Source organism: Silurus aristotelis (genome assembly GCF_946808225.1).
Source record: "Silurus aristotelis genome assembly, chromosome: 23".
NCBI classification, from domain to species: domain Eukaryota; kingdom Metazoa; phylum Chordata; class Actinopteri; order Siluriformes; family Siluridae; genus Silurus; species Silurus aristotelis.
In genome coordinates this window covers 8296763-8440941 of record NC_139596.1, presented here as the reverse complement: position 1 = coordinate 8440941, position 144179 = coordinate 8296763, and the positions used below count along the sequence as shown (strand labels likewise).

Here is a 144179-nt window from a genome sequence, read left to right as displayed (position 1 = left end):
ATAGCCATGTGACCCCTAATGACTTCTCACTGAAAAATAGACAAACCATTTACACTCATAAGAATAGAGATTATAAATGTGATGCAATCTTAGTTTTAATTTACATTATTTTGCAATGACAGAATCACTATTTACTGGATTACACTGAGGCTATGTCCATTTGATTAGTAACTGCAATTTGGAATATTAAAGATTTCAGAGAAAAGCTGGAGGCAGTGAGCTCCATCTAAATAAATAAGATTACATTATAAGCCACAGGACGCAAGTTATAATACATGTAGTTAAAATATACAGCCTTGAATCTAAGTATAAATTGACTATTCCAAATATTGTGTTTTATTTTTGTATTTAGAATGATAAGAAATACATTTCTATTGTGGTATAGAGGCATGTTTTCAGCAATCCCAAGGATTTTAAATCAAACTGTAATTGAAACAAAATACAACATATGAACAAAAGTGGTCAACTGATTATCACACCCATATGTGGTTCTTGCAAAGTTGGAATCCTACAATTGTAGAGAATGTCTTTGGATATTGAAGCATTATAAGTTACTTACACTGGTACTAACAACATTTTAGCAACATCAACAATGCAAGGCCCATAAAGACATGGTTTGCTGAGGTCAGTGTGAAAAAACACAAGTGATATACACAAAGAAATAAGGATGAACAGCATCAGAATGAATTTAAACACCAACTGCAATCCAGGCCCTCTATGACTTACTAACATCAATAATGCTCTTATGGCAGAATGAACACAAATCTAAACAGCTATACACCAAAATCTAGAGGAAAACCTTTCCAAAAGAGAGTAAAGGTTAGTACAAGAGTATATGGGGGACTTAATCTGGAATGGCATGCTCAATACCCACAAATTAGTGGTATGGTCGGGTGTCTTCATATTTTATGGCTATCATAAAACATGATTATTGCCTAATCTTAAACATAAATAGAAGAAAACCTGTCTCCAATATCTGTAAGGTACAGTATCTCACAAAAGTAAATACACTTTTGTGAGATGGCCTAAGTTATAGAAAGATTTGTAGCACCCTGAAACTGAGTTACAGTACAGTGGCCAGGGACATACAGAGCTTTTCCAAGACATTTTACAGTTGAAACAGGCCTCATGAGGGTCGATCAAAGTAGTTGAGCCCCTGTGCTGTGCATCAGATGCAGAAGATGGCTTAAAAAAACAGAACATGTGTGTGGCCAGCGTTGCTTTAGAGGGTACCGAAGTGGAAGTTTTGCTTATCAGTGCTCAGACCGTACGGCGCACACTGCAACAAGTCGGTTTACTTCTGAATCTGGCTCACAAAAAAGCTGCAAACAGTTTGCTGAAGACAACCTGTTCAAGAGCATGAATTACTGGAAGGTGGTCTGATGAGACAAACTTAAACAAGATAAACTTGATTGGCGCAGATGGTGTCCAGCATGTGTGTTGACACCCTGGTGAAGAGTACCAAGAAAATTGTGTCTTGCTTACAATTAAGCATGGTGGTGGTAGCATCATGGGCTGTGGCTGCATGAGTGCTTCTGGTACCGGGGAGCTGCGGAAACATGTAGTGCGGCATTCTAGAGCAGAACATGTTGCCCTTCTTTCATAAACTGGGCCAAACAGCAGTTTTCCAACATAATACAGTATGATGATGAAGTGGCCAAGTATGTCTCCACATCTGAACCCTGTTGAGCACCTGTGGGGCATCCTCGAGTGAAATAAGAAGTGCCATGTGTCAAACATCCAGCAGCTCCGTGATCTCATTATGGAGGAGTGGAAGAGGATCACAGCAACAACCTGTGCAGCTCTGGTGAATTCCATTCCCAGAAGGATTAAGGCAGTGCTTGATAACAATGGTGCTCAAACAAAATATTGAAACTTTGGACACAGGTTTGACATGTTCACTTAGGGTGTACTCACTTTTGTTGTGTTATTAAGACAATAAAAGCGGTAGTTATTTTCAGAGGACAGTAACTCTGTACTAATATACAAGCTGCACACTGACTACATTAATATATATCCAAGTATTATTTCTTTGTATTGTCTCTCGAGAAAATATAATAAAATGGTTGCTGAAATGTGTGTAATCTCACTTACTTTTGTGAGATATTGTAAATAACGTTTAGAATTCCAGCAAGAACTGAGTTACAGTGAGGAAAATAAGTATTTGAACACCCTGCTATTTTGCAAGTTCTCCCACTTAGAAATCATGGAGGGGTCTGAAATTGTCATCGTAGGTGCATGTCCACTGTGAGAGACATAATCTAAAAAAAAAAAATCCAGAAATCACAATGTATGATTTTTAAACTATTTATTTGTATGATACAGCTGCAAAAAAGTATTTGAACACCTGAGAAAGTCAATGTTAATATTTGGTACAGGAGCCTTTGTTTGCAATTACACAGATCAAACGTTTCCTGTAGTTTTTCACCAGGTTTGCACAAACTGCAGGAGGGATTTTGGCCCACTCCTCCACACAGATCTTCTCTAGATCAATCAGGTTTCTGGCCTGTCGCTGAGAAACAGGGAGTTTGAGCTCCCTCCAAAGATTCTCTATTGGGTTTAGGTCTGGAGACTGGCTAGACCACGCCAGAACCTTGATATGCTTCTTACAGAGCCACTCCTTGGGTATCCTGGCTGTGTGCTTTGAGTCATTGTCATGTTGGAAGACCCAGCCTCGACCCATCTTTAATGCTCTAACTGAGGGAAGGAGATTGTTCACCAAAATCTCGCAATACGTCGCCCTGGTCATCCTCACCTTAATACAGTGCAGTCCCCCTGTCCCATGTGCAAAAAACACCCCCAAAGCATGATGCTACCACCCCCATGCTTCACAGTAGGGATGGTGTTCTTGGGAAGGTACTCATCATTCTTCTTCCTCCAAACACGTTTAGTGGAATTCTGACCCAAAAGTTCTATTTTGGTCTCATCTGACCACATGACTTTCTCCCATGACTCCTCTGGATCATCCAAATGGTCATTGGCAAACTTAAGACGTGCCTGGACATGTGCTGGTTTAAGCAGGGGAACCTTTCGAGCCATGCATGATTTCAAACCATGACGTCTTAGTGTATTACCAACAGTAACCTTGGAAACGGTGGTCCCAGCTCTTTTCAGGTCATTGACCAGCTCCTCCCGTGTAGTTCTGGGCTGATTTCTCACCTTCCTTAGGATCATTGAGACCCCACGAGGTGAGATATTGCATGGAGCCCCAGTCTGAGGGAGATTGACAGTCATGTTTAGCTTCTTCCATTTTCTAATGATTGCTCTAACAGTGGACCTTTTTTCACCAAGCTGCTTGGCAATTTCCCCGTAACCCTTTCCAGCCTTGTGGAGGTGTACAATTTTGTCTCTAGTGTCTTTGGACAGCTCTTTGGTCTTGGCCATGTTAGTAGTTGGATTCTTACTGATTGTATGGGGTGGACAGGTGTATTTATGCAGCTAACGACCTCAAACAGGTGCACTAGTGGACATGCACCTACGATGAAAGTTTCAGACCCCTCCATGATTTCTAAGTGGGAGAACATGCAAAATAGCAGGGTGTTCAAATACTTATTTTCCTCACTGTATATGCTACTACACTTAATACTAAATACCCTAGTTTTATCCAGCCATTCAGAGATTGACAAGACCCATTCCTTAGTAAATCATGCCAATCACATTGATATTTGAATGTTTAGCTGAAAAAACCTGGATAATTTTCTGCTGTTTTTTTTTTTTTGAATCTACATATTACGTTCAAATATTTGTCTGGTATATACAACCATTTAAAATAGATGGATATGCATATGGATCACCGATACAATACAAGTTGTGTTTGAGTGAAAAGTACTGCCTGGGATCACTGCCAAGATGAGTCTGAGTCAGACTTTACTTGAATTCATTTGGTATTATTTAGTTACTGCATACTATTTTAACAAGTAACTGCTGTAAAACAAAAAGGTTTCAGATTTATCGTGCATATTATGTGCCAATGTGGATATTAAAGCAAGACTTAGGAAATGGATTACTATTCAATTCGGGTTTTTTTTAATTTATCTGGTATAATATAAAGAGGTTTTAACAAAATAAAAAATTTGAAGTGCTAAACAAATTGGGTTTGGTTGAATTTAAACAAACAATGTCAAAAAAAAGCTTAAGTTAACAATTTATACTTAGAGCTATGTTAATAATATACATTTTTTTTTTTTTGGCAGTGTTTCCAATGTCATTATTTATAAGCCAGTAATTTTTGGGCACGAACCCAAAACAGCACATGCTGCAACTTTTCATTCTAGCATGAAAGCATGAATGCATAAATGGCTCATGTCTGATATCTAGCAGCTGTTTCTGCCTCAAACAGGACCCAGAAGGTGAAAGAGCCCTCTACTGGTTGGAGTCAATATTTTCTGGCTCATACTTAAGACAGCAGAACAGGATCTCCTATTTGTCCAATCAATCCGTTACTTATAGTGATAAAAGCAGCATGTTTGTTGAATCAGCAACATATGGCAAAAAAGTCACAAATTTGAAGAGACATCCTTAAAGCTGCTTGTATACTGCAGCTGTGCAAGTACTATATTGAGGTAAGGAAGCAATGACAGTATATGAACTATAAGTGTCACTAAGTATCTGAAATAGTACAAAATAACTGTGGAGAATATATGATTTGAAAGCTACATATTTACAAGCGATAAAACTCTGCCATGTTTTATTATATACTTGTTATATAATTTACATGCTTCAAATTTGTATTTTTATTATTAGTACCAGTTTTATTTCTTTCTCACACAAATAATATCATATTTAATGTTTCAGGTTGTTGTTTCTAAATTCTATTGTTTAAAGATAGTACAAAGGTATTGAGACACCTGACTTGTCCAGCCGTAAACGTCCTAAACTCTTATCTTAAATTTGGAGGAACACACTTGTATAGGATGTTTCTGGATGTGGTAGCATTAAATTGTCCCTTTTCTTGAACTAGGAGACTCAAACGTGCACCAGGTTGCCAGTGCCTCTGTGCACAAAGCAAGCTTGATAAAGATGTGCTTTACATGGTCTGGAGTAGTAGGTCTTGAGTGGCCTGCTATAGAGCTCTGATCTCAACCTAGAAACTTTGGGTTGAATTGGACCACTGACTTCACTCCATTTCCACAACCACACTTAAAATTCTTTTGGAATTTCTTTCCAGACGAGTGGCGGTTAATATAACAGCAAATGAAGACTAAATGTGGAATGAGATTTTCAAAAATTACATACAAATCTTATGGTCAGGTGTCCACAAACTAGTCAATATTAAATATATACACAGTATATTTATACATTTTATTCTAGTGATATAAATAAATGTGATTTTCTTCTTCATTCTATTATCTATTGCTTGTTGGCTACTAAGTTTCCCCTCATGATAATTTCAAACATGATAAATTTTAAAGCTAAAGAACTATTTAAACATTTTAAATGAGCAATCTTTTAAGCATAGTGAATGAGTTTAATGACAGCACATGGAAACTCTAATACACAGAGCATGATTTATTCACTGCATTTCCAGACAAAGGGTTGCGCAGTTAACCTGCGATAGATAGGGTCTTTTAGGTGTAGCATGCAGAGGAAACCCTGATTTAATATGAATGTGTCAAAGAAGAAATTGGAAACTGTATTTGTTAACAAAACCCTGGAGCATCAGCAGATGCTGAAGTGCTACATATACTGTATGTAACAAAAATCCCAATGATCACAGCGCAACACCTGACTAATTTAAATGAACACTTCTGCATGTTGTAATGTATCTTTTATGCCCTAGTTGGTGTTTCCAAGATCATTTATTTCTGTTGGTTAAGACTGTAGCCCATCAGAAATGGGATGTGCATAGAGAAAAAGCCTCAGGGAAAAATTGGAGTCTGTTTGTCAGATAAAGTACCAGAGCTTCAACCTGCGTCACTTTACATTCCTGCACAATCCACATGATCCTCTCTGGTCCTGACTAGCCTAGAGACAAAATCGTGCAATAGCGCTGACAATGATTGATTCCTTCCTAATTCTTTCAAATAAGATGTGCAGAGATGAAGCAGGGCAGAGAGAATGGGCTGAAGAGGAGAGTGATTAACTGTGCCACCCAGGATCAGGTAAAGTCTCGCTTTGGAGGTTAACTGGGCATGCCAGTGTGGTTTTACTCTCAGTTTAGGACTGTGGTGTTTAAAATAAGGCGCACTCATCATCAATTGCAAACGAGTACAATATATTAGCATTTTATTTTATGTTATCTGAAAAAAAGGATTAATAAAAAAGAGAAGTGTTGGGTGTGATCTTTATATATATATATATATATATATATATATATATATATATATAGTACAGACCAAAAGTTTGGACACACCTTCTCATTCAAAGAGTTTTCTTTATTTTCATGACTATGAAAATTGTAGAGTCACACTGAAGGCATCAAGGGCTATATGACCAAGAAGGAGAATGATGGGGTGCTGCACCAGATGACCTGGCCTCCACAGTCACCGGACCTGAACCCAATCGAGATGGTTTAGGGGTGAGCTGGACCGCAAAGTGAAGGCAAAAGGGCCAACAAGTGCCAAGCATCTCTCGGGGAACTCCTTCAAGACTGTTGGAAGACCATTTCAGGGGACTACCTCTTGAAGCTCATCAAGAGAATGCCAAGAGTGTGCAAAGCAGTAATCAAAGCAAAAGGTGGCTACTTTGAAGAACCTAGAATATGACATTTTTCAGTTGTTTCACACTTTTTTGTTATGTATATAATTCCATATATAATTCCACATGTGTTAATTCATAGTTTTGATGCCTTCAGTGTGAATCTACAATTTTCATAGTCATGAAAATAAAGAAAACTCTTTGAATGAGAAGGTGTGTCCAAACTTTTGGTCTGTACTATATATATATATATTACAGTATATATTTAGATCACTTATGCAGTGTGATTAATTTCCAAAAAGATACAAAACAACAAATATGGTTAACAAACACAAACATGGAATTGAAAAAAACATCATTATCTCATAATTTTATCATTTAGGTGCTAAGTAAACATGAAAAAGGAGGCACTTTTGCATTTTTGAGGTGAATCAGGTCAGAACAAACAATAGGTTCACAGTCAGTCTTCACCAGTTATTTGCTGTAATCCATTGTTTTTGCATTAGAACTTAAAAAAAAAAAACATTTATTATGTAAATAAAGTTTCATCTAATGAAGTATGCATAAATTTGCATACGTAATAAATGTTGCTAAATTCAAAATATTTATTTGACTGTGAGGATGCTTTTATGAGAAAGACATCTAAGGAAACGTTTGTTGAGATCTAATTTCTTTCATGTTTACTCAAAAAACTGTTTTATATATACATATATACATTGTCATTGGACGGTGTTCAATAGAATTTTTTTGATAAAAAAAATACAACTAAATACAGCAGCAACAACAACAAACACATTTTACAACTGCAGGTCATCTAGAAACTGAGATTGTTGCTTCTGAGTATAGAAAAAATTAAGTTTTTTTTTTTTTTTCTAATTTTTTTAGCATACATTTATAAAGTGTGTGTTTGTATATTTATATATATATATATATATATATATATATATATATATATATATATATATATATATATATATATATATATATATATGTTTTTTTTAAATGCTGTTTAAGGTTTAATTATCTATTCTAAATGAGAAAAACTATTGACATTATCATTTTAATTTCTACTTTTATTGTCTTGTTAACAAAATATAAAATATAAAGATATAAAAAATATAAATATAAAGAAATAATTTCAATAGCTGAATAGCTAAACTTAATAACTATTCTAAGTTGTCATTTTTAACAAATTACATACATAATCTTTTATATACTATAATTTTATTGTTTATAAAAGAAATTGCCCACTGACATATCTAAAGGTAGTTATTTAAACCAATAAAAGTCCATAAAAGAACCTATATGCAGAACAGAGTCTCCTCAATGTGCCCCAATCCCCACTTGCTTATCAACGCTAATGAGTTCATTAATGTGCTAAAGCAACACGAAGGACAAGAGGACAATAGCTAGCATTAGAGCCAGACCACTTCATCTGAGCTGGAGCTGGAAAGCTTACATGCCATGGTTTTAACAGGCATCCCACACAACACATGACTGGAACTTTGATTTTCACACTTCTGTTTAACATCATTTGCTTGGTTTTGTTAAGTGATTATTTTTTGGTCCTCATGGAGAGAGGAATATAATTTTTTAGAAAACACAACTGTAGGATGTAGAAATAATAGATGAAATTACAAACAAAAAAATTTGTATTCAAGTTTCTATACAGTTCATTATTCTTATATATTGAATATATTGTTAAAGCCAAAAAAAAGCTTTTAATTTTGAAAGCACAGATAAACACTAAACATTTCACAATTTTGTAGCTCAATTTAAACCTAGAGCCAAGGTCAGTGTCACTCAAATTCAAGGCCCCGCCCACTTTACCGTCCCATTTTCACCTTCACCTAACGAGTGTCTCCTCCAGTAAACCACACTTGGTGTTTACAAATTAACACAATTTAGGTAGTGCCAGGTCCAATTCATCGTCTTCGGCAATATTTCTGAATCAGTTAAGTATTCAGTCATTCCGGTGGAACGAGGTGAAGGCGCAAGCTAATAGTTCATTTCTGGAGTCTCTTAGCAGGGAAGCCAGAAGCTGGGCAAACAGCAGATGTGATGGACCGGTTTCAAATTGCAGATGATAGATGCAAATTGCCGGCTTTGATCGCTTTCCAGTGTCCAATCTGAGTGTGAGAGAGGTCTTGATTTTCTTCCTCTACGTATTGTATAAGCTCATTTTCTCACGGTGTGACACTGCCTAAGCATTTCAAATGGTTTTAAGAAGCACTCAATTTATTATTGTTTTGCTTTTATTAGGCAAAACTTTGAGCTCAGCTTTAGCTCCGCCTCTATGATCCTAATTTTAAAGGTGTTCTTCTTTTAAATACTACGGATTTGTTGTATAATTTTGCAGCATATCAGATCTTATTTCTATGTCTTATCTTTCTGACCATCATATAAATGCAGTTAATGAACCCAACTAAGTTTAATAACTATAGCCATAATAAAAACGTATATATAAAAATAAATAAATAAATTAATTAATTAATTATAATGTAATACATATATTACATGCATAATTTTTTATATACTATAATTTTATTGTTTATAAAAGAAATTCCCCACTGACGTATCTAAAGGGGGTATTTAAACCAATAATACCATATAATATAACCAATAATGACATATGTTATGTGTGTGTGTGTGTGTGTGTGTGTGTGTGTGTGTGTGTGTGTGTGTGTGTGTGTGTGTATAGATGTGTAAATATCTATACACATATAGTATACTGCTATAAATATAATTTTAAAATACACCTGCCCATGATGATTGGTAAAAAACTAACCAGGCAATAAAGCTATATTTTATTAGGTAAAGTATAAACCATGACAGTGTGTAAACTTAAAAAGAATGATCCAGGTTATACTCAGATATTAATCAGAGATACTGCAACGACCTCAAAGTAGTTTTACTTTTTAACTGCAGCAATTTACTAACACATACAATTGAAACTGATTAATGGTCATCATACTTTACACACATTTATAGTTCCATTTAATGTTGTGGTCTGTTTCCAAGACAAGTACGTTCCTCACACTGTAGCTGCTATAAACCATTGTTTTTCTTCTCCAATCCTTCTTTTTAATCTCTTCATGTCAAAACGACAAAAAAAACACAGCCTGTCATATTACAGTGAAACACAAAAAAAAAGCAATGACATTGGCGACTTCTTCCATAACTTTGTATGTAGCTTTATGTGTATTGACTGTGTCTAACAATAAAGCTGTATGAATAAAGAACAGTTAAAATGCTGAACTCGGTTAAAAAAAAAAGGTCTCAGGACCAATGGACTCAACAAAAACTGTGTAGTATTGCATATGATGATGAGTTTAGTGCAGGTCAAACTGGAATTGCGACAGACACTCCAGTAAACCCATATTATTCGCTTACATTCTCAACCTTAGATTTGGCAAAAGTATTCTATGTGTTTTAGAAAATGGAAAATTTGTAATGGGTTTATTCAATATAAAGAACTCATGCTGGCCTGTTGCCACAGCTGACATAAGGCACAATGCTAACTCTCGTTCATGCAATCTTGGATAGTGAAACTCCATGACTACATCACAGACGGAAAGCAGATACAAGCAGAAACTCCTACTCAACACACTATTGCATCCCATAAGTGTAACGGTATGGAATGAAAATAAAAACAGCTTCAGTACAGAACTGTAGGACACAAACAATATATGAGTCAGACGCTGCCATTTCATTGTAAAATAATGGTTCATATTATTTAATCAATGACAAACAATTGAATAATTTTTACAGCAAACAATTGTTGAGGCAATGATTACTCACCTATTCTAATTATATTTATAAATAATTTCAGTTTCATGCACCACTGAAGGTTTGCTGGAAAGGTAGAAAAGTTTTTTGGCTGACTTGTAGGGCAGGTAAAGAAGTCAGTTTAAGATACGTTTAAACTCCCAGATTAAAGACCAGCCTATGATCACATAACACTCTTTTCAACAGCAAATGGACAGTAGCATGCAATGGGGAGTGATGTTATAAAAAGCAATAAGTGTAATCACTCCTGTTGCTAATTGGTCTTGTAAAATTGATGCACTCCTCTTCATTAGCAAGCCGTGCGCCACACTAGCCCGCTCCCGATCAATTATTCAGGCCCATTTGCCTTTGAATCTGTCACTGACACTTAGTGAGCGGGAAGCTTGTAGTGCCACCTGGAGACACCGTGGGGGTCGGCCCCTGGGATCCAGTCACTCTCAGCAAGTCTGTTTCGAGTGTGTTCTTTAATTATGTCACTAAAATTACAGCAGACATTTTATTTACGTCCAGGATTTCCCCCTTGTCTTAAATAAATGAGCGTATTCCTTAAGGGGTTCGTGTTCATGGCTGGAGGTCTTTTTAAAGCACAGTTTGTATTTCTTATTGCTGGATTGTGAAGCGGGAAAGAAACACTCAGGATCTGCAACACTGATGCTGTAGTACTGTTTGTTGGAATACTGACCACAGAGAATTAAACCTATCAAATGCACTAGTATGTGAATTCTTTCTATTTAATTTGTATAAAATCCTGGATGTCTTATGAAGTGCATCGGGCAAGTATTTACAGCGATTCACTTTTTCCACATTTTGTTATGTTACAGCCTTAAAAAATTGATAAAATTTTACCTCTAAATTCTTTAAACAATACCCCATAATGACAAAATGAAAGAAGAGTGTTTGAAATCTTTGCAAATGTATTAAAAATGCAGACTGTATGATGCTACAAGCTTGGCACACCTATTTTGGATCTCTCAAGAGATGATCAATAGGGGTCTCTGTACATTGCTGCTTTCATCTTTTCCTCGATCCTGACTAGTCTCCCAGTTCCTGCTGCTAAAAAACATCCCCACAGCATGATGCTGCCACCCCCATGCTTTACTGTAGGGATTGTATTGGCCAGGTGATATGTGGCGCCTGGTTTCCTCCAGAGGTCTACAGACAATTCCTTGGACTTCATGGCTTGGTTTGTGCTCTGACATTCACTGTTAACTGTGGGACCTCATATAGACAGGTGTGTGCCTTTCCAAATCATGTCCAATCAACTGAATTTCCCACAGGTGGACTCCAATCAAGTTTTAGAAACATCTGAAGGATGACCAGTAAAAACAGGATGCCCCTGAGTTTAATTTTAAGTGTCATTGCAAAGTCTCTGAAAACTTATGTACATGTGATTTTTTATTTAATTTAATTTTTTCATAAATTTGCAAAGATTTCAAACCAACTTCTTTTACATTGTCATTATGGGGCATTTTTTGCGGAATTTTCAAGAAAATAATGAATTTAATACATTTTGGAATAAGGCTGTAAAATAAAATGTGGAAAAGTAAAGCGCTGTTAATAATTTCAGGATGCAGTGTATTTTTAAAGCATAAGGTGATAAAACAATAAAAATAAAATAAGTAATTTGCTGCAAATCGCTTTAAAACCTGCAGTGATCAAAGTTAAATAAAGACTAGAGAACAGTTATAGGATGGCCTTGGCTAACAGTTACATAAAGTTATATTCCTAAACTTGGCAACCCATTTTATTAACACTTTTAAGTAAACTGGTTTCATTTGTATGATTATGTAACTCTTCTCCTTCTTCTTCTTTCGGCTGCTCCCATTAGGGGTCGCCACAGCGGATCATCTGTCTCCATACCACCCTGTCCTCTACATCTGCCTCTTTTACACCAACTACCTGCATGTCTTCCCTCACCACATCCATGAACCTCCTCCTTGGCCTTCCTCTTTTCCTCCTACCTGGTGGCTCCATCCTCAGCATTCTTCTACCAATATAATTCATGTCCCTCCTCTGCACATGTCCAAACCATCTTAATCTCGCCTCCCTCACCTTGTCACCAAAACATCCTACGTGCGCTGTCCCCCCAATAAACTCATTTCTGATCTTATCCATCCTCGTCACTCCCAACGAAAACCTCAACATCTTCAGCTCTGCTACCTCCAGCTCCACCTCCTGTCTTTTACTTAATGCCACTGTCTCTAATCCATACAACATCGCAGGTCTCACCACAGACCTATAAACTTTCAATTTCATTTTTGCAGATACCCTACTATCACAAATCACTCCTGTCACTCTTCTCCACCCACTCCACCCTGCCTGCACTCTTTTCTTCACTTCTCTAACACACTCTCCATTACTTTGCACTGTTGAACCCAGGTACCTGAATTCCTCCACCTTCTCCAGCTCCCTGCAACCGCACAACTCCACTGCCCTCCCTCTCATTCACACACATGTACTCTGTCTTACTCCTACTGAGTTTCATTCCCCTTCTCTCCAGTGCATATCTCCACCTCTCCAGGCTCTTCTCAACCTGCTCTCTACTCTCACAACAAATCACAACATCATAGTAGAGGGAGACTCCTGTCTGACCTCGTCCGTCAACCTGTCCATCACCACTGCAAACAGGAAGGGGCTCAGGGCCGATCCTTGATGCAGTCCAACCTTCACCCTGAACCAGTCTGTTGTTCCTACTGCACACTTCACTGCCGTCACACTGTCCTCATACATGTCCTGCACCACCCTCACATACTTCTCTGACACACCTGACTTCCTCATACAATACCACAACTCCTCTCTTGGCACCCTGTCGTACGCCTTCTCTAAATCCACAAATACACAATGCAATTCCTTCTGTCCTTCTCTATACTTCTCCATCAACATTCTTAATGCAAATAAGGCATCTGTGGTGCTCTTCCTCGGCATGAAACCATACTGTTGCTCACAGATGGTCACCTCTTCTCTCAGCCTGGCTTCCACTACTCTTTCCCATAACTTCATGGTGTGACTAATCAACTCAATTCCCCTGTAGTTACTGCAAGACTGCACATCTCCTTTATGCTTAAAGATCGGTACCAGCACACTTCTTCTCCATTCCTCAGGCATCTTCTTACCTTCCAAAATCCTGTTAAACAATCTGGTCAAAAACTCCACTGCCATCTCTCCTAAACATCTCCACGCTTCTACCGGTATGTCATCTGGTCCAACCAACTTTCCACTCTTCATCCTCTTAATCGCTGCTCTCACTTCCTCCTTACTAATCCTATCCACATCCTGCTTCACCAACTCCACATCATCCAACCTTCTCTCTCTCTCTGATTTTCCTCATTCATCAGCTGCTCAAAATACTCCCTCCACCTTCTCAACACACTATCCTCACTAGGCAACACATTTCCCTCTCCATCCTTTACTGCTCTAACTTGCAGTACATCCTTTCCAGCTCGGTCCCTCTGCCTGGCCAATCGGTACAAATCCTTTTCTCCTTCCTTAGTGTCCAACCTCTTATACAGCTCCTCATATGCCTTTTCCTTGGCTCTCGCCACATCCCTCTTAACCTGCTGCCGCATCTCCTTGTACTCCTGCCTACTTTTCTCATCACTCTGTCTGTCCCACTTCTGTTTTGCCAACCTCTTTCTCCCTATGCTCTCCTGCACTTCCTCATTCCACCACCACGTCTCCTTGTCTTGCTTTCTATTTCCAGATGTCACACCAAGTACTTTTCTAGCTGCCTCCCTCATCACTCCTGCAGTAGTTGCCCAATCATCCAACACCTCCTTAACACCACTGAGCCTCTGTCTGACCTCTTCCCTGAACCTCACACTACACTCTTCCTCCTTCAGTTTCCACCATCTTATTCTTCTTTCAGTCCTCACTCTCCTCCTCTTCTTCTTCGCCTCCAAAACCATCCTACAGACCACCATCCGATGCTGTCTAGCTACACTGTCCCCTGCCAACACCTTACAGTCTTCAATCTCCTTTAGGTTGCATCTCCTGCATAGCACATAGTCCACCTGTGTGCACCTTCCTCCACTCTTATACGTCACCCTATGATCCTCCTTCTTCTTAAAATAAGTGTTCACCACTGCCATTTCCATCCTTTTAGCAAAATCCACCACCATCTGCCCTTCCACATTCCTCTCCTTAAAACCATACCTACCCATCACCTCCTCATCACCTTTGTTCCCTTCACCTACATGCCCATTAAAGTCTGCCCTAATCACCAATCGTTCTTTCCTAGGTACACCATCTACCACTTCATCTAATTCACTCCAGAATCTTTCCTTCTCCTCCATCTCACAGCCAACTTGTGAAGCATAGGCACTGATGACATTTAACATCATCCCTTCAACTTCCACCTTCACGATCATCACCCTATCAGAAACTCTCTTCACCTCCACTACACTCTTACTGTACTCTTCCTTCAGAATCACCCCTACACCATTCCTCTTTCCATCCACACCATGATAAAACAGTTTAAATCCACCTCCAATGTTCCTGGCCTTACTCCCTTTCCACTTGGTCTCCTGAACACACAGCATATCTACCTTTCTCCTCTCCATCATATCAGCTACCTCTCTCCCTTTACCCGTCATAGTACCAACACTTAAAGTACCAACCCGAACCTCCACTCTCCTACACTGCTCCTTTCCCTGCCGTCTCTGTAGACGTCTTCCTCCTCTCCTTCTCCTCCTTCGGCCAACAGTAGCCCAATTTCCACCGGTACCCTGTCGGCTAACGATACCTGTGGCGGTCGTTGTTAACCTGGGCCTTGACCGATCCGGTATGAAATTCTCATTTGTGATCTGCATATTTGATTTGGAGCATATTTTACGCTGGATGCCCTTCCTAACGCAACCCTCCCCATTTACCCGGGCTTGGGACCGGCACTAAGAGTGCACTGGCTTGTGCATCCATAATGGCTGGGTTGTATGAGTATGTAACAGTTAAGTTTAATAAAATTATAATTTAATAAATTTTTGTTTAATTAATGATATGTTGTGTGATGGCCACTGGTTACACAGTCTAGCTGACTTCTTGTAAATTTGGAAAACTACTTAAGACAAATTATACAACTTTACTCAAACAAATGCCTAAAGCTAATAGCAAGTTAGGTAACATTAAGCTCTGCATAATGCACTGCCTGGGAACAAAACAAGATGAAACAAAATAAAACTAAACTAAAAATTTGAGTCTGTTAATTATCCAATGAAATCTTGTCTCAGATTTTATATGCAAAATGTTTTACGAAACCTTTCATTCAATGGAATTGTATTCGTATGAAGCATTTAACATTGGATATTGAAACGAAGCACCATTACAGAAACCCGGATGTAAATTTAGATTCCTAATGAGCAAGCCAGGGGCAACAGTGATGAGGGAAAAACTCCCTGAAACGTCTCCTCTCCTGCGTTAGGGGCTGCGTTAGATGAGCAAAGCCCAGACTTTATGATTACAGCATCAGATCTTTGATACAACAGTCCTACAATGTTAAGGGGAGATTATGCACTGATGCAGGGGACAAACTTAACAAAATAAATTGGTTTTTGGAAAGTGCACGTGGGACCGTTCACAGTGGCAGAAAAGATTGGGGCCATTCTTTAAGGTGAATCAGTGCCAGTACAGCTGAATCCAGAGCTTGTTTTTAACAAGCCAATGGAGATGATTTTCGAATATTCATGCTGGAAAAAAGAACAAGGTCAGTGTGTGTGTGTGTGTGTGTGTGTGTGTGTGTGTGTGTGTGTGACAGCACTAGATCCATGGCAGCTGTTTTGTTCAATGTTTCATACTCTCAGTCCCAGCTGTTTCGAATAAGAATTAATATTGCAGGGGGCCTTCCACTCAGGACGGACACTGTCACATACGCTGAGAATCAGCCCTTCTCCCTGTGACACGAGTGGAAAGGACACTTTTTACATTCTTTCACTCTCTCACTCTCTTCCTTTACCTCCCAGAGACAGTCCACAGGACTGCCTGTCCTATCCTATCTGGTATTAAGAACAGTGCAAAGCAGTGAAAACGGTGTCCTCCAATGGAACAACAAGAAGTCTTCGAAAATCTCCAGACTGCTGAGTTAGGCTTCTTTGCGAGTGTTGGCGTGATCGCAAAATGTTCCCTGTGGCTGACAAGTGCATCTCTCTCTCTCTCTCTCTCTCTCTCTCTCTCTCTCTCTCTCTCTCTCTCTCTTTTTCTCTCTCTCTCTCTCTCTCTCTCTCTCTCTCTCACACACACACACACACACACACACACACACACACACACACACACACACACACACACACACACAGCTGTGGCAGACAGAATAGTGTGGATATATAATGGCAAACAGGGGAAAGATTGTTATCGTTTGAGAAACGCTGAGCAGTTTAAGGAGGAAACTGAAATAATTGTGGCGCTCACCAGAATCTGTGTGATTAGTTAGTTTGTGATTTACTCTGTGCCCTAAACACAGTCTAATATTTGGCATTTGGGAAACTGAGGGGGAAAAAGCAACCTCTAAAACTCTTACAAAAACCTTCACCTTACAAAAACATTTCACTATATTACATAATGTTTGTGATGTGACAAATAAACAACTTTTAACTTTGAACTAATTAACAATCTATGGGTATTAATATTGCTATAGACATGTCTGCATGATGCCTGATCATGGTGTTATACCATTTTTGTTTGTCTATGAAAAGGATCTACAGGGTGCACATGCTCTGCTATGCTCTGCTCTGCTATCTAAATTGGTTCAGCTGTATAAGCGAAGCAGCTGCTGAACTGTCCCAGGTGCCTTGTGTGTCTCCTGAGATCTATCACAGCCAAAACAGAGTCATCTAAGCCTGGAGAGTGACTATAGAGACTCTTGTACAAAGACATCAAGATGCAAGGTGGCACAGCACATAACTCCCTTAGGCGCACACACACACACACACACACACACACACACACACACACACACACACACACACACACACACACACACACAATGTGAATTAATGTATTATTATTATTTTATTTTTTATATAAAATTTGAATAATAATAAAAAACAGATTTCAAGTAATCACTTTTTCATAGGAAATATAACTGTATCTGTTAAAGGCAATGAAAGTGCAATAGATAGATTTACATTTTAATAAGTAAAACAAATACACGGTTAATAGAAAAGATAGGATAATAGAAAATATAATATAATAGAAAACATGGATCTTACAGGTCTATTTGAGCCATGGAAAATAAATACCATAAATTACAACTTTGCAGGGGTGTGGATCTGTGCTGGTTTGTGAATGAAAGGTGGAGTCAAGAAAGTGTGTGGAATAGATTAGGCTGTGTGGCTGCACCTGTGGGTCATTTTCTTAATGAGTATTTTGACGGAAAAAGGGGAGATACAAGAACCATGAGTAAGCGAGTGAGTGATAAGTATAAGTGAGTAAGAGAGTAAATGGGTGAGTGATTGATAAGAGTGAGTGAGTGAGTGAGTGAGTGAGTGAGTGAGTGAGTCAGTAAGTGAGTGAGTGAGTAAGTGAGTGAGAGATTGATGAGAGTGAGTGATTGATGAAAGTGTGATTGAGTGAGTGGGAGAGTGAGTGATTGATAAATGTAAGAGAGTGGTTGATAAGTGTGAGTGAGTGAGAGATTGAGTGAGTGAGTGATTGATGAGAGTGAGTGAGCGAGTGAGTGACTGAGTGAGTAGTGACTGAGTAAATGAGCGGATAAGTGAAAGTGATTGATGAGAGTGAGTGAGTGAGTGTGTGATTGATGAGTGTATGTGAGTAAATGAGTGAGTGAGTGAGTGAGTGAGTAAGTGAGTGAGTGAGTGATGAGAGTGTGTGAGTAAATGAGTGAGTGAGTGGATAAGAGAGTAAGAGATTGATGAGAGTAAGTGAGTGAGTGAGTGAGTGAGTGAGTGATTGATGAGAGTGAGTGAGTGAGTGAGTGAGTGAGTAATTGAGTGAGTAATTGAGTGAGTAATTGAGTGAGTGAATAAGAGATTAATGAGAGTGAGTGAGTGAGTGAGTGAGTAAATGAGTGAGTGAGTGAGTTAGTGAGAGATTGATGAGACTGAGTGAGCAAATGAGTGAGTGAGTAGTGATTGAGTAAATGAGCGGATAAGTGAGTGAGTGATGAGAGTAAGTGATTGAGTAAATGAGAGGATAAGTGAGAGTGACTGATAAAAGTGAGTAAATGAGTGAGTGAGTGAGTGATGAGAGTGTATGTAAGTGATTGAGTGAGTGAGTGAGTGAGTGGAGAAGTGAGTGAGTGATTGATGTGTGAGTGAGCAAGTTGATATGTGAGTAAGTGATTGATGAGATTAAGTGAGTGAGTGATTGATGTGTGAGTGAGCAAGCGGATAAATAAGTGAGTGAATAAAAGAGTAAGTGATTGAATAGTTCAGTGCATAAGTGAGCAAGTAAATGAGTGAGTGACCGAGTAAACGAGCGAGTGAACGAGTGATACAGAACTGTACTATCAGTGGACAATTTTCTGCAACTAGAACCAAATGTGAAAATTCATTATGAAAACAAAGGAGAGCTCACAAAAGAGTCTTTAAATAACCCATCATCATCATCATCATCATCATCATCAAGAAAAAAAGAAAATTCTAGCTGTCTTTAATGGAAAACCACATATGGTTATAAAGAAATAATCTATAAAGTTATTATATTAGGAATGGCAAATTCTGTGGTGTAATATGTTGAATTTAATAAGAATCTAATGCTTCTTACACATGAATCTTGTACATGAAAATGCACCCATGTTTATTACATTTAACATAAAGGGAATATTGGAGAAGTGGTACAAAAATATCATTGGTAAGCTTCTTGCCTGGGAGTTTTTTTTTTTAACAAAGAATACTATGTATTTAAAGTGTTTGGCATTATATAATGGTGCCACTGAATTCTTTAATCAGATTAGTCAGAATGTGTTGAATAATTTTCACAGTGGTGCTGACTGCAAAACAAATCGCTGGTTTATAGAAATGCACTGCTCCAATAGGCAATTTTTGCTAGAGTAAAACATTACACAGGGACTTGTGTATGGCAGACGTTCTAAACATGGTGTTATTTTAGTCTTAAGTCAAGTCAAGTCAAGTCATGTTTATTTGTATAGCGCTTTTCTCAACAGACATTGTCTCAAAGCAGCTTTACATAAATCAACAGTCAAGGTGACTGTGGCAGGGAAAAACTCCCTTAGATGTAATAAGGAAGAAACCTTGAGAGGAACCAGATTTAAAAGGGAAAGAGAAAATCTTTTTTTAAAGGAAAGACTATAGTTGCGTAAGTGACATCTTACAGACTGCCACAACATTAACAATTGCAACTATATCTGATAATATTTTATGTGTCTTGGGAATGTTTTGGTAGAAAGGCAGAAAACACATAGACATTATTACACAGATCAAATATTTACCCACTTATTCATATTTTTTGGTTTCGTGTCAATTTTAGTTTCTGTTTTCTGTTGTTGTAGTACATTTACAGAACTACAATAAAAAATGTGATAAACAGCATGTCCTTTGCATGGTGGATTTGACAGTGCTGAAGTTGATTTATGGCTTCTTGAGGGCGAGCAAGCGAGCAGTGGGCTTTACCATAGTGCCTCAGTCAGAATTAATAACAGCGGCATCCTTTAAATGCTGGATGCAAAGCAGACAGTTAATTATAAGCCAGCCTTCGGATTGAGAGTTAATGAATTTCAAAGTACATCAATTATGAGCTAATTGGGTTACATGCCGGGATCCGGAGAAGTGCCCATTAAATAGTACAGGCTTCAATGTTTTTGTCTTTTATTCATTATCTTTTTAGTAATTTGGGCCGCAAGAAGTGTACGTTGTATATTGTATTAAAAATGAATAAATAATCAAAAACAAATAAATAAATTAAATAAAATATTATCAGTTCTAATACAGTTTGATGTACTAGTAAGAAATATTGAATTTTTTTAATGCTCTTTCTGTATGTAATTGAAATATGAAAATAATATAAATATACAGTAAATTAACACATTGGAAGAGTGAGCCTCTTGAATGAAGACTATTTCATAATATTTCATTATGATTTATAAAGACATAGGATTTATCTTGTAATACCATTTTGTAAGTTCAGGTTGCTGTTTCATGATACACTTAAGTCATTTTCCGTTGTTTTTGTTCATCTCGCTACTGTTAACTCCATTTAACAATCAAGTGGTATCAGGCAGATTGACCAGGACAGCATCTACATGCCATCATGCTCAGTTCATATGAAAAAGATGACCTTCAGATAATGAGAGCTGCCTTTAGGGCCCTCTCGCCCCCCACAGTTGCAAGTCTCTTTCACTTTCTTCTTTTCTCTCTCGTGCTTTTTTTTTTCATTCTGTCTTTCACCTGGTCTGCCCCAGGGTTGAGGTGAGAGCTAGTGTGAGTCCAGTTCACCCCCATGTCTATCTCATCTGCTACATGATACAGAAATAAAAGAAAGTGGCAGGAAATGTAATGTGATAAAAACATAATCCGTTATATATTATGTATATTCTAACATACTGACTGTGTTTCGTTTGTTTGTTTTGTTTAGATTTATGTGATATTTTCTGGCAGCAGCATAGAAACATGAAAGAATAAAATCATATTGTAATATACTGTAGAGGATATATTTAAAAAAAACATAACACCAGAACATACTGACACAGACAGACATTGCAGTTTAATCTACAATTATAACAATTATAATTTTACAGACAGGATCAAAACCAGATTACTGCATAAATCTGAACTTAACTTAAAACTGTTAAAGAAGAGTATATGGGCCTGAATCTTGAGAAGAAAAGAACACTTTGTTTTGAAATGTAATTCATTGCAAAGACATTAACTAAAAGAGAGAGAGAGAGAGAGAGAGAGAGAGAGAGAGAGAGAGAGAGAGAGAGAGAGAGAGAGAGAGAGAGAGAGCGAGAGAGAGAGAGAGAGAGAGCGAGAGAGAGACAGAGAGACAGAGAGACAGAGAGAGAGAGAAAAAACAAGGGACTGATGCAAGAAAACAAAAACTAAAACAGATAGTTCTAATATTTCCCTGAACATACAGGATATACACAAAAGTACTGGGACACCTGACAAACCGTTCCACAAAGTTGGAGCACACAATTGAGAACCAAACCTGTTCCAACACTGCAATGCACATTTGTAAAAGAACCAAATAACAAAAACAAAAAGTGAGCTCCAAGATATACACTATATTGCCAAAAGTATTGGGTCACCTAGTCATATATATCACATGCTACATTTGGTCCCAATTTGCTCTTATAATTTCCTCCACTCTTCTTGTTCCACTAGATTTTGGACTGTGCTTGTGGAGATTTTTGCACATTCAGACACAAGGGTGAAAGTAAAATCAGGTACTTATGTAGGTGAGTTGAGGAGGTCTGAGGTGCAGCCAGTGTTCCAGTTCATACCAAACGTGTTCACTAGGGTTTAGATCAAAGCTCTAAAGCAGGGGATCTTACACTCCAACCCATGTAGAACATATCTTCATGGAGTATGGTTCGTGCACTAGCAGCAGAGAAGGCTTTGCTGGCCCTAACCACCTGCTACTGCAGTACATTCATTTCATCGTCATCATTTTCATCATCATTAGTACTGCACATGTAACTCATCATCATCATCATCTTCATCATTCAAGTTGTATCTTCAATGGTGAGTACCCATACAGAATTTTATATGTTAAGATTATATAGGTATAAGAATATTGAAGGTGTTCAAGAGCAGAGGAAAGGTTTATAAGTGTATATAGTGTCGGGACGGTTTTTAAAGCCTTAAGATATACAGCTATTCTGTATACTGTACTGTATACATATTAGATTGCCACTTTGTAAGTTCAGTTTGCTGTTTCATGATACACTTACGTCATTTTCCGTTGTTTTTGTTTATCACGCTACTGTTTACTCCATTTGACAATCAAGTGGTGTCAGGCAGATTGACCAGGACAGCATCTACATGCCTTACTGTACTTTTATTTTTATACACATAATAACAACAAAACTCTCTCTGTCATCTCTGTGCACAGAAACATAAATTAAACAACCTGAATCTTAGTGAATATTTCCCTCCCTATTGGGCCCACCCAATCAAAAATATGCGATTTTCCAAATGATCTTCTTCTTCTTCTTCTTTCTCCCATTAGGGGTCACCACAGGGGTCATCCATCTCCATACTACTCTGTCCTCTACATCTGCCTCTTTTAAACCAACTACCTGAATGTCTTCTCTCACCACATCCATAAACCTCCTCCTTGGCCTTCCTCTTTTCCTCCTTCATGACGGCTCCATCCTCAGCATTCTTCTACCAATATACCCCATGTTCCTCCTCTGCAAATGTTCAAACCATCTCAATCAGGTCTCTCTCGCTTTGTCTCCAAAACATCCATGTGCTGTCCCTCTAATAAACTCATTTCTAATCTTCTCCATCGTCGTCACTCCCAATGAAAATCTCAACATTTTCAGCTCTGCTACCTCCAGCTCCACCTCCTGTCTTTTACTCAATGCCACTATCTCTAAACCATACAACATAGCAAGTCTCACCACAGTAATATAAACTTTCCCTTTAACTCTTGCAGATACCCTACTATCACAAATCCCTCCTTTCACTCTTCTCCACCCACTCCACCCTGCCTGCCTCCCTTTTCTTCAATTCTCAACCCACTCTTCATTAATTTGCACTGTTGACCCCCAGGTACCTAAACTCCTTCACTTTCACCACCTTTTCTCCCTGCAACTGCACCCCTCCACTGTCCTCCCTCTCAATTACACACATGTATTTTGTTTTACTCCTACTGACTTTCATTCACCTTCTCTCCAGCACGTACCTCCAGCTCTTCAGGCTCTTCCCAACCTGCTCCCCACTTTTACCACAAATCACAATATCATCCGCAAACATCATAGTCCCGGGAGACTCCTGTCTGACCTCGTCCATCAATCTGTCCATCACCACTGCAAACGGGAAAGGGTTTAGAGCCGACCCTTGATGCAGTAAAACCTCCACCTTGAACCAGTCTGTTGTTCCTACTGCACACTTCACTGCTGTCACACTGTCCTCATACATGTCCTGCATGACCCTCACATACTTCTCTGACACACCTGACTTCCTCATACAATACCACATCTCCTCTCTCGGCACCCTGTAGTACGCTTTCTCTAAATCCACAAACACACAATGCAACTCTTTTTGACCTTCTCTATACTTCTCCATCAACATTCTTAAAGCAAATAATGTGTCTGTGGTGCTCTTCACTGGCATGAAACTATACAGATGGTCACCTCTTCTCTCAGCCTGGCTTCCACTACTCTTTCCCATAACTTCAGTTTTCTTTTACTGCTGCCGGCTGTCCTGTAAACCATTTTGCAAGGGGCAGTGTTCTCCTGCCATCACACTAAGCTGTAACTTCAGCAGCCCAACTAATCGATAACAGCATTTGTGTCAACAAATTTCATTATCGATTATTATCGATTTGTTTTTAGATGTTGCAGCCCTAGAATTAAACATAAATTCTAAATTCATTTACAATGAATAAACTGTTAGTATTAAGATGGGCCTCACAGTGGTTCTTTAAACACATTTCAATGTTGTTTGTTCAGTGTCTGTAGGATCTTTACGATGAGAGTATGTAAGGTACATGTAATGTCTTTATCTGGGCTTACACATCTCTGGTTACTATGTCTTCTTAGCCAATCAGAACAGTTTTAGCTTAGTTTTTTCCAGTGTGTATATATACTTGTCTGTTATCTGCATTAAACTAAAGAAGAACATATGCGCCATTCTGTGTGCTGTGTGATTCTTTCCTGATCAGAAAAGGCAACATGTGCATCGTAGGTCGCATGGGAAACCTCTCCAAGAACTAAGTTTTGTTTATATATGTATGTGTATATATATATATATATATATATATATATATATATATATATATATATATATATATATATATATATAGGCAGCTTTTTAAGGAAGCCGAAATTACAGTAGCAACTGGATTTCTAATTGATTTTATGATATATTTTGGACCCTTAACACAGCTACATCAATTTTTTTTGGGAAACGTATGAATTCAAACAAACATGTAACTCACGTCAGAGGAGTTCAAAAGGACAAGATTAAAGCTGAGTATTCATTCAAAATTGATTTTGAAACCTCATTCAATCAAATAATTTAAAAACTGTTTAAACTTCACACTCATCTCTACGATTTATATTTCACCAAATAATTACCTTATTAATGAACTTTTAGTTGGAATGTGCTTCATTTAAAGAGAGTTCATGCCTTGCTCACTTCTATCCATAACTTGGAGTGTATAAAGCTACATAATATTGATGGATGAAGGAAGATTGCAAGCATTTCTTAGCAATGAAAGTGATTGAATTACAGCACCCTAAGCATTAAAACAGCTTCGGATCATAAAATGTAAAAGTAAAGGCAGTTTTATTCTTACTTTATTAAAATGAGGAGGGTACGTCCCATCCTACTAGCTCTAAAAGGATAAGTTATGGGCTCTAACAGGAATATTATGTGCTGAAGAGTAGAGGAGTGTTTAACACAAAGATGATAATGCAATTGAACAGTGACAGGTCAATTCTTATACCTCTATGAGCCATTGTGAAGGTTTAATAAATGAGGGACAGAGCCATTTTGAATAATGTGAAAAGAACACCTTTTAGTTCTACCATTAATTGCAATAGTAATGGTAAACATAGGCATTGATCATAGTTGATCATAGTGATAATGCAAAAATGATTAAGGACTGGAAGGAATGGAAATAACTAATCACTAAAAACTTTGCTACGTTATAATGAAAATAAAAAAAGTTTTCTAAAGATGCACTTGAAGAGTCTAAGAAGCCTCAGAAGAGGTATTATTACTCTGTCAATATAAGAGGTATTATATACTGTCAAATTCAGTCCAATCATCAGTTGCTTCCAACCACATTATCCATCAGTAACTGGTTTGCTTTTTTACTTTCACCCTTGTGTCTGAATGTCTGCATCCTTTTGGTCTGGAGTGTGCATTTGATCAGAATTAAAAAATGGTTATATTGATTGTTGGTAAGTGTAGTTAAGGTAGGAAAACTGTTGTCTTACAGGTACAAGTAAACCTCTGTGTACAGAATAATCACATAACATGGCACAGCTGGTTACAGTTATAGATTATAAGGGAAGGTCATGTTAGCTGGGGAATTTGTATGCTTGGACGTTTTTAAAGCTGCATGAAAGTAAACAAACCTTTCTGCAAAAAACAACAACATGTTTTTGTGTTTTATAGAGAGGGACAATGGATTTCTTTCTGCCTACATTTTGGGAATTTGTACCATTACAAGAGATTTAGAAATTTGGAATAAATGCATACAGATTGATTGAGCACTTGAAGTCAGAAATAGGAATGACCCATACATTTCACACACATTCTTAAAATTCTCTTTTATTCTAAAAATCTTTTCTCATTGAAAGAAAAGCTTTTCTCAGGGTTCCTTAACTTCCAAAATAGATTGTACTTGGAGCCTGAAAGAGAAATGCTCTGTTTTAAGTTTCTACAGTTTAGTGGTTTCTACATAGGGATGCAACTCTTAGTTGAAACTGTGGCTTGCTTTGTTCTCCCCACAGTTCTTGCATTTGTTTCTGATTACTGTTATTGTTATTGTCAACTTCTAGCACTATGGTTGAACACAGTCTCAATTGTTAGGCACATAAACATGTTAACTAAAACAATACACATAAATGTAACTGCAAATGCTTGACAAACGCATTCTGCTATTAAATATCCAGGTTGTTTGTGCTGCTGTTCTCCTGCTTACCAACTTTGGGTAATGATTACAAAGTGAAAACCGTGAAGAAAAAAATCCCAAGGCTTAAACGTGAAATCATAGTAAATTTATTTTTATTTAATCTCATCCATTTTAGATAAGAACATGACAGTTAATCTAAAGGATTTTAAGGATTTGTATTTCTCTTGTGTTTTCAACTCAGTTCACAAGCATATTTAACTGGGCTACACTTCTTAAAAACATATATCCTTTTGTAAATACTTTACATTTTCATTTAACCTATTTTTGTATCCAGGCAGATATTAATCCAATCCAAATATAATCATTTTTTAATCAAAATATGTATTATAATCAGCTTTTCTTAGTTGTTTGTGTTTGAATGTTTGGGATCACACATTTTGCAGCATTTCTATGTTGTATGTGATGTCCGGATCTGTTTGATTTTCGCAATAGAAATATGTTATTTCCCCTGAGATATAAATTCCCCAAAAAGCATCATGATAGATCATTGTTAAATAGTTGAGTGTCACATCTAACATGCTTAGTCCCATTCAAGATCTTACATTTACAATGCTTTCGAGAAACCTGTGCAGACTGATCTAATGGTCAGCTTTTTATTGGCATTCTGCATTCTTCAATCTCAGAGCTTTCACTGACTCATAAAAGGCCATTCAGATCAAGCTAGTGAGATACCAATGATACAAATACAGAAAATGCTAGAATATGTATTGTTAGTCAGTTCCCTGGTGGTCTAGTGGTTAGGATGCAGCGCTCTCACCACTGCGGCCCGGGATCGATCCCCGGTCAGGGAACCATCCCCAGCCATTAGGTTTGCACAAGCCTTAGTGCAGGTCCCAAGCCCAGACAAATGGGGAGGGTTGCGTTAGGAAGGGCATCCAGCATAAAAACATGTGCCAAATCAAACATGCGGATGGTCCACTGTGGTGACCCCTAATGGGAAAAGCCGAAAGAAAGGTTTTTTATATGTATTGTTAATCAATTAACATTGGTTTTCAACCTTGCCTAACAAACACATTTTACACACCTCAATTTACTTGAACATTTTGGTTAGGGAAGTATCAGCATTCATTATTTTTAAAAGATTAATATAAATAGTAATAATAAACAGATTATTGTGTGCTTCAAGCTTTATGGTAAACCTTTGGGAAAGGTAGACATATACAGGGTAGATATATACAGTGTATGCTCACTGATTGTTTTTGGTTTAGTGTTGATTGCATTGTAAAAAGCTCTATAATTGATGATTGCTATTGTAATTTTGCATAGAAACTGATGGTAAAATCCATCAAACTAGGTCAAAATAAATCTGTAAACAAGGCATATATAAAATAAATTTTTGTAGATTTGATTTGTTTTATTACCTGCTGACCCATGCTAGAATCCGTATGAAGCTGGGTCTGTCCAACCTTGTCCTTTATTCATATTCACTAAGGATAAAGTATTTATAATCACTGGATTTTATATCCACCAAAACAGCTTGGGCCCATCAGCAAATTGCGATGGCATATGGTATAGGTTTATGATTCATCTGGCACTCGCATAGCAATGAGGGCCCATCATCCATCGGCAAACACAGAGAAAATATCGTAATGTTCAATGATGCCAGCGACAGGGAAGAGGTGCGTGGGAAGGCTGTTTGCTTGAGAACTTGGAGCAGCTGAGGTAGTAAAGCACGTTGTCTTGGCCCCACTCTCCCGTGGCCAGGTTGGATTAAAGTTGGCGTTTGCTCGAGACAGCCTTAGCTGGACATCTGGAGATGGGTGATCTGCCATGATGTGACTTTTTAGGAACAAGCAAAAAAAAAAAAAACAAGCAAAAGATGATTACATATGTGATCTTTGTTGCTTTCTCAAAAAAAGAGATGATTTTAAGAATGAATACATTTTAAAATGAATGTTGTTTAAAGACTTCAAAAAAGAAATGGAGGTGAGCCCATTTCATTTTAAGAAATGATAGATGTGATTCATACTCCTCTAGTGTTTTTTTGGTGTTCAACATTTTGCATTATATTTCATCTGTTTGTTTTATTTTATTACAACTTTATTTTTCATCCCGAATGGGCTCAAAATGAGAGAACGTCAAAGTGGAAAGCCTTTAAACCTTTTGAAGAAGCCCAAGATGTAGACTCCTGACAAAGAGTGCACTAGTTAGAGCTTGCAACCTGCATCTGTAGCAAACCACACAAGCTCAAATATATTTTGGGGGGGTTGCCCTTCCATGAGAACCCACAGGTCCTGAGCCATCACTGAAAGGGGTCTCTTGTACAGCAGGCAAGTGGAATCACACTGGATGCAGCTGCTATAATACCTAGCAGTTTCTAGAAATGCTTGAAAGTGAGAGGCTGCCCTTCTCTTAAATTCCTGAAGACGTAAGGATGGCCACAATGCGGGCAGGGCAAAGCTGCACACGCAAAGTAGTCGAATTCCATATAACACCGAAATACTGTACATGTAACATGTAGCATGGATACTGTAAATTAAAGAATAACCCACCTTATGATCTTTATATTTTTTGTATGATGGTTGCCATGCTTGCTGTTACTTATGTCAGAGTGAGAGGTAAGTATACTTCAAGGCTCTTCTCTGTTCTGGCACCGAGGTGGTGGAATGAACTTCCCCTAGATGTCCGTACAGCGGAGTCCCTGGCTATCTTCAAGCGACAGTTGAAGACCTACCGCTTCCTGAAACACTTAAATTAGCACTTTCCAAGTTTGCTTCTTAGAATTCAAGAGTTATATTTATATTAAGTTTGTAATCTTGCATACCAGTGTAGATTTATTTAATGCTAGAGACTCAAAGCACTTTTGTACGTCGCTCTGGATAAGGTCTTCTGCTAAATGACGCAAATGTAAATGTAAATGTATGTTTATGTTAAGCCATTAGTGTATGCCACCTAACTTGAAAAAAAATTACAATTACATGTGTTAGACACATCTTTAAGATTTAACTTTCCGTTATACTATACTGATATTACAATCCAAAAAAAGCAACGTTAAAATATATATATTTTTTTATTATTATTATTATCACTTACTAAAGTTTAGAAGTCCACAACAGTTAGTGAAATGCAGCCTCACAAGTGCATTAATGCCCACCCACTTCAACAGGTTATAGGAGTAGTTTTCTCATTTGATTTTTTTTTATCTTGATTAAAGTGTTTTAAACCATTAACCAAACCAACGCAAGATTGCAAGATTACACACTTTCAACTAAAGAAAAAATATTTTTAAAAATAGCAAAAGGACAAAAGTATGATATTAAGTGTGTAACAATACAATGAAGTAAAAACTGCAAACCCATGAACCATTGCACTTTAGGCATGCTTTTCTAGTTGCAACCTGACTGGTAGATTTTTCCAAATTTTTTTTGCTATAATAGGACTTTTTTTTTAGAGATAAGACATCTGTTGTGCTCTATTGTAAATCGCTTTGGATAAAAGCATTTGCCAAATTATTAAAACATTAAATTTATAGTTTATGGTGTTTTATAATTAAAATGATTTGTTTGATGAAACCTTGTTGATAGAGAGCATTGAACCTATTTTGCAAACAGAAAACGGAATAACAGCTGTGTGTATGGAAATATTATCACTTTACTATCTGAAATATCTGAAATTACATTTCAACTTTGGGATAAGACTGGCCACACATATGTGGCCCACAGTTTTATATTTTACATCTGGGCCAAATAAGACACTTAAAAACTATCAGATATCTTTTTTGCCGCCTTAAAGATGGTTCCATCTCCACCATAACCGGGCCATGTTCAGTAGACATGCTTTATGCCAGTGCCAACTGAATGCAAGCTGTGCTGGCTTCATGCCAAATCAGGGCCAGAGGTCGTTGCTACCTGGGGAGTTTCTGCACAGTAGGTGTATTCTCAATGAGTATCTGTAAAAGTAGAAAAAAATATATATTTCCCTCATAACAAAAATTTAATGTGGTCAGGTCAGAATGGAACTTACCTGCATAGGTTAAAAAAAAATATAGTACTCATATATCTATAGTTGTACTTTTTATACTTAAGTACATGCAAGGGCACAACGTCACCGGTGAGGTGATGTCACAACCAGGAAGCTATAAACGCACATTCAGTGAAGACGAAGAGGGAAGGAAGCACTCGTAGGGACCCAGAGAGTGTGGCACCGACATGTAGCGTCCCATTTCCTAAGGGTACCAGGGTTACTACATAACCTAGAGATGCTCCCCTGAGATTAAAACAGTGCCATACTGACAAATCCCTTCCTAGTGTACATGGGCACAGCTAGGTCAAAGAACTGAGGGGATGGGAGTGGCGCTAAGGTCAAGCTGTACGACCTGATCAAGGTCAGAGAGGTTGACCAGCCCGTAGTTGCAAATGTTTTGGAGAAAAACCACAGAGGAAAATGCCGTATAGGCCGATTTACTACGAGTTGAGTGAGCTTTGACCCCAAAAGGAGCAGGGAGATCAAGGGACTCTTAAGAGGATAAGATAGCATCCACAATCCACCTGCTGAGGGTATGCTTGTCCACAGGAAGACCCTTCTTATACAGACCATAGCACAAGAACAGCTGGTTTGACTTCCTCCACAGGGCCATCCTGTGAGCAAGACACACCCGATTAAGCTTCTCCTGGTCGTGGTCTAGAAAGAGAGGAGGATAGAATACCTGTAGCACAGCTGGTGTGGGGCAAAAGAGGGCAACTTTGTGACATACCCCGGCCTGGGGTAGAGAAAGGCACTGGCCATGCCCAAGTTAAACTCTAGAAAAGAGGGGGCTACAAAAAGGGCCTGAAGGTCCCCAATTCTCTATAGAGACAAAATGGCCAGGAGAGAAACTGTCTTGACTGCAAGAAATCTCAAGGGCACCTCATGCAAAGGCTCGAAGTGGGGGCTTGGACAGGGTCTTCAGAACAATGGCCAGATCCCACGAAGACAATCTAGGTTGCACCTGAGGCCTCAACCTCCGGGTACCATGAAGGTAAAGTGTCACTAACGGGTTTTTCCCAAGTGATTGCTCAGCAAGTGGAGCAAGATATGCAGCAATAGCAGCCAGGTAAACCTGTAGGGTGAAATGAGATGACCCTTTAGGCAACTGTTCCTGAAGAAATTCTAGCACTGGGACAACAGGGCAGATAACTGATCTAACTGATGGTTCTTACACCATATAGTGAACAGGCACTATTTTGCGGTATATGACCTCCTTGTGATGGGAGTTCTGGACTGGAAAATGGTCTCTACAACCTCGGCTGAGAGACCAGAGGCTAAAAGCTGTGCTCCCACAGAGGACACAGCCACAGCCTCCACAACTGTGGGCAGGGATGAAATCCTGCCTAAGAGTAATTTCCCAGAGAGGGTATTTCAAAAAGTGCTACCAGGTTTCCCAACCATTGTCGGTCCGGCCAGCAAGGGGCTACAAGAACTCATAGGAGCAGCACAACCGGGAGGAAGTGTACAGGTGCAGCTTCAGCCTCGCCTGCACCATGGCGTCCAGTCCGAATGGAGTTGGGTGAGTGAGGGTAAACCAGAGGGGACAGTGCGAGGTCTTGTGCTCTGTAAAACTTGCTACTTCTGCATGGAGCCTCCATTCCCCTGGCCTATGCCCTTGCCTCAAAAGTTAAGATGCTCCCTAGTTAAGATGCCCTGGGATGTATACTGCTCTCAGTGAGAGCAGCTTCCTTTGGGCCCACAGGAGGATCTGTCAAGCCAGCTTGTAAAGAAGGCAAGAACTGAGATAGGGCCCTTTCCAGAGACCTTGAGTGAAGTGGCCACTCATGACTGCCCCCCCAGCCGGTGAGGTGTTAATCCGTCAATAACATTACTCCCAACGCAGGGAGCTGTGACAAGAACCCAGGTCATGTGCAGGACCACATTGAATGCAACTGCCATTAGACCCAACAGTCTTTAAAACTGCTTCACAGTGAGTGGCCTTCTGGTCTTCTCTCTCTCTCTTGATGGCTGTGAGGATGGACTCGATCCGAGCAGGAGACAAATGTGCCTGCATTGTAGTCGAATCCTACACTATGCCTAGATAGGTGGCCCTCTGTAATGGAGAAAGCACACTGTTCTTGCCGTTTTGTCTTAACCCCAACTCATTTATGTGTGCGAAAACTAAATCTCGACATCTCTGTCTCTGGACCTCAGATGTGAACTTATAATTGGTAAGGGCTGCACCTGCTGAGCAGCCCTGTGAGAGTGGCAAGGGAGGAGACTGCCTTTTGGCCTCCTGGAACCTTTCAATGACAACATTAACAGCTTCGCCGAACAGGCCAGTTGGTACGACAGAGGTACAGGAGAAAGGCTCAGTAACTATCACTGAAATCAGAGTGTGTCAGACACAAGTGCCTTTTGATGGCCACCAGGGTTCGAAGAGACAGGTCTGTGGCTGCGCGCAACTCTAGGATGTAGTCATTTTAAATGTCTTCTTTACGGTGGCCAAGAAGTGCAAAACACATTAACAAATCAAAAAACAAATGAACAAATTAGAAAACACTAACAAATCCAAAAACAACAATTCGACAATTCACAAACCGTTCACAAACCGGAAAAGGTAGGTATAGTTTGTAAATATAAAACTTATCGATCATTGTACGAGACAAGATGAAATCTTATAATTTTCTTGTACATGTGTAAAGTTCTCCGTTACTTTAAACTATTTTTTTTATCTCGATTAGTGCACCTTTGAATATTAGAAAATAACAGAAGTAAACATTGGCAAGCAAGTAGAAGTTGTTCCTGAAGTGGATGCAGGGTTTCAGGAGATCTGACTGCCCTGTTAATACTTTTTAGTTAATGTTTTAGTGTGTTTACTATTATGATTATTAAAGTTGGTATTTGTACTTTTATTGGCACCACTGTTAGTTTATACAGTGAGGAGAATAAGTATTTAAACACCCTGCTATTTTGCAAGTTCTCCCACTTAGAAATCATGGAGGGGTCTGAAATTGTCATCGTAGGTGCATGTCCTCTGTGAGAGACATAATCTTAAAAAAAAATCCAGAAATCCCAATATATGATTTTTAAACTATTTATTTGTATGATACATCTGCAAATAAGTATTTGAGCACCTGTCTATCAGCTAGAATTCTGACCCTCAAAGACCTGTTAGTCTGCGTTTAAAATGTCAACCTCCACTACATTTATTATCCTAAATTAGATGCACCTGTTTGAGGTCGTTAGCTGCATAAAGACACCTGTCCACCCCATACAATCAGTAAGAATCCAACTACTAACATGGCCAAGACCAAAGAGCTGTCCAAAGACACTAGAGACAAAATTGTACACCTCCAAACGGCTGGAATGGGCTACGGGGAAATTGCCAAGCAGCTTGGTAAAAAAAGGTCCACTGTTGGAGCAATCATTAGAAAATGGAAGAAGCTAAACATGACTGTCAATCTCCCTCGGACTGGGGCTCCATGCAAGATCTTACCTCGTGGGTCTCAATGATCCTAAGGAAGGTGAGAAATCAGCCCAGAACTACACGGGAGGAGCTGGTCAATGACCTGAAAAGAGCTGGGACCACCGTTTCCATAGTTACTGTTGGTAATACACTAAGACGTCATGGTTTGAAATCATGCATGGCACGGAAGGTTCCCCTGCTTAAACCAGGCACGTCTTAAGTTTGCCAATGACCATTTGGATGATCCAGAGGAGTCATGGGAGAAAGTCATGTGGTCAGATGAGACCAAAATAGAACTTTTGGGTCATAATTCGTGTTTGGAGGAAGAAGAATGATGAGTACCATCCCAAGAACACCATCCCTACTGTGAAACATGGGGGTGGTAACATCATGCTTTGGGGGTGTTTTTCTGCACATGAGACAGGGCGACTGCACTGTATTAAGGAGAGGATGACCGGGGCCATGTATTGCGAGATTTTGAGGAACAACCTACTTCCGTCGAGGCTGGCTCTTCCAACATGACAATGACCCGAAGCACACAGCCAGGATAACCAAGAAGTGGCTCTGTAAGAAGCATATCAAGGTTCTGGCGTGACCTAGCCAGTCTCCAGACCTAAACCCAATAGAGAATCTTTGGAGGGAGCTCAAACTCCGTGTTTCTCAGCGACAGGCCAGAAACCTGACTGATCTAGAGAAGATCTGTGTGGAGGAGTGGGCCAAAATCCCTCCTGCAGTGTGTGCAAACATGGTGAAAAACTACAGGAAACGTTTGACCTCTGTAATGGCAAACAAAGGCTACTGTACCAAATATTAACATTGACTTTCTCAGGTGTTCAAATACTTATTTGCAGCTGTATCATACAAATAAATAGTTAAAAAAATGTATGTAAAAATGTGTATAATTTAAATAGGTTCTCTTGTTGTTGCTGTTCTTATGCATCATGCAATGCACTGAACTAAACTAAATTAAACTGAATCTTGGGACAAAAACACACACCAGTCAATGATCTAACAAAAGCTGGTCAAAATGTCACCTCACAGGTTGTGAAATGAGATGTGTGATTTTAAACATTAGCACAAATTTCCATAACATCTGCTCTCGCAAATTTTAAAATCTGTTTAAACTTCTTTTAATGCTGGGTTTTAAAATTTAATGACAGGACGACCACCTCTAGCCATCTCCCCTATCCAAGTTCATTAAATGAACTTTCCTGACCAGCAGCAAGGTGACTCTGTGTGCATTGTTAGAGGCAAATAAACGTTCCTCGTTTTGGATTGACTGCAGGGCTCTTCGGTCATTTTCAGTTCCAGGTTGAGTTGAACTAAAGGCTGCCTGCACAATATTTCTACTCTCATCCAGGGGCTTTTAGTGAACCGACACTTGTATGTTGGGTTTTTAGCATTAACAGACGGAGCTCTGGCCCTCCAGCACTGAGGTGAGTGTGTTGGAGTTTGAGTCAGCGAATGCCTGCTGGTAGTTCACTATACATATTGTCTTTTTTTTCCTTTATTCGGCAGTCTGGTTTTCTAGTAGTTGATGTTAATATTCAGGTACCACCACAAAAATCTGCTTTATTGATGGTTATGATAAATAATTATGTTTAATCAAAAGTACTGTGCCTAAAATTTTCATTGTCATATTGCAGTGTCTGATATAATGCTATTAGCATGTTCCATAAAGTAAAAGTGAATATCTTCTTCTTCTTTTGGCTTCTCCCATTAGGAGTCGCCACAGAGGATCATTCATCTCCATACCTCCCTATCCTCTACATCTTCTTCTTTCAAACCAACAACCTGCATGTGTTCCTTTACCACATCTATAAACCTCCTCTTTGGTCTTCTTCTATTCCTCCTTCCTGGTGGTTCCATCCTCAGCATTCTCCTACTAATATACCCCATGTCGCTCCTCTGCACATGACCGAACCATCTCAATCTCGCCTCCCTCATCTTATCTTCAAAATATCCTACATGCTCTGTCCCTTTAATAAACTCACTTCTAATCCTGTCCATCATCGTCACTTCCAATGAAAACCTCAACATCTTTAGCTCTGCTACCTCCAGCTCCACCTCCTGTCTTTTAATCAATGCCACTGTCTCTAAACCATACAATATAGCAGGTCTCACCACAGTCCTGTAAACTTTCCCTTCCATTACAAATCACTTCTGCCACTCTTCTCCACCCACTCCACCCTGTCTGCATATTTTTCTTCACTTCTCTAACACACTCTCCATTACTTTGCACTGTTGACCCCAGGTACCTAAACTCCTCCACCTTCTCCACTTCTTCTCACTGCAACTGCACCACTCCACTGACTCTCATTCACACATATGTACTCTGTCTTTATCCTACTGACTTTCATTCCCCTTCTCTCCAGCGCAAACCTCTAACTCTCCAGGCTCTTCTCAACCTGCTCCCTACTCTCACCAAAAATAACAAACATCATAGTCCACGGAGACTCCTGTCTGACCTCGTCCACCAACCTGTCTATCAACACTGCAAACAGGGAAGGGCTCAAAACCGATCCTTGATGCAGTCCAACTTCCACCTTGAACCAGTCTGTCATTCCTACTGCACAATTTACTGCTGTCACAGTCCTCATACATGTCCTGCACCACCCTCACATACTTTACTTCCTTATTCAGCACCACAACTCCTCTCTCCACCCTGTTGTATGCTTTCTCTAAATCCACAAACACACAATGCAACTTCTTCTGACCTTCTCTATACTTCTCTATTAACATTCTCAAAGCAAATAATGCGTCTGTGGTGCTCTTCCTCTGCGTTAATCTTCCTCGGCCTGAATTGAACTGAATTGAAGTAATAAATACAGTAATAAACACAGGGATAAAATACCCTCACATCACATTTAGTTAATGCTTTAGTTGTTATAAATTTAGGTAAACAAATTTACATATTCCGCACAGTGAGAAGAACAACAAAGGATTTTATTTTTTGTCAAAGAGAGAAGAAACTAGCTATCCCATTTTGGGTATACAATTTAGCAAACTCGTGTTGAGTTTCTGGTATATGTTCCACATAAACCACTACCATGACCAGAACAAAGTGATTACTGAAGTTGAATGTCCATAAAAGTAATTTAATTTAAGTCATACAGATCAGTTCAACTATTCACCAAGATCTGCTTATTATAGCCTTATTGCCAAAATGTTAAGCAAAAAAGACATAAAAGTATAATCCTCCACCTGTATAATCCTTAAGTCTAAAAACAACTAAATATTTTACAGTATGAGAAGGATTAGGTTTTATGTTCTTTCAAATATAAGTGTGAAGGTAATCTTGCAGTCATATGATCCCAAAGATTCTGTAAAAACTGTGCCAACTGAAGCTCAAGGAGCAAACAGCTGCAAAAAATAGTCATTTCATTTAAAAACCAACCACAGGAAGTGCAGCATTTGTCCATTTATGACTTTATAAAGTGTAAATGTAAAAAGGGGGGTGGGGGGGTTTGACTTGCCACATGTCCATAACAGCACAATTCTTTTTTTCACATATCTGAGTGATGTTAGGAAGCTGGAGTAAAAGCACAGGGTCAGCCATGATACAGTCCACCTGGAGCATAGAGTGTTAAGGTCCTGGCTCCAGGGCCCAAGAGCGGCAGCTTGGCAGTACTGGGGCTTGAACCCCTGACCTTTTGGTCGGTAACCTAGAGCCTTAACCACTGAGCTACTACTTCTCCCAGTATGGCATTAATGAATAAAAAATGTATATTTGTGGTATATACTTATTTTATCTATGTGCAAGTCTATTATAAGGTGTCAAACACAGATGGAATCTACAAGAAATGCTCTGTAGCCTATAAACCTATAAATAAACTTATAAATAAATAAAAAAAATGTTTAAATAATAATCTTAAAATGACAAAATATTACACTTTTTTTCTTAACAATTAATCATTGGTCAGGGAAATAGCAAGAAACAAACAGATAAAGTAAAATGTAAAGTGGAATTCTTTTAACAGAATGAAGAATCAGTATTGTCACATTAAATGCTGATGAACTTCAAACTAATTTGTAAACTTAAATGTGTGCTGAATATTGCATCAGTTTACTCATTATCATAGTTTTACCTTTGTGTAAAAAAAATAAAAAATTAAATTAAATTTATTTCAATGTTTTTAACATTTACCCATGTAACAGAAGTTTTAGAGCTTTGCTCCCTTTTTGGCCAGAAGGTTTGATCTTTAAATTTTTTATAATAAGATGTATGTACACATTGTTTACTTTTTTGTATAAAGCTTTATTGTGTCGTATCCATACAAGCACATTTGTTCCCTGAGATATCCAGGGCACCACTTTTTAGCATCCATTTATCTTTTATCATTTTAATGTCACCATTTCTAAATTGGAATTTAAAACTGCTTCATCAAACAACTGCAAAAATGGAGTTATTCATTTAAAACCATGTAATTCAACATTTCCACCTCATAAGCGGATCATCCGACTGTGTGAACGCTGTAATAACGAGCCATCCACTGCTACTAATTCTCACAACTTCCCCAGTGCAGCCAGGGCTTTTTTTCCCCCTTTGATTTTTCATTGGATAGTAAGTTGTTTTACTGCAAAAAGCAGCTTCATGAAACTTCAATCACACTTCATTTAAGACTGCTATTGCCTTGAAAGGTGTGAGATGGTGTTAGTCATGCATTGTAATGATACAAGATGCAGCTGGAGTGCAAGACTGAACATAAATATCTGCAGAATGGAGCAGGAAAAGGGTAAGTAATAAAGTCTAAAGGGCAAGTATTGATTCTGTTGATAAATGATTGAGTATATAAAGCAAATTTAACATTACAGCCATTGGACTCTAACCATAATACGATAAAATGAGGCTGAGATAAGTGGACATCTTCTAAAGGTCTTCTTATAGGGTTTTTTCCTTTTTAATCAATATTTATTTAACATGGTACCAAAAGCAATTCCTGTTATTTAATCCTAAAGAGCTTCTCCAATCACTGTGAATTATTTCATTGTTAAATTAATCAAACTGTTATCAGTTTTAACCATGAAAGAATAAAAATTTAGAGTTTGTCAAGTGCATTTACCAAAAGCCTCATGCATATATTTGGATAAAAAAGCATGCCTGCCCCAACCAACTGCTTCGAGATTGCTAAAAGTAGTGAGGTTTGTGTAAGCAGCTGCTCTTTTCACTGCAGAGGAAATGTCAAAATGATTATTTTGTGGTAATCACACATGTGCTACAGATGTGGGAGGTAAAGATCAGGTTGAAAAATGTCCCAGTCATTCAAGCTGAAGCTGGAAATAGCGTTCAACCTGCAGATTCAGGCAAGAGTACTCTGCAGTTGAGTGACAAGCATTTAATACTTTTATTTTACATTCATCATGTTATCCTGTTCAGGTTCATGGTGGATCCAGAGAGTACCCTGGGAATGCTAGGAATGCTTTCATGGAATGCCAGTCTTATTGCACGTCTCCATGCACAATTCACACATTCACAATGAATCTTATCCGGGGCAATTCTGCGTAACTAATCCACATTTTCTTAGAAGGTGGGACACATGAAAAACCCATGGAAAACTCCACACAGACAGGAACCTGAGCTCAACATTGACCTGTGGACCTTAGAGCTACAGCATTATGTAGCCGGTATTTATTTCATGCAAAAAAGTATATAAACATATATGTATATACAGAATATATACAAATAATATTAATTCATAATAAAATATAAATTATAGAATGAAATAAATCAATAATGAGCTACAATGTTTTAAAATCTACGAATACAATGAAACATATATTGTCCTAAATTGTATATATTTCTACAGTATATTTGATGAAAGATTTTTTTGATCAAATGTATTTAAGTGTTATTAATATTCAATTGTCAGTACAAATGACATTTGTAGAATAATACAGTGTCCTGAGCTGGTTCTAAAATTTTTTTGAATAAATAACCTCACAGCAGTGAAGTAATTATCATATATTTTCAGTTTGTTTCCCCTTAATGCATTGAAGCTATAATAATAATAATAATAATAATAATAATAATAATAATAATAATTCAAGAAATTGATGTAAAGAACGATTTTGTTTAGATGTTTGTAGTGTGTTGTTGGTATGCTGGAGTAATGTTAAGTAAAGTAAAGTTTTTCCGATTTTTTTCTTTAAAACACTCAGAATTTAAAGCATATGAAAATACAGGTTCGAATCTTTGAATGTTTTGCAGACGTGTTTTAAGCTGCACAAAATGCTCAGCTGAGCGTTAATCTGCTTATGTGTGTGGCTGATGAATCTGTTAGTGTTCAGTGATACCATCTGGGTGCTTATGCAGAGTGACCACAGTTCTACTTGGCAAAATATAGCTACATTTATTTCATACAAATGGACAGAACAATAATGCAAATAAAATGTTGCAGCAAATCTCTATTTAGATGGATTTCACTCAGAATGCACAGCGAGCTGTTGTTAATACAAGACATTTGAGCACACGTGAAACATAGTACTATAATCTGTGAATACAGTTGCAATGTGTAAACTTGTGTCCGTGTAGTCACATGGAAAGAATGCACGCTTTGAGGCATCACTCAGCGCTTATTTTCACTCAGTCTTCACATTTTTGAATATGCATATGAACAATATTAGCAATACTGAATATGAATTCAAATGACAGGAATATTGAAAAAAGGAAATCAATGGACCATAATGTAAGTTGAAGCAGATCTACATGAACCTGTGTTTTATTATTAAATAAATTATTTAAAAAATATATAAACTTTTGTTTTTCTTTGCCAATTAAATTACACATTACATTTTTCAAATCACAGCATCATAATATATTTCATAAAAAAAAAAAAAAATAATGGTAATAACAGAATAGTGCATAAAGCATTTTTTAATAATTGACATTTTTCTTGAAAAAAAAATGTTTATTAATTTATTTTTTGTAATTCATGATAGAATTAAATTTTATCCATGTGCTGTGCATGGCACTTCGGAATAAATGATTTGAACTGAATATAAAATAACTAAATAATAATAATAATAATAATAATAATAATAATAATAATAATAATAATAACAACAATAAACCGACAAATCTTCATGCTGAACTATATCTTTTTTTAAGCCACTAATTCCGGTAAAAGTACATTTTTGTGCACAAATAATAACAGACAATCATTGTGATGATTATAAAACACATAAATATTAGATGCATTTGAAATATAAACAGTAATAAAAGTATTATATATATATATATATATATATATATATATATATATATATATATATATATATATATAAAAAATACATTTATAAAATAAATTGCTATGTGCAAAAGAAAAAAAAAAACCCTTCAATATCTCCACAACAGTGCACTGCAGAGACCAAGGCTGAATTGTGCTGCTAACTTTTATTTGCTGAGATAGTATATTAAAAAGCTGTGTAACACTATGTAAATGTGATTAGAATGAATAACTGTTCATGAAAAAAAAGGAAAAAAAAAGAAATAAAATTTTTGTACATGTTGTCCAAAATTTAACAGACATTTTTCAAATATACAAAAAAAAATCTTTCCTTTTTTTTTTTTTTTTAATTTCAATACTTTTTTGTTTTGTGGCCTGAGAAGTAAATCACGGCTTTTACATTTCAAATGAAGACAACAAAGGAATAATTAGAGTGGCGTGTTTCGGCAGTGCCCCTACTGTCTACGAGCTCGTGCCTGTACACCAAATAGGAGCGTCTGCACCCCTTTTCCTTTCCCCCCCTCAAACTTGATGGTTGTTGAACTTATTTTTAGTGTCATTTGATAAGCTTCCCTGCTTGCACCGAGACATCCCACTGACCCAGCCACTGGTCATTGTCTATACCGCTTCCCATCAAAGCTGGCGCGCTTTGTCAGATTTCCACTCGAATATCCATTCTGCATCTGAAGTAGCGCATCCAAAGTGACTGGATCGTTCGAGCCTTTTTTTTCCCCTCAGCTGCTGCCCTCTTTCCCTGCCGATGGCATTTCTATCTGCACTGGCATCATTTCCTGAATGGCGACGTGACAGCGCGTCGGACGAATGCACAAATAATATATATTGCTTGCGTGGTGTGTGTGAGATGATAATTATGATGATGATTATGAAATCTGGAAAATGAACAATACTCGTTTGTCTGACACCCTTTCACAATTCGCACTTTTGCATTTTGCATGAGGTGTCTTAATTCCAATTGATGCGGATTGAGTAACGGGTCATTCAGTGTCAAAAGGCATAAAGGCACATGCTTCGCAGGCTGCTGCTTGCTCTTGCTTTTAATTATTTTAATTAAGTTTGATACACTGAAGGGAGAGATTTCAATGATCTGCAGTGGCTAGAGATTACTTTATCTATATTTATATATATTAAGTAAAGGTGCATTTGTACATCTTTAAAGTGAATGTATTACTCATAAAGAAAAAGCACAGAGCTCCTTAAGTGTCCCATAAGCTTTAGTCATGTGATGTCTCGTGGTAAAATAACCCTCTCTTAATTTCTTTGTTTTTGAGTGCACAATGATAGAAAGGTGTCTCCTCAAAACTAAAGGGCAAAGTCCTAGCGCATCCAGGACCTTAGGGCGTTCTGTCTACAGTTTGTCATGCGTGTGCACTTCTCAGTGTTAAAATGACAGGATCTGCATTCAGAGAGGTCCCGCTAGGCACTGTGCAATGCTAGAGAGGCTTTGTGGTGAGACATTGCCAAGAGGCGCTGGACTTTCGGCACTCTGCAAGGCTACCGGGATTACGGACTCCAACGGCAAACAGACTTCCTCTTTTTATTTTCCCCTCTAAAGTCCTCTCTGTCTGTGTCCTTAAAATTTGCTTATCTTTCCCTTTTGCTCCACATAAGGCACAATATGGTCAGAATATGTTAAGCTCTTAGTGTGGATAAAAATAGTATCTAAATCTGGCTCGGATAGTTGTATTTAAGTAATCAGAAAGTTCAAACCATTGGGAAAAATCACAATTTCAACCTTTAGAAAGGGAAACCATTATAAATGCAATGAAATGGCCAATTCAATAAAAAAAAAAAATGATTAACCCAAAACAAAATATAAGGATCTTGTCTCCAAAAAAACCACCAGTATTTGTTTTTCCTCTGATCAATCCAAACATTTTGGTGACGTCTGCCTATTGATGAGGGACTCGACTGAAATTCATGCAGCGACCCTGAAAAAAAAAAGACATCCATTATAAAGTTAATTTGATTCTTATACATTTTCTATATTGCTTTAATAATGATAGGCACAATTTATTTTCTAATTATCTAAATCTAAAAATATCTGCTTTTTTCCAATTGGGTTTTAATTATAATAAAATTTTGCTCACATAGAAAAAGTAACAATTATAATCATTTGAAAATATAAATATATTGTTTCTATAAAAATATATATTTATCAAAAAAATATTTATAAAAAATATGAGTGGCAAAGATGAAATATTAAAAGATAAGATCTGAGAGATATAAAGTGTGCTAGAAAGATATGAGCACAGCCGATATGTTAGTGGGCATGTATGCTCTCCCTTTTCTCAGCGGCAAAGTGTAAATAGTTTAATGGATTCAGTGCACGCATCAGACCACTGGAGACACTTAAACAACTGGCAAAAAGAGGGAGCTCTCGTACAGCTTATTCCTTCACACACACACACACACACACACACACACACACACACACACACACACACACACACACACACACACACACACACACACACACACACACACACACACTGGTCACTGTTAGGCTGCGGTTGCTTTCTAATATTTAACTAATGTTGATGTTACTTCATGGCCTGTACTGTAAATAGTATTAAATAATTCATAATCCAGGATTTTTCCTCATTTGGCAACTATATCAACTACGTTTCACGCATTCAATGCAATAGGTTATTGCAAGTTAACTCAGTGGTAGGAGTGGTTGAATCATTGTAAGGTATTTGAGTTAGTTGTGGTGCTTCAGTGCTTTAGGCTTCAAGTTACAGATGAAAAAGTCTCAGATTAAATCCTACAACTGCCATTGGCTGGGTTCTAAAGCAAGACCGTAAATCTTTAGCTCAGTCACACCAAATGTGTGTGTGTGGGTGTGTGTGTGTGTGTGTGTTTATGATTTTTTAAACACCGGCCAACCGAGCAGTTGATTATGTGGTATTTTACACTATATAGACACTACACTGTATTGTGATTTTATCAGCCAACTTGTATAAACAGTATATACAGTATACAAACCAAAATGGCATCACTAGCTGACACTTCAGGCTATCATGAGACAAAACCTATTTTTATGTTATGTTCCTCCTTCATAAAAATCTATTACCATGCCTTCCCCTTTTGGTTAAACATACTCCCCTGCCACCAGGACCGTAAATAAACTCTTTAAATTGCCGTCATTTGGCCTACTTTTGCAAGTGCTAATGCACGTTGGATGAAACCGGCAGTGCCATATACTCTCCACGAATGGAAGGCTTCTCCTGTAAGCCGTGTGAGGCAGACCCTCTGTGCTAGATCTCGTTCTGTCAACAAATAAGGCACATCAGATGCTGTTTTGGCCATGGCCGACTGTGCCGTTAAGTTCACTGGATTTCAAGAGCTTTGACGCAGGAGCTCCGAAAAGCTGCCCTGCTCTGCACACAATGGCCCAGAGAGCTGACCAGGTGTGGTACAATACGGTCAGTCCCATTCTGAAACACTCGCTCCAACTCAGCAGCAGGCTGAGGTTTGGCACTTGCTACTTCTATCTGTTCCATACTGGCCTGAGGTGGGCAAGACCCAACCATGACAATGCCAAGAGAATAGAAGGATAGAGAGCTGGATGTCAGTAGTCATGGTATCAGATAGATGGATTGTTATGATTAAAGAGTATAGGAAAAATATCTGCAAAAATTCAGTGAAGGCTTTAACAAAAGGCTTTTTTATCTTTATTAATAATATAATTTATTACAAAATCACTGCTCTGTATATACTTTTTTTAGTTAGGCTTAAATAAAATCACAACAAAGAATTTCCTGCTCTTCTGAAGTCTATGGACCCGCTTCAAACATCTCAAAAGAAAAAAGGAAGGCAAAAAAGTGTGACCATTTCTGAGAACACAGATCCTATGAATACCTTCCAAACCTTCCACAGTTTGAATTCACTCTATCTTAAATAAAAGCCTCCATCTCATCAAAAGACGACCCTCCTTTGTTTTAAAACATATGTACCACCTATAGTGATTGGCCAAACTCAAATGACATCATCTCCTTTTTCTGTTCTTATGCTTGAAACCATTTTCAAAGCACACAGTGTTGATAGCGTCAGGCTTCAGAGAGCGTGCCATGTGCTGATTGTGCAGTGTGTTGGGGCACCAGGCCAATGGACCAGTCCATCTGCAAGTTTGCATCTCATCTCCTACCAAACCCGCTCTCTGGAACAGCTTGATTCCCCTGATTTTAGAACTCTCTGACGAGCTGTTTCCCAATTCTATGTTCTCTGAGACTGAGATTCAGTGCAGACTAGATCTGTGTGATTAAACTATGACTTTTCCCCTATCCATAACCTGTTATTTTCCAATGTCTAATTTAGAAAATTTACATTTACATTTGCGGCATTTAGCAGACGCCCTTATCCAGAGCGACGTACAAAATTGCTTTGAGTCTCTAGTAGTAAATAAATCTACACTGGTACGCCAGATTACAAACTTAATATAAATATAACTCTTGAATTCTACAAAATCATTCTAGAAAATCAATATGTAAACGAATTGCACATTTACATATCCATCCAGGATGGCTCCTGTCTATGGTAATCAATTAATTAATACAAAAAATAAATATTAACAATATAAAACTGAAAACTCTACAGTGATACAATACAGCTGGCTCCTCCCAGATACATCAACTCCCACTTAACAGATTGAACAAATTAAAAGTTCAGCATAGGACAAGAGCTACAGCTGCAAACAGGCTGATATTTAGTCTCAGAAGAAGCATTAAATATTCACAAGTCAATATCCCATTCAGAATGAAGTTCGTATTAAATGTTTAGAGCATGTGGTCTATTCAATGCATACGAAATTGTGTGGATCAAACCTCGGACAGCTGATAATACAGTTCAACAGTAAAATCATTGAATCTGTCCTGTGCACATCTATCACCATCTGATTTGGAGCAGCAACAAAACAGGACAGGAACAGACTCCAGCAAACAGTTAAAACAGCAGAAATAATCATTGTTGCTCCCCTCCTACTCTTCATTACCTTTATAATATAAGAACCAGGAATCAAGCAGAAAAAAAATCACTACTGATCCTTTGCACCCTGGACGCAACCTCTTCCAACTCCTCTATTCTGGCAGGTGCTACAGAACTTCGTTCACCAAAACTGACAGACACAGGAACAGTTTCTTTCCCCAGGCAATCACCCTCATTAACAACTGACCTTGATTATATGCCCTGCTCATATCTATAAGTACTGCATTATCAGAACAGTCAGTCATCACATCATGTCCATATGTTACACACACTACTGCTGCTGTATATTGTACAAAATCCTAAATTAACCTGTTTATCTTACGTGACACACAAAACTGCTATTTGCACTATTACTAACAGCTTGAACCAAATTCCTTCTGTGTCAACACACTTGGCCAATAAACCTGATTCTGAACTACAGACTTAAATACCATTCAGTGCTGTGTGACAATTATACAGCCAGATTTAAATTAATTAAAAGAAAGTGAGCCCTTAGTAATCAAGGACTTATCATGTATCATGGGACCTGCCCCTGAGGGAAGCCCCCAGAAGAAGACGCACTTTCCAGTGGCAGTCTGCCTAAAGTCTCTTAGAATCCTTTGCTACCACCCGACCTTCCTCTGACCTCGTCTCTATGGTTCCCGCCACCAGACGATCACCACCCGCCAGGCCCCACCTCTTCTGTCCAGTGACTCCTACACCACAGACAATGTACTGTCAGGATCTTCCGAGGTCACAGTGCACATTTCCGGGTTACTCGAGGCCAGATTATCTCACCGGCTCCTTGTGTCCCTGACATGTTTCTTGACACCCTGCCTGCTCTGGTTCCTGTTCCCAACCCCTTTTTCTGATCTCTGTTCTGGCCCGGTTTCTGGTTTGGTGTTTGTACTGTCTGTTGGTTGTGTTCTTGCTCTGCCCTATATTGCTCTGTTTGGCGTGCCTGATTTTGGAACTGCTTTTGGAGTTGATTCTGTCTCCCCTATGTTGTTCTGTTTACCTGTGTTCAGAGCCTGTAGGAGTATTCATAAGTTTCAGAACAGTCTGTATTTTCTCTGCTTGCTACTTCCATTAAAGAATGTTTAATGTTAACACACAATCACTGACAAGCACACCTTTAACCCAAGCAAGCTTGCAGGAGGAGTACGCTGTATGTCATTCCAATACCAAACCAAAAGGCCTTCAGTGCTGTAATTTACAAGCATATAAAATAGTACCTCTTGCTAACATAATATTTATCCCAGAATGCTTTCAAAAAAGAGGAAATATTGTGACATATGATTCGCAATCTAAATCTGACCAGTTCCGCATTAAACCAGAAGACACGAAGGGAAGTGATGCTTTTTAATCTTGAGCTGATCATAAAAAACTCTTATGCTAGCATCCAGTGTCATAACATTTGCATATATTTTATCACCTATCACATATTTGCAATGATGACAGAGGCAGAGTTGAGGGTAAACACAATAACTCTCAGCCACCTGGCCTATATTGGCCACCTATCTCTTCATTTGATTGATTTATTGTTTGATTATTTCGAAGGTGGGATGGTTTGGATGATTTTCTGAGTGCACTAAAAAAAGAGCATTTAACAGGAGGGCTCAGAAGCAGAACATAGCAACTGAGTTTGTCCTTTGATACAGTGGCTATAAGGATCAATTTGTTGGGTCTACTAAAAAAGTAGCCACAATTGAATAGAAAATCATTATAGGTTTTCTCAGTGTAAAAGTGATGAGTAGACCAAAATATTATCATATTATTGTGAACTACTGTAATATGATTACTGACAAAATGATCTGCAAATTTCTGCAAAATTTGTTTTAATTAAACAAGATTTCTAAACCAGAAAGGGTTGGATATACAGTACAAAAATCATAAAGCTGATTTGTTTGAGATCAGCATTAAGAAGGAGAATGTATTAATACAAGAGCCATAGGGATTGACACTTTATAGCTAGATCACTATTTATCCCATAAAGAGATCCACATACCTAGCTTTGCAATGGCAAAAATAATGAACGTTCCTTTTCAGGAAAATATTAAGTAAATGATTTATTCATAAATGAAGAAAAACCTGAGCTTTATCTGACTAGAAATAAAAGTGTGCATCATGACTCTATGCTGGGACTAAAGACTAAAGTGCAACTGGATTTTTGGTTTCAAATCACAGATGAATTGAAAAAATGCTGATTCAGTCTCATAAAGCTGTTACTTGTTGTAACCATTATTTCAACATTTGGAAAATGTCATATTACACACAAAGCTACACTGCACTACATCACTAATAGAAATCCAATTGGTTTTCCATTGATAACGCCCAACAACACAGCTTTAACAAATAAAGTCAAAGCTTAAAACAGGGATGTTTTCAGTCAGCTTTGATATACTTTCAAGCCTTTTCTTATGGTATTTTCTCTTTATGTCAGAAAAAATTTCTCACTCAAACACCAGCAGCAAGTAAACGGATCAGCGCAGAAGGCTTTTTCCTATAAAGAATTGCACAGGCAATGTCACAGAAAGCGTGCAGATGTTTCCTAATCGCTACACTTCCCTCTTACTCCAGAATATTTTTGTCAGGGTAAGGGTACATCATTGCCAGCTAACAGCTCTGGGCATCATCCCCTGGTTGTTTGAGAGAAAATGCCAGTCGTTTTGGCGGAGCACGGACACTCACAGACGGCACAGCCGGGCACAGATGGCACTAATGGACAAGTGAAATCCAACAGAGGGAGCAGGCCCGAGCCGCAGAGGAAGCGTCATTCCAAATAGCTGCGGTGAAAGCCAGGCCTCTATACCATCTTCCAGTGGGGCTACTGCTGCAGTGTTCAAGCATAAAGAATTTAAATTGATAAAATAATCATGATGAAGGCACTGATGCTGTTTGGAAAAGAATCAGTTGGATCAGATGGAAAAGCAATAGATTTTTTTTGTAGTTAAATAAATGTACTAAAGTAAACAAACAAATGTTTTGAAACTCTGATTACACACTGTTTTGTGTGTATGTGGGGTTCTGTTATGTGGTTATCTTATCAATAGGATTTTTTCATTTAGAGGAATTTGTGATGAAGGGGTTAAACGCTGCTCTTATTCATGGACATTTCGTAGAAACAGGGGCACAGAATGATGCAAGAAGCAACCTGCTTCATTAAACTGCTGTATAACAATATTTCAGGTACTTCAGCTACATGGACACAGGATTTAATTTACATTAAACAGGCTACCCAAGATCTTAACTGTAGCTGGAGAAAGAAAGAGCTGTATACAGAAAGACATTCAAGTCCAACTCCGAAAAAGAGAAGTTTATATTCAAAAATTACGTTTTTGTATTAATCATGTAGAAAGTTAACCACCGGATAAAAAAAAATGAATGCAATATATGGACAAAAGTTTGTGGACACCTGACTATAGGATCCCATTTCACATTTAGTCCCTATTTGTATCTAGGAAGCTGTTTCATTAGATGTTGGCGTGTGCTTGTGAAGAATGAACAATTTTTAGAGAAGTCAGGTACTGAGGCTTGGGGTACAGTCAGCGCAGTCCAATTCATCCCAATGGTGTACAAGTCAAGTCAAGTAGGCTTTTATTGTCATTCCAACCATATACAGTGCAGTACATAGTTAAATAACCTTTTCCCCTAGGACAAAGGTGATACATAAGACAACATAAATTAACACAAAGTAGCACGGACCTACACAAAACTAACTAGGACACTAATCTTAGGCCAATAAATAAAGTGCAAAGGTGCAATATCTATTGCAAAAACAGGACAATATAAGACAGAGAGACAGTAAACACAGTGAGTGTCAACACAGTAAACACAGCAACACTGTAGCAGCAACCACTACAGTACAGAAGTTTGGTATTCGTGCAGATGGATGTTTTTTTTATAAAATTGAATACTGTAAATGTAAACATTAAAAGATTTTACAACCCCTCAACTGTTGAGAGGTTGTAAGGTCAGAGCAATACAGCGGGCCACTCAAGATCTTCCACTGCACCCTATGTTAACCAGATCTTCATAGAGTTTACAATGTCCACAGCTGTATTGTTATGCTGGAACATGTTTGGGTCTTCTAGTTCAAGTTGAAAAGTATCCACATATAGTTAGAAATATCAGGTGTCTCAATACTTTTGTCCTTATAATGGATTTATTTAGAAAAAAATGTGTATTGAAAGGTGAAAGAATTAATTAGTAGTGTGTTCAAAACAGTAGTTCCTACATAGTTGAAAGGTCAATTTTATAATACAAACAAGTTAAAATTCTAATACTGTAGTCTTCTTTCAAATGTTGAATGATGAAATATGACAAAATATTGACTATAACATATAGTCTCAATATATTAAATATATCGAGTTGAGATAATGTTCCATGTCTCTTCTGCCATCAAAAATCACTACTTTGCTACAATGCAGTTACAGGAAAGTGACCAACAGGCAATAGTGCACTGATGTTTTAACCAGTAACTTCATCTCTCATTATCAGAGTAAGTAAACACATCTGCTTCAGCCTTCTCAGCGTGTCTGCCTGCTTCTCAAGATTTCCTATGGGCAGGCTGCAGACACTGCAAATGAGCATCCCAAAAAAAGCCTATGAGCTCATCCATACTCTATACTGTCTGGAAATGAAGGTCAGAAACACATAGTGTACGTGTACATATTTAAAAAAAAATAATCTGCCTTTTTCAACATTGTTCTTTTTTTTTTCACATTATATCAGTTATTCAATGTTATCTAATAAGTGGGTCATAACCTAGGTACATGCAATATTAATGATGCAATGAGCTCACTAATCAATTGTAATTTATGTAAAAGTAAGCGTGTTTGTGTGTGTGTGTGTGTGTGTGTGTGTGTGTGTGTGTGTGTGTGTGTGTGTGTGTGTGTGTTTGTGTGTGTGTGTGTTTGTGTGTGTGTGTTTGTGTGTGTGTGTGTTCACGTGTGTGGGTGGGTGCACACTCCCCGGTTTGCTCTGCCTTCCACCAGCGCAGTGGTGGTCAGGGGTCGCATACGATCTTAGCAAGGGGGAAGAGCGAGTCATGCGACAAGGGCAGCGATAATTGGAGGGAGCTGTCAGGATGGAGCAGCGGTGAGTGTGTGCAAGAGTCCTGCCATTTGGACACATCGGTGCACATGTGCCAGGAAGCCCGCCCTCCCATGGGGTGGCACACATTAAAGCCTGTGATGAGGCTAATGCGGGCAGAAATGGCCTTGGCGCTCAGCCCATGTGTGTTCCATGCCTTGACCTATAGAGCAGCCTCAACATAAAGACAAATATACCGCTATTGTTACACCTAATGTAAAGAAATTTCCCAGTGTAATGTATATGGTTTATATTATATTCCCAGCTTTCATTAGAGTCCACATGTCTTTGTAGTTATATTTTTGAGACTGTAATAGAGAAATAATTAGAAATGTTATATTCATCTGCCATCTTAAATATTGGTAGGTGTGAAGTTTTATCACCTATTACAAAGTGTAACAAAGAAGCTATAAGCCAAAACTATTCAATAACTCGATATATCATAAGAAAATATCTATTGACGCCTCATAAATCCAGTGTTGCTATTGCTTTGCCAAAACTGTCTTGCTTTTTTTTTTTTTTTTTGCAGACTATACCTTTAGATTCCTGTTTTCTTTATCTGCCTTATGAATAAATGTGTTGTTAATTTTAAGTTGCTTTTCTGCTCACCATGTTTAAAAAGAGTAGTTATTTGAGATATTGTAGCCTTCTGAACTGGTCAAACCATTCTCCTCTCACCTCTAACAAAGCATTTCTGCCCACAAGATGTCTACTGACACATGCGTGGTGCTTTTTGCACCATTCTGTGTGAACTCTAGAGACTGTTGTGTGTGAAAATCCTAGAAGTTTCTAAAATACTCATACCAGCCCGTCTGGCATTAAGAACCATCTTACAGTTACAGTCACTGAGATTTTAATGGTTGGTGTGAATTAACTGAAGTGCTTGACCTGTATCTGCATTATTATCAGGTTTCCAGCTGTTCCTTGTAAAGTTGGTGCATATGCCAAATAAGTGCATATACCAATAGATTTTTTTCTGTCAAATGATTGTAAACATTTTTCTACAAAAAAAATGTCAAAACTGACATTTAAATTAATATTTGTTGAGTTCTGAAAAAAGTATAACAGTATATAATTTGAGAGTGTTGATAACTCATCTCCCTTGTTTAGTTAAACCAAATAGCCATGCAAATCTATCTTTAATTTATAACTCCGGGTTGTCTTAAAACGTTAATTCATTCAGTTCCCTTGCCAAAGTTTTTACCTCTAAATTACGACACAAAAAAGTTGTTTGTTATTTACTACCACAAAAGCACAGGAGTATGAAATACACCCAGGCTGCTCGAGCTGCTATGCTCAGTGGAAAGCTTAGACGATAAAGCATCTTGTTGTGTCTACTAAGGAAAATATGCTTATCAAGCCGCATGGTAATGTAAGCAGTAAATAACACAATTGCTGCATGGCCACAGAGAAAAACGTAGCAGTGCGGAGCCGCTCGGGGCTAGGCGGGATTATAGAGGAGGCATCAGGCCGTTTGAATTGGGTTAATGTGACCTGAGCTGCTCAGACAACTCACTGGTCAGAGTGTACAAAGTGCTCCCACATGTATGCACATTATTGTAGTAGTTTATGACGAGATAAAGACACGAGGCGAGTAAACAAGTGTACAAGCTGTGGGATACAATAAAGCTAAATCACCTACTTGCGTATTTTAATTTATATAAAGGCTCATATTCACAGAGTTGTTAGTCTGACCAGTTATACCAAAAAACTACTGTACATACAGTCCAAACCCACCTACTAGTACATGTAACTAATTCTGACACTGGCACTTCCAGTTAGACCTGAAGCTGCCTCATTTGCACAATCTGAGGCTCTGCTGGTTATAGTGATGTGTGCACCACTGCTTCTTTTGTACACCTCTTGACACAAAGATGTGCCACGACCTTTATTACAGCAGCTGCACTGACCTTCTGGAAAATAATATGCACAACAGACTACACATTAGTTGTGGCATAACACTTTCCACCTGCACTCTTCTTCAGTCTTCTGTCTCTTTCTTTCCATCTGCTTCTTTTCAATCTCTTACAGCTTGTCAGCCATCTTATTCATACTGTATAGGTATTTTACTGAGAATCCAGTTGTTCTCAGACTTCTATTTGTTTGAATTTGAATATGAAATGGTTACTTAAAAAAGATACATAATGCATACACATTGTGAAGACATGAGACTTGAACAGTGTAACTAAAAAAATGGTAAACTGAATCTCACTAAATTAGAGCACATATCGAGGACATTCTACTGACAGCCTTAAAACGAGCTTATCATGCCCAGTGACATTTCCTTAAGACCATAATCTGTATTTCCAGAGTTGCTTATATGACTTGTTTCTGACTACTGATGTAGGTTACTATAATCTGTCCCTTGCTAACTTCTGAGTGAGCTGAAAGACTCAAAGCCGCTGTTGGTCAAGAACTCCATTTAACTACTATCACTATACCCAGTATAATAGGCAAAGAAATTCCAAATGATTGTAAATGGAAAGAAGAAATAGAATTTTTTATTGTAAAGAATCACTTAATCAGGTGTCACCTAGAAGACTGAGTAAAAAAATCAACAAATAGTTTTGGCTCCATTTAAGTCCATGCTGCTTAAATAAAATGAGGAAAAAATGGAAGAACCCAGGTACTAAACAACAGCTGGAATACTCACATGAAGTGGAAAATGCTGAGGGGGTGCAACAAAGGATGAAAAGGTGTTACCTGTAGGTGGTGCCAAACAGCACCTTCACTGTACCTCCAGAATTCAAAACATCAAGAGCCTGCCACAAACTTATTGGCTCTTGTGTGGTCAGCAGGTGAACATATTGCTGTGGTGAGCAGTACAGCTAGATGTAAAGTTACACACTCTTGTACATCAATCTATATTACTATATTCCTCTCAAAAGAGTTTTAGGCAGATGATATCTTAACCTAGTGAACCAGTGTTGATCATTGATATTGACTCAAAGCACTTGTATGTCGCTCTGGATAAGGACATCTGCTCAGAGGTGGCAAAAGTATACACATCGTACTTACTACTTAAGTAGAAGTACAGATACTCATATTTGTATAATGCACAGGGGCATTGCCATGCAGGTTTGGGTTTCCAAGTGTGCACAATTTATTTGTCTACATATATGTTAGTTTGCCAGTATTTTTGTGTTTTCCCTGAAAAGGATTTTGGCCCAAAGTATAAAGAAAATATATACTATATAGAGAAAAGAAATGGGACACCTGACTTTTCCAGCCATATTTGGTTCTTCCACAAACTGTTGATGGCACACAATTATATAGGATATTGAGATTGGATATAATAGGATATTTGATGCTACCACATCCAAAGACATTTTGTAATTCCCTTTAAATAAGAGAACCACTTGTTCATTCAGCATTACAATGTCTCTGTGCACAAAGCAAAAGCAAACCCTTGAATTCACCCCAGGCCTCCTGAGCCTACATCAATACCTGATATTACAAATGCCCTTGTGGCTAACTGACCACAAATCTCCATAACCACACTCCAAATCTAGTGTATAATAACTAGTTATATCTAGTATATAATGGCAAATGGGGACTAAATGTGGAATTGGACATTCAAAGAGCATATACATCTTCTAGTCAGGTTTCCATAAACTTTTGTCCATATAGTGTAAACAGACAGTAAGCTTGTTCATCAACTTGTGTCAAAATATTTTTTTTTTATTACTAGGAAACAGAAAGCATTCAGGAAATCCTCATGCTTCCTAGTAAATACATATCCAAACAAAAGAACACGAGTGATTAGGAAATACACTATGACATCATTTTGTGGTTAAATTTGGAATTATAATGATTACTCTCTTTTACTGACACTATTACAGCACAATTCCTATGCATAATATGTTGACATGTATGGGTGTTTTGTTAATGCTCACAAATAAGCATTTACAACACTGTTCAAATATTTCAAAGAAAGTTCAAACCTGAAATTCCCATTGCAACACCTTAGCTTTGCAGCACACTGCAGACCAGAGCTACATGCCAGCGTCCACACAAGCTCCGAAGGCACTGAGTCTGCATTCAGATATGCAGATGTCATGATAATGAGATGCCTCCTCAGACTTGCCTTTCTAGAACTGCAAATGTCTCTATCTGCAAGTGTGTGTGTGTGCGCGCGTGTGTGTGTGTGTGCATGCCAGTTTGTTTACCCCTTGAACTAAATACAGGCGGCAGCTTCGCCCTATCTCTCATTCACTCGCTTTAAATGGAATTTGCAATGGGAAAATGCTATTTATTTCGCTAAGGGCAAATGACAAACAGGGCAAGGGCATTTGCTCAATGTTTTAATGCCACCATTCACCAACAGCGGGTGTCTAACTGCGGGTGTGTATGCGCCTGTGTGTGTTTGCAAACGAGGGGAGAGCGACTGCATGAATGTGAGAGTGTGTGTGAACGGGGGGGAGGGGCGCCTATTAAATGGAGGATGACAGGGAGTAATTATTCTAATGCGCTACATGGCAGACTAAAGCGGAAGGCCTGTGCTGAGGTGTCAGCTGTGAGTCATTATGGCTGACACGCACTGGATTTTGCAGAGGCAGCTGTCTCTCTTCCAGGTGGGCTGACAGAGGCCACCGACAGGGCCACCGCTAGAACTACTTAGCGTGAGTCTTGTAGGTGGCGCATGCCGGGTAACGGACAATGAGTCGAAGGGCATGTGCTAATACTTTGTAATACTGTGTCCTGTCTGTGGACACTGTGAACATTAAGAAATTCTCAGCTTAATTCTGGGTCTCTAAAGTTCACTGGATAAGAGACAGGAACACAGAACATGCTTAACCCAAGTCTAATTCGTGGCTTCTACTGTCTAATGGACACACTATTAACTCTAAAAATGTAAACCATTATATGTGACTTAATTGATATATAAAACATTTTTGCACAAATGAATGCTGCATCATTATGAATGTACTGGAATGTCTAAAATTGGTGTGACTATGTACTAGAATGGAAATCAAATGATATGGAAATTATTGTTAATGCTAAATACTGCTACTATTAATAATACCAAGAATAAATATCCTGGGTCCAATACAAATAACAAAACTTTATCATTATTTCTTTAATAGATTTTTCTTTTTTATGTAAAAAAAAAATCCCTAACATTTTTTAGTTAACTGTTGGAATTGTCTGGGCTTGACTTTAAGCAGAAAATCTTCTTGGTATTTTTAGAGTAACATATTTTAAAATGTCTTACTTACATCTTATTGCAAGTGCGGAAGCTGCACAGTGACTCAGTTGAGAAGGTGCTGTTTTCTGTTTCTATTTTTTTCTCACACCGACCACAGATGCTTCCTCTCTGATCAGCTGGCAACAAACCAACTTCCCTGAATTTAATATAAATGACATAAAACCTGACACCATCACAACAGTTGTCTAGTTGTGAGCACTAGATTGGCTTTATTTTGTCTAGAACTTTATCTAACAGCTATAAAATGGCAATGAAAAGTGTTTATTAGTGTATTTAATATTAGTGTATTTATTTATTTATTTATTTATTTATTTATTTATTTATTCATTTTTTTTGTAATAGTTGCAAAGACTTTTATATTTTAAACACAATTAATCAATTAAATAAAATAATGTAAATGATGTTAAATGCCAATTGTGCATAAAACACATAGTATAGGTATATTATATTCTCTAAAATGTATATTTAAGCTTCTCTTCATACAAGATGATACATGATGGCAAAATAGGACACTTATGACCATCAGTACAAGTGGTATTCATTCTATTTTAATGCAAGAGATACATCCTGCATCTGATGCTAATTATTGAGATTCATTAAGGGGAGCAAGAGTGCACATACACACGCACACACACAGTCACACACTCATACACACACACACACACTCATACACACACACAAACGAACACACACACACAAACGAACACACACACACACACACACACACACACACACACACACACACACACACACACACACACACAGAGCACAAGGTGTCACAGTCCCCTTAATCCCTTCTCCTGCATTAATGGTAGTTTGCATCAGGCTGAGTGAAAACATCATATGTCATCAGAAGCCTCATCTTTTACCGCTTTCTTCAGTATACACAGAGTAACCTTCAGAAACCTGCTGACCACCATTTTATGTCTTAATTAGGGCCGGTGTCAGTCATGGATAGTTTCTCTCATCTTAATTTAAAAAGACATAGAGGTGGGAATTCTAGGTGGAAGACAGAGCGGTGGTGATTTTACTTCAAAAAGTGTGGTCATTGTGTCCAGATGTGCACTTCAATCATTAGAAAGACATTTCCAAACGTCAGTGTTTTTATACCGGTTTGATATTTAAGATAGATATAAATATTAAATACTATTGTCAGTTTACTGACTATATAACTATTTATACTGTTTATATATGACTATATTTAACACATTCTTCTTTAAAAGGTCAAAAGACCACAAAAGCACATCTGCATCTGTGCAAAGAAGGAGCGGGAATCAGGATTACTCACACACAAATTTGTTTTGAGACTTGATGACTGGCTTACAACAGAGAAGAAACAACAAAGCTCTTTTTGTATCTCTCTCTTTTGTACAAACAGATCTGAAAGTCCATGAAACTGAGCTGTTCATTTGGTAATGATATATGGGACATGATGACCTATAACTCATGAAGACATCATCATTAAGGTTAGATTATAAACTGTTACCATTAGCATCATAGCCATCTATAATGATGATGAATGCCACATTGATTGGAATCTATGCCTCTTTTCTGCCACATTGTAATATTCCAGTTCAACGAGTAGGAGATCTGGAAGGGCAGTGAGGAGTTTTGATTTTGTAGGAACTTTTCTCAAGATCGCAGAAAAAAAAAAGCTTCTTAAACGGTTCGTTTTCTAGGTGTATAATGCTGTGAAGAATATATAAACTCTATGGTACTTTTCCATTGAATTTCCAAAGAACTTTCCACAGAAGGTTCATTGTAGTGGAAAAGGAAGGTTCTTCAAACACACTAATCTTAAAGGTGTTCCTTTATAATCTTATATAAATCAGTTTACTAAACAAGACTGGAAATGCTGGAACAGAACTGTTTTTATTAGTTTAAATTAAAGTTAAGTAAATAAAATTAGGTTTATATAAATTAATAATATATGTTTTTTTATATTAATCCATGTTAATAATCCATATCTCAAGTGTAAAATATGTAGCGTGCAAAATTTGTCAAAACTTTTAATGTAAATTAATACTACTATTTATTGCAAATGTGAATTATATTTGGGTTTGAACATAATTATGACCCGAATGATGGCATACAAAAAAAAAGTTATACTGGGACATTTAGCTTATGCTTGAAATTGCACTCAAAGGTTACTTTGGGACCCAACAATGGTTCTTCTATGACATTAGTCTAAAAAATGTCTTTTGAAAAAAAAATTTTCCTAGCACCTTTATTTTTAAGAGTGTATGAAGTAATCAGCATGCAGTACCAGAAATATATTATATAGCAACTTCAATTATCAATGCAGAAAATGTTCTGATAATCCAAAATTCTTGACAGGATGTCTGCCTGAATCTGATTAAGATTCTAGTCAAGAAAAAAAAGTATTTATATTCAATAAAATTATATATTTTTTAAAGAGAACTAAGCTGTCTAACATTTAAAAGATAATATTCTCAATGTGCTGAATGGTCTATACATGAAGCTGGAAAAGTAGATAATGTGATGCTGTAAACTGAATTATTTTTTTTTCAAATATTACTACCATATTTGGTTGTAACTGAAAACAACAATAAACATTTATTTCATTATTTTAGTGACACAATTATCTCACTGTTTTAGTCGATATCTATATAATAATGATGTAAATGTTTACATTCTGTAGATGGCAAATATTTTTTTTTTTAATTATTTAAAATGATTGTTTTTATTACCAAATGAATTGAGCAATGAAAAAATGATTACCTATAGTTTTTACTACCCTATTCTGTATTTGTTTAATTGCTCGTTATGCTGTGATTAATGCGCAAAACGATACTTGAAGCAACGCATATTAAAGTTCGTTATATCTAAATGTACAAACATATTTCCCGTTTCATCACATTCAAATTGAGATTAATCAGTGAAGAGCAGAAGGCATTATAATACATTACTGATTCCCTGCATGATTTCTGTGTAAGTCTGACACATACAGACATAAATCTGTGCAGAAAACCGGGCCCAGAAAAAAAGAGAAACTGACATTAACAGTAACGCAAGATAATTGCAATTGTGTTTCACAGTCCTGCTAATAGGCAATATAAAAAAATAAAAAATTCTAAACATACATCAGATCTGACTGGGTAAAGCAGAGCACACAAGGGAAATCACAAAAATAATTACGATAAGTCAAAAAATACACCAGCAAAAAAAAAGTTAAATATGTAATTTATGAAAATAGCAGGAACAATTAAGAAAGTAAATATTTTGTTGAATTATCACTAAACCAAATCAGCTGAAAATTAATCTTTCACAAAAATAACTGAATTGTTCAAACTAAAAATTCTAAATGACTGAATAAACTACAAAATAACAATTTTGTAGTGATATTTGTAGTAATTATCTTCTTATTAGAATATTTTAGAATAAAATATTAATAAAAAAGTATGTCTCTACAAATCATTACACAAATATTCCAAAACAACAATTTTTATTTTATTTTTGTGTAAGAAGTCAATATCAGCAGTTTCAATCTTTCTTCCCTGTAGCTCAGACCATCTTATTCTCTATTTGCTTTCCTCAATCCCTTCTTCCTAGTGCCACATTTCCAAAAACTGACGTGGGCTCACTGGGGTCCCCCATCTAATCTTGTTACCAGCAGGCCTGGCTGCGTGGGGAGCCTTGCAGCTTAACATGGCGCACATTACCAAATTTACAACCAGCCGCCCGGACATCTGCCCTACTTTTCCGTAGTTCGTGTGTCGAAATATTTCGAATAGAAAAGAAATGGTGGGGGGTAGATCTAATCTGGTTGAAAGACTGAAGGGCCATTTTGTTGGAATTGGCAAGCCCCTGTCACCGTTAAAGCTGTCACTTCTCTTCTGGGGCTGGAGCGGCTGAATGAAAGTGTCAGCCTTCGACATGCCGCTTGTTAGTAGGAACCCACTGATAACGCTAATGAGGAGGCTGAACATACCTATTGTTCCCTCAACGTGGCCCCCATACGCACCCAAACACAATTCTCCCATTATAGCATTTTCACACCAGCTACTTAAAGGCAATAAAAGGCCAAGGAGGCTGAACGAAGGTGCTTCGGAGAAAGACGGAGGTGGAGGAGTCGAACTTCGGTAATTGTGTTTGCGCTCCATGAGCCGCTTTAACTCTTCTTGTGTGCAAACGTCGGCTTCTTTTTCGAACCACTTCATTATTTGTGATGCTCTGGTTTAATTCCAATTACCCTGTTAATTAGAAATCTCATGCTTTCTGATCTAGGGTACTTAACACCATTTGCATTTTTTTTTTTTTCGCAACTACAGCGCTTTCAGTTCATCACTGAGTCAGTTCGTTATATTTAATACAGCGTGCCATTTAGTATAGTGCTTGTTAGGAAATAATGCACGATTTATATATTCATTTATGTATTTACAAAGTTATTAGTCTATGTTGTTAGATGTTTTCCTATTTAGCTGTCTCCCTGGGTTTTTTTTTCTTTTGCTTTATTTTGATGTAAATACCTAGCGCATCGTCCAATTTAATTAGTAAACAAATGCTAATTAATTTGCATAACAAAGGCGGTAATGGAATACTGAATGCAGTAATTCAGGGAGAAAATCAGGATTTAATTGAGCAGTTTCATTAAATTCTAGGGTAACATGAAAGACCAAATATTTCTACAACAAGGATGTGCAAAGCCATACCGCTGATATAAGGAGACAGCCTTATAAATTAAAACCGTATTTAAAACCTGAGTTCTCTCAATCGTCTGGGCGCAGCACAAACAGTCCAGTATTGTCTGTGAGCGCTCAAGCCCCGATCCAAGCTCTTACACAGTGCCACGACTAAATCTGGCCATGTGTGTTAAAATCTCAATCTGGCCATGTGTGTCTGAGACCTAAGGGACTCGGCCTGCCAGCCCAGCGACTTAATCTCTTGCTTTTTCTCACTCGCTGCTCCCCTCCTCCGCCAAAATGCTCTTTGCCCATGCCAGTGCTTCTACCCTTGCATCTTCGATGCCCATCCACCCCCTCCTCTAATGGCATTCTTCAAGAACTGGGCTGCATCTCGTTGCCCGCTCGCAGTCACCTAATTAAAATGCTCCTGGCACACTGTTTATGTGACCGATGGCTGTTAAATTAAGACACTGTCACAGTGGGCTGCTTTTTAACCCCCGCTCTCTGGAAGATCGTGAGTCTCGAAATCACGATTTGCTTTTGTCCGCAGTTAAAATTTCTACCATTTAAAAAAAAAACAACAACAACAACCCGCCTCGTTAAAAGTGCTGCCATTAGGAGGCTACATGTCAGTTTGTGCTAATAAGGTATTTGTTATGTGCAGAATGATTTTAATAGGGTTACGGGTGACATAAAATTTACATATTTTATTATATTACATATTACATACATATATATATATATATATATATATATATATATATATATATATATATATATATATATATATATATATATATATACTGTATGCATATAACAAAGGTGGTTTGCAGTTTGAGAAAGAAATCATGCTTAATTTCTCTTTATATTTGTAGATATTAGTGAGACACCAGATGAGTCATTTGTTTCCTTACATTTCTGAGAACAGAAACTATTACTACAGACAATAATAACTACAATATATGGAACTGTAACAAGAGTGGAAAGCCTCACAGAATTAGACTGAGCTGTTTCTGGGAAATGTACCTTTAATGCAATCTGGCTCAGCTTTTTTCCCTCCATAAGCCACAGGGAATTAAAATGCACAAATCTTAAAACTCACGGCCTCATATAAGCAGTTTTTTCCTTCTAGTTTGTGTGTGGTGACTTTGCCTTTCTGCGACAGATCGCCAGGGTTAATGTATGTTAATGTATCATTTATAAAGGAGCTTGTTAGAGGTTTTTTGTAGGCTGCTGCTTTGTAAAACAATAGCAAGCCAGTCGGATTGGAGGCCTGCAAGAAAGCCAGGCGGCCGTTCAAAAGGTGCTGACGCTTTCCTCTACCTGCTGTCCCCAGCCACTCTTTTCCGGAAAAACTCAGCGGCAGATGTTACGGCGCTAAGTTGGCTCTGAAGTGCCTCCCTGGCTCCCAGATCTCACCAACAACACAGTCAAAGTGCATTAGATCTCTTTATTTGTGCCCCGGGCAAGTGCAGCAGTGCAGCTGTGTCCATCTCCCGCTCTACCTTTGGTGTTGGAGCCCCTCAGGCGGTAAAATGGGAGACCAGTAAGTACTTGGACTGCTTATAAAACCTACAGCTGCTGAGAATCCTGCAGTCTGGCTACAGGCAGAGAATGTGTGTGTGTGGGTTTGTGCATGCATGTGCATGTGTGTGTTGGTGTGGGGGTTGAGTTAGAAACAAGGGAATGGTTGGAGGGACCCCAGGGTCCAGGAGCTGAACAGATGTCTGTGACAACCTGCTTCCTTACACCTGTATGAGTCCTTGTAACCCAGCGATCCAGCACTGAAAAATTCATGACCCCGGAGGGTTCCTGTCGGCCATCAAAGCCCCCACTCTCTCTCTCCTCAGGCAGAGGACTTCTCAAGCTTTGATAATGCTCGCCTGGGCACAGCGCACCTGATGAAGCGCTTTAAAGTCAGTACGCTCTTAAACTGTGGCCTCGAAAAAGCGTGCCAGAGACCTGCTCAGAGTCTTCCAATGGCTCTGAACGCTCCCTAGGGCTGAGCTTGCTTAGAGTTGTGGAGTTTTTAGGGTTTTGTTTAGAGAAAGGTCATGAAGAGTAGCTCAAGCTCGAGCTGTGTGCTGGACTTTTTTCTTTTTGATCCTGTGCCCACTTCGGTGTATTCACAGACACTCTTTTGTACTGGAGTTAACTACAGAACAAAAACAACTTCATTCAAGTGCAAGGTTTAATATACTACCATGCTAACATGCTAACGTCATCTAGCAAACATCCCTGAACAAAAGAATAATGCATCTGGTAATTGAAAACAATGCTTAATTCATTGTCAAGTTAAACTATACAATCTTGCTGAGAAAAACACCCAGAAAATTCAGGAAACAGACATTTTCCGCAAAACAGAAACAGAACTCAACAAAAACATAACAAATATTTAGACTGTATATTCCTACACCAAGGAGTTATTCGAATGCACTTTAAGAGTTGGATAAATAAAAGTGTGAAAAACAGTTATTGTATAAGTTGCACTAGAGTTTTTTGCTTCCAGACAGGGCTCTTTAAAAAGCATTAAATTATAAAGCATACCTAAATTCTATAAAAGTTTTTTTTTTAGGGTTTATTGGAAAATAAGTTATTAATATTAATAATTTATATAAATTTTTTAAACTTCAGAATTACTAATAGGTCATTTTAAAGGATTAGCAGCTCTTTTATAGTAGGACCTCCAGAAGAGAACTTCATCAGTGCTTATACAACAGAACTGTTGCTAACAGTCTACACGCACGCACGCGCGCACGCACGCACGCACGCACGCACGCACACACACACACACCACACACACCACACACACCACACACACCCCACCACGCTCATAAATAAGGTATCGGCCCTTCCTACATGATATTATGTTTGACTAAAACAGGACACTGATTAAGCTATTGTGTATTCATCAGCATAATTAGTATTATATCCCTGATGACATGTTGAGAGTTACCATAATTAATAAAGTATCATAGATGATGTGTAATGCAACTCTACATACTTATATACTTATACTTATAAATTTGTTATTTATAAGCTTTAACAACCAGATATAATGGTTGCATTCATTTTACACATCAATCTGATTCGTGCCTGTGTTTTTTGCAGCTTTGCTGAATTGCTAGTGTGGTACGAGTGAAAGAACTCCCTACAGCGGTTTACCGTATTTGGGTGTGAATGTCATCCTGCTCTAAGTGTTTGCAGCTGTTGCTATGCATGATGCAACACGTACAAACACACGCACATGCACACACACACACACACAAATCTGTGTGCAAAAAGATTTATGTCTTAGTCCATTTTCATGATTTTCATTATTTTCGTGATGACATCTGTTAGCAAGTTTGTAAATGTTAACCAAATGCAAACTAGGGCAAACCATACTTGGTTTCGGTGACCTACCTTATCTGCAGTAGTGGGTCTCATGAGGGAAACTCGGTCGTACTGTCTCCGCAGTAATGCCCATAGTGCATCCAGGCGACCCTGTAGTAAAAACATAATTAAATACATAATTTTCAATATAAAGTGATATATTACTTACAGTTAACAGTACTCACACTGATTCAAAAAATATTTTAATAAGATTTCAGTGCTAACAGATATAAAAATAGTTTAACAATTTACTATAAGGAACAGTATTGATAAAAAAATATTTAATAACTTAGAACTGAATGATTCACTATTAGTTGTTATGACCTAGCAATAATTAACCGAGATAGTGCTAAAACTGTATTTTAAAATATGAAATTTAGATTGAATCACAACTCTAATTAAAATGTATTATTTTATGTTTGGTAATTTTAATAGAATTTTATTATAAAGTACACAGGCAGTATGCCATGCCAGAAAAAAAACTAAATTGACACTTTTTGCATTTTATGTTTACATCATTTGTTGACTCCATACCAGTTCAGAAAAACCTGGTAACATCCTGTGTATTATCGCTGTATTTGTATACCTCTTTATTCATGTCTAGCAATGTCTGTGTCTTCTATGCGTGTTGCCCAATTTATATAATACTTAAATATTTAGACTTAGTGGCAGGGTCTCAGATTACTAAAAAGAAATCTTGATTTAGTGTATTAATAAAATAAAACATTTAATGAAATTAAAATATTGCATGTCTTATGGAAAGGAAGTGAATGTTTATGTATACAAATTAATGGCAATGTCATGTATACTGTATGATCAACTCACCTTGATTGGAGTGTACCATTTAGTTTCAGATTGATGATAGGCAGGTGCAGATGGTTTAGATTGTTTGGTCATCGGCTGTTCCACATCTTCTGGTACTGAAACCACTGCATTCTTGGCTTTCTCCAATCTCGCCCCCTCCTCTGTCGAGCCCTTCTCCCCCCAGCGAACCTAGAAATATAGTTATCTAAGTTATCTCATTTAAAACGTAATTCAGCTCTTCCCAAAACAGAATTTTTGATCAATGTTAAATGCTTTAATGTCTTTAATACTTTAATTCATCACATCTGTCATGGTGGTTAAATCCTCCATCGTGCATACTGTGTATGTAGATGGATGGGCCACACAGTAGGTTAAGCCAGTACAATGTGGAACAGCTTTTTAGTATCACCTCTGGATAGACTGAAAAGTTTCAAGGAAAAAAAATTTAAAAATAAAAGAAGCTCTCCTAATAAATTAAATATTCCCTGTGCCACATGTCTCCCTAGCTGCTTTACGTTTAAAGAAAGAAGACAGATTGATCTTAGGCACACCTCTCCCCAGGTCCACAGAAGTGTTTCAGAAATGGAGATGGGCCTGTCTAGATGAATAAAGGCTTTGTGCATTAAAGGAACAAGGAAAAAAATGGTGGTGCCCAGGACGCTGTAAGTCTGGCGCTCTCTCCCTCAGACTCCTGGGAAAAACTTTCCGAAGCTTTTGGAGGGAAATCACAGAGACGCCACCTCTTTATGAGGCTATGGAGAAAGAGTAGCAGAGCATGGCAAGCACCTCTTAAAATGCCACTTCCTTTTAAAAAGGAGACAGCAGTGAGGAGAGCATTATGGCTGAAAAACAGGGATTGACAAGATGGGCGTCTATGAGATGAATTTATTAAGCTAGCACAGCGGATCTTGATCCTTTATCATCAACATAAGTTAAGGGAACAGGACGTGGCAGAAGCCGAACTGGCAGGAGTCTGTCATCTTAAAGGCATCAGTTAAGGTGTCCTAGATCTAAACAGACTTCTATTGAAAACTTCAAGTCTCTGGTTCTTTTATATAAGCCAAATTATAAAAAAGGTTTATATGTTTTACAGACTAAAAGAGAAGGTCAGTATCATCTTAGCGCAATTGCATGTATGCTTTTCACATTTTTTATGCTTTTTCACATTTTCACATATTACTGTACTTAGTTACATTTTTCTGTTATCAGTACTTTACTTCTGTATTTATTGTTAGAACCGATTACTTTTACTCATTACATTTTTTACACAAATATCTGTACTTTCCACCAAACCAGGCTTGTTACTTTAGTTTTAATCTATTTGGTGACATGATCAATATTTTTTCTTCTCATTTAGCACCGTTTTCAGCCCATCAACCTATTTCTTGTTATTGCTTTTTCAACCTACCACTGGTGTATCATGTCCTGGCTACCACGCACCACAGGCATAGGGTAGCCAACGAAGCTAACAATGAGCAGGCCAGAAGGCAACAAGTAAGGCTAATGTGGATAAGACAGAGGAAGTCAGCGATGTAAACATGACTGAGAACAGAGACATTCCTGATCACCTGATCATCATCATCTTTGCTCTGCATGTGTTTTATTTAACGGTTGTTGAACCTGGATATATTCATTAGCCAAAGAAATTTGAAAATGTTTTGTATGAAGTGAGGTCCAGGTCCAAGCATAACATTATAACAGATAGTAGTAATAGCTACTTTTTACTTAAATGCATGTCAGAGCCCAAACGCCTTTACTTTAATTTTTTTAAACATAAGTATATGTACTTCTACTTGAGTGAAGGATGTGTGTACTTTTGACATCTCTGTTAACACAACTTCTTCAACACTGGATCTGCAGTTCCTCTTTTATTTTTTCACAGCTTTAAAGTTTAACAATTAATCAGTCTTGTATAAGCTAACCCTTAGTATACTGACCCATAATTTCTGCAGATTTACATCAAACACAAAGTTTTGCATTTTTCCACACTTTCTGATGTTCATACAACTAGTCCTAAAAAGATACACAATTAAAGAGTATGTGGTTTATATTTTTCTTACCTCCATGCGTTTGATTCCCCCTGCTCCTCTGCCTCCATAATAGGAAGCATCCACAGTTGGCCATTTCTTCTTGGGAAGTGGACTTTCCTCTGGAAGCTTGAAAAAGACCGGATAAACAATTGAACAATGATTAAACATCAGTAAATACTACAAATTACAGAAATATTAAATGAAAAAATTAATTTAATTGAATGAGAGAAATATTTTGTTTCCACTAACAGGTGGTGGAGGAGGAGGATTTTGAGGAGGCGGGTCTTTGATAACCTAGAGTGAAACAAACAACAGTTCAATTTTTTTCAAGTAGCACACACGGCCTGAAATAATAAAATAAAATAAAAAACATCCAGCCTAATAGATGCAATGCAGAAACATTGCTCTTAGGTTCTTGCACAGATTCAGTGGAGCAAATTTACAATTGAACAACTGGAGCCTAGCGCCTCCCTGTACATTTGATTACAGGGCTGGGCTTGTAAACCAACACTGTGGGCCCCTGGTGCAAAATAAAGAAAAGCTCAAAATCAACTTGTTGACAAGGGAGTCTTTGGGGTGAGCATGGCAGCCCGTTTATCTTTTAATTAATTGGATGAGGTTCAGCGCTCCACAGCAATCCCCCAATCATAAAGTCCTAAGGAGTTAATTAGCTCCAATGATATGCAGAAGGGAGGCTCAGGCTGCACTCCAGACCCTGTCTGGTAGAAGAGTGCTTTGTCCCCAGAAAGAACCGGAAAACATCTTTATATAGTTATGTTGTGACATTATATTAAAATCTGCCATGGCCAAAGCTGGTTCAAGCACAAAGGTTTTAAGTGTTTAAAAGCACCATTATGTAGTTATAGTTCAGTCAAAGTTCATTCAATTTACAACTAAAACTTCCAGCAAACATCATACATATTGTGGCAGATATTTTTCAACAACTTTTAGCTCTTTACTTTATGCACATGTCCTCTAAACTGAGACTCAGTTCTTACTCATGAAAGATAGATTGGCTACCATGTTGAGGTTATGCATTTAGGAAATTGGTTTTCAGAAGGGGGGAAAAATCCTGATTTTTATAATCACAAATCATAAGTCAAACAGATGTTTCATTCCCATTAAAGCCTGCTGATACCATTACACCAATGTTGTCATTATATTAATGGAAACGATCAATTAGACTTAATTAATTGCACTTTGACTGTTGACAAATCAAAGAAAATATCAATAATTGCCATACTTTTAGGGTAAACCTTTGGCTATATGGATTAACACTTGATTGAGTAATTAAACAGAAGATTTATATTTCCCCCAGCATATTGTGGGATAAATAAGGCATTATAAAAATCACACCCTGGGCTGTTTGGTTGTCAAATACCTGATGGACAGATGTGCAACAGACAAAACCCACAGAAAAGCAGCGTTGTAATTAAATTCCAGAATCACTAAATACTTAGCCATCTGACTCTTGCCAGAGTCACTACAAGCCTCTACTGAAAAATCAACCAATCAGGTGTCACCCAGGCAACAGCCCCATATGGGTTTGGGATAATTGTCCAATTGAAGTTTATAATCTGTTTGTTTCTCTTCTGTACACATCATGCTTTTGTCAAGCTGTTTCCTGGCTTCAATTGATCACAGATGCAATAGCTAGCAATTTCCAAATACTATGAACCTATTTGTGAGAAAATTGTATTTTAATAATATCAGAAGGCTTGTTATACGGACATTTTAATGTAGAGAGCAAAAACTTTGCATGTTATATTGATGTATAGACCGAAATCTGTCACACTACAAATGTTAAAACATAATTTGGCCTTGCATATGCCTTCAAGTCCAAAAAATCAAGGCTAACTCACTACACCCACACTCAAACTGACCTCCAATCTGGCAGCGCAGAGTATCCCACGAAAAAAAAAAAATAGGAAAAGGAGGGAGGGTGGGGGAGGATGGCTTGATGCTTCTGAGCATATCTGACTGCTGAAAATCTGGCAGGGCTGAGTTTAAATATTAACAAAGCACACATGGCCCTTCTCTTCTGCCGGAGGTCCCTGATGGAGGGGAGCAGCAGCTCTTCGCCTAAGACAAGCAGAGCCTGGTCCAGACATGCTGCAGGGGGTTTACATTTTAATGCCTTTGTTGGTTTTCCAAAATATGCTTCCATCTCATTCTGGACGAGCTCCCACCAGGTTCTCAAAGAGAGGTGGCGCATATCATTTTGAGCTGCCGCTGTGATGCCGATTGCTATAGTTCCACAGTGTGCCATCTGTATAGTTGCTTGGTTAAGCCTCAGAAGTGTTGCTGATTTCTTTCTTTTAGATATGAGTTTTGAACCTTCTATGAGGTTTGAATTTATAATTCACTCTATTACATATCTTAGAACAGTATTTCTGGATTTGGTTAGAATAACATACTACAGCAAAGCTGAATTCACAACTGTGATTGGTGGGAAGATGTTGATGATTTTTGATAACAGAGCAGATCTCTAGTGTTGGCTGTATAGTAAATTACAGGTTTTTAATAAAAAAGTAATCCACTGGACATCATCCACATATTCCTAATGTATTCCTAATAATAAACATAATTAAAAAAAAATCATATATAAGAATTATTTTTATACAGTTATTCAGTTTTGTACCATGTGATTTTTGTTTAGAATTTTGTTTCTCTGAAGAAAGCTGCATACTATTCTGTGTTGAAAGCTTAAAAGCAAATGAGGGAAATTAAATGCAAACAGAAACTTATTTTTTTCACAAATTCCACACCATTTAATAAAAGAACACCCGCCTACTAAAAGCTCTTTCACATTTTATTCCTGACATACCGACCACACATTAACTTAACCAAAAAGGCGTTTCATTTTTAGTGAAACATCACCACGAACGGTTCTTCCTGTTCTTTGTCTTAGGAAACAAACCTAAACTCCTCCCTATGAAACAATCACATCAAAGAGAAAAACAGGATGTGGGCAGGTTTATACCCATGTGGTGCCACTCCTCCCTATCATTGCAGTTTAACTGTGGCAACATTTTTACCACACAAAAACCGTATATTAGCCCACAGAATGTCAACCAGAGCTGCAGGTTACAATGTGGGCCAAAGATATTCTTTAACCTTATGACAAAGAACCAGCAGACAAACACTCATTGCTGTGCTGTTACTTTATAAGAATAATGACATTATATTAAATACTTTAATAATATTTTACAAATAGAAGACTAACAGGAGGCCATATAGTAAATAAAGAAACAATAATAATTGTTTAATAAATCCATTGTGAAAATCCATAGTTCAAAGCATTATTAGGAAAAGTATTAGTAGGGCTCAGAAGAATGATGGCATTATGAAATTTTTACACTCACCATGGTGCAGCAGAGAGGCCAGAACCACCACATCAGAGCCAAAGCAACAAGGATCAACAGCACCAGGATTATAATGGCCACAATGGTTCCATCGGACTGATAAAAGAATACATTTATTTGGTTTCAGATTTCAGGAAATGCATATATCTATACATTTTATGTTTTGACTCATTAAATATAATATAATAAATATTTTCTCTCTCTTTGTATGACTCCCATGAAATTATTTATTTTTCTCTCTTCTTAGTTAACAACCTTTAAAATAAAACTTACACAAGTCGAAGCAGTGATGGTTAAGGGACTTGTAACGAAGGACTTTCCCCCATTAAAGCTGATGAGAACTTCCATTTTTCTATGAAAATGCAAAGCAAGCGTCAAGGTCCTCCGAATAAGTTCGTACTTTTTACTTTACACAGAGGGAAAATCTTCACTGCAGTAATATGCCAAAAAACAGGTAAGACATCATGTACAACACATAGAGAAGTCAAATTTAAGTTATTTTATCATTTAAGACAAACAATTGACTACTCTGGGTTTTTAAAATAAAATATCACCTATTAGAGACAAAGCTAAAAGGTTCATGCTATTAATTTCCATATGACTTATGCAAGAGAGTTTTCAAATAACTAATGATCCCTTCCAAAATAAGGAAATATAAAAAAGAGTAGTCCAGAATCCTAATTCTGTGATATGGATTTGTGTGATCCATCAATCTGTGACGAAAATACGACGCTATTGTCTAAGATATATCATAATCTTCCTAAGATACAATAATACAGGGTAAAACAGATTGTGTACTTCCTTTAACTTTTTATGACATGGTAATTTATAAACACCATTTACTCCAAATTTTGGTTTTAATGCAGCATTTAAACATTGTTGAATTGGCTGGCTTTATTACGGCTGTAAATTGCTTCAGTGGTTTGCCGAGAATCCTTTAAAAGGTTCGTGCATGTTAACTAGATGCGTTTACTGAATGGAACCGAGGAGAGGCTAATTTAGCTGACATACTCGATACATGCAAATTTTTGGCAGATTGTTAATCAGGCTGGATATGTGGACACTGAATGGGAGAGTAGCTCCAAATGTGTCCAATCAAATCCATGAAGATGGAATCTTCTGGCAAATATCTGTCTCTGATTTTTAGTTTAGGTTGGCATTTAGTTAAGGTTGGCATGTCTCCAGATGTCTAAGAGGTTGAGTACATTAAAGATGTGGGTAGAAAAAGCAAGACCGTAGTTTATTATGTTTTTCTAGTTTAAAAGTAGTCTAAAAAACACTACAATTGAAGCAAATTATTATAATTGCATTCAACAAATTTCTGCACTAGTAGGCCACAGGAGAAAATGTAAGGATCATAGAATGTAAAGATTATGTAAGTTATATTGGCTGCATTGTAGATACTGTCCCTCAATATGTAACCTGCGAATTTCTTTGTCACACAAAGACAAAAAGAGTTCCTTAATGGTTTAATTTTAGGTCTTTTCTATCATTTTTGGGATGCATTTGGGCTACAAAGACCTGGCAACCCTGATTGTGAAACTACTGCCAGACTCACTGCCAGTTTCTCATCCTCTCAGTCCTCCACTACAGAGGCCCTAAGAACTGCATGAGACCCTAGTTTTACAGCGCTTTATCAACAGTCTTTTATAGTTTGTTTGAGTTCAAGATACAGTTCAGATAAACATGTTTAATTGTTTAACAGAAAAATTTTAAGTTCTATTTCAGTCTATATGAACCATTTTTAAATATTTAAATTGTAGATGGAGATGTGGGGCTAGCAAAAGTCATGGAGAGAGAGAGTAAGAGAGAGAGAGAGAGAGAGAGAGAGAGAGAGAGAGAGAGAGAGAGAGAGAGAGAGAGAGAGAGAGAGAGAGAGAGAGAGAGAGGCAGACAGAGACTGCTCCTATACTTGAAGATGCAGGTGGTACGTAAATACGCTTGTCAGGGCATGGTAAATTATTTAAATTGGAGCATAGAAAAGGGAATCGTTGCATCTGTCGCACATCCTTTTAAAGCCCTCTGCCAGATGTGTTTACTCGCCGCCCATAGCAGCTAACTACTTAATGGGGCATGGTCACAAGCTGAGAGTTAATTAAGCAAACCCTTTAAACAGTGATCACATACAGAGGTTTCAGTGTTATAACATGCTGCATTATAGGCACAAGTCTTAGCATAAGCTCAAAGGCTTAGTTCTACAACATGGGACTCCTATTCACTGTCAGGTGGTATAATAGCAGAGAAAACAAAAATTTAATTAGCAATATGTAACTTTCTTCTGCATTCAAGATTCTAGACAGGTCATTTGTCGTCCCCTATTGAATACTCACTGTCCAGCATACTGAAGCATTGGCGCAGGACACAGTACATAGTCATCTCGCACTGTGGTTGATTTCTCATCTGGAAAAAAGTAAAGAAAATGTATTATCAGCTAAGGAAAACTCAATCCAATATGTATTATATTACGCTATTTGTCAGTGCCGTGAGCGGTGCAGTCCAGAGAGCAGTGGCAGGATATGTGTGGGATTTTTCTGTAAAAGTCATTTTTATACATAGTTTAAAACAGAATTGTGTGAAGTTTCCCACATCAAATGAGTACTGTATTGAGAGACATCCATTCAATATAAAAATAACAGGTGTAGAAATCACTCTACTTTCCACTGACTCTAATTTATTCTTTGGCATGTTAAAATGTCGAATTTGCAGGTAAGTGGGGGGAAAAAAGAAAAAACTGAACTAATCTGTCATATGACACTTCTGCCAGAACAACACACACAATGTGTCACTTTGCAGATATCAAGAAAAAAATTATGATGCTAGCTATACTATACTATAAAAATAAAATATTTTGCTGAGGTCACAAATACACTGTGTACAGGAATATGACTACTTTACTTTACTATATCTTAATATCTTAGTCTGTGTTGAATAGCTGGCCATATTTTACTAGAATATTTTTGCTTCTCTAAGGCAAAAATCATGGGATTGGGCAACACACACGAGTTTTGAATCTGCTAAACTAGCTGACAGATTTATGACTATTGTCTGCTATTGCATGATCTGTTCAGATCACAGAGGCACACAATTAAGTAATTCATTTGTTTATTAGGGTATTAGAGGTCAGTCTAACACACAGCTCTAACATAAAATCCATGCAGATTTTTGGGCCTTTTAAGGGTTTGTTGAATTTAGCTGTGAAATAAGTAATAATTCTACAGTGATTAATTAATATTTACCATGTTCAGCACATCTTAATCTCTCTGACTGAGAATGCTTCATGTTGCACTCGTAAAAATTTTTTTAATGTTGATTATGGATTGTCTGCACTTACTGTAAGTTTGACCATCCACCAGAAAGCTGCAAAGGACCCCATCCTGGACTCTGCCCTGCATAAATCCATTCCCCCGGAGGACCATGTCAAAAGACTCTGTGGTATGTTAACCAGATAAGAACATAATTAGAAGCACACCTGATAGCTGACCTCACAAAATGGTTATGCGCACTCAAATCAACACATACACGCATCAGCAAAATTAGGGAGTCTCAAGATACTCACGGTTCACACAGACACTGGACGGCTCCACTGTTAAGATCTCCGTGCATGACTGCTTTAGGATCTGCAAGCAAAAAGTTCATCATCTACCATCAGTGGAAATATCGGTGTCAATTTATTCTGCACTGTGTTTCCCCCCTCACCACTGCGCATCTGATAAGGCTTCAGCATTGCTCATGCTAAACACTATATGGATCAATGAAAAGACTGTCACATACACTGCAGCAAAGAAAGAACTATGTCGGCTGTTATGGAAAAATGATCTGCCACCACTGGCCATCTTCAGCTCTATTAGAGTCTCCAGGCTGACATTACCATATAAAAAGGCCTGTATAAACCTACAGTCACCTCTCCTATCATCTATATAAATCAACGGAGGACAAACTATGCAAATCTCCAGACAGGACCAGCAAAAAGACAATTTTAACCAAAATATATGGTGTTTGGAATGAGCGGTGCTGGAGATGAGGCTTCAGTCTGAAGTGCTGGGTGAGTATAAAAAGAGCTGATTAAATATGACATATGATAAACAATCCCATCATTAGAGGAGGGAAGTAAACATCATCTATTCTTGACGGCGGATCCTAAAGATACCGCAGTTACTCTATTATCTACAACTCTCTGGTGCGATATCAGAGGGGTTGTTGAGTTCAATTCTCGAGTTTGACATGTATACAAGTTTAGATGTTGATGAAAGAATTAAGCTGTTCTCACTGCCTGAGGAAAGGCCTGAAAACAAGATGATGGCTCAAATGGAAGTGCATCTAAAAAGGCACAGATAGGTATGATAGGCTGTTATTTTAGGTGAGGTCATATTTACTGCCTGTAATGAAACCACAGTGCTCACACAGCAAGCTCTCTCATTGTTAAAATAAAAGCAGATGACTCCGATCAGTGAAACAAGCTGAGTCTGCAAAAGCAAAGTAACAATCCTAGCCAATTACAATAAAATGATGCACTGAAGCATTTCATATTTACTACTACATTTAAATAGTAAAACAGTTCCTTTCCATATAATGTTCATTATGCAAATAAAGATATACTGTTCAACTGGACATTGGAATAAAAATACTAGAACTGCAGCAACATTATTTAAATTCACGAGTGGAACAAACATTAAATTCTTTTTTGCAGAAATCACAGCTAAATCTACTTTAGGCTCTCACAGCAATGCTGCACAGATGATCTCAAATCCTAAAAATCTGAGCAGCTAGTATCATGAGAACAAATAGCCCAGCCTCCTGGATTACTAATCACTGGAGAATGCCTGTTTTCCAAGGCTCATTTATTCCTCTGCCCAAGTAGGCTTAGCTGGTAGTTGATAGAACATGATGGAAGTAGTTTTTAAGAACAAATATGTAATCAATTATAACAAACATAATCATTGTGAATAATTATTACGAATAATTATGAAAGCATAACTGTGATAAATAGATGCCTATGATGATGACAGTTTATAATAACATTTTTTTTTTCTTTTCGGCTTCTCCCGTTAGGGGTCGCCACAGCGGATCCTCCGCACGTTTGATTTGGCACATGTTTTACGCTGGATGCCCTTCCTAACGCAACCCTCCCCAATTTATCCGGGCTTGGGACCGGCACTAAGAGTGGCTGGGGATGGTTCCCCGACCGGGAATCGAACCCGGGTCGCAGCGGTGGGAGCGCTGCATCTTAACCACTAGACCACCAGGGGACAGTTTATAATAACATACTTATATATAATTGTAAATTCACTTATACACAATGCCAAGTCTCATGTAAGTGTTGCATTAGGTTTTCTGTTTGCATAACAGCACATTATTTTTCTTACCAGTACAATATTGCCAACGTAATATTGTAACGTAATATTGCCAACGTACAATATTCCCAAGCCAACGTAAAACCAATTTGTCAGGGTTTACTTAACTGTAGATATTTTAAAATAAACGAGCAGGTCATATTAATTAAATGTACAGTGCCTTGCTATTTAACTATTTATCCCATTGGCCTTTCACAATTTATATTGCTACAACCTAGAATTGAAATTGAAACCTATAAGTATGAAAAACAAAATCTAAACTTGAAATGCAGGAAAATCCATATACTGCAGATACAGAATCACCTATTCAATCATTAGTTTTTGATTATCAATAACCACTATGTCTCAACCTGATAATAAAATTTATATTAGTTTCTGGTTGTAACATTACAAAATGTGGGAAACTTAAATTACGGTGTTATGGGGAAACATCAACTTATGCAAGGACTGTAATTGTTAGAAATGCATTATGTAAACAGTGAGTCAGGGTCATTGCAGTCTGGTTATACAGATTACTAAATGTCATGCAACAGCATTTATAGAACAGTTTTTGGAGACAAGAACTGAATTTTATTTAAAGAAATATTATTTGTTCCAGTCAGTTTGTTCAAAAGACAATTGCACTTGATATGTGATATACCACACACAATAATGTACATTTACTGTAGTGGATTATTTGGTAACTCAAATAAAAAAGAGCAAAATTTTATCTTTAAAACCTTCATACAAATTGCATACAAAGAACAAAGTAACTTACCGAATTAACAATCCCTTTGAGAGCCTTAAAGCCATCTTTCACTGGAAAGACTTGATTTACACTATCAGCCACGTCAGACAGCTGTAGACAGAAACATTGAAACAAGTTCGACGGTGACCAGAAATGAATTTTCATGAACTTGTGCTTGTGGTGTTTCCTCTCAAAAAATCTGTCTTCCATCACTTATCCACACAGGAAGAAACATTAGAGGTTGTCTAAGTACAAACTGAACAAAAGTTGGTACTCAGCAAAATAACCATATTCAAATGTGGAAGAACAAAGAAATTCTTGTAATAAAAATTACAACAAAACTATCTTTTCATTTCCAATTGTTTATAGCAGTGCTACATTTTTTAGAAGGGCATTTTTCATAAACTTTGGATTTTGCATTCAAAATCATATTAATAATTAAAAAAAAAGCTTTATTTACCTGATCTTTGTCATAGTCCTTAACACCAACACAATATACACGAGCTCCATACTGCCTTGCTACATCTGCCTGCAAGAACAGACACAGGAAAAAGGTATAACATTCCACTGCATCACCACACTCAGCTATATAAAAAGTCACAGCATATAAATGACTGTACCTCTTTTACAGTAAGTTCATGGACATATACAGCAAGCTTTCCATCTGTCAAAGCAACTATGATGCTTGATGACTTTTTGGTTTCTCCTTTCATCTGCTCAGTTGCCTGAAGACAACATTGGAGTGAGAATGTACAGTATATATAGGAACAAGGAACAAAGTGGTGAGGGTTCAGGGCCAGGATATTGAAAAATGTCCCGAAAAAGACAAACACTTAATTCTAATCACTTATGTGATTGAAACCAGTTTACCTTAAACTCAAAACATGCCATTGTAAGATCATCTATTACATCAAGTCCAAATACATATAATATGTAAACATACATATTGCTAATTTATAATTTGGGGATAAACAGTAAAAGGAAGAATTTAATGTAAACATTTTGTCCAGTAAAATGAGCTTACTCGGTATATGAAGTATGTTATGCATACTGTGCATTGAATTAGATACAGTTAAACACATGCGAGATGTGCAGTCTTTTTCCAGTCCAATATCCTAAATACATTCACAAGTCTAGAGGGTAAAAATTCTTGTTCACCTTTCTAATTCCTTCATGCATGTACGTCTCACCTGCAGGTGTAACTTTACTCAGTTTCTGTAAGCCTTCCTCTATCATTGTTCTGAAATACATTAGCATATTAAGGCAGTGGTGCATTTAATGTATGAACATAATCTAACAAAGGTCATAGATGGTCAGTGATACTGTCATTTTCAATTCTATAAAAATGTATAGCAGGTTTTGCTTCTTAAGTTTATAAAGCATATACAATAAAAACGTCTGCAGCCGGTAGAAAGCATTATAAAACAGTCAATCGAACGCAACTGTACCTGTCTCCAGTGATAGGCAAAATAACTTCTGCACTTGATGAGAAAACAATAAATGAAACCTTCATATTGGGGCTGAAAAGAAAATACACAACATTTATACATATGTTATTTGGGCATATAGTATTTCAAATTAACAGTATTATGAAATAATAACAGAATTAGTCAAGTACATTAACTATCATTGTGGACATTTAACTATAAATAAATGAATACTTATTCTTTTAATATCGTTCCACTTCAAAGTGATGCAGACAAGACCGAATGGTCCAAATGATTATAAGAAATCTATTCCTATACATTTAGTTCCTACACAAAATTGCACCTTAAGAAATATTGTCCTCTGCCATATCAAGACATAATACAGCTTTAGATTCTGTGAGTCTCAACAGATTATGCTATGAATAAGATGTCTCTGTGACAATCTAATAAAAGGATGTGACATAGTTGTAAAAATTCCTTCAACAGGAAGTAAATGATTAATCCGACAACATGCTGAGTGACTCACCCTGCACATCCACGAATGATTTTTTTTATATTTATATAAACCCACAACTTCAAGTGCCATCATTCTGGTCTCTTATATGTTCCTCAAATAATTTTTACATGTGATTTATTCCCCCGTATAAGAACTAGACACGGATAAACAATGAAATCTTTGGACATAAACTACTGATTATTGACCGGGCTCGTCAAGCAGTTGGGCTTTCTCTCAACCTTCTGTCACTGAAGCTAATACAGCACTGAAACATGTTGGGTTTCAGACCTCACAGCTAGTCAGGTCTCAGGACTCATGAGCATAAGGAGAGGTGCCGCTTTTTCGCACTTCGTTGACAAATTCAACCTGCAATCATCCCCCACATGAGATTATTCATGAAAACAGAGCCAATATGCTCAACTAGGCAACCTCTACTGACAAGAAACATCAATCATCATTTTCAATATTTTAGAGCATGATTAATTCACAGACACACGAGGATGGCTGGCGAGTGTGCTGTTAAGTTAAGCAAGTTTAAGGTTGCGTCACTGAGTTCAAACTTCAAATCCGCTCTCACGGCAGAACTGTTCAGGCTTCTATCGTACAATACTGAGGCGACTAGGGATCTCCTAGCAAATCCTCTTTGGACTAATGATTTAATTAACGTTTGATACAGCTGGTCTATCTAACACTGAACAAAGAAACAACAAGAGAGAGACAGAGAGATTGAGAGAAAGAGCAAGAGAGAGAGAGCAAGAGAAAGGGAGAGAGAGCAAGAACAGGAAAAGGGCCAGCAGATTCCACATGGTGCAACAGAAGAGTGTCAAAGTCAAGAGCAGTCTGTGCTGGTCTACTCTCGCGCGCCATTCCTTAAAGTACATTCTCTGCCTCTCCTACCGTTATGTGTGAGGGATAAGTGTGGCGTTGGAAGGTTTTGGTGCAAATGGCCATTCTCACAGCCCAGAAGACTGAGCCTCCCTGCCACCCACTCCCACCTGCTCCCTTTGCTATTTTCTCAAGCAGACTGCTTTCTTCTGGCTAGGTCGCTACCGTCTGTACTGGCACATACATTGAGTCAACGTTACGTAAGTTCAACATTCATCAGGCCTTTTTTTTTGTTTATTCCATATCTCAAATCCCCCTCCTGAAAATCCTTTCCAAGTCGGATGTGTGGTAAGATGAGTTAAATTGTGCACTCGGTTTCACAGTATAAGACACTATAATTCATTTATCTTGCCTATATTTTCAAATGTTCTTAGGGAAAAGGGCCTCTTACCTCACAAATCGTTCTACAAGATTTCTCACAAACTCATAGATCTGGACCCAATCAGTCGAGACACTTCCCGACCTGTAATAAAGAGGATAAAAACAGTCAGTGGGGATCATCGAAATATTGGTTTAAATAAATATATAAGTAATGTGGTATATCTTACATAAATTCTAAAAAATCTCTGGTGCACAAGAAATAACTTGTCTGTATATTTAAGTAACATTTCATGTGCCTTTGCTTAAAATCCAAATTGCATCAAATTAGGCCTGTAACTCTATTAACCATGCAGAAGTACTTAAAATGACAATACATGAGTCTTGACAAAAACTAAAGCTTTCATTAGTGTTATGGGGAAGCCTTATCAAGAGTTCTAGAAAGAGATTCAGAGAGATCAATAAAGAAAAAAGTATATATCTTCACTCCATATGTACAGCAAAGATTGATTTCAATCCTTCATCTTGGAATTTCCTTAGTATAAGGGTGTTTGTCAACCATCCCTTTATTAAGAAATAAGAAAATAAAGATAAGCATGCACCTAAACAGGCAAGAATTTAAAGAATAAATAAATATTTAAAGAATAAATATAAGAATTTCCTCATTCCTCATTTCCTCTCGTCAAGTTTCTACAGACTGTTCATGTAGAGCTGGGAGGAAAAGTAGTTTAAGCCAACTGGATTCATGCCATAATTTTAAACACTACTTGACAAAGGCATTTGGATTTTCTTCTCTTACTAGACATTTTAAATAACCTATAGGCAGGAAACTTTAAAACCTTAATAAACAGCATATTTTTCTCTTTCGGAGCAGTTTTGTACACTGGGGTTAAAACAGCTACAGCTTGCAATTGGCCAATAATAAATTTATACACACAAATGGCCTATAGGGAGAAATGAAAAAGCTGTTGCATCTGTGCAAACTTAGAATCAGGATGATCTTAGTGAGGACAATGATTCAAGGAGTAAAACTGGATTTGTATTACATCAGTTGGATAGGTTTCTTATGATTAGTCATACCTATACTAGAGTCAGGATAATGCAGAGATATATTTCTCTCTTAAAAGTAAGCAACAATCCTGCTTCAAAACTTCTCAGCAAATATGGAGGTGTCTCTATAGGTAGTCATTTGTGTTGTAAGGCAAAGGTTTTCAAGGTGATGTCCATAAAGCAAAACTAGGAAGTTGCTTATTTTTTTTTATTTCAATTGTGGAAATCAACACTGGTTGTTATCAAATGCTATTATATTTATTACTGAGTTCTTTCAGGCTTAGACTGATCATTTGAGTGTTTTTATTAGTTAAAATGGCATGGTCCCCTGGTGGTCTAGTGGTTAGGATGCGGCGCTCTCACCACTGCGACCCGGGTTCAATCCCCGGTCTTGGAACCGACCCCAGCCACTCTTAGTGCCGGTCCCAAGCCCGGGGATAAATGGGGAGGGTTGCATTAAGGAAGGGCACAAAAACATGTGCCAAATCAAACATGCGGATGTTCCGCTGTGGCGACCCCTCATGGGAGAAGCCGAAAGAAGGGGGTTTTTTTATTAGTTAAAATGGTCCTGTAATCAAAGAGCTTGAGAACCACTCACCAAAGACCTTTACACATTATGCCCAAGTCTCACCCTTGCATCAGTTTACAATCTCAGACTCATTCCTAAGAACTGCTGCTGTGGACACAAAAATTGCCCCCTGCTCATCTCAGGACTCTCATAAATATCCTTCTTCAACACTAACTACAGTTTGACTTTACAGGAAACAACTAAGAAGAGTAATTTATAATAATCGTATTATCCGGTTTTACCCATGAGATGGTGATTACCCTTGGTTTCTCTCAAGATTGCTTCCTGTCCTCGCAAAAGTTTTTCTTTGCTCATGTTGCCTTGCTTATTATGAGCCCGAACGTAGATCTACACCCAGATTTGTGTAAAGCTGTATACTTTGTGAACGTGTCTTGGTTAAAAAATCCAACTGATGTGTAAGCATTTAGGATAAGATCATAGGACTAGTTTGGAAGCATCTGTACGAAAGAGGTTATCTGATAAAGCAGGACTATGAGGTGTGCAGAAGTCGTTCACTAACCTGTCCAACACGAAGTAGAGGTCGTAAGCTCCATGACAGGATGGAGCAGTATCTGCTCTGAAAGACGGAATGAAACCGAGCAGGAGAAGTGCTGTGACTGCCACACTCCAATTCTTCTCCATACACAAAATCTTCTTCATGGTTTCTGCTCAGATTTGCTCAGTAGCGATAACACACATATATTAATAGGTCAATATTTAAAAAATCCACCAAATCGTGTCGTGTCGTCAGTGCAGTCCCAGGAGTGACAAATGAAGTAGAAGAACAATAGCGGCTCGCTTGCATACCCCACTCTGGCGCAACATGGCCCAGATGTTTTGCAATGATCTATAATGTCCTAAAATCCTTCCTGTAGATAAATAAACATTGTGACGACATTACCGCAATTGCTTCATCCTGTTGCGTTTATCCTACATATAACTGGTAGAAAAACCTCCGGGGTTGACAAGTTGTAGACTTTTGGTCAGTTTGCAAAACTTTTTCTACAGAGGAAAGGCAACGACGTAATGCGCATGCGCAGACAGATGTTGCGGGGAAGAACCGGGGTGGTGCATCCAACAGCTGAAGGGTGTGGGTGGGGAGAAACCTTTCTCGATTCGAGAAACCGTTATAAAGGACGTTATGAATTAGTTTACATTTGGTTATAGTTTATAGGAATATTAGTTCAACCCCAAAAATGAATAAAGTAGGTCACTAATAATATTCATGCTGACGTAAGTCTTGTGCTTTTAGGAAATTCTGGGTTTGAAAAAAAAAAAAGGGAAGACTGAGTCATTATATCAAGTTGATGTTGACATTTTATTATATAGAAATCTTTAAGGTGTGCAAGAAGACCTCACTGTGCACAAGTAATTATGCTGAGATTATTTATGATAAATAAATAATTACTGTTTGTTTGCTTAAAGAGAATAAAAAAGTGGTGCTTCTGTGGACTAACTACATGATCTAATAAATATTGTTTTAGTCAAACATAAGTTCGAAATAAACAAGAAACAATCCATGTTCCACCTTCATTTCTAATTTATATATATATTTTTTTTGTTCACATTTCTGCTCTTGTCTACTTTGTCTTTATGTAAATTTATTAGATTTATTTCCTTCCTTTTTTTTAGTTTTTGATTTGTGTACAGCTGACGCATTTATTTTTGTCCGGTTCATTATTATGCATGATGTGGTACACTTGGATGGGTTTATTTTATTATTTTATTATGTAGTTGAGTTTAGTTTTAGTTTAGTTTATATTTATTTATTTAACTTTAGTATTTGGTTTATCCTGGCCACGGTTGTAGTTGATCCCAAAGCCTATATATCATTACAGATTTGGGTATACACCATGACAGGAAAACCAGATCATCACACACACACACACACACACACACACACACACACACACACACACACACACACAAACATAGATGAAATTATTGTAGCCCATCTGCTTACCGCCATGTTTTTGGGAGGTGGTAGGAAACCAAAGAATCTCAAGGAAATGCATGTGTACACAGAGAAAACATGTGAAACTCCATAAAAACCAAGATCAGGATTGAACAAGTGATGGTGTGGCTGTAAGACAGCTATGTCCATTGTGTCACCATGTTGTTCTTATCAGCTTTATGAGTGTACACACTTAAACACATTAAGGGTGTAAACCTAAATCCTGAAGGATTCTTGAAAACGTAACCTTGATTTAACTGACACTTGTTAAATGTTAGAGTTGCACATGTAGGTATTCGTATTGTATTGGTCTTATAAAATATCTTTTGAAATACTTCACTTACTTGCATTCTCATAGAAATATGACATTTAACCAAATTGCTTCAGATCATAAATCCCCCACACATACAAATCCAAACCAGAAATTGTGTCACTATGGACCATATGCAGTTAAACATTCCACTGGGATATTCCATGATTACTTGCAGACTTCCTTTGATTGCAGACATGTATGCACTTGATAGTGCTTCCTGTCCACGTAGACATAAGCACAAAGCACTAACTAAGCACAAAGTGTTTACAAAGCCTCAGGGTATGCTATTTTACTAACTATTCATATCTGGAATTCCACTGTATATAATTTATGTTGAGCTCCGTTTACATGTTATTAACATAAGCCAAAGTTCATGACAGCTAGATCACATACATGGACAGAAAGAAATCAGCTAATTCTATTAGTGTTTAGCACTACTATATTAATAAATAAATTCCAAAGTCAAGTATATAAAATCACTTCCATGGTAACCGGTGTGTAAAATCAAGCACCTGGGCATGCAGACCGCTTCTACAAACATTTGTGCAAGAATGTTAGTGGTATTATAACAAAGTAAAGGTGATTGGAAACAACAGCAACTCAGCCACGAAGTGTTAGGCAACATAGGGTCAGCAGATGCTGAGGCACATAGTGCACAGAGGTTGCCAACTTTTTGCAAGGTCAATAACTACAGACCTCTAAACTTCATGTGGCCTTCAGTGCGTAGAGAGCTTCATGGAATGGGTTTCCATGGTGAAGCAGCTGCATCCAAGCCTTACATCACCAAGTGCAATGTAAAGCATTGGATGCAGTGGTGTAAAGCACGCCTCTGGACTTTAGAGCAGTGGAGACGTGTTCTCTGGAGGGACGAATCACGCTTCAATGTCTGGAAATCAGATGGACGAGTCTGGGTTTGGCGGTTGCCAGGAAAGCGATACTTGTCTGACTGCATTGTGCCGAGTGTAAAGTGTGGTGGAGGGGAATTATGATGTGGGGTTGTTTTTTAGGAGTTGAGCTTTGGCCCCTTAGTTCCAGTGAAAGGAACTCTTAATGCTTCAGCATACCAAGACATTTTAGACAATTTCATGCTTTCAACTTGGTGGGAACAGTTTGGGGACGGCCAGTTCCTGTTCCAACATGACTGCGCACCAGTGCACAAAGCAAGATCCATAAACACATGGTTGAGTGAGTTTGGTGTGGAAGAACTTGACTGGCCTGCACAGAGTCCTGACCTCAACCCAGTAGAACACCTTTGGGATGAATTAGAGTGGAGACTTCGATCCAGACCTTCTCGTACAACATCAGTGTCTGACCTCACAAATGCGCTTTTGGAAAAATGGTTAAAAATTCCCATTAACACACTCCTAAACCTTGTGAAAAGCCTTCCCAAAAAAGTTAAAGCTGTTAAAGCTGCAAAGGGGGGGCCAACATCATATTCAACCTTATGGATAAAGAATGGATATATAATCCTGAATATGATTACTTTGTCTCAGCTACTTAGCTAAATAAATGTTGCTGTAATCAATTCAGTAATTTATTTATTTCCATAAATTGCTTACGTTTTGTTAAGACGGTCACACTGTCTCACACACAACCCGAACTTTATTATATCTTCTTTCATGACTTATCCTCACTGTGAATAAATAGTCACCATTTTTTAAAATCGTATTATATCATGTATTTCATGTCATTTGAAGTATTTGATGTCACTGTTTGTCACTTATTTTCACGTTCTATTTTTTCTTTCCTGTTTAAATCTACTGCTCGAATTAATTTGATCTGATTAGCTGACTTATCATAAGTGAAAACTTGAAGATGCATTCTGATTAATACAATGACGGATTACAGAATGTCACACTTTAAGCCATGAAATGCATTTTTAATGAGAGTAAGAATTAAACACAATCAAATCTTTTTAATTGGCATACACTGTTACACCCATAATTGTCACATTTGGTATATTCATTTGACGCCTCTTAAAGGGTTTGGGCATACAGAGTATGTGTATCCCACACTTGATTATGTTGATGTGTTTGGAAATATATCATCCTCATAGTTTTGTTTGAGTTTTATTTCACTTCTTTTGTCATGGACATTACAGTGGTATGAATAATCAGAAGTGACAAGGAAAACAATTGAACTAATTGCAAGATTCATTGAGGTGTTAAAACTCATTAAGAGTAAAGTTCCATGAAAAGGATAAAGGTGTAGGATTAATTTCATGCTAAAAGTGCTGTGCCTTGAAGAGAGTAAACAGTAAGTTTACTGAAGTCCTTAACCAAGGCCTTGTTTTTTTTGTATTAATTTTATTCCCATGCAAACCAAAGTCTTACATTTTCTTCTTCAGAAAATCTTACCTGGATACTATATGTTTGTTCTGAGAACTGAAGGACTGTCATTTTTAAACTTTCAAACACTATATGTTTATTCCGAACTTCTTTTCAAGACATTTGGTATACTTATTCTGTAGTATACAATTGTGAAAAAAGGAACGGAATTAATTTAACTATTCTGTGTCTCACTTTTGAGTATGGTTTCCTCTTACGAATTCACCCTTGTGTTGTCTCAGGTAGTTCACGAGATATCTAATGATTTAACCTTTAATCGGTCCTTGGGGTCTATATGACCCCAATCGACTTTTCCTTGATAAAAAAAAGGGTTCCCTTCATCTGAGTGGAATAATATTTTGTGACTTTTCCTACATAATCTATCTATACACACACAAAAAAACTGGGCTTGATTCGGTTGTTCTGAAGGTATGAAAGATTCACTGAAAGATTTCCAGCCACCAAAAATGCAAAAAAAAGTAACAAAACCGAATAAAGTGTTTCAGGTGTTTTTTCTGTAGTTTTACACTGTTTAGTTATTAAAATGATTAGACCAACATTTGGAAAGACCAGTAATTTAAGGCAATGCAGACATTTTTGGAGTTCATATTGTAGACTTGTTTGCTTTTTGTTTGTTATCAAATTTATTTCACTTCACTCTACTGAAATTATTTCACATGGATAGCATGTTTGCACTGATGGATATTTAAAGATGTTGCTAGTCCAAAACAATAGCTAATCCAGAACAAGAGCTGGAACTTTACATGCACTCTAAACGCAGCATTTCTGAGAACTTATTAGTGGTTTTATAAAGAACTATTGAGACGCCATTTACACACAAAGCAAAGCAGCAGATTATACATACTTTAATTAGACACACAATGACTTTCAAGATAAAATGAGTGTGCAAAATGTTAAAATGTACATTCGCATCTTCACAACCACCCACAAGAAAAAGGCGAAATGCCCTCTGCCTGCTTTTTTTCTGCCAGTCATGTTGCAATAATTAGACACAGTCTGTCCTGGTAGCAGGTATCAATATACAATCTATTAGTAAATATAATCCAAATTAATTTTACAGATTTGGATCTGTAATTAGAAAGACAGAGGTAACAGTAGCAAGTGAATTCAATAAATTAGGATTAGGGAAGATTATGTTGAGAGGAACCAGACCCAAAAGGACATTTGTTAGTATGTACATTGGTAATTATTGTTCTTGGTTGAGCACTGAATAATTAATTATTATTTCAACACACGTTTTTAGTCCAATTGTACAATATCCTGATGAGATTATCAGTGGAAAAATTGTGAGACCGGTATAAACTGTTTTTACAACATCCATGTGAGACCATCCACAGCAGCATAAGGTCAGTGTAGGCCAGAAACGAATAATGATGTACAAACAGTCAAATACGGATTAGTGGCAAAATTAGTGGCAATGAAACGAAAAATTAATTCTGCTGTGCAGACTCAACGGAAATGTCTGTGCTGCTGGACACTTTGCAGACAGACGTCCATCACTGATTTTCTGAACACGGCTGGCTGTGCACTGACACAGTTCCAGTCAAAATCAGGCACTCACCCTCCTTGTGTCTCCTCTCATCCGTCTTATCTGGCAGCACGATGCATTTTGCGAGAATGGAGTTAATGGGTGCTTCGACTGGGCCCGTCAGCCTAATGAGGGGATTCTGCAGAGTGCCTGCACATTCCTGATCACTTCTGCACTGGGAATGAGGGGAAATCAAAGGAGACAGGGCTGCTGAAGTGAAGATTGACCTGTAAAGAAGACTCAATCAGTGCAGTTAATGGGCGTTGGTGGTAAAAAGAGTGTAGCGGGGGGGTTGCAGAAAAGTAAGCTGACCAGCATGAGTCTGAAACGTCACCAAAGATAAAATAAAATGTGCTTAATGCGGTGTTGCGACACAGTAAGACCTTGCTCATAGTTTGATTCTAAAAAAACAACATACTGCTAAAGCCGACTTGGATGCAATTAACCTAAAAATTTAACGTTCAGTATATCTGGTTAGGTTTTGCCATTGATGTTGTTTTTTTTATTTATTTGTATTTGTTCATTTTCTGTATCATCATTAATTGCTTTTTTTTTTTTTTTGCTCATGGCCATTAATAATCCAGAGCCTTTCCTTGTAATGCTAGGCATGAAGTGAAAATTCACCCATGGTTTGATTACACAGGGAATGTACTAGAGTACTGAATATTACTGTAGAACACTAGCAATTAAAATAATCCATAAATAGCAATTAAAATTAACCATAATTACAAATTGATTTTTGAAATCAGTCCCTAAAACTGGAAGGGACAATGTCCAATATTCTATAATAAAATAACCAATTATTATAATCTACAGTATAAAAATGTAAAAACAAAGCAAAACAAGCCTAAATACACCACATAAATAAAATGTTCTATAAAATCCAAATACATTTCTTTCATATTAAATGTCTTTTATCAGCCAAACAAACACTTTTCTGTAAAATCTTTCAAATCTGCAATTGTGAGGCTATGAATTGTTATATAATTTGAATATACACAACCTTCCTGAGCCACTCCCTTAATAGCATTTGCAACGTTTTCATTGATTCCATTATTTTTGTCTCCATTACCATCAGCCAAAACCATTTTGGAGGCAGAGAAATGAAATTCCTTCTCCACTACAATTCGAATTTCTCTCTCGCTTGCTTTCCCTCTCTGTCTTTCTCTTTCTCTCTCTCGCTCCTTTTCATCTCTCTATTTACCATCATGACAAGCATCCTCGTGCTGGCAGCTTTGTCCATCAAATGACACCTGCTCCCGCTGATTGTTTGCTCAACTTCCTGCCTGAAGCTGTACGGCTTCATGTCAGCAATGCTTTGTTTCCCCTTCTGAGTCAATACCTTGTATGTCTTTTATTTCCCACAAGCTTTTGTTGTGAGAAAATAGCCATAGTGTCACAGCAGGCCTAAGTATGGTCAAAAATGTCACACGCTAATTTGTTCTGAATTGTGCAACCCGCTTACACGAACAAACATAGACTTTGCTGCGTCAAAGGAAATGCAACTAATTTTGCTTCCTTTTATTTTTTCGTCATGATCGAAATAAAGTGCAAACAACACACACTCATGAGCAAGTTCTTTTGAGGAACTCAGTGTCACTTGAGAAGTCTCAGTCACAACAAGTATTGTCACACTTGTACTGAAAAAGCTTCACAGTTTTAGTAATTGTTCTCTGCAAGGGAAAGTATGCTTCCAAGGACATCCGTAATTACATTACGCTTAATAATACAGTAAAGTAATTCACAATATAATTCACAATATAATTTATTTCATAGAAAAATATTGCATAAAATATTTTTTATGCATTTTTTATGTGTGTGTGTGTGTGTCTAACAAATATATTCTTCTTGGAAATTGTTCACATTTTTTAAAATATAGTCATATACCCTGACAAACAACAATAAACATTTGACAGCAAATTATGTGGATGCAGTTATTTACATGTATTTTATTGCTACTTACATATTTTTAATGTTTTAATCAAAGGCATAATCAAAGATGCTTTTCATCCCAAAGCTGATATTTTAAATATATTTTTTTAATATATTTAATATATTTTTTTAATGCATCTGTCCAGGATCTGAGTAAATATTCTCAAATTTTTGCTTTGTATTATTCAACATATTCTGGTACACATTAAAGGAAGGAGTAAATTATAAATAAGCCATCTTAACCACATGAATTATATATTTATTTCTAGGAGCTTTTCTTTCTTTGGAGCAACAAATTCAGATTGCCAAATTTGATTGGACAGTTTGGGGATTTTTGCTATTTTTCCTGCGAAGGAAAAAGGAACTTCATGTAATGTATTTACCTAGGTGTTCACGCATGCCTTCCCATTTGGAGGGATGAAAATGCTCTGTATTCACTGAGATAAGAATGCCGTCCCAAATCTCCATTTTGGCCCTTGAAGTATCTACAGCATGTGACAAAGTGCTCAGACAGCGAGGGCCTTCACTCGCTCACTTCCCCGTCAACTCGCATGACAGCTGCCATTTTCAGTGGCTCATCACCCTTGCCGCCTGTAGTCACTTTTCCATGTTTGTTATCTTCTTATCTCGGCTTTCTCGCATTGGAGTTTTCACCAGCTCAGAAAAGTGTTGTGTCACTGATGATTAACCCAAAAGTGGCAGAGAATATTTTGAAAGCTCAAAAGATGAGACTTTATTTTGGGTGAGGTTTTCAAGGACATTCTCTGTTTGGATGTGCATAATTATTTCACGGGTTGTCTTTTCCATTTTTCTTTTTTTTATGTAAAAAAAAAAAAACAGATGGTAAAATAATTGTGAGTTCGCTTGGACAGAGCACAAAAAGTCAAAATCAAAAGTTATCAAACTGAGCCGCCAAATCCCTAATGTGAATGCCCCACTGGAAATTAGAGCGAGTTACACTTGATCTACCATTATTTCTCGATTATTTCTTTCTGTTGCTCAGCGATGGCCGTGCCAGTGCGTATCTCGAAAGATTATATCAGTCATTTCAGCCAAGCATAACACAAACGGCTAAAGCAAGTGAGATGCAGTCACATCTGCAGTGGCCACTGTTCTGATATGGTTTCCACGTCTAAAGGCTGGACCAACACCAACGCAGCACATTTTCCAGACAGATGGACACACACACCTTTTGCATTGCCTTTTTGAGATGCCAATCATTTAGAAGAGCGGCTGGTCACATTAGCATGCGCAAACATCCAGTGGGTGGCATCCATAAGCTGAAATCAAGGCCGGTATTGTGTATAGACCTTGAGAAAGAGTTGAACTATTGCCATCAATCATAAAGCTTTGTTGAACGCTTGCCTAGTTTCCTGTGAAGATCAAATCACAACAACTTTTCTTGAACCCTTCAGCTCTCATTCTTTTTCACAAATATTGATTTAGTTTTTTTCATCCAAGTAGAAAACTCATGCGGCAAAATAGGCAAAACAAACCATAAGCATGCTTCATTTATTGTAAATGTCTCCCCCATTGTTATTTCTCTGAAATGCGGGTTGTTAGGAAATGCCATATTTTCTCTTCAGAGCTGTATACAAATGTTTTTGTGTCATTTTGTTATGAAAGCAACACATGGTTGCATGTTTAAATCAGATGGCAAAGTGTATGACTTTCCCGGATATGTTTAAATATTTAAAAATAACTTCTGGTCAAATGTGGTCATGTGTTTATCATCCCTCAAATGAAGAACAATAAAGTTTGTGTCAGTGAATGAAAATTGAGAATGCTGTATTTGGAAGTAGGTTACAAAGTTACACAATTTTTTATATGAACCCTATGGACACTGGCAGCTTGTCCATAAATTTCAATTTGACAGAAATAAGCCAATGTTCCACTTATTTGTCTTTTTAAATGTTACACAATCATGAATTACTTCACTATTTAGGCTCAGAGAGGAGACATGGAGGAGGAACAGCAAGCAGAGCATTGGTAATGGTAGGGCATACAAGAGCTACACCCACTTATGTAAGGGTTACACTTAATTATGCAAGTTATGTAATAAAATACTAGGCGACAGCAGATATCTTGTTTTGTAGCAACATTTCTAGCAAGACTATTTGCAGACAATGTGCCCATGACACACTGAATCTTTTTTATTATAAGATGCATTGCAAAGATCAACAGAGGGTAAAGGGGATTATAGATTGGATCACATTTACATGTATGGCATTTAGCAGACACCCTTATCCAGAGTGGCTTACAATTATCTTATTTATACCACTGAGCATTTAAGGGTTAAGAGGCTTGCTCAACTTGGTGGAGCTGGGATTTGAATTCATGACCTTCTGTTCAAGAGTTCAAAATCCTAACTACTGAGCTACCACTATCCTCTATAATGTCTATTCATTAGAAATGCATGCACACCATGGTGACTTTGCTTTACATGCATATGAAAAGATGTGTCCCCCTTTTTCCAGTGCCAGAATTTTCTTTTGAGATGAAGTTAGGCTAAACATTTTGAAACCTGAGAACCTTGGTTAATAGATGTACGCCCCCCCATATAAAACAATTGAACAAACTTTTCAAATTGCTCAAAACCAGCTGTTTGACTGTTTATGGGATAATTTCCTCTTATGGTTTACTCTAAACATATTATAGATTGAGTTTGCATTCTGTTGCAAGTTTTGTTAGTTTAAAGTTCTGTCATTATTTATGTCATTCTGCCCCACCAGAATCTATGATCAAGAGCTGTTTTTGATTATGGATATCCACAGTCGAAAATATACCGTGGACTAAATAAGAACAAATGAACCTGCTTATGAAACTGGTAAACTTTTGCCAATCTATGCAATATTTCACTGAGCTGCAGAGCTGTACTCTTGACTAATGTTAAATCAATGTGAAGTGACAAGATTTACCTTAGATAGAGGAAAGGACACTGTGCTTAGGCAGAATTTTCACTCAGCTGTGTTTCATTGCAGGCAACATTCTCAGTGCTTTTCCTTGAGGCAAAATGTATGGGAGTGATTAGAGGAGAAGAAAAGGCAAGCACTGCCATCAGTTCTGGCCAGCTTCCGAGGAACACGTCTCCCATTTTTGCTTCAAAGAGGCTGGTCCTGTCACAGTTCCCCAAACTTTTAACAAAACACACACACACACACACACACACACACACACACACACACACACACACACACACACACACACACACACACACACACACAGGATCATGAAGAGATTAAATTAAAACGTTTTGTGAAAGAACTAAAAACAATCCACTGAGAGATTTAAATATGGGCCTTTTGCCTTTCAGGTCGAATTGATTAAGGGTGTGATGGAATGTTGATGAAGTGCATATAACTTGGATGCTGTTTTGTTGTGTTGTATTAATAAAAGTACAAATCTTACATCTTTATTCAATAGGACTGTAGAATAGTAAATAAAAGTTGGATCCTCTTGTAAGGACCTGCTTGATTTCTCTTGTGATATATTGGCCTTTAATTTGCCCAGTGCTTATTTATTGTAATCAGCTATGATAAAGCCATCTAATCATAACATGTCAGTTTTCTCTCCCCCCTTTATCTGGTGAAGCTTAAACTTTGATGAACTTTTTGCTGAGTGCTTTTGCCTGGATCCCACTGCTGTGAGGCAAAGAGCAAAGTTGCACATAGCATGGAGACAGCACACTGCAGATGTGCACTCAAGTTTCCTCAAAAACTCTGTCGACTTTAGGCCTGGCCCTTAGAGCCTGGACAAAAAGAGTGTTGTCTGCTGACTTTGATTCATGCTGCCACAAGCGGCTCATGCAGTCAGAGTTTTCAGAGGTAGCTGGCTGTGCTGACAGCCCTTCCTCAAGGCATTTGCTGAAAGGGAGAACCAAAAAAATAAAATTTTTTGAAAAACAGTGCATGCCCACGAGAGCATATCTAGCGTACAGCTGGATTTTTGCTTATGGCCACAAACATCATTTGGCCTGAGGCATAGTCATAGGTGCAAGTTCAATGAGCTTGCTATAATGTCTATTTCCTAGTGGGGAACATTTCTATATCAAAAAGTTGTATAAAATATTCATTTAAAAAAAAATCACAGTTTCATAGCATTATGCTTTATAAAATCTTGTGCACTACAAACAACGGCACATTTGCAACAACCGGTGCAGCTCTGGTGAATTTCCATACCCAGGAGAATTAAGGCAGTGGTAGATAACAATGGTGCTTACACAAAATATTGACACTTTGGACCTAGTTTTTATATGCTCACTTAGGGTGTACTCACTTTTGTTGGCAGTTATTTTGACAATAATGAATGTTAAGTTATTTGTAGAGACAGTAAATCTGTACTGCTAGACAAGCTACACATTGACTACTTTAATATATATCACATTTTTATTTCTTCAATTTTGTCACCTGAAAAAATAAAATAAAATTGTTGCTGAAATGTGAGGGGTGTACTCACTTTTGTGATATATATATATATATATATATATATATATATATATATATATATATATATATATATATATATATATATATATATATATATATATAAAGATGCTCCCCACTTTACGAACTTTCGCGGATACAAACAAAACCATCCTCATGGTGAAATTTTTTTTGGAATCGAAAACATTTAAAACGGAGGAGAGCTGCGGCGAGCTAGTCGTCGACGTGGCGAGACTATATGATGCGTACAGGACTAGGGCGAATGAATTTTTTTAAGTACTTTTTTTTTATTATACAGTTTTATAATTTTTTTTATTAATTAATACAAAATATTATATACAGTACTTTGTTTATTTTGATTTGCTTTAGTATATGTTAGTGTTTATTTGATAATATTTATAGCTCTTACATCATTAGGATATATGCATAGTCAATAACAAATACAGTAACAATTTATGAACAAATTCTTGCTACGGATGGTCATTCGGAACATAACTCGTTCGTAAGGTGGATGCATGCATCTTCTCCAGCTATGTTTTTTCTCTTTTCTCTCCATTCCATGTGTTTCTTGGCCCAAGCAAGTCTCTTTTGCTTGTTGTTCTTCCAAAGTAATGTGAGGTCAGCATTTCACACTAGTTCAGTGGGTTTGAGGTCAAGGCTCTGTTCAGGCCTGTCAGGTTCTTACACTCCCATCTTGCCAAACTATTTGTTCATGGAGATCATTTTGCATATATTGGCATTCTGGAATATGTTTGAGGTTCTTTATCAACTGCAATGAAGGGGAATCTTAATGCTACAGCAAAAAAAAAAAAGACATCCTCTACATTTCTGTGATTCAAAATGAGTAGCAAACATTTGGGGAAGAACTATGTGTTTGTGTGATGATCTGGTTTTCACATGCATTCAGAAAGTATTCACAGCGCTTCACTTTTTCCACATTTTGTTATGCACAGTTAAAAGTACATGTCAGAGCATGAACCAAGGAATTGTCCGAACAAAATTGTATCAAGGCACAGATCTGGGGAAGGGTACAGAAAAGTTTCTGCAGCATTGAAGGTCCCAATAAGCACAGTGGCCTCTATCATCTGTAAATAGAAGTTTGGAACCACCAGACTCTTTCTAGAGCAGACCGCCAGGCCAAACTAAGCGATCAGGGGAGAAGGGCCTTAGTCAGGGAGGTCATCAAGAAAACTATGGTCACAGAGCTCCAGCATTTCTCTGTGGGTAGAGAAGAACCCTCCAGAAGAACAACTAAAGTAACTGAATTACAGAAGCTGCACTCATTGTTAACCAGCTAATTTACTGCAGTGTGTTTGAACTGTTCTGCATTTAAGTACCCATCAGTGAACAGCACACCTCAACAATGAAAAAAAAAAAATTTTGATTATACATTAGGTGACACTCAGGTGATGGGTTCTCTTTAAGTTCCTCTAAAGGTTTCTTCCTCTGTCGTCACTGGCTTTCTCATTAGGAATAAACTATAAGGCATAAACTAACTTCTAAATTTAAACTTTATAAACTCTTTTTCTCTGCTTTGAAACAATGGTAATTGTTAAAAGAGCTTCACAAAAAAAAAAAACTGAACTGTATAATACATTCAAGCAAGTAAATGTATCATTCAGCTGTTTGTTTCCTTTGTGTAGTCTCTATTTTTTATTGTAAAATGTTTTTAGTTTGTTTAAATTTTTTTTTTTATTAAGTAATTGAAAAACTAATGCACACAAACGTTTTTTTTTTCCGGGAAGTACTTTGCCATTGTAATATCACTTAATCTACATTATGGGCTAAGAAGTCTTATGCTGTGGTTATATTAGGGGATTACTTAAATGGCAATATCTTTATTTGGAGATAGAAATTAAATTGGCACGACCTAAAAATGTTACTTTTATTTATTAACATTCCAACATTTCACTATTAGGTTACATGTCTACTTTACACAATTTTGTTAATTTTTACTTATAACCATAGGTGGTGCTATTGTCGAAAGTAAAAATAAATAAATAAATAAATAAATAAATAAATAAATAAATAAATAAATAAATAAATAAATAAATGAATACTTCAAGACGTAAAAATTGTTAAAATATTGTAGATTCAACAATTACTTATTTATATCCATGCCTTTCTTGAAAAAGAGGTCAGGCCTAGCCTTGCTATCCCACTCATACCAGCTCAACCTACATTAGAAATATATTAATAATGACATGAGTGCTAATGCACAACACTAGCAACACAGTTTTTCCAATTTTAAAGATTGGTGATTACAGTTATTACAAAATATATTTACAAGGATCATATACCTGAAAGGCCTATAATTTGCAATGTATTTTCTGCAAGCTTTCATTTACTCAGTTACTTACTTACACAGTAAATAAAGATGGACTTGGAGGAGCTGTTGATTTTGTTTCCCATGCCAGAAATTAGTAATGAGGGAGATTTTATACTCTCGGGCTGATAAAGGGTAAAATATTAATCTTAAACGATGAAATGCTACTACAGAGGTTTTTAATAAGACGGTCCTAAAACAATAATAACTTTATATATATTATTATTCTTATTAACAAGCTGCAGTATTGTATTTTCATAATGCTGATAGGTCATTTAAATTATCCTTAAAATCCTTTAACATTTTTTTATTGTCCTAGAGATATTAAAAGCAATACAAAACTTACCATGCAAAATTAACATTATATATTCACAATACACACATTTAAAGGGAAACTCTGATGTGTGCCCTGTTATTAATTTTAAGTAGGCAAAACATTAGAGTTCTGTGATCTTTCTGGTATAAAATTTAGTAAAGATCCTAAAATCTTGCAATATCTTTTTTTTTTTTATATCACAGTGTTGTTGAGTTCTCAATTTTGATTGGTCAGAATGTAATCATTATTTTTTCCCTTAACAGCAGCTCTTATGTGAAACGAGCCTCAACTTTCAGTGTATGGTAAAAGTCATTTTTCATCTTCAGGAAAATTTCCAAACACAATGGGGTTAGCTCTTACTGGTTCCTTGGAAAATCAAGCTGTATCTATTTTTATTGGCTTGTGTTAAGTGAGAGACAAAAACAGATCCTGATGAGGTAATTTTACAGGTGCTACTGTGTAAGTGATAAGAGGAATTTGAACTATAAACTGTATGTATTCTAATACATGGTCTATAGGTGGGACCCAGAGCTGGGTTCTGGCAGAATTCACTGCTAACCAGATGAGAGGTCTTCTCTAACTGACAGGGGGCAAGCATATGCCCTGGGGCAATCCTGGACCAATATTTGCTACAGTGTTACAGCTCAGATGAAAACCTGGCTCTCTCCAGATTTTTCCCTTCCTTTCTTGTATAGTGCACAATATGGATAGAGTTTACATTGGAAATTGGATTGACTTTACTTGAGTACATTTACAGGGTGAAAACAAGAAAAATAATTGTAGGCATCAGTACAATGTCCAAAAAAAAGAAGCACATTGAGGTGTCATTTTAATTCCACACAAAAGAAGCTGCGTGAGATTACCTGATTGAAATTATAATGCTAATGATGACATTCTGGAATTGAAAAGTCAAGCCAGTACTGGCTTCTGTGAATCCACATCAAGTTTACCTCTGCTTTACAGCCAGGTGGACTGAGAACCAAGGTTCCTGCAGCACCAAGCAGGCAGATGAAAAAGGAGAAAAAGATGGTTGAAGCCCACAAAAAACCCAAAGGGAGCTTCGTTCCTAAAGGAGCCAAAATCTTTGTTCCATCATTTGATAATTTACTCCTGATTATACAGTGGGAATTGCACAGGGACATTGGTGCTCTTGTCTGAAGCACTGAAGCATTTAGCTTTCTCTCTCTCTCTCTCTCTCTCTCTCTCTCTCTCTCTCTCTCTCTCTCTCTCTCTCTCTCTCTCTCTCTCTTTCTCTCTCTCTCTCTCTCTCTCTCTCTTTCTCTCTCTCTCTCTCTCTCTCTCTCTCTCTCTCTCTCTCTCTCTCTCTCTCTCTCTCTCTCTCTCACTCTCTGTGCACAGCCCTCGCTGTGTTTTTGGCAGTTACAACTGACCATCATGTGCCATGGTGCCAAATTTTGTGAAAACTGGCACATATGGCAGCTGAAGTGCCATATGCCATAACAGAATATTTTTGGCTGTTTCCACCATTTGTATAATCGCTGGATCCGGTATAAAAGTGTTTTTTTATTAATTTATTTTCCCCCCTTTTGTTGCCATCCAGATGAAGCATTTAATGTGAATCTGTCCGAGAGAGTTCATTTAAGGTGCATTGTATAAGAAACAGCACTTGGTGACCTGGGGTAGTGACAGGGGGACAGTGTGCGATGTGAGAATATAAGGTAAAGAAGGAGTCTGTGTGTGTGTGTGTGTGTGTGTGTGTGTGTGTGTGTGTGTGTGTGTGTGTGTGTATGTGTGTGTGTGTGTGTGTGTGTGTGTGTGTGTGTGTGTGTGTGTGTGTGTGTGTGTGTGTGTGAGAGAGAGAGAGAGAGAGAGAGAGAGAGAGAGAGAGAGAGAGAGAGAGAGAGAGAGAGAGAGAGAGAATGGCCTCTTTACCCTCCTCTTAAGAGACACATGCTACACTTGGAACTTCTTCACTGCTGTCAGGGCCTCCTTCCCTTTCCTCTTCTGCCCTCCATTGGAAAAAGCATGGAAGGCCGTCACTAAAATGGACTTTTCTCTCATGTGTTGTTTCTCATTTCACTTTAATGCATGATTCATGAAAACCCTTCAATGTCTCATTGAACTTCTCCTTATTTCTTCATGCCAATCATTATAAATCAACAGAAGAACACACACAATTCTGTAGTTACACACATGTACTGTCACAATGCAACAGTCTTTTAATGTATCTATATCACAGAGTGAGAGCATCATTTACCAGATTCATTCGTTCTTCTTCAATATCACTTCATCCTGAACAGAGTTGCTTTAGATCAAGAATGTATCAGAGGAATATAGGGAGTGAGAGGCGAATACACTTTCATGAGCCAACAGTCCACCACACATCTCCATGCACACACATTCACACTAAGGAGCAGTTAAACATAGTCATTTGGGAGGTGGGAGAAAAATACACAACCCTGAGGAAACCTGCAATGACCTGCAAATGGAAAGAACATGTGAAACTCCATACAGATGCCCTCATCACACCGGAAACGCTGGAGCTGTGGGGCTTATTACTAACTTGTCAAATGAAATTATTTAAGGTTTTAAATATATTTGTGTAGTTCAGCAACTAACATCAATAATAAAACATTATTCTCTTACATTTCTCCCAAACCCCCCAAAAAATGCATGGCACAAATTATTTATCACATGTTCCCTTGCCATTCTTATTTATTAATTAATAAATGTATATGCTGAGACTGAGAGTCCACAAATTTATGTCAGAAATAAGAAAAAGCTGCAAATGATCTACAATTAAAGATGTTCATATTTCAATTATACAAATAGAGCAAGAGCTTGTTGGCATGAAAATGTTTAATTAAATTGTGCAAAAGGACATTTGTCACATTACCATCCATTATAGGCAGAAATATGGTGAAGTCTGTAAGTAAGCAGACAAGCAGACAATTTTTTGTTGTGTTGACTTTCCCCACATGCTGACTTAAACGTTTTTCTTCCCATTCCTTTATTACGACTGCAGAATAAGTAACTGACAAATTTCCCGGTCATAAAAGCTGCAACATTGCTAATGTCCCTCTGTAGTTAGTGTAGATTTTACAGGAGGAGTCTATTGCTGAAGTGACTCAACTTGATAACTAAGAAAGAATTAATACCAGTACTGGAGACTTTTGTGTGGCTGAAAATCAAAAGCGAACAATATGTTAGAACAGAGCGAATATTTTGAATTCACAAGTAATACGTTAGATGATTCACCACAAAAAGTCAAACAGGTTAACGAATAAAACGGAAGCTTCAAAATCTTGCAATAATAACAATATCATTGTAAAAAAAATGATCAGGATGTTGATGATAAGGATTATGATGAGTAATATTAGTGTTATTGGTGGTATTCATATTAATATACTTTTTTGTTTGTTCTGCTGTAATCTGTTCAGGGTCGCAGTGGGTCCAGGAGACAGTGGATATCATCTAAACATATAAAACTTTGCACATACAGTAACTTGAACTTAGATTTAAGTCAGGGAATCTGGAGCTGTGAGGCAGGAATGGTCTACTCAACCACCTCCACCTCCACCACCACCACCTGCAACAATAATAGCAATAAAAATAAATAAATTGAAGAATAGTGATAGTAATAATGTATTGTAATGTTTTTATAATAATAATAATAATAATTATTATTATTATTATTATTATTATTTGTGTTATTATTCATGTTATTATTATTATTATTATTATTATTATTATTATTATTATTATTATTTGTGTTATTATTCATGTTATTATTATTATTATTATTATTATTATTATTATTATTATTATTTGTTATTATTCATGTTATTATTATTATTATTATTACTATTATTATTATTATTATTATTATTATTATTATTATTATTATTATTATTATTATTATTATTATTATTATTATTATTCCATTGATTTGCTTCTAATGAATAGAAAAAAAAGTAAGCAGATCATGTGGATTGTTGCTCATCCACCTTAACAGATGAGTCCTGAAATTAACTAAATAATTTTATCATTAATCATCCAGCAGAAATTCTCACAGCTCAAGATACCACAAATCTGCTGATGTCTCTCGGTCACTGGTTATTAATTAAAAAATTAAAAAATTTGCAACACTCAATAAAAAAGAAGACAAATAACACCTAATAACAAACAGAAATATTCACAGCTATACACTTTAAAGATTTCCCCAGTGGAAGAGTATTTATCTTCTTTAACTGAACAAACATCTAAAATATGGAAGAATGCTGTTATCCTAGATCTCATTGGAGAGCTCTTATTAAAAGTCAAAGCAAACCAGGATATAAAAAACTTGGGTTTATTAACTGCAGAATCTAATGAATATACATTTAGTAATAATTTTAAAGTCCACCTACTTTCAAATTGCTTTTGTAGACTACTAGCCAGCATTGTCTATAACACATAATGAATGTGCTCTTAATCTGCCAGTATCTTATATTTCCAATTTTGGAATACAAAGCAAAAGATAACATATGTCCAATATCAACCTGGTATTAACATGGTAGGTTATGCTGGTGAGATGAGGGGAGCTTCGGTGTGCATTCAGCCCGTGACCATAAACTGCTGAAGCAGATGGCTACTGATTGTGGCATTAATTCAGATCTTTGTATGGGAAAATGATCCTTATTATGCCATACTAGCGACAGAGGAACGGGGCAGGATTTATAGCTCTGAATGCATAAATAATTACAGACTTAAAGCAAACCCTTTCAGTAAAAACATCAATATCTAAAAGAATAAAATCTTAAATCAGTTTAAAAGCCTTACTTTGCTTACACTGGACAGGCATGTGATTCCCCCGCCTGAAGATAGAGATAAAAAAGAAAAAAAGATAAAGAAAAAAAACATGTTATGAAGTAAGTAACTAATTTCGATTACCTGTAGGAGATTTATCCTCAGTTCCATTTTAATGCACAGTTAACAGTGCAACTGATTATAATATAATTTACCATGAAGATCTCCTAAATTGGGAATTAAAAGTTTAAACAACAGAAAGTGTTTATTTATTTACTTATTTATGTTTTACTATTGTCCAAAAGATATTATTGGTTTGAAATAGACAATCAGATGTGAAATCATTTTCAGCAAAAGGGTCCCAGGCACACTGGGTGTGAAGTAGGAGTACACCACAGACACACACACACACACACACACACACACACACACACACACACACACACACACACACACACACACACACACACACTACATTTTAGAGTAGCCCAGCATGTTTTGGGAAAATTGGAGGAAACCAGAGACCACAGAAGAAACAAGTGGAGACACAGAAAGAATTTGAGATAAATAAATAACAATAAACATTTCACAAGAGTCAAACAACAACTTTTATAGAAAATTACAAAGACAAAAAATTAAAATGCTTATTTATATGTCTCATTCTTGACATTAGATTTCAAAAATTCACAACTAATTAATATTGGCATATTGTTTGGTTACCTGAGTTGTCTTCTGAGACTTTTTTTTCAAAACCATATAAGCCTAAGCTTCACCTGACTTTACGCATACACACATTAATACGATTAATTAGCATTGATCACATACTTTCTAACAAAAAGTTGCGTGCATGTAGTATGCGTTACAGTCCCTTTCAGTTAGAAGTCTTTTCTTTCAATTAAACACTATTCAGGTTGATGATGCAAGAGATATATCATTTTTATTCGCTTTATGTATTTGCATAACTAGTCTTTATATATAGAGAATAAATGGTGTGTTAGTGCGAGATCTCTGTGTAGAAGTAGTACAGCTTCTTTACCATACAGCACTTACCTTATCTCACTTACTGTATTACCCGAGAGCCCAATCCTCACCCATATACTGTAACTCCTAGCATTTACCAGGTTCATGCAAGAAACCGATCATTAACCTGGATCTTCATGCTCACTCCAATCAGAGGCGCTGGGATCCCTGCGCGTGCGGGTCGGACCCAGAACCCGGACAGCGTTCAGCTCGTGTTAAAAGTCACGAGTGCTCAGGGTTCGAGCCTGGTTCGGTGCAACGACGTCAAAAATGTAAGAAGCGCCTCTTACTTTTATTCTTTTTAAATTCCTACGGACTCTGGGCTGAGGTCAGGACTTTCCTCCTCAGCGCGCGCGACGGACAGCGCGCACCACTGCGCGCGCGCGTTCTCGCAGTCAACGCAGAGAAGCGAGCGCGCGCGCCCGGGATACCCAAAGAGAAAGCACGTTTTGCACATGGCTGATGGGTGATAACGAACAAAACTCACTACTCAGTGACCCATATGTTTAACCATAATATACTTTAGCCATGGCATGTGACCATATGTGATCCAAGCAGTGTAATGTTCTGATACTGAAGAAAAGACGTGATAGTTGTATATAGTAACAAAAATATGTAAAACTACTCATGCAACTATGATAAGAGGTGATGCCTAGTGTGCAAGTTGTATTTTTACTGTCTTGTTTTGAACTTTAATCTCATGAGGGATGAGGCTATTCCTAATAGTCCTCCTAGTAGAAGTAGCTGATCTACTATTAGTAGTAAATTTAGTATGCAGTTCGATTTATTATTTTTTTTTAGTGATGCTAGGGTTATTTGAAATATAAAGATATATTTTAAGGTTCCTTTAAGGTTTCAGAGACAGGAAGTGAAGCACAAAAAGACCTTTTTTTGTTTTTCTGATACTACTTAATCTACTGATATTATACTTTATAATATTAATAATAATGATATAAAAATAATAATAATCGTAGTACATAAACCAAACATTGTCATTATTGCATTATTGCTTTAGCTGACATTTGTAATACATTTGTGCCACTTTCCTATTTCATCATTTTGCCCATTTTCAGCATTTCAAGACATTTTGTTGCTTTTGTTTGTTGTTATATGCCTATTCTAAAGCAAAGTGCCTGAATCTTGGCCTCGGCTAGTAAAGAGTTAAAGGGAGGAGACGGAGAGTGACACGCCTCATTGGGCAGATTATGCGCCAGCAAACAAAAAGTGTGTGTGTGAGGAGTGTGTGTGTCAGTCAGTCGCTGCTCCACGGCTCCATCTGCGCTCGCGCCCGCCGGCACTCTCACCTTAAACCGAAGCGGGGAAATGTACTGAGCGCGCGGACTTCACGGCTCGGCGACGCAAACGATTCCCACCCCGTTCTTGCAAGCCTTGTGGATTATTTTGCTTCTTTTTTTTCTTTCCATCTTTTGCGAATCGGTGAGTATGACGAGCTGAATTCTGAGCAGCCTTCAATGCCAAAGCATCCTTTCGGCAGCGCGCACAGCAGAACCCTCTCAGTGCTGAATGAACGTCCAAGTAGGAACTTATAGATGTGGCCATTGCATTTGATCTGCTTGAAGTTAGATGAAGAGTGTGTGTTTGACAGAAAGATGTTTTAGGCAGATGTTTAGTGCAGAGATGACGCACTGACTTACAATATATTTACATTCACTGAACGATGCAAACGAATTTGGTCGTCATTGCGCCGTCGTAAATCGGAACAATAAGAAAGGGTTATAAATTTCACCGTGAAGTCGGAGGTCAGGGGGTTCATGGGCTGTGTTTTTGGAAATGCCCAGGCTCTGTTGTGGGGTTTAGAGAAGAGATGCATATTCAACGGGCTCTTTGTGTGGCTTTGCCCGACCGACCCGAACAGCTACAAAAGACCTCAATACTTAAACTACTGAATAACAAAAGAACAGACATGCACATATAAAACTCTAGATACTATCCTTAGTGCAAATTCAAACTTTTTAAAGCATTATCTATAGATAAGTAAATTACAAATAATACAAATAATAGGAACCGCACCCTGGTTTACACAACTGTCGGGTGAAGTCGGATAGTCGGATGTTCACTTTGGGCTTCGTCGTACGTTTTCGGCATGTTAATGCGCTTTTGGATGGTCGTCTGGACTCTACAGAGTGTCTACAGAGTGTACAAACAGAAAAGCAAAAACGGAAAGAGTGGGTTATGGGTACATTGGAAAATAAATATCAGTTAGTTATAAAACTATATATATATATATATATATATATATATATATATATATATATATATATATATATATATATATATATATATATATATATATATATATATATGAAGAGAGAGAGAGAGAGAGAGAGAGAGAGAGAGAGAGAGAGAGAGAAGAATGTGTGTGTGTGTGTGTGTGTGTGTGTGTGTGTGTGTGTGTGTTTGTATTATTATAATGTAGGTTATCAATACTATAAACATTTTTATTTCAGCTCTACCAGAAGTTTAATTTGAAAGAAACTACCAGGCTCACTCAATTTCCTGCAAAAAAATCCATATGCTTCTAAAAGTAATAAATATTTGAACAGTCCATGAAAACAGTAGTTATTCTCGATACAAATGTCTTCATCCTTTTAATGCAACTTAAAAGGAATTTTCTTATAAACTATACAAAAAAATAAAAAAATAAATAAAATTTAATTAAAAAAACGAATCCTTCGTAAATTTGGATTTGGGGTTCAGAAAAAAAACCCTTCCTTTCATTAAATGGTTTAATGAAAGTCTTTGCATGAAAGTGGTGGATTATGTTAATGAACGCACATACGTTAGGTCGGTGTAGAATAGCACTAAAGCCTTCTGCACACGAAATCAGCGACTTTGACAGCGCACTTGAAATCCATTCGACATGCTCCTGCGACTCTAAACGCCGCTAATTTCCCTCCGTGTTAGTGGCAGGAAAAACGTGCAAAATAGCCTGATGCCACTGGGGACATGTAGACTGCTGATGTACCTGGGATACATAGAATAAATGCATTTGAATACATAAAATAATAATAATAATAATAATAATAATAATAATAATAATAATAATAATAATAATAATAATAATAACGATTCATTGTTGATGTTTTACTAATATTTAATACAATTTAATAAAACATTTTATTTTAAAGGAAAGCAATAATAATAATAATAATAATAATAATAATAATAATAATAATAATAATAATAATATCGCTGTTCGAAACGCTATACAAAATAAAACTGAATTATATTAGGATTATATATTTACGTTGCTGCTAAATCCATTGCCACGTGTCTTAAACTTATTTATGTATAATAATCTGACTGTTATTTATTATATAATACAGTTATAAAGTAACGTATAGTCAGCCTTTTTTTTTTTTTTGCATAGCCTTTATAGATAAACAGACCGTATTTTGCGTGTTGTTTTGTTCACGTGTCGGCTCATCCTGCCCTGTGTTTCGGTTCGAAGCTCGTGATGGAGGAGTCCAGCTCGCAGAAGTTGGCGTGGGATGGAGACGCGAAGGCCATGCAGCAGTGTTTAACGGACATTTTCACGAGTGTGTACACCACTTGCGACATCCCTGAAAACGCTATCTTCGGGCCGTGCGTGCTCAGTCACACTTCCCTGTACGACAGCATCGCCTTCATCGCCCTGAAATCCACAGACAAGAGGACGGCGCCGTACATCTTCAGGGTACGAGTCATGCTTCATGGCTGCAACATTCACGTGATGGTTTTGAGTCGCACTCGAGCAGACTTGAGGTCACATATGAGCTCTAATATCATTTGAAAATCTGTTTGACAGGCAGCTATTAATAACACATATAAGAAGTCCACAACGAACATTAATACATATGTAAAGTATTTAGAGTTTAACACCATGATTAAAAGATATTAGGTTTTCATGTAATGAGCTAATTTGCTATATTGTTTCTACAAAATGCTTGTTGCATTTTAATTTGCAGTGTCAATTCTTACAATCCCTGTTTCTTTAGTTTGGTAAGACATCTGATGATGCGCTATGTTTATAAATATATATATATATATATATATATATATATATATATATATATATATATATATATATATATATATATATATATGCTAAATCATTTGCATGTGATGATAGGTGGACACATCAGCGGCAGGAAGTTCTGCAGAAGGTCTAATGTGGTTGAGGTTGGTCCAATCTGCAAGAGACAGGGATGAACAGAACCTGGAGGCCTACGTGAAGAATGGACAGCTTTTCTATAGGTCACTAAGAAGAATTGAGAAGGATGAAGAACTTTTGGTGTGGTATGGGAAGGACCTGATCGAGCTACTGTTACTCGGCTCCAGCAGAAACAATGTCAAAAGCAAAGGTAAAGTTCAAGGGAATAGGTTAAAGTTCTGACTTTGTTTATTTTTTGCACAACAGGAAAAACATTTTTAAATCTGTGAATATATGCATATGGTAATGCATAGAATGAATGCATTTGCATAAATGGATCTTCATTACTCTTCAGCAAAATGCTTTATAAAACATACACGTAATTGGAAAAAAGTTTTTACCATAACACCAATGTTACCAATGATTTTTCTTTTTAAACAATAAACAGTATAATACAGTCCCCTGGATACCATTCAGATAGTAATTTGTTAACCTTACCACAGCAAATTACTCTCTGCTCTTACTTAATAAATATTTGTACGCACAAATTTTAAATAATTGATTAATTTGTTTTCGTTTTGTTTTGTTCTGTTTTGATTGTTTTTTGCACAGGATCGCCACCGTATCTGTGTCCTGACTGCAGTCAGCGCTTCCAGTTTGAGTTCCCCCTCCTGGCTCACCTGAGATTCCGATGCACCAAGAGACTGCAAATGATGTCTGGTGGTGAAGACGATGCTAAGGACACTAGAGAACCAGCCAGCATACCCACTTCCAGTTCAAGCCCCAAATTGCGCCGTTCCGAAGGTTTCTCTAGCCCCCAGGAAGGAAAGCCATCAACAGACTTCCACAATCTTGCCAGAGACTTGGAGAACAACAGGACAAGTCCTGCCACTGACAAGGAGGCAGAGATTCTGAGTGAAAGCTCAGGAAAGCGCAAATTTTCTGAACTAGAGGACCATAGCCGGGTCATGGGCTCAACCCCAAAGTCTAAGGAAGAACTGGCTAATTCGGCCCAGCAGTACCGTGGCGCGTATGGCCTGGAGGATAATAGGCGACCATTCTCACCCTCTGAGGGCCCAGAAACAAAACGCAGCGCTTTTACTGAAGTCAAAAAGTTACCACAGGGCTTAAAGCATAGTGCCAAAAACGGTGGTTTCAACTCAGAAAATAAGACCGAGGCAGTGAGGCCTGGCAATGAAAAGCATCCTAGCATTAGGCAAGTGCTGAGCGAGACACAGCCGCCTCAGTCACGGATCGAGAGCTCAGCTGTAGCGAGTGCTTTCACTTCAGTATCCCAGGATTCCGGAGGCTCAGAGCGCAAGAGTGCCTTCAGCCAGCCGTCACGTTCTTTCTCGCAGCTTTCACCACTCATCATGACGCCTAAACTGATGCCTGGTGTAGACTGCCACCCTCCTGTAGGTGACACCGTCAGTTCCAGTAGACTCTACCAGGCAGATCATCTGGGAGCCAAGCTGCAAGGTTCTGAACTGGGCACCAATTGTCCTGTACCAGGTGGCATGTCAAAGCAGAACCCATTTCTCTACGCAACAACTTTCTGGCCTAAATCATCAAGCGCCATCCAGCTGCAAATGCCATCCGCCCTCACACTTTTGCCCCCGTCTTTCACCTCTCTATGCCTGCCAGCACAGAACTGGTGCGCAAAGTGTAATGCCTCTTTCCGCATGACCTCTGACCTGGTGTACCACATGCGTTCGCACCACAAAAAGGAATATTCCATGGAGCCACTGGTCAAGAGGCGACGTGAAGAAAAGCTCAAGTGCCCCATTTGCAATGAATCGTTCAGAGAGAGGCATCACCTCTCACGTCACATGACCTCTCATAACTGACTTTTTGGGGCACTACACTTTTTAAACAACATTATTATTCTTTTTTTTTTCCTTTTGGAAGGGGAGTACTGTCAATCTTGTCAAATTGGAGATCTTACATTCATAAGGACATTTCTGTTTGGATTGTATCTTTCAACATGTCATGCTTTTGTGTATGCAAAAAAAAACTTAAAACCCAAAAATGTTTAAAAATCTATTTGAAAAAAAAAAAAAATCTATCATATGAAGCACTTATTATTTGTGTGTGGGGGGAATAGTACATGTAATTTGTATTCTGTATATATCAATGTATTGTATAATGTATAGAAATGAATTGAAAAGTAGTTCCGTTGCAAGAAGAAAAATTGCTTTTCATGTCTATAGGCCTAATTAAAATCATTCGGAATATGATGGTGAACTATATTTAAGAATGCATGTAAATGAGAGTTATCTGTTTAAGATACAGTCTATTTACAACAGTGTAAATATTTGTTTGAATACAACAAAGGTGTACAAATCTGTGTCTGTGAGGAATAGATTATGTGTCTCATCCTTTTTGCTGAAATTCACTATTTGATAGTTTATCTAACCATGTTGAATGCTTTGACAATAAAATAGCTTTATTTTCATGTTTACCTTCTTATTTATTCCTTTACAATAAATATTAGAAGCCGAGTTTAAGCTTTTTCCACTGGCAAACATTACATTACGTTGCATGTTTAAGAAGTGATTTATTTACATATATCTTTGTTTTTACTTCGCCGTTTGACCTTTTTCTTTTAAAATTCATGCAATGCTTATAACACACTCACAGTGCCAGCAGAGCTACATGCTGCACTTACTCTTGACTGCGTGGCACAGGGTCACAACGCAGAAAACGAGGCTCGCGCGAGACTGTTCTCGCACCCAACGCAGTGTAAATCCCCGAACAGCGCGCGTGCGAATTTAGAGCCGCTTTTAAAAGGAATTCATGTACAAATATCAGACCAATATTAGATTTTAATTAATGAGCCAACAAATATAGCAGTATAATAATAATAATAATAATAATAATAATAATAATAATAATAATAATAATAATAATTCATCATTTACGTAATATCGTATTATTATTATTATTATTATTATTACTACTATTATTATTATTATTATTATTATTAATAACAATAATCACTGTCTTGTAAGTGTTGTCTCAGTATTACTACTTAAAAGTCTATTTCATCTGGTTTGCCAATTGAATTCGTAATAAATGTTTCAATTATTATATTTTATTTTTAACGGTTCATATAATTATTCATTATCTTATTATTATTATTATTATTATTATTATTATTATTATTATTATTATTATTATCAGTATTAGTGGTAGTCGCAACAACAGCAAGAAAAAAAATTAAAACCCCACATATAATAATAATAATAATAATAATAATAATAATAATAATAATAATAATAATAAAATAATAATAATAATAATAATAATAATAATAATAATAATAATAATAATTATTATTATTATTATTATTATTATTATTATTATTATCATTAGGTTGATTGATTGATTGATTGACTGATTGATTGATTGATTGATTGATTGATTGATTGATTGATTGATTGATCGATTTGTTGAACACTTTAAAAAAAATAATTAATAATAAAATAAAATTGTGCTTTTTGCTCATGAGCACAAGTGATTTCAGTGATCAGCTGGCTTTACCTTTGTCATTAATGGTTATAGTGATGGGAAAAGAGTCACAAGTGTTCTAACGAGCATCATTTACCTCCATCTACAATGAAGACCCTATATCATGGGTGTCTACGGAAAAGGGGGGGTTATAACCTCAGCTGTGGAATAGCCACAGGCAAGGGGCAACTATAATTTACAATTGTCGTAATAATCAATAACTACTACCATATGATTGTTTTCTTTGCGTTTTATTACTTTCGTATGTCCCTTTCAGGAGGAAATGCAAATCCTTATTTAGCCTATAGCCTATTATGGGAGGATGGGGTGGGATGTGGTGGGGTGGAGTGGAGTGGAGTGCTCGTGTGGGGGCTGCTGGTGGTGTAATCGCTCTGAAAATAGCTCAACAGGGACACCAAGCTTTCATTGTAAGAAACGCACTTTAATCGTTTTTCCTTTACTCTATACTATACACAGAAGTGGATCAAAATTCTGCCTCTACTACAATCAATACATCAATAAAAATTCAATAAAAACGGACTATACTCCACTATATTATTCTCAGTACATTTTTTATCATTAACTATATTATATTGCAATGCCTGATTAAAAACCATCATTTAAATGACACACCATTTTGCTTAGTTGACCAACTTCTGCATATCAAATAGTTCATCATACGTATAATAACTTTAAAATGGTAAAACATGATGGCTAATTTAACTCCTGATTAATAAATAGTAGTGCCATTGCTTAAAGAAAGAGTAAACAAATACTATTTAAAAAATAATCTTGTTTAATACCATAGGATTAAATATGTGTTAGGTTTTCATTGTTAACATTGTTACCGCCCATAGTTACTGTTCATCCAAGAAATTTTTTTACTGTATTGGGTAAGTGTGATCAGTAACAAAACCTGTACATTTGGAATTTTTGTTAAAATGATGGGTTATGGATAAATCTGCTTATTGCTCATTGCAGTTTCACACTTAAGAAGCCTTTTTCACGACAGTATCACACCAGAGTTGAGCAAATGTTTGAGCCTGCCCACTTAGGATGTCTAAATAGACAATAAACACATTTTTTTAATAGAATACTTATGTGTTCATATTATTTATATGGATGTATTTATACTTTTTATTCATACTTTTCCAGACCATCCAAAGTCTTAGTTATAAGCAATCCAATATATAGCACAATTCATTTGCCTTTTCTCTTATATATAAAAATGGAACCAAAATAACATTACTCAGAATTTTCCAGAATTTATAACCAACTTTCTTTTCGGTCATAATTGATGGATTTGGATAAACATAAATGATATACACTGAAATACAGTATATAATCCGAGTGCAGTAACAAATGTCTTGGAATTACAGAACAGCAATAGCAATTATGTAAACATTAACCTTTATCAGATAATCATATATTTCAGGTTTTCAGGAGAAAGACAATACAGAATACAAACTGCTAATTTGTTATTTACACTATAAACACACAAACTAAAAACATGGCATTACTCCCCTCTAAGGGTGAATCAAGGACTAGCATGCTCAAATTATTCCCTTCAATTAAACTTTTCAGACTATACACAAGCACATTTCCAGTGCTCTGTGTTCAAATTTAACACCAGTTGTTGCAAATGCAGTTATTGCATGTTCTCTCTGATACAGTAGATAATGGACCCAGTTTGGGGACTCTGACTAAATTTTAGAGCTGTGTACACCAGAGATATTTATTGCCCTACCCTTCTTTAAGCCTGGAGTCCCTGCCCACCCCTTTTTCTAAGCTCCAGTTACATTTGTCAGTCTAACACTCAGCACCTCCCGGTCAACTCTTCCTGCATGCCCTCACCCTTGGCCAACCTATCTGGTCTGCTTCTCATAGATAACATGTGATTTTGTCCTGTAGTGAACTCCACACCTCTTCACCATCGCTCCATCTGTTCCTTCCATTCGTTCGCCTGTTGTTCTGTAACCTCTGGCAACTTGGCTCACTTACATCAAAATAGGTCTGGGGAAGAGCAGCAAACTGGAATGGTGTATTGTTCAAGTTCAGTAATAATAGATTCTTCACACAAACAACAACTTTGCATACTTGAGATGATGTAGAAATGGATGGAAAAGCCAAAGTGTGATTTAAAGCAACTGATTTATGATCACTATAGAAACATAATTGAAAATATACTGAGGTATATATAGTAAGGTATTCAACAGAGCAGGGCAGGCTGTTATAGAAAAGGAGTAAATTACTTTTTCTGTGTTGGAAAAAAGTTTCAGTTTGGCTTTAGACTGTTGCTGATGCTGAAGTCTTCTTCCCAAATAAACTGCTGAAAGAAAAGACAAGGCAATTTATAGATGGTTATAGAAATTCTGTAAGTTGTGCCTATGTATTTCTAAACAAAACTTTTATTAACAAACCACACTCTCTATTAGGTTTATTGCTGACAGGTACAAATTTACACAGTGCATGTGCTTTAAAGGCACTCCCACTGTCTTTATAGGCATATGTCGGTTCCTGAATCACTGCTTCTACTTTCTATATGCATGCGTGCCTTTTAGATTCTTAACACTACCAAAAAGGATTGATCAGAGTACAGGAAAGTTGTTGGGCTTACAACTGTTTCTCCATCTCTAACATATATCTTTCATGAACTGTGTGTTAAATCCTGGTAATGTATTAAGTTCCACATGCAGTACAATACTTGGTTCATTCTTAATCTAAAAGTTAAAGCTACTGTCCTTAAACACTTCAAATTCAGTTTGCTTACCTGTAATTGAGTATGCTGACATTTATAATCAACTATAGAATTTCTGCTACCTTTCAAGAGAACATACTAAATTTATGAGCGCAAATACTTCCAAGCTGGCTGTATTCTTGCATTTGTGGTAACACAGACGTCCGAGGATTGATTCTAGATTCATCATGTCAGTGACCAGAATAAAATGCTTATTGAATATGAATGAACAGGAGTTGGATAACCTGTTCACCTTTTCACTAATACACAGTTCCCAGGAACACTATTATTCTTTTGAACATAAAGGCATAATTATGGGGCTAAATACTGCACAAATTAAGTAACAGGGTTATAAATATATAATGACAAAGAATATATAATTTCATTAACCATTATCACAGCCATAATAAAGTAAACAGAATCAATCATTACATTGCCTGAGGTTGCATTTACTTTTATGAATTAATTACTTTCCTACTCCTACAGAATGAGAAGCACGGTTCACATAATTTCATAATTAAATCTTTAAAAAAGTATCAATTCAATAATATCATGCTGCTGTGAAGGTTTGCAATAAAGATGCTCTTCCTTTTGGCAAACAAAGTTCAGCATCTAAACTTTAAAAATCAATAGATCTACAACTGGTATTATGTCTTGTGTTCAGATCAGAACAAAACTGATTTACAGTACAAACCTTTTGCATGTTTCGGAAGAAATGGGAAGTGCATACAAAGAAAATTCCCCACATACCTCATAAAATAATTTATAATAGATGCTTTGGGGCTGTTTTGTGTCTGGTGGTCAAGGGGTACCAGATGGCATCAATCCGATTCAGATGGCATCATGAATGCAGCTAAATACCAGGATAATTTATGTCCCAAAACTGGTTTTCTCTGCAAGTTATATAAAAAAAAAAAACTTGAAATGCTTTCCTTGATGGGGCCAGAAATGAGAAAATTTCCAGCTAGGTAATTTCCAAAATGTCCAGAATTGTGGCAAACACATTTAGCATGGTGTGTATGCATTTTTATTTTGGAGCGTGACCTATTTTATTACCTAGTATCACCATTATCCACTGGTGGATATCACATATCACATATATTTACACTTACATCTATTTTCCCTAATATTTTTTCTATATTCCCTAAAATATTTTCAGAATATTTATTGGACCATAAATCCAATAAATATTCTGAAAATTATTTGTATTTTAATCTGGTATTCTGAGCAGTCACATGCATTTGTTGACTTAAGAGGATGACACTCTCATTACAGTACAGTCTTCACCTTATGAAAGCATGCTTATCTTTTTTTAGCGTATAGATCAGCCACTGGCAGGCATTTGCACTCAAAGCAAATACCTCCGGTACACATAGCAGAGATGCACAGTTATACTGAACATGTCAGTGTCAACAGTTCAATCGCTAACAATGCCACGCACAGCTGTTGTGATCCTACTGGGTGCTACTTAGCAAAACCACAGAGGTACATAAATTGTCGAAGCTCAAAAGATGCACCAATCTTTGACACGTCACTATTAATATGGATGCTATTAATATACATAGATGGTCATGTTGTCTTTGCTGCACTGTTAGTGAAGGGAATAAGACTAGTGGACATGGTGGTGCTGTTTTAAGGTTTCTGTCCATTGACTAAACCTTCAGTCCATTGGAATTCTAGTGTAAAAGTATCAAAAGATTTACAGGACTCTGCTTTAGACCAGTAAAACCAGACAGGGATTGATGCTCCATTTATGAGGTTTGGAAACCCAATAGCATAATTTGAATATCCATCAAAAAATCCTAGATATTATATACAGTATATATATAATTTACTGTATGGCTGGCATTGGTTTTCTAATTAGTGACTATTATCAGGTTCTGGGTTAAGAATGGTCATAATATAAAAGTCCCTTAATATTAGTAAAGTTAACAGAGCTACATAAGAAAGAATATTTGTTGTGACTCAAATCTAGCAAACAAAAAAACACAATCTTTGTCAAAAAACTATTATTGAAATGAAGGTACTGTATGTAATGCCATCAGAAACATATCTGGATAAGTACTGATACATAGTATGATCGAATGAAAAAAACAACGATAAAGCAAGTAAATATTTGCATTTGCAAAATATTAGTTACTTATAATATTTAGAACTCATAAACACATATAATCTTGAAAAGAAATGATCACAATTTAAAACACTCTTAGAGCTAAATGAATTATGTAGGGAAACCACATGTGATATGTGTCCAAATTACCGATTCATTGGACATAATATTTTTCGATCTAAAGATTACTTTAGTAAACTAAACATCCCTCTTTGGACAACAATCTTAAATCCATTTAGAAATCTTTAAAAGGGCTGCTCCTAACTATATTATTTTACCCCAATACTAACCACATTGCAAATACTTACAACTTTAAAGCATTTCTCTTGACACAATTAGTAAGAAAAGTATATGTTTATGATTAACAACAGGGTCCGGGTTTATATATATCCTTATAGGATTAAAAACTGTATTTTGTAAACTAAACTTGTCTTTCGATTGTTAGTGATAGTAATAGCTCATGCACATACACATTACCATTGACATATACACAGCATCTCACAACAGTGAGTGCACCCCTCACATTTCAGCAAACTTTGTATTATTTTATTTGTCTGCCAATTAATCTTTTATTTTCTCAAAAGGCAATACTATAGAAATAAAACTTTGATATATTTTAGAGTAGTCAATGTGCAACATGTAGAGCAGTACAGATTTACTGTCCACTAAAAATAACTCAACATGCAGCCATTACTGTCTAAAGAACTGACAACAAAAGTGAGTACACCCCGAGTGATCGTGTCAAAACTGTGTTTCAAAACAGTTTCAATATTTTGTGTGAGCACTATCGTTATTCAACACTGCCTTAATCCTCCTGGGCATGGAATTTACCAGCGCTGCACAGGATGTTGTTGGGATCATCTTTTTCTTGTCTTTCAATGACATCATGGTGCTACTGGATGTTAGATTAATGGCACTTCTCCACCTTCCGCTTGAGGATGCCCCACAGGTGCTCAATAGGGTTTAGGTCTGGAGACATACTTAGTTCCTCCATCACTTTCACCTTCAGCTTCCTCAGTAAGGCAGTTGTAATCTCGGCATTGTATTTGGGGTCATTATTATGCTGGAAAATTGCCGCTTGGCCCAGTTTCTCAAGGGAGGGCATCATGTAGTGTGACATTCTGAAGCAGAACATGTTGGAATCCATGTTTCCCTCAATGAACTGCAGCTCCCGCTTACAGTGGGTGAAATAATTAATTGATCCTCAGATGATTTTGTATATTTACCCAGTTACACAGAAATGAACAGTCTAGAATTTTATGGTAGATTTATTTTAAGAATATCTAAAAACATTTAGAAAAAAATTTATGTTATAACCATTGGTAACACACCAAGTTCTCTCTCCTCTCTGCACATGAACAGACTCATCTGAAGTATGCCAATGAACACCTGAATGATTCAAAGAAGGCTTGGGAGAATGTGATGTGGTCAGATGAGACCAAAATGGAGCCTTTTGGCATCAGCTTGAATCACCATGTTTGAAGGCAGAGAATGAATGAGAAATGCTGAATATGACCCCAAGAACACCATCCCCAATGTCAAACATGGAGGAGGAAACATTCTGCTTTTGGGGCTGTTGTTTTCTAAAGGAAGACTTCACCACATTAACAGGGACATGCACTGTAGAATCTTGGATGAGAACCTTCTGGCCTCAAGGCAACAATCTGATGGTCTTGTAGCCCATTTAAGCCTTCAAACTTGTCCCTGACGTCTGTTGACAGCTCTTTGGTCTTGCCCATGTTGGTGGAGAGGTATGAATGGAAGAGGTTGATTCTGTGAACTTTCTTAAAGGGGGACAGGACTAATTTGAGTCTGTGCGAGAATTCTTGCTAATTTGGTACAGGATAGAATGCTTATCTCACTCGATTAAATATAAATGAATTTTCTTTAAAGTGTTTTTATGGATTTTTTTCATTATTCTCTCTCTTTCTTTTCAAATAAACCTACCATAAACATTCTAGACTGTTCATTTCTTTGTAAGGGGGTAAATATGTAAGCATGTATATTAGCATGGGATCAAATAATTATCTCCCCCACTGTAGAGAATTGTAAATGTTTTAAAATAATTATGGTGTTTCAAATTACATAAATCATCAGGACAGCAAACGGAACGTTTTTACACGGACGGTTTAAATTGCCAGATGTGTGCTTACTGGCCGATTTTGGTGGTTCAGTTAAAACTTGTGAATCGGTAAAAAAATTATTAATTTTTTTTTGTATTTGAGTAAAGCAAAGACGTCGCGAATAAATGTTTGTTGTGTTAAAGGTTTGCTTTTTTTATATTTATATTTTAATTTTTTTATTAATAATGGTCGAACAGAAAGGCATGCTTCATTAAAAGTGCGTCATTAAAATTAATTTGCGTTAACACAAATATATATATACAATTATAAGCTAGTTTATTATGTAGGTAATAAGAGAACCAAACCTCTCCTGCACATGTTCACCAAAATGTGCAATTACAAATAAATTAAAGATACAGCCTGTTAATTAATATAAATTCATATTTGCAAATTGTTGTTTATTGTTAAGAGTGGTTTTAGTTTAATGAAATACTTTGGGACCGGCTGCTATTGGAACATCATGACTAATAACTAATGACTACTAATCATCCCATGCAAAAGTTCCCATCCTGACAGGTTCTCTTCACTGGCAAAGGCCTGATTTCGACAGGTGCTGCTGTCTGTAATGAACAAACAGGTGCTTCTTTATACTTGATCAAATATACCAGGCTGTAGTCAAAGCAGCACAGTCATTCCCACACATTAATGGACCGGCACTTTTGTCCCATGCACAAGTAGAGATCTTTTGCACTGATTAAATGCTCGGCTGAGCCGCAGACTGTTTTGACACAATGCAGTGGAACTGAGTGGCTCTCTTCGAGTCTCTCTGGCATTGCTCTGGCATTTTTGGGATAGAGGGGGGAGCAGGGTGAGAGTGCTTTGACCCCTAAAGCTCAAAAATATGTCTGTGGGTTGAAAGGGAGAAGGGGATCGGACGCAGAATCCCGCTCTCCTGTTCCGCCTTGCCAAGGGGGAATGTTCCAGTTGACTGAGGCTATGTTCACAGAGCCAGGAGTGTTGAGGAGCATTTCTGAGAATTGTAATTGTATACACCAGTCGAGTGTTGTTTCATAGGGCATCATTAATGCAATCTATGGCACAAAATTAAAAACACTGAGTACTAAATAACAGTTTAGTAATTGTTGTTGGTTTCACAACCATCAGAAACACATTTATTACAAAAGCAGCATTTCTGGTCATTTAAATAAAAAAGGTTTTATAAAAACAAAATATATTTATCAAAATCTAAAATATATACTTTTACTACTAAAAGTTTACAGTACAGTGTGTGAATATTTTGTGGAAAACGTAGCTATTGTTTTTGGCCCTTTTGGCTTTAGTTTAGAGCAGAGGTCCACAACCACCAGGTAGCAAAACAGTAATGGGCAATGGAACAGGTGCTACTGGGTTACATGAAGATTCTGGAAAAAGTGTCTATGAACATGAAAATATTTTATATATTGTGATTTTTGCACTTGAGGAACCTCAGTCCAAATTTACATATGAGATTAGACATTCTATAAAACTGGTTAGATTACTATAAGAACAATTATAATGGTTTTATTATATTTATTAGACTTTTACTTTTCTTGCTGTACACACTACTCCTTCAACATTTTTTCTAAATGTCAAGACTTTGTTGACAGGCTAATTAATTGTGTTAGACATTTCTACACGGATGTTTTAGAACATTCTGTAGCTTAATCAGGACAGAACCTAGATAATGATACCTGCTATTGAATTTCACAGAAATGTATTCATGAGAAATTAGATCCTTTTGCTTCATTTATCAAATGTGGTGTTCAACACCTGGGAGTAGTTTTAGATTCTCAGCAGGTTTAGCACTTGTTTATATAATCGCCAACGTTGAGTTCTATAATTTAGAAGAAAAAGGGAGCATCAAGGAAAGAAAAAGCTAGAGAGAGAGAGAGCAAAAGAGAGAGAGAGAGAGAGAGAGAGAGAGAGAGAGAGAGAGAGAGAGAGAGAGAGAGAGAGAGAGAGAGAGAGAGAGAGAGAGAGAGAGAGAGAGAGAGAGAGAGGATGAGCACCAAGAATAAGCTACCAGCATCTGCAAGAATATGTTTTGGTTTTTTTTTGTTTGCTTTTTTTTTCTTAAATTTTGTTGTAAAGAAGCCTTGTAGCTCCCTCCCTTTAGGATATGTGACATCTGCTAAAGTTTGGCAGTCTAAAAACACCTTTTATAAAATGACAAAAGTGGAGAGACTTCTTTTTATGGAACTAAATACCACTTATTATAAGGCAGGCAAACATCAGTTATTAATTTATTTAAGATTAACATTTAAGTGAAATGCTTCCTCTGTCACATTTACATTATTATTTGCTTATTATTTACATTATTTTGTATTTGTATAATTTTTTATTATCACTTGATATCATTGTGTGTGTGTGTGTGTGTGTGTGTGTGTGTGTGTGTGTGTGTGTGTGTGTGTGTGTGTGTGTGTGTGTGTGTGTGTGTGTGTGTGTGTTTATACATCTGTGAGAAAATGTATTTTGTTGATAGAATGATGTATGTGCAAATATAAGATCCATTAGGATGATGCTTTCGTGTAGCAACATAAAAATGCTGTTACTTTGCATTACTTACCGGCTATACGATATCAACTCTCCAAAACACTTACTATAATGGAGCATTCATCGTCAGGAACATCAGACAATGGCTTTAACACTGTTCAGACCCCATTAAGTGCAACGGTGTCTTCAAACCCTTCTCTGCCTATTTGCTTTTGGTGGTGTGTAGATAATGATTAGTCATGCCAAAGTTTTTTTTAGGGGACACGAGAGTCCATCATAAAGCCTCTGAGGAAGCTAAAAGCCACGGGTTTTGATGAATCAGTAGGACTAGTGGTTGTTTATACACATCTGGTGGATTACCTCATTCAAGTCACTGGAGGATCTAACAGGAACAAATGACTTTTACAATTTAGGAAGTAAACAGTCTCACACTGTTAACATTAGAGTCATCAATCAAGACGTCTGCAACATTCGAAACAAAATGGCATCAGCTTCTTAGTCATCCAGAGACGAAAAACAAGAATGTTTTTTTATGACTCATTACTTGAAAAATGCCAGTCACTCTAATACATTGAGCCATTATGGACATCTTGGGCTTGCTTAAATAACATAAGGATTATCCTTAACAAGATAATACTCTTAAATTACAAATGCAGTGGCATCATATATAATAAATCTCACACAAATATTATGATTTGGGTCGAGTTAAATCCTATTTTTACTAAGCACTCCAACGTTCCATTAGATTAAATCTGTATTTCTTTTTAACATAATATATGGCATATCGCCTTACTAGAAGTTCATTGATTTATAAAGTCAGTCATGACCTTCCATAAAAACACTCTTGTGAAAATTTGTGTCAATCCATTTTCACAGTTGGTTCCAAAGTATAGTTTTCATAGCATGGCAAAGAACATTTTCATATACATTAATGATCTAATGCATTATAATTTTTATAGTAATAACTTACTCTGAAACTTATATGAACACTCCAAATAAATAGATTGATAAGTGCATTAAAAATATAAAAAAATTGTGAGATTTAAATTGCATGCCTGAAAGAGGTTTTCAGTGTCTGTGTTTTATACCAAAGGAAATTCTTTAAGTGGTTTTAATGATTGATTATTTATCTACAACAGCCTGCTTCGTCTTATGTTGAAAAAAACAAGTAAGCTTATAATGTTTGCATAAAAATCAGCAGATATAATAATTATATGGATTATTTATGTAAGGCTTTTGTAGGTTTAAAATAATTGACCATTCAGAGCTAATATTGCATATAAATGGATATATCAGGTGTTAGACATTATGGTACTGAGATCACATTATTTTTCCAATCCTGATGATTAGTGTGAACATGAACTAAAGATATTAATTTGTATATGTATGGTTTTATGCATTTCACTTTAACATCATTGGCCAATTGTAAAATTGTTTAAAGGACCAGGTCTTTAAGTATTTCTTATTAAAGTTCCAGGTGAATGTATGTGTTAACATCTTTATTATTTTATTAATTGTTCTGGTGTATTAATGCTGAATGCGATGCAACAACGTGTTTAGCAACATATGCAAATGACAGGAAATAATAAATAATTTTGCAACACATCATGATTTCAAAGGTTTTCTATGCAGCCCTTGAAATTTCCAGCACTCATAGAAGGAACTTGCTGTCCAAAGCAGTTGGCCTCCCATAGCTCTGGCTGCATGGGGTGGAACATCACGGTCATGAACACGGCTCTGTCGGTGCAATTATCAGGGCTGATAATTGTTTTATTTCATTAATAATAATGCACATTTTCATGGGTAGGTAAATGATTATGCACACTGAAGCAGTTCACAAGGTACAAATATATTAAATTCAATAAAAACTGGCATACAATAATACAGTTAATGTCAAATAATGGCGACTGTTTTACCTGTCACCCAAACAGAGAAATAGAGGTAGAATTAGATACCAGGTGCAGGTAAGGTATTTATAAAATATATTAAATATACCTTAAAACAGCATTTATAGTATGTGTGATGTCTGATTGTAATGCATTTGAATGCTGTGTTATAAATCCTTCATAATCCATGTATGTGGGTTTAGGACAGTTGTATGATTGGCTTATGTGGGTGGATTTCATGCTGTCTTGTGAATTTTATAATACTAATGGAGTGCATAAGTATGAAGTTAGAGAGCCTCACAAACTACTGGTTTGTGTTCAGCTAACTACTAAAAACTACTGAAAAGATTTTTTATTTTATTTTAATATTATTACCATGGTTAATTTGACTCTCTGTTTAAATAAGATTATCTGTGTTAAAAAAAAAAAAAACTATGTTATTTTTTGCCGTAGTCCATTAAACATACATAGTATGCTTCTCAGGAAATTAAGTGGATTTTTTTAAAACATGTGACATTGTATGGGAAACTGTAAAAATGTGCATGAACTTATGAAACATATGAAATTGCTGCACAAACAATATGGCTGCATAACTTTTAGAAGTTAAGAGTTTTGCTATAAGGTAAAGATTTAGCTGTGCATGTGGCAATATGAATGCTGGAAGGAAATATGGGTGAACTAAAGGTTAAGGGTGGCATGGAAGCACAGTGGGTACAACTGCTGCTTCACAGCTTCAGAGTTTCAGGTTCAATACTGTGTTTGCTATATGTGAGTGTGGAGTGGTGCGTGTTCTCTCTATATCATGTGCCTTTCATCATGGATCTCCGGTTTCGTCCTACCTATCAAAAATATGCCTGTAAGAGGATGATGTATGTTGCTCTGTTGCTGGCAAAGAGTAGTTGCATGGTGCCCTGCAAAAAGATTGTACAAAATATAAGGATATGATTTAACCACTGCAGAGAGGTTGAAAAGAAGAGAATGGAAGAAGAGAGTGGTTTTGGAAAAGTTTGTATTTTTTAGCTCACTCTATGGAGGTATGAGTTTTTGTATTTGTGTGTGTGTGTGTGTGGGTGTGTGTGTGTGTGTGTGTGTGTGTGTGTGTGTGTGTGTGTGTGTGTGTGTGTGTGTGTGTGTGTGTGTGTGTGTGTGTGTGAATAATGCCCTATGATCGATTGTGTCCCATCCAGGGTGTTTACTAAGGATCAATTCGGGATTCCCTTTAACCCTGGCCAGGACAATGCACTTATCAAAGTTGAATGAAAGAATCAATGTAGAAATCAGGTTCAGCTTCATTGAGCATATAAAAGACCCCAATTATTGCCATCAAAAAGCCCACCAGTTCTTAAAAAAACGATTAACACATTGTACAGGCTTGAATAAGGAAATGCAGTAGGCACATAGACTATCCACAAAAGTAGCTCTTACAACAGTTCTGGTGTTTTAATCTGGTGTTGCTTTCAGACCTGACAAAAAGAAAACATGCATTCAATATTGAGCAAGAATATTGATGCATGCACAACAACAAAAAGTGCTGATGCAACATCCAGTAGCATTCAAAATGTTGCTTGTGAGTTACAGTACAGACCAAAAGTTTGGACACACCTTCTCATTCATTTTCTTTATTTTCATGACTACGAAAATTGTAGATTCACACTGAAGGCATCAAAACTATGAATTAACACATGTGGAATTATATATGGAATTATATACATAACAAAAAAGTGTGAAACAACTGAAAAATGTCATATTGTAGGTTCTTCAAAGTAGCCACATTTTGCTTTGATTACTGCTTTGCACACTCTTGGCATTCTCTTGATGAGCTTCAAGAGGTAGTCACCTGAAATGGTCTTCCAACAGTCTTGAAGGAGTTCCCCGAGAAATGCTTGGCACTTGTTGGCCCTTTTGCCTTCACTCTGCGGTCCAGCTCACCCCTAAACCATCTCGATTGGGTTCAGGTCCGGTGACTGTGGAGGCCAGGTCATCTGGTGCAGCACCCCATCATTCTCCTTCTTGGTCAAATAGCCCTTGATGCCTTCAGTGTGACTCTACAATTTTCATATTCATGAAAATAAAGAAAACTCTTTGAATGAGAAGGTGTGTCCAAACTTTTGGTCTGTTTTGGTCTCTATATTTATATTAAGTTTGTAATCTAGCGTACCAGTGTAGATTTATTCATTGCTAGAGAGCACGTAGCGCTGGACTAGAACGTCTGCTAAATGCTCCAAATGTAAATGTAATGTAAATGTTGCGTCTTGTGATGCGCAGCGGTCAGTGTGCAGCGGCGATGATCCAGGACGCTCGCAGTGTCTATTTTAAACTTTCTCTCGAGCTCGTAATGTGTCAAAGCTTAGGTCCTGGAGAAAGTTCAGCTCAATAAGAGACCCCCCCTGTAAGACGTGCCGCCGTGCGTCTCGTAGGTCTGTATTTACATGCGCGCGCCCTCGCGCCGTGCGCGTCGTGAACAAAACAAGCGCGCACGTGCGTAAAAGTGGTAGATTTGGGGTAGGACTGGGGGCGTGTTTGGTTTGACAATCAAAGTTGGTTGTGCAGAAAGAGAGAGAGAGTGGGAGAGAGAGATTGAGAGAGAGAGAGAGAGAGAGAGAGAGAGAGCGCGCGTCCTTCAAAACTCAAGCACGCGTATCCTGGTGAGATCATTGGTGATATAAATATCTTCATACCCTCGGATCTACAGTGCTCCAGCTCCTGGCTATCAGCTATCTGAACTGCGTGGGAAAAAAAAGACGCACAAAATGCAGGATATGACTTAAGTGGTGCAAAGAGGGAGAAAATAAAAGAAAAAGAAAGCGAGAGCTGTTTTGGGGAAGAATGCATGTTGCTCTCCTGCTCGCGCTTGTAGCTCAGCTGATTGGCACCGAGGCTGTTTGGTTGGAGGATCACCTGGTGGTCTCGGGTCGCCGCACTGGCACTCTGTACTGCAGGGTGGGCATCGGCTTCCACCTCCAGATCCATCCTAACGGCAGAGTGAACGGGAGTCACGAGACAAATCACCTTAGTAAGTACCTGATTGTGGAATTAATGCGCTTTAACGCAAAATCTGGAGAGATAATTTGCAATGTATCAGACGTCAATAAGTATTGAATTATTGCTGCAAAATGCACAAAACTGCAAAATGCATTTTCCCTTCATATTCAACGAGTATACTAAATTAGCCTACAACCAACACAATAGTTAAAACAGTCAATTAGTCAAATGTTCTATTTTTTTAATTAATATAATTATACAAACACATGTGCGACACTTTATTTAGGTTTTGTTGAACTTTCTCTAATCTAACAATCTGTATTATATCAGCAGTGGAAAGAAAACTGCTCTTAATTCGAAAAAATATATAATAATGTTTGTTATTATGCAATACAATAATTAGGCTATATGTATATAAAGCAATACATTTTATTAAGACTTTTGTGGACAATATAAATAAAATGTAATAACCACGTAATAGGTTTAGCTTGTAGGTAAAGGTGGAAGAAGCATCATTAGTAAGTACAATGCTCATAATGACAAACAAATAACCATTTTATTCAAAATTATTATAGCCTTTTGAATAAACTTTATACCTTTATACCTTTATAGAAATTATTTCCTAAAAAATGGCAGAAGAACATGTCCCAGGATCCCCTAGTGTAAATGACACCTACGGTGCTAAGCATAGCAACATTGTGATGTCATTTAAATATGTAGTTTTGCCTAATTTATTATTGTGAGCTTTTATAGTACATTGTATAAAATTTATCAGAACTATATAATATTAATAGGCTGGAATAGTATGTGGTGTGTTTAAACAACCTGTAATCACAGTTTTACTATATCTATGTTGTATTGCAGCAGTCCTATTGCACAGCATTTAGATTTTATTTAAAAGAATCAGCATTTTTACAAAGCAAATATGGTTTCCTCCAATGTTTCCAATCCTTACAAAAAAAATCAGGCCACACTACCTGACCATTTTTTTGGCATTAGCCAGTTCAGTATATCACATAATGTTACATGTACCTATTTTAACTATTTTAGAATCACCTATGAAAATATATAATCAGTATATATTGTAGAATCATACAGTTAGTTAAGAGGTTAATAAGGTTTGAGATTTGCCACGGTTGTTGATAACAGACTATAATGCATTACTCATTCATTTATTGAGCCAGTTTTGCAGTATAAATTGAAGAGGATTACACATTCGAACTAAGTTTATGTTTTAGCACTTAGTGATACATTACCACTAAATTAAAAAAAAATTGATTTCACCTTTATGACAGTAATTTGACACCACATTTTTTTGTATCTATTTAAAGTGAAATTAAAGAATGTGGAATGTTTTGGAAACTTGAAAGCTAGTTGGTTATTGTGATTTCTTATTAACATTATTAAAATTAAGATTTTTTTTTCCCCAATTACTCTTTTTAACCTTCTTTTGAATTTTGTCAACTATCAAGCCGCACAAAATCAAAATGTGTTTTTCATGTACTTAAAAGTAATATATCATCTGGCTTGATTTGCACGTGATTAACTTATTAGGCCATTCCAATGTGTACTACTGTTCATGTTGCATTACTTGTGTCTGTTTGTTTATTGGGAAATGGGTCTATGCGAACAGCTGCAATGACTCGCATGAGAATGTTATTTGGTCGAAAACCAGAACGGCGTGCTCTGAATTGCTGTTAATGGTTCTGTGTTCGGGGCGCATGCCGTTGTATTAAGTCTCTTTGGACGCCCAATATGTGCCGGATCAAAGGTAAATAAAATTTGCAGTTAAAAAAACCCTGAAAAAGACAAATGGTTATTTAACAAAACACCAAACTGAGTGATAAAACTAAACCTGAAAGATTAAGAACCTTCTGAAATATTGAATTTGACCTCCTGATAAAACCAGACAACTCTGGCCCTACAGAACCAAAACAGTTCAATAAATTTACTCACTTTTATGATGAACAGATTTATCTTCCATATGGGATGTACATTAAAAAGGCTAAGGTAATAGATTTAGCATATGGGACCACATTACACTGTTGCTTCAGTATAAATGACTGTCTGTATATTCATTGGTTAAGGTTATATCCAATACCATGCTACTATAAGTCTCTCTTTCTCAGATCGCTTATCACTCATCACTCACATATAAAACCCATTTGTGATGGTTTGCAGGTCTGCTGGAACTGTTTTCCATATCACAAGGAGTTATAGGAATCCGAGGAGTCTTTAGCAACCGATTTCTAGCCATGAATAAGAGAGGATGGCTTCATGCTACAGTGAGTCAATACTTATATGTTACAACCTCATATCAACCTATAGCATCAAACTATTTATTTTCTTCATTCTAACGTTTATTTTCCAGGTATTTAACCTTAAATTGTACCATTCCATAACATTACAATATAGAGTATTGTCAAATTTATAATTAAATAATAGACTATGTATGCAGTGAGAATTATAATTCTGACAACTAATTGTGTATTTTCCCCATTTTGCTTTATTTTAGATGCATGTATAAAATTCAAATTCTACAATTACCCTAAAGTACACGATTTTATAAGTAGTAATAATACCTTTGTTAGTTACCATTAAGAGAAATAAATATTCTGATTTAAAATTAATATTCTTCCAGTCTGAATGCACACTTCATGTACACAATACATTTAAACTTTATCTGTATCTGTAAGCTAAATTAGGAATTGTTTGCAAAATGTTACTATGTATGTGTGTGTGTGTGTGTGTGTGTGTGTGTGTGTGTGTGTGTGTGTGTGTGTGTGTGTGTGTGTGTGTGTTAAGCTAAAATGAAATTAGATAAATATGTTATGTAATTACTTTTAGCATTAATGTATATTGAAAACATAAATAAATTAAATCAAAAGTGCATTTCTGCTATTTACAACAAATGTGACAGGATTAACAGCTCATTCTGCCCTTGGAGTCAAATAAATAGTATTTTTGACAGGCATTAAATAATTACTAACTGTCTAATTAATAATATATGTGGTCACATTAAATTCACATCAGCCCTTCACATCTCATTAATTCATTGCCAAGTGTTGTAAACTTGATACAAATTTGTTAGGAATGATTTTGTATGAAAAATTCTATATAGTTCATAGCATGTATACAGATTCCTAAAACAGATCTTTTGGTACGGAAATGTTTGATGCAAAGTCAAATAAGTATCAGCATCCACCTCTAAAAAGGTTAAACCTCCTATTTCACCTCACATCAGGGTGAAAGTGAGCTTTGTGAATTTCTGCAAATTTGAAAGATTTGTAAATAATAAAAAATTCATTAAGCCGCACTCTGTCAACTGCCGACATCATCTGTTTGGGCTTGAGTCCATCTGATAAAAGTCAAAGCTTATTAGCATGTGTTAATGGGAAAGGCAGATTAGAAACGAGTCTGGGATGCCTGATAATCGAGGAGGGGAAAAAATCAATATGGTGAGCAAATAGAGACACACAGGTGCAAAAAGGGACAGAAAGAAATATAAGGAGAGCATCAAGATGGTAGAATCTGGGACGCTGCAGAGATCAGCCCATAGAAGTCAAACCACAAACAGTTGTGCTTCAGAATAATAATAAAAAATTGCTAATATCGGTCATTTTGCTGCTTTCGACATTTCTTTTTATGTTGCAGATTTTCACCATCTAACAATATGTTAAAATTTTACACTCAGGAACTATCTAGCAAACTACCATGGGAGGGGGGGCTTGTGTTTCAACGTATACTATTGCACACTGTATGCTCTTTTTTAATCATTTGGCAGTTAAAGTCATCGCAAAAACAGGACTGGTGTAATTTGTTTGTCACTGAGCTAATGTGGATGTGTCCTAAACCAGATGGCTAGTGACTGTATAGGTTGGCTGCAACAGTTAAAAAGCATTTCAAAAAACAAAAACCCAACAACAAATAAGACACATCAACTTCAAACACTTCAAAATCAGACAAACAACACATCCATCACAACATTAATGCAACATGGAGAAGTCGGCCATCATTAGAGTTCACATGCTTGTTGCTGATTGAATAATGTATGTCTATCCCAAATTAAAAAATTATGCATTTTTTTTATTTATTTATTGTCTAGTTAGGCCCAAATTATTGCAATGTTTCTTATCCTACTAGCATGAGGAGAAAGGAATAGTATATTAAAATTTCTTTTAGCCAGAGTTTTAGTGTGCATGTGCAAAGGTGACAGCATAAAAAATACTATTCCAATGCCCTTGGGTAAAAGTAAGCACAAATAAAAACGGTAAATTTTTTTTGTACTGTAAAAATCCTTAATATCTCTGAAATTACATGCTCTGCAGCCAGTCAGCAATGATTATAAGATGTTTGGTGTAAACATAAGCTTTCCATTTAGATTTAAAGCCAGTTGGGTTGATGAGCTTCCGGAATTGCTGTTGTTCTTCCTGATTTACTAAAGCAAAAAGGGAGCTTGCCCTCTTCTTACTTTTAGCACTAGAGCACATTGTAATAAATGATATACTGAATAATCATTAATTCATTACACTCATCACTGAAAAAAAGATTTTGCTCAAAATTTTCTCATTCTTTATTTTAATCATTTTTGCAAGTGACTAAAAGTATTCGTTTGCACAGCTCTGAGTATTTATAAAACTTAGTTAGCCTCCTGACATGAGATGGAGAGTGTGAGTCAAGAGGGAATGCAAGATGGAAAAAAACTTACACATAAATCTGAAGAAGATCCTTTAAGCTGCTCCAGAAATCATCAGCAATTAGAGCAGCTGCATTGGCTCCATCACTGTTGAATTAGGTTTGATTTTCCTCAGGCCAGCTACAGTTGCAGGGCTTTATTTAATAGTCCTGTCAGCTCAGCTCTTAAACCCCGGAGCACTGCTCTCCACATATACTCCGGCCCGGCCAACACGGATATCGGGTGACACAGTGTCTGATGTCGTTGCACTGTCTGTCATATTTAATATTTAGATGTTTTCACAGGGGCAATTTATTGCCGAGATAATGGCAGGGAGAAGACAGATGTAAATCGTGCTGTGTGACCTCTTCCCAAACCATTACAAACATAATCTTTTCAAAGGTTAAAGGGTTACCTGGATTTATAAAGCAAACAATTGACAAGGGAGAAAGGGAGTGACCAAGTGAGGAAAAAATAAGTACCTTTGCTCCAATATAGAGAGTAAAACAAGCTACATTCAACTAGAGTAATAATGCTTTTACAAAATTCTACCCCAATGAAAAAAATGTCAAATAAAAAAGTGTGGTTTTAGTTTCAAAATACCATAAAATAAATCATAAAACAAGTCATAGGTTGATATTAATGTGGTTATTGTTTCTATAGTAACAGGTCATACACACAGTTCTTGTTTGCTGGAAGCTCCACATAATCTGAAACCAATATTAAATAGACAAAAATACATGGTATTTAACAAAGATGTATGTTTATCTGTTACTTGCCATATGGGATTAATAAAGAGATCCATCTACAAAATCTCTCTATCTATCTGTCAGTGTAACTACAGTCCCTTTCTTAAATTTTGTTTATATGCAATAAACTAGGTAAAAGTCAAAAATATGAAAATTGGGAATGACTAGAAGCAAGTGGACGGATTAATGCAAATTTGACATTTTTGTCTCTAACAGAAAAACCTATGTAAGGACACTGAGAACAGGAGAGATGTTAGCAGACTGCCTCACACCCACATTTAAACATGGAGGTGGAAGTTAACGGTTTGTGATTTGCTTGAAGCAGGGAATGTTGTAGACTTATTACCATTGAAATAAATACTAAACCAACATGGATACCATTCCATACTTCAATGTCATGCAATTCCCGAATGGACTGCACCTAATTAGAACCAACTTTACCATACAACAGGACAATGAACTGAAGCATATGCCCAAGCTCTGTAAGCATCATTTAGAGAGAAAACAGTTGGCTGGAGTGTTATCCCTCAGATAATGACCTGCCCAGTAAATGCACCTAAATGCTATTGAACTGCTCTGGGATTAATTGGATTGCAAGGTCAGAAAGAAATATTTTAGTAAAGAACACCACTGGCAAATTTTCCAAAATGCATCACAGGAATTCTAGCTTAATGTTTGAAGTATAAAACTTTTCAGATGCCAAGAGTGTGTAAAGTTCGTGTTCATGCTGAGCGATTATTTTTGTTATTTAATAACGTTTTTAATATACTTACATTGATCAATTTATATATTTTATCTTTATATATACTTTATCAAAGGAATTCATCATACAACCAAATTACTAGGTGTGCATATAAACAAAGGAAACCTGCATGTGTCTTTTAGAAATGCTAAAAGATGAAGAAGTGTTTTATTTATTTCTTTTTCAAATTTATTTATGTAAGTCACAGATGTCTTTTTAATAGGTTTTCCTCCTTTAGAAAGTATTAGGAATGGATGCTTTTTGATTTCTTTTATGATTTCTAACATGACAAGCAATGTTAGTTTGTTCATTATACAGTATTAGCTTTGAGTAAAAGAGAGAGAGAGAGAGAGAGAGAGAGAGAGAGCGAGAGAGAGAGAGAGAGAGAGAGAGAGAGAGAGAGAGAGAGAGAGCAGAGAGAAGCTGGTGAGGGAATTTAGGTCATTATATAGTTGTTATAAGTGATCAATTGGACTGTCACAGACATTCAATAAGGTTAAATGTAAATACAGTGTCAAAAAGTATCATGTGTCTTTGATTAATTAATTAAAAGCTGTTTTTGTTGGAAATGTACTATAATGTAAGAGGCACAAACATTGGAGAAAAAAAAAAATACTATGGGAGGTAGCATGAACGTCTCTTTAGATTCTATACTTCCATTTCCAGTTTTCCAAAATTGCTTAATTAAATAATGTATGCCAAACTCTGGGAACGCTTCCTTAAAATGAAGTATACTGTATTCTGTAAATGATCAAGCAATACTTTAACAAGTAGATTCTATCTAATATAACTAAGGGCAGTAACACTACACTAATGATTGGTATGCTGAGAGATGGGAGACACGATGATACTGTGAGAGAAAAGAATGAACCAACTAAAAACATCTGCTAGAATGGTTTCAGTGTAATCATTTTTTTTTTTTTTTAAAGCTACTACATGTTGTTTAAGGGTGATATTTAAAAGGTTGCATAATACCTACATGATCCCTATGATTAACTTACATAACTTTTAAAAATGTGGAATCCAAATGGCATGGCGTGTCAAAGTCGGTTCAGGTGAGATTTGTTTTTGAATATGAAGATGCTGGCATAGTACATAGTAACTTTCATTTGGCAAGATATAATTATCACAATTATGGAACACTGACATGTATTGAGCTGCATATCCTGATCAGAAGTTCTACAAAAATTGTGACTAGATAGAGCAAAATCTTTGGACCACAGAACTTGCTTACAGCAGTCTGTATGCCTCTATGCCTGCCTGTATGACGATCGTACCACACAATCTTTAAAGTCTAATAAACTGACAAAAAATATATTGTTATTTAATAAAGATAAACTCTAATCACGTTGTCTATGCTGTTTGAGGACAAATGTATTTAACAATTAAAGAAAGATACTCCAGTTTGTAACAATCATTCAGAGATCAGTTATTGCGGAAGTGTTTTTGTTTTTTGTAATGGCCAGGTGCATTTATTGTCTAATTTACTACAAGAAAGAAAGAAGACTGGTGAGGAAACACTTTTTTGTAGTTGAAGCAGTCGATAATAGGAACAATAGGTACTTGTCTTTACATGGCCGTTATTGTGAACAAAAGTAAGGAATCAGATGCACAGGGAAACACTGCAGTTACATCAAGAGCGTTATGGCAACTCAAAGCAATCTACGTGCCTCCAGGACGTTATGGCTAGTCAATCTGTAATTGGCATAATTTTCCGCTATGCTGCGCTCTTCAGTAAACCAGAACAAGTTTTATTTTTCCAGTGATTGGGGTTACTCACGGCTCTATAGTGGGCAATGACTATCCTTGGGCACGCAATATAGTTTCCCACCAGTTTTATTTTTAGAAATTGGAAATCCAAACTCCCAAATATAAGCATACATTCATTAATAGAGAGAATTCATATGTAAATATTTCATTGAATACATACTGCATATGGAGAGAATTACCCAAAAAACACCACAGGTCCCAGGATGCAGCTTTCCAAATTCAAGCAAATTTGCAGTATACCAAACTGCATTATATTAAAATAAAAGATGCCATGGGTCCCCTTACTTATCAATGTATAATGATTAGAAAATAAATTAAATAAATAAATAGAATATTACTTTATAAGATGTTTAACTTATGCAGTTTCACTTTCAAAGTTTTCTATTTTAATAAAATTTCTAAATGGTATAATATAATCATAGAAACAATACCATTAATTCTACAATAGATGAATATCGTAATATAGAATTAATGTCTAAAATAATTCAGGCTATAATCTATACAGTAAAATCATTGACCTCTAATGAGAGACAAGAAGCTAGTTTTTTTTTTATTTCTACAATAGGTTTTTCTACATTTCTATGTTTTTCTACATTGGGCTCAAATTCAAATTTACTCATATTGTGTACTTTTCATTTCAGTTGACTTTTTTTTGGAGATAAAAAAAAAAAAAAATGTTATAGTAAATATTAAATTACAAAATAGGATCTGTTTTAGTGGCTTTCCCTTCTATTCTCATATAATGCATTGCCATATCAAAAATACCAGGGACCAACTTTGGCTCACGGGCCATCATTTGGACGTCTCTGTTCCAGCTGTACTTTTGGTTTCCTTCCTTTTTAAAACAAAAAACAATATTACTTTTATGGCTTTAATAGGCTATAAAATTCTAATATAGTTAATGAAGATGTTTGTATATTGTAAATAAAGTATTACAAGTATTACAGAAAAATTGCATAGAATGCATCATTACAAAAAACATAAACATAAAAAGACATATTTTATCTTTATAGACTTTCTGAAAGAATGAAATTGAGACCTAAAAATGATTTGGTTCCTAAAAACATAGTGACATCCATTCTTTAAACAATGTAAAGACAGAATGGCATCAAAAAGCAAACATTGTTAGAAATATTAATGTTTTCATGAGACATGACTTGATTGCACTTAACATAAATAACACACCGGATTTTCATAGTTGTCACAATACGAAGAGCACACGGCTATCAGAAAATCTTGAGTCTTTTTCTTCTTCTTTCAGCTTTTCCCATTAGGGGTCGCCACAGTGGATCATCCGTCTCCATACCCCCCGTCCTCTACATCTGCCTCTTTCAAACCAAATTCCCTCAAAACATCCATAAACCTCCTGCTTGGTCTTACCCTTTTTCTCCTGTCTGACGGCTCCATCCTCAGCATTCTTTTACCGATGTACCACATGTTCCTTTGCTGCACGTGTCCAAACTACCTCAATCGTGCCTCTCTTACTTTGTCCCCAAAACATCCTTGAGATCAATCAAAATCTCAGCATCTTCAGCTCTGCTACCTCCAGCTCCACCTCTGTCTCCACCTCTGTCTCTGTAACCCTGTCTTTTAGTCAATGCCACTGTTTCTAATCCATACAACATCGCAGGTCTCACCACAGTCCTATAAACTTTTCCTTTTACTCTTGCATATACTCTTCTATCACAAATCACTCCTGCTGTCACTCTTCTTCACCCACTCCACCCTGCCTACACTCTTTTCTTCACTTCTCTTACACACCCTCCATTACTTTGCACTGTTATCCCTAGGTACTTAAACTCCTCCACCTTCACCACCTCATCACAGATGGTCACCTCTTCTCTCAGCCTGGCTTCCACTACTCTTTCCCATATCTTTATAGTGTGAGATCAGTACCAGCACACTTCTTCTCCATTCCTCAGGCATCTTCTCACCTTCCAAAATCCTGTTAAACAATCTTGATAAAAACTCAACCGCCATCTCTCCTAAACATCTCCATGCTTCTACCGATATGTCATCTGTTCCAACTGTTTTCCACACTTCATCATCTTAGTCGCTGTTCTCACTTCCTTCTTACTAATCCTACCCACTTCCTGCTTTACCATATCCACATCATCCACCATTCTTTCGCTTGTGTTTTCCTCATTCATCAGCTTCTCAAAATACTCCCTCCATCTCAACACACTCTCCTCACTAGTCAACACATTTCCATCTCCATCCTTTATTGCTCTAACTTGCAGCACATCCTTCCCAGCTCGGTCCCTCTGCCTGGCCAATCGGTATAAATCCTTTTCTCCTTCCTTAGTGTCCAACTTCTCATACAGCTGCTCATATGCCTTTTCCTTGGCTTTCGCCACATCCCTCTTTACCTGCTCCCGCATCTCCTTGTACTCCTGCCTACTTTTCTCATCTATCTTCCGGTCCCAATTCTGTTTCGCCAACCTCTTTCTCCTTATGCTCTACTGCACTTCCTCATTCCACCACCGTGTCTCTTTGTCTTCCTTTCTATTTCCAGATGTCACACCAAGTACCTTTTTATCTGTCTCTCTTATCACTTCTACAGTAGTTGCCCAATCATCCAGCACCTCTTCACCACCACCGAGCCCCTGTCTGACCTCTTCCCTGAATCTAACACTACAGTCTTCCTCTTTCAGTTTCCACCATCTTATTCTTTTTCAGTCCTCACTCTTCTCTTCTTCTTCACCTCCAAAACCATCCTACAGACAACCATCTGATGCTATCTAGCTACACTGTCCACCATCAACACCTTACAGTCTCCAATCTCTTTCAGGTTGCATCTCCTGCATAGAACATTGTCCATATGTGCCCCTCCTTCTTGTTAAAATAAGTATTTACCACTGCCATTTCCATCCTTTTAGTAAAGATTTGCCCTTCCACATTCCTCTCTTCAAGGCCATTCCTACCCATCACCTCCTCAATACCTCTGTTCCCTTCACCAAAATGGCAATTGAAATCTGCCCCAGTCACCAATTGTTTATTCCTAGGTACACTCTCCACCACTTCATCTAACTCACTTTAGAATTTTTCCTTCTACTTCATCTCACAACCCACTTGTAGAGCATAAGCACTGATGACATTTATCATCACCCCTTCAACTTCCAGATTCACCCTATCAGAAACTCTCTTCACCTCCACTACACTTTTTCTGTACTCTTCCTTCAGGATCACCCCTACACCATTTCTTTCCATCCACACCATGATAGAACATTTTAGACACACCTCAAATGTTCCTGGCCTTACTCCCTTTCCACTTTATCTCCTGAACACACAACATATCTACCTTTCTCTTCTTCATCAAATCAGCTCCCTCTCTCCCTTTACCAGTCATAGTACCAACATTTGAAGTGCCAACCCAAACCTCCACTCTCCTACACGTCTCCTTTCCCTGCCGTCTCTGTAGACTTCTTCACCCTCTCGTTCTCCTTCTTTGGCCAACAGTAGCCCAATTTCCACCGGTACCCTGTTGGATAACAATACCTGTGGCGGTGTTTGGTAACCCGGGCCTCAACCGATCCGGTATAAAATTTAAGTTTGTGATCTGCACGCTTGATTTGGCACGTTTTACCCTTCCTAACGTAACCTTCCCCATTTATCTGGGCTTGGGACCGGAACTAAGAGTACATTGGCTTGTGCAGCCCTAATGGCTGGGTTACATTTCCCCTTGAGTGTGTCAGGTAATTATCTCATAAGGTCATCTGTTAGATTCAGTAAAAGCCGTTGCTGAAGAAAAGCAAATAATTGCGTACAAAACAATTCTCAGGCCGATGGCATTTTTTGAACTATAATAAAGAGTCAAATTCCAGTGCATAAAAATAATATAATAATAAAATAATAATAGTGTATAGTGTTTTTACAGTAAAAGAACTATAAATGGATAATATCAGTATAAACGGTGTGTAATATGTAATACATTCGTCACCTCATATAATCATTAATTCAAATTCATAAGTCATAAAATAAAAGCTCCTGTTTCAAAATAATTAAATCACAAAATGCCATGACCACATGTGTGAAACCTTAACCATGTGGAAATGCTGGCACAGTGTGCATGTAACGACTGCCTGGAATAAGACACAGAGAGCAACTGTCTTTTTATTAGATAATGCTATTTTATGGATTTATAAAGTTTTTGGCCTGCATAACGGAAACCCTTAGAGCACATCAATATTTTGGAAATAGAACATTATATCCAGGACTGTGCCACAGATGAAAGTAAAAGACACTTATTGTGCACGCATCAGAGCTAGTATGTGCAGCTCTGTGGATATAGTATTCTCACTGATTTTCATTAGCTTGCTTCATAAGGGGCTAACTCAATCAAGCCATGAAACTCACGGGCTACAGCAGCTGCTGATGTGGTGGGTGATGTTTGTGCATGATAATTACTGACTGTTTAGGCATGGTGTTTTAGCTTTGTCACACCAAAAAGAAGATGATTACTAAGATATTAGATACTGACCGTGAAACATGTAGGGAGTAGCAAACAAGTGCTGAAATGCAATAGTCATTGTGGGTAAGGCATGAATCCTAATGAGACCTTCTACAGAGGTCAATACTGAGCCAGACAGATAGTGAACTAGAAAAGATCACACTAAGAAACACGATACATGGAAAAGGGAACTTTAACTAGCCAATGATGCAAGGTTAGACAAACAAATAGTAATCACTAATTAATGGAGAAGAGGTAAACACCATAGGAAAACAAACCAATGGCAGCACAAGGGGTGGGCCAAAAAACAAAACTAAAATAAAACCAAACATGAGAGCATGGTATATTTTAAAGGATGCACCTTAGCCGATGCTATTTTGCTAGCTTAATCTATTTGTTTTAGTGGTTTAGTTTTTGCTAACAAAAATTCTTATTAAATTAGACTAGAAACCTTAGGTGTTTGAATGAATGGGGGAAGAAATAGAAAAGAGAGGCCTAGAGAAAGTATACAGTATGCTGAAAACTTTTCTTTTTTCATCTTTATTAAGTTGTAATGTGCACAGGTCTCACTGAAGACACGTTTATTTTATTTGAATTATACGTCTACTGTATGTTTCAACTTCGATTTTTAGAACTCTTTTAGAGACTAAGTTTGTATTAATGTAACTTACCTGACCTGAGACATTGTTACTGGATAATAACACTATATGAATTTTGCTCTTACATGAACAAAACAGTAAGAGGTTATTGGAATTGTTTACCAAAACGCTTCTTTTAATTAAAAGTGTGGGTATTTAATTAGAGAATTACAGGAGAGTAATACTTCAGGTAACTCTACACTACAGACACAACATCACTGTCCCAGATGTGCTCCAGATGATCCAATGTTCATTCTCAGCCTGTTTTCATTCTGATGGCAAGGTTTGACCCTTTGCGCCACATGATTTACTGCTAGTTCCACAATGGTCTTAAGACTTGCATGCTTGTAAGATTCATCTCAGAGCGACACTGATTGCACAGAACTAAATGGATTTGTACGTTATTTTTTCAGGAGACTTTCAGTGATGACTGCAAGTTCAGAGAGCGGTTTCAAGAGAACAGCTACAACACATATGCATCAGTGATACACAAGAATCACCGGACTGGGAGAGAGTGGTTTGTGGCACTGAACAAAAAAGGGAAGGCCAAAATGGGCTCCAGTCCAAGAGTGAAATCCCAACATGTGTCTACTCACTTTTTACCAAGGATGAACAGGCACATGAAACTGGAACAGGGCTTTATGATAACAGATAAAGAGCAGGAACGGACTCAGGCACTGCCAAAACCTCAAGCCCCCAAAGTTACCATAAACGCAGGGCAGAAACAAATTCGAACTGTGAAGTACTGGCCAAAATTTAGGTTTGGATAGACCATGTTGTCTTAAACTTGGAGAGAACTTGAAATCAAGACAGCAGTTGTAAAAGAAGCATTATTTCATCTGACTCTCAGCATTCCATTCAACAAATGATGTTCAAATTTGACTTGTTGACATGGAGGTATTACAAGCCTAATCCCTCCACAATAGCATTTATATATGTTCCTCAATGTTTTTTGTGAATCTATTTATACACTCTATTTATGCTAATGTATATGTCAAATTTTCTATATTTGAAAAAAATGTCTATTATTTTAATGGGAATGATGAGAATGAAAATATAATACCGTTTTAAAAAACAGACAATAGCATTATTCAGAAAACTGAGGATAAACACCAAATACATTTGTGATCATAATAATAACTAGCACCCTTTCACTTCGTGCAGCTAACTCATATTGTTTTATTTCATATTCTACATAGATCCGTTTCCTCTCTTTCATCATTTATATTTCACAATAAGATTTCTGTAATTTAAGACAAATTCAAGACAGGCATCAGCAAATTAATTGTAATGTACTTTGCCACAAACCGCATCTTTAATGCAGACCTTTTACACATATTGCATCCTATTAAAAAACAAAACAAAACTAATGTATTTGTAGGGTTAGAGCAGTCTTAATTATCCAATGAATCCCTTTGTATTAGTGGGTCTCCTTATTCAAAATAAGCAGGAAATCAGAATCAGAGAACACTAATAAATATAAACAATTTTCTTTTATAAAAATACAATGTACATTTTTTTAAATATAAATTACAGACATTTTATAACTATTACATTTAGCAAAAGACTACTGTTTAAAATGATTAGACAACATATCGTATCATATGATATGATACGATATGATATGATATGATATGATATGATATGATATGATATGATATGATATGATACTATAACATACCATTATCAACTATTTAAGATGACTTTGATTTTATATGTCTTTACATATATGCAAAACTTAGGTTGGACTTGCAGAACAGAATCATGTCCAGAAGTGCAACCACAGCCATGTGTTGTTACACAGCTGTTTTTTACTTTTAAAAGGCCATGGAAAACCTGTCAGGACATGTCATTATGAATTCTATCCAGTTCTAGGACATTTTCTAACGTAATCAGACTGACTCTGCCGTGAAGCTAAAACTTTGTTGTTGGACTGTCAGGCAAGACAATGATCCAAAACATTCCTCCAGACATGCACAAAATTAACCATCTGCAATGATCATTTTAGTCTCGAAAATAAAACAATATATAAAAAGATTCTGCATATATATATAGTAAATTTCTATATAATGTTTGCAGAATGGTTGCACAAATTATCCAGCATTTGATGCTTTGAGCATTTGATGATCAATGATCATTTATTTCAAATTTGTCAGGTATTCTATTTAAAGTGTCGAGTTTAGTCAAATAAGTTTGGGGATTTTGAATGTGGCTTTGTTATTTGCCATTGTGCATGCTAGTTCCAGCATCTAGTTCCCTACAGATCCTATGCATGATGACAGTAAGAATTATTTCATCAACAAAAAGTTAGGCTACAACAAGGCAAAACCAATCCAGTTTAAACATAGAGGTGCAGATTTCTCCATTTTCCAGATTGTCTCTGGTGGCCACGGCATCAGCAAACCTGGATTTGAGAAGTGGAAAATGTTCCCTGAATAAACAAATCTAGTTCCCTTCTGTGTTGAGCAGGAGAAGGATGTGAATTTGAACTAACAACATCTGAAGATATGCTGTTTGGTGTGAACTGTGAAGTTCAGTGTAAACAGAGTAATTATTCCAAATCACAATCATATTATTTTTAAATGATGTGGGAACATATCCATGAGTTTTGCTCACACAGTACTTTAATGTGATAACTTTTGTGATGAGTATGACTCTGTAGTGTGCTGTTGCCACCTAACTACTGAGTATTTTTTCTTGAGGCCGAAATGACCATGAACTTTATAAACCTCTTAGTTCTTATCCTGGACGCCCGCATCCTCAACGGCTCTTCTGTGCAGGTTTTAATACTCACAAAGAGATTAAATGAAAAGGGACAAGAGTAATTATGACAAACTTTTTACTGCTTTCATCTCAATCTTGTAACAGCTTAAAAACCACTAGATGGCACAATTAACTAAAAAAAGGGCTGGAGAACCTGCTGTGCCCAGTAACAGCAACTGGGCTTTTATACACTAAAACTTTCTTTCGACTTCTCCCATTAGGGGTCACCACAGCGGATCATCTGCATGTTTGATTTGGCACACGTTTTTACACTGGATGCCCTTCCTAACGCAACCCTCCCCATTTATCCGGGCTTGGGACAGGCACTAAGGCTTGTGCAACCCTAATGGCTGGGGTTGGTTTCCTGACCGGGGATCGAACCCGGGCCGCAGCGTTGAGAGCGCTGCATCCTAACCACTAGACCACCAGGGAACCTTATGTGGACAAAAGTTTGTGGACACCTGACCATATGATTCGTATGCGCTTTTGAACATCCTATTACACATTTAGTCCCCATTTGCTGTTATAATAACCGCCATTCTTTTGGGAAGATGTTACACTACATTTTTAAATGTACTTGTATAGGTTTGTGCTCATTTATCCAAATAGCATAAATAAAGTCGGATACTAATGTAGAGCGAGGAGGCCTGGAGTGCAGTCAGCATTCTAATTCATCCCAATGGTGTTTAGTAGGGCTAAGGCCACTTAATATCTTCAACTCTGTACAATTGTGTGCCTTCAACTTTGTGGTACCAGTTTGTGGAAGAACCACATAAGGCTGGAATGGACATGTGTCCCAGTACTTTTGTCCAGATAGTCTAAATGTATCTACCAAGTCCTAACTCATTTAACTATCATTAACCATCTTTAAAATCATAGACCATACCTTATCCATGGTGGTGCTTACTGGTATTCACTGGAATTCATACAGCTATGATTAAAGAGCAGATGATTATGTTTTGCTGGTTTGCTATGGTCAAACTAAGATGTTTTACGAGATATACTGCAACAAACGCACTGTATGACATCATATGTCTTCTTAATTGCAATGCTTTTTTTTTTTATATATCTTAGCCTGTGCAAGTTGAAAAGCCTTGTGTTCTCTTGAATTACTATATAGGGCTACAGGAATGTAGGAAAAAACACAGGGATGAGCATGACTGTTTTGTTGATAGGTTGTGCAGAGCTAGTTATTTGCTATTTAGATTATACACATACTAGCTTAACTTAAAAAAATTGCTTTATACTATATTTAGTATTTTTTGTAAAGTGTATCATACACATTTTTTTTCTTTCTGAACAGATTTGATTCACTGTGAACACGGGGCAAGAGGCAGAAATGCAATCTTGAGGGGACATTAGTTCATCACAGTATTAATAATGTAATGTTTTAATATATTGCATTCTAAAATGCAATAGAATTGACCATTGCATAAAATACAGCCATATTCTATGGGAGTCACAAAAAAGTTTTAAAACCAAAGTTATGTTATGATATGATATGATTTATGAAATCCTGATACAGGGAAATACCCTGTACATGTGTTATACAGTTGTTATTTGCATATACTGTATATATTTTAAGTAACCATTCAGCTGACCTTTTCCTCTAGGAATGTAGTTCTGTATACTCTTACATAAGTGACATAATGCACACTGGATATTTTCTTTGACTTTCAGCACAGTTCAGCACAAGTTTTTGTCTAATTTAAGTCATTCACAATATTCAACATACCACTGAAAAAGAACATATGAACACCTACAACATTCCCTACATAAGTGTATTAGAAAGGACATCAATCTTATAAGTGTAAGGGGGCAGCAACTGTATTGTGATCTTAAACAAAGTTGTGATCTTATACAAAGTTCATTAGGAAAACAAAAAAAGAGATTTTATTTGATGTCAAGAATAAAGTGATAAGAAAAGCTAAAACCAAAAAATGCAGTTTTAATCGTAACCATTTGTAACCTGAATGTGAAAATTGACTCTACCTCGAGGTAGACACATACGTGTCTACCTCGACCCTATCCATACATAATGAAGTACAGATATTTTTTTTTATATTTTTATTATTTCAGCTTTGGGTTGCTTATTAATATGACACTAAATCGTACTGGGACATACTGCAGAGTTAAATATAAAACATTGTCGTTATCACTTATGTTTGAGCTCTGGGGGAAGTAAGCATGATGCGTCTTTTTTTGCTGCATTAAGTTTTCTTGGCCGACCACTGCATCTACGCTGCACAACATTGCATGTTTATACTGAGGCATGTAACTGCATTGTGTCTTGTTTCTGTGCTAAGTCTTGGCATGGTGTATGACCTGTGACATAAAACTGTCTTCCACAAACTCACCTTAGCTGCAGAGCCTCTTACACAGCTGTTTCTGTTTCAGTTAATGACTGTGTTTAAACCTACATATGAAATTGATGATCATTAGCAACTGCTTGGTATAATTGGTTAATCATACACCTGACTCTGATCAGACAAAATCCTGGACTTTGTGCAAGTGTACAAAGTGTGCAAAAGTAAGAGCTAAAAAATAAAAGGGTGGTCACACCAAATACTGATTTAATTTGGATTTAAAATCTGTTCACCCACTTTACATTTTGTAAATGTATACAAACAAACAATTAAATCAATTAATAAATATATTCACAACTGACCTCACCAACAATACCAAGGAATCGCCATCATCTCTTATCTGCCTCCATAAATATAAACTCCACACTGTTATTTAACACAAACAACCCTGCACCCTTGTATATATTATGAAATTATTATCATTTGCACCACCTCACTTTTACATACCCTACAAATTGTACAGTCTATTCCTTTATTTATTAATTTATTATTGTATTTTCCTTATTCTTATAGTTTTTATTTTTATTTTAATGGCACAGGGAAAATTCATTGTCCATGTAACCCATAAAGAATATATATATATATATATATATATATATATATATATATATATATATATATATATATATATATAAGGGGGTAAAAACTTTTGCACTACGTAAATGGTTGAATGGTTGCTGTTCTCGAGCTTTGGGAAACCTATCCGGTCACGTGGCCCCGTTGCTATGGAAATCATCTGTCTCTACCACCTTGCCAAGCAAAATGGAGAAAGACGGCGTTAAAGCGGATTTAGACGGAACTCTAGATGAATTTCTTACTTACGACGACTATTTAGACTCTAAGATAACGCCGTTAGACCTTTATTACCTCGAGGTAAATTTAAACATTTCGGATTTCTTTCATTTCCTTTTATAGCCCAAGTGGCAACGCCAATATGGCGTTCTTGTTTAGTAAAATAAAAAAGCATAATAAAAATTAAAAAAATTAATTCAGTACTAACTGTAGGTTTGTAGACAGTGCTGGTAATAAAGTCTTAGTTGGCTCGAATGTATTTAATCTACAGTGATTATTAAGTGAGCAACGCATTTAGTCTATTATACCGCTAGATGGCGCCATTAAAGTGCTGTAAATTTAATTTACTCTGCGCCCATAAAAGGAAGTGCGGAAATGACCATATATGGTGTCTAATTTATAACATCATAAATAGTGTTTGGATTTCAATTATATAGTCACGTTTGGGGTCCATTATATGATGCAAATTACACTAATTGTATATGCTAGATATCTATATATGGGCCAAGATACAAAATTATATGTGAACAATATGATACAAATCACCCATAAGCAAATCACAATGAGTGTTGTGAAATATTTGTTAAATAAAATACAATTATTAATCTAATAATATAAAATACATAAGTATGTAATAATATGTGCAAACGATAAAAAAAAAAATTCAAGGTTATTGTAATTGTCTGTTACAAAACAATTAAATAAATAAAAACTAAAGATTAAACCAAACATTTTGAACCTGAAATTTGTATAAAAAAGAAAAATCATGATTGCAATGGTGCAATGAATTAATCCTGTATTTAGTTTTATAGTAAACTAAGAAAACTTCCTGTCATTCCATTACTTTTAATTCAAATTAAAATACAGGATTCAATTTACATAGGTTTTAGGTTTCCAAACAAACACAACAAAATAATTCCTTTAAGTGTTTGTGTCCTTTAAGTAGCTTTAACTCAAAAGCTAAGAGTACAAATGATCTATAGTGAGCATAATGCTCATAATAATTTTTTGCTTTTTTACCTTCACTGTCAAATCCATCACAGCAGACATTCAGGCATAATCTTAGGTAAGGCTTTTCATTAGAAGTTAATGTATTTGCTGAATACAAAATAAATTATGTGTTGAAACACGTTTGAGATAAAAGTAAACTTAGACCAACAAATCCTCGAATTGTTCAATTGAACTCTGGACACAAA

General features: G+C 36.8%; 4 protein-coding genes and 1 long non-coding RNA gene across 6 annotated transcripts in view; 3 read left to right on the top strand and 2 right to left on the bottom strand.

Annotated features, from left to right (window-relative positions):
- Positions 1-41356: 41356 nt before the first annotated feature.
- antxr2a (ANTXR cell adhesion molecule 2a) lies at positions 41357-82195 on the bottom strand. Its single transcript, XM_083527005.1, has 17 exons — positions 81658-82195; positions 79593-79664; positions 77842-77913; positions 77552-77633; positions 77014-77118; positions 76854-76922; positions 76424-76504; positions 73872-73932; positions 73647-73742; positions 72646-72715; positions 70589-70667; positions 70316-70411; positions 67200-67244; positions 66981-67076; positions 64942-65109; positions 64147-64227; positions 41357-42758 (listed from the first exon to the last, which is right to left on the bottom strand). Exons 1-17 carry the CDS (start codon positions 81795-81797, stop codon positions 42720-42722), a joined length of 1452 nt encoding a protein of 483 aa, XP_083383131.1. The 5' UTR covers positions 81798-82195; the 3' UTR covers positions 41357-42719.
- A 16285-nt stretch (positions 82196-98480) lies between these two features.
- On the bottom strand, positions 98481-102504 carry LOC310718110. Its single transcript, XR_014531047.1, has 3 exons — positions 102096-102504; positions 101079-101113; positions 98481-99846 (listed from the first exon to the last, which is right to left on the bottom strand). It is a non-coding gene; the product is annotated as an uncharacterized lncRNA (long non-coding RNA).
- A 781-nt stretch (positions 102505-103285) lies between these two features.
- Positions 103286-108673, top strand: prdm8b (PR domain containing 8b). The gene is made up of 4 exons (XM_083526675.1): positions 103286-103502; positions 105538-105762; positions 106198-106429; positions 106831-108673. The coding sequence occupies exons 2-4, from the start codon at positions 105544-105546 to the stop codon at positions 108063-108065; spliced, it is 1686 nt and encodes a 561-aa protein (XP_083382801.1). The 5' UTR covers positions 103286-103502; positions 105538-105543; the 3' UTR covers positions 108066-108673.
- Positions 108674-123703: 15030 nt separating this feature from the next.
- On the top strand, positions 123704-138412 carry fgf5 (fibroblast growth factor 5). The gene is made up of 3 exons (XM_083527065.1): positions 123704-124069; positions 126220-126323; positions 137476-138412. Exons 1-3 carry the CDS (start codon positions 123883-123885, stop codon positions 137830-137832), a joined length of 648 nt encoding a protein of 215 aa, XP_083383191.1. The 5' UTR covers positions 123704-123882; the 3' UTR covers positions 137833-138412.
- Positions 138413-142898: 4486 nt separating this feature from the next.
- Positions 142899-144179, top strand: part of cfap299 (cilia and flagella associated protein 299) — a 64936-nt gene continuing 63655 nt past the window's right edge. For both annotated transcript variants that reach the window (XM_083527058.1, XM_083527057.1), the window contains exon 1: positions 142899-143064. In XM_083527058.1, the coding sequence (XP_083383184.1) occupies positions 142954-143064 (111 nt within the window). In that variant the 5' untranslated portion in view covers positions 142899-142953. The remainder of the gene's footprint in view (positions 143065-144179) is intronic.

Coding starts and splice junctions, on each gene's coding strand:
- antxr2a (XM_083527005.1), bottom strand. CDS start 81,797: ATGAAGAAGATTTTGTGTATGGAGAAGAATTGGAGTGTGGCAGTCACA. Junction 64,228..64,941: donor AATGGTACACTCCAATCAAG/GTGAGTTGATCA, acceptor TTTTTACTACAG/GGTCGCCTGGATGCACTATG. Junction 42,759..64,146: donor GACCCACTACTGCAGATAAG/GTAGGTCACCGA, acceptor TTTTTTTTTCAG/GGTCGCTGCATGAATTTCAG.
- prdm8b (XM_083526675.1), top strand. CDS start 105,544: ATGGAGGAGTCCAGCTCGCAGAAGTTGGCGTGGGATGGAGACGCGAAG. Junction 105,763..106,197: donor CGGCGCCGTACATCTTCAGG/GTACGAGTCATG, acceptor ATGTGATGATAG/GTGGACACATCAGCGGCAGG. Junction 106,430..106,830: donor AAACAATGTCAAAAGCAAAG/GTAAAGTTCAAG, acceptor TTTTTTGCACAG/GATCGCCACCGTATCTGTGT.
- fgf5 (XM_083527065.1), top strand. CDS start 123,883: ATGCATGTTGCTCTCCTGCTCGCGCTTGTAGCTCAGCTGATTGGCACC. Junction 124,070..126,219: donor TCACGAGACAAATCACCTTA/GTAAGTACCTGA, acceptor GATGGTTTGCAG/GTCTGCTGGAACTGTTTTCC. Junction 126,324..137,475: donor GAGGATGGCTTCATGCTACA/GTGAGTCAATAC, acceptor TTATTTTTTCAG/GAGACTTTCAGTGATGACTG.